This window comes from Mustela putorius, unplaced genomic scaffold (assembly GCF_011764305.1).
Source record: "Mustela putorius furo isolate JIRA1106 unplaced genomic scaffold, ASM1176430v1.1 tig00000224_pilon_pilon_pilon, whole genome shotgun sequence".
Classification (NCBI taxonomy): domain Eukaryota; kingdom Metazoa; phylum Chordata; class Mammalia; order Carnivora; family Mustelidae; genus Mustela; species Mustela putorius.
In genome coordinates, this window is record NW_025421321.1 from 34,599,033 (window position 1) to 34,743,211 (window position 144,179).

The 144,179-nt window shown below is 39.0% G+C and overlaps 1 pseudogene; it reads right to left on the reverse strand.

The window, feature by feature from the left end:
* Positions 1-19,203: 19,203 nt before the first annotated feature.
* On the reverse strand, positions 19,204-98,821 carry LOC101687468 (annotated as a pseudogene).
* Positions 98,822-144,179: the final 45,358 nt, after the last annotated feature.

Sequence of the window (144,179 nt, forward strand, 5' to 3'; positions counted from 1 at the left end):
AAAAGAAAAAAAGAATCAGTAGTTCCCCAGACCACTCTGAGACTAAATCCAGAGATCAAGTAGAACTTTTCCCTTTATTACTAGTTGAAGTTTCCACTTTCAAATTAGTCTGCCTTGGGCCTACATTCTTGGGAAATTCCCAGCCATCAATGGAGTGAGTACTGACTACATACTGTGATGCTCATGAGGATATGGACCTCTGTGCTCCCTTATTTCTTCCATCACTTTCTCCCTGGAATGAAGCATCTCTCTATTGGTGGAATTGGGGTTTCATTCAGAACCCCTACGTTCGACACCAAGAGGGAATGCCACGACTGACCTCAAACACCTGTACCCAGGAGCCTATGATGATGCTGGAAGCCGTGCTGTCAGAACAGTAAGGAAAGCTGTGCCATCAGAAGAGAGAAAGGGGAAAGAAAATCCAGGTTGATGACTTGGAAAATGAACTTTATTCACTTTGTAATTCTGCCAGAAGCAGGTCCTCTTTCTAGTTTCTAGATCTGGTGATGAAACTTTTTGAACCAGTAATTTTAGCACATCATCTGAGTGGATTTTCTGTGATTTGTGGAATTTGGCAGGTTTTAATGCATAGCCGCATGGGCAGACCACTCAGACCACAGTGCCTGAGGGCATGTCAGGATAAAGACTGGAAGCTTCTCCCCAAACTCACTGGCTTCCTTCCCCTCCAGGGCCCCCACATCCCTCTGCTCTAGTGCTAGAAGGAAGAATTACAAGGATAAAGGATTGAGAGTTCCAGTCAGAGTCCTGAACCATACAAGAAGCTGCTCATTCCTCCAAAGGGTTGTATTTTTCCTTCTTCCCAGAAAATCCGTTGTCTTACTTCACCATCTTCCAGGAGTAGGCCTCCCTGTGCGACCCTTTATCTTCCACCTAGGAAAAGAAAATGTTTTGACTCTGGGAGGAGGACAGTAAAGAAAGTAGGGGCCTCCTCTAGGTCTCCCTGTGATGTCCAGGCCCTGTGATGTCCCACAGCTTTGGTGAAGGAATGCCTATGAGTGGGCAGCCCACAGGCAGAACAAGGTATTCATGGAGCACAGCCACTGACATACTGGTTAACTCTGGTCAGTGAATGGAATCTTTTTTTTTTTTTAATATTTTATTTATTTATTTGACAGATAGAGATCACAAGTAGGCAGAGAGGCAGGCAGAGAAAGAGAGAGGAGGAAGCAGGCTCCCTGCTGAGCAGAGAGTCCAAAGCGGGGCTCCATCCCAGGACCCTGGGATCACGACCCAAGCCGAAGTACACCTGCCTATTCTTCTTTGGGTATGTATTCCTCCCCTCAGAACCACTGGTTAGTTGACATAATTCAGCTCTTGTGGAGAACTGTGCTGCTTTAAGATGATGAGTTCTACAGATACATTTGTTCGTTTCAGAAATGGACTTCTGGTTACTGAAGCCATCACATCCCTCCTCTTTGCAGCCTTTCTCATGGGCAAAAAGGAAGTTTGGGTTTATAACCCCGTTGCATCTGAACAGATTAATGTCTAGTTACCCAGAATTCCAGGACAAAACATGGTGGGGCAGGGAAGGAGGTCAAATACTTTTTAGTTCAATTTAACAGGGAAATATTCAGGAATTCCTCTCTTAAAAGAGTTGACAGCTCAGAAAACAGCACACTAGCATACATTGGATTTGGTGGTTAATTAGAGTGAACACAAAGCCTGGCTAGCCTGGAACAGCAGCCTTAGGTTAAACCTTTTGCCCTCAGTGTACTTGTTACTCAAATAAGTGCACTTGCTTGGACAACAAATGATATGGTCACCAGATGTGAGGAGAAAAAAAGAAAGATTCCCAATTTTTTTCCTTTGACTCTAATTGTCTTCCCAAGCTAGTTGCAATAGCAATACTGTTTGATGGCTCCAAGAACGTTCCTCAAAGTCCTCTGGAAATGGTTCTGGTGTCTGTGCGATTGCTGGTCCCTGTAGCTTTGTTCTACAAGTGAAAGTCCTCCCCATTTTCCTGGCAGATGTCAGATTTAGCAAACAGAAGTACAGGACACCCAGTTAACTTTGAATTTCAGAATAACAGTGAATAATGTTTTAGTATAAAAGATTCCATCCACAGGGGTGCCTGGGTGGCTCAGGGGGGCCGCTCTCAAGTGATAGGGCTGAGCAGCCTCTTAGGTGAATAGCACCAAGTCCCTAATGAGATCCCAAAAGAGCACTGCCTGCTTCCAGTTATACGCATGGACTCTTTTTGGCACTCAGACCGAATTTCCTTGTTGTTTTCTAAATAAAACCTAGAGGGCTTTGTCATCACATACTGGATAGAGTGGAGGAATTCATCTTTTTTTTAGGTTTGTTAATATAAACAGTCTGAAGGTTCACTTGGGCCAGATTACTGAATCCATTTCATCTTGGAGGAGTAAGTTGTTGTATGAAGGATAAAGTTGCTAAGTCTCAAGGTGAAAACCTGAGGGAGGCTGAAGGAAGAGACACCTGCAATGCTGATAAAGGTTATAATTTGAAAGGTATATTCTTATTCCCAGATTTGTTCAGGCTTCAAAGATATTAGAGTCCATGGTGGAAAATTGTGTGCTTTGAAAGAGCCTGAATTTTATAATAACTCCATCATATTTTTCTTCTGGTATAATTCGACTTTTTAAAAAAGTAACATCAGAAGGCACCAGTTATATCGCACATTAAAGCTAGTATTAGCAGCTGTTTGTGGCTTCAAGACAAGCCTTTTTTAGGCTAGCAGAATTCTGTAGTCTATGCTCACCTCATTGAAAATTTTCATGGTGATTTAAAATGCCAGATTTTAGGAGGGGAGAGGGAAGGCCCAGAAAGGGCAAAGAGCACCCCTGGGCCAGCTTGGGCCTGAGAACAATTGCAAGCTTCCTACACAATTAGAGCCAACATAGGGTGTTACAGTTGTTGTTGTTGTTAGTGTTGTTTCATCTTGTTTTCTTAATAAATTCATTGCTAACATTGAAGAGGATGCATTCTTACATACAAAAGCACATTTATTACTTGCTTTGCCTGCAAATGAGAAAGATCTATTAACCATGTTCTGTATGGAGACAGTATTTTGGCACTCAGTAGAGACTGCCTCTTTTTTAAAAAGGACTGAAATAAATGCATTTGCTGCACAATGGCTGAAGCTGTTTGGTGTCCATAGTGTATAGCTTGCCTGAGTTCCTTCTACCTCATGTTACTTCTTAATGCCAAAGCCAAATACCAGTTGCCAGTTATCATATTTGAGCTGGTGATCTTCTTATACTCTATATAAGTATATACTATATATACTTATATATATATCTTCTTATACTCAGAAACTTCAGTCATTTATGTTACTTGCTTGGTCTTCAGGAACATTTAAACTTTCTGTCTTTGTTGCAGGGTGATGAGATTTATCTCCAAATATCTGGCTCAGATAGGCCTGAAATTCTACCATTACTAATCATCACTTTGGGTGAGTTGATTCCTTGGGTGATTCTCCATTAAAATCATGGCAGAGGGGCTCCTGGATGGCTCAGTGGGTTAAAGTCTCTGCCTTTGGCTCAGGTCATGATCCCAGGGTCCTGGGATGGAGCCCCACATCAGGCTCTCTGCTCGATGGGGAGTCTGCTTCCCTCTCTCTCTGCCTGCCTCTCTGCCTACTTGTGATCTTTGTCTGTCAAATAAATGAATAAAATCTTTAAAAAAAATATTTCTTTCTTAAAAAAATAAAATAAAATCATGGCAGATACTTCTGAGAAAGGAAATGTAGCATTACTTCCCTAATATTGCAGTAGTAAAAATTGAATCAGATCATTCTGCCTACTTGTGTTCAAGAAGAGGCATTTCTCCTATGAGGAGATCCAAACTATTGGCTTTTTATTGACTCAAGGTGGAGTAAAGAACGAGGCTTAAATATGGAACCAAATGGGCTATAAACACTCTGCTGGATCGAATCTGACCTGAACCCTCTAAATGAGGTGAGACCCTTTACTCGTGGACCCAAACAGATAGATGCATCCTTTTGTGAATAGATGAATCCAGAAAAGGGAAGAATGGCCTAGGCATGTATGCCTGTTTTTTCTTCTTAAGTCAGTTAATACAGCAATTCTTTGGGAATAGGGTTAAGAGTGGTCAATAAATGAGAGGAGTGGAAGGAAAACCACAGGGATTAGTCTATCTGGAATCCCATCCATGGATTTAGTAGAGTGGGGAATAAGTGTTTCCTCCAACAATAACCTGCAGTCTGAGTACCAGACCCACAGAAATACATTATTTTCCATCTGGACAAATGGAGCATTTCTTCTTAGGAAATGGAAGCCCAGGTCTCTGGTCCATATAGGGTTCTAGAAGGAGAGAGTAACCATTTGGAGCCATGGAATTAAGAAATTCCAGATAGAAAGGCAGACTTGTGACAAAAATTGGACATCCAGTGTCTCAATGGGTACAGAGCAGAGTAATAATAAGAGAAATCCATTGAATTCTGAGGACATGGAAGAACAGGAACCTTTTACTTCAGGAACTTGAAAAAACTTCTTGTTGAGAACCTGTAGTCTCTGAGGAGCGGTTGAGAGGGTTTGGACAATATTTCTTTTTATAACCCCTCTAATGGACATCGTGCTCTATTTTATATTTAATAGGTACTCACTAAAATATTGGGTAGATTGAATTAAAGAGAATTTCTAAATATTACTAAAGTAAGGAAATGTATACCAAAAAATAATAACCCACAGGCTTAACCCTTCAGAAGAATGCTTGCATTTTAAAAGAGGACTTTGTTATACCAATTTCATCTGTAACTCATAGAATATACAGAGCATATTTCAACCAAAAGCTCTTAGGGAAGGCTCTAATTTCTCCCCCATATGCATATATTCCCCAGAAGCCCAAGGTTAGCTGTTTAGTACTTTACTTAGTCAGATCCCTACCACAATCTGAATTTCATGGTTTCTTCTAAGGAATGTCAGTTCTCTTATTTTTGCCATTGGTCTGCACATAAGTATCTAGAGCTCTCAGGAATTAGAAATACATATTAATGAAAGTGAATCCTACCTAAAGAATTTGTTAGGAAATTTGTTGTTTGTTATAATGATAGAGCCAAAAAGTTGGACCATCACCACCCAAAAACCCAAATCTTCTCACATAAATTATTGGATCCATAATAAACTGCCTTATATGGTGATTGTAAAGCTAATGAAATGTGATACAGTAAGGATGGATTTCATATTTATTTTGTCTTTTGTATCAAGTAGGTGGGGAGTTGCTGATGTCAGGAAAGTCCCTAATTGAGAATCACAGTGCATGGGGTTCTGATAAATGACAACTGCCTCAGCCAGAACCAATGACCACGCGGGTTCCCACTTCATGGCCAGGGTCACTGGGGAGACATTTCTCATTGGATCAGCTTATTGTAAATATTAGGTTTCAGCCTTTGAGCATATATTGCTGGTTTTCAGTTACTTGGAGCTTTAGAACATCTGCTTTTTCATAGGAAAAAAAAAAACGAAGAAAAGGAAAGGGAAAGAAGAAAGAAATCTCTTAAGGAAGTGTTTAAAAGTTGAGCTGATAGATTTGGCAGTTCTCATTTGTGGCAGGAGTAACAGGCATCACAGGGGCAGTGTGACTTCAATATTAAAGAATAAACACTTTAACATTATTAAATACATCATAGCAGGTTTTATAGCAAACTTCATAATAAAGTTAGATGTTTCAGTATCAAAAAGGCACACACATTGCTTTAATGGTATCTACATGTTATGGATTGTAACAGCCTGTTATGACATCATCTGTTAGGAATTTACTATGAATACTTGTTGGGGGGGGGTTGATTCAAAGAAGCTCCTAATAAGATGCCATGAAGTGTAACTACATCTAATGACAATTGGTCAATTATGGATAAAGCATTTTCAAAGAGAACTGTTGCTTTAAGCTCTATTAAAACGTTAATGAGGCTTAGCAAAAGTCTCCATTTCTTGCCTGCTGTTCTCTCATCCGAAAAGCCACACTCCTTTGTGACTCTTCCCAGCTCCAAGGGACTATACAGTTTAGAAGGCAGTTGGGGATAATTTTAGCTGCAGACAAGAATTTCAGTTCAGCAGCAGACCCAACCTTGGGGTTGATACCTGGGGGCTAGTGTGATTCAGATAGACTTTTTTAACTTTTTAGGCTCTTTTCTGTCTGATTCATCCTCTTTGTCTCTCTGTGGGAAGCATCTGATTGAAATGAAATCCACTGACCCGAAAAAAAAATTTTCTTGACTGGTGACAAATAAGTTGGCTGCCCTCAAAAAAGAGTGTTTTCTTTAATTCTGGAGATGGTGTGGGGTCTCAAACTTGCCACTTTGGGGTATAAGCCAGCCCATGGATTTGTTTAACAAGAGCTGTGCTTAAAAGACATGGATTTAAGTGCTTTTAGGGAGGGCACACCTTCTCCAGTTTATAGCAAGTTTCACAATGTCCTATTGTCATAGACCAGCCACAGTTTCCTGCCTGACCTCTAAAAAAGAATCCTGAGCCCTGGTGGCTCACAGTGCATGTTTCATTCCTGCTCCCTTCACCCTCAGTTTGACTTGATGTCTCACTGATGCCTCCCCACAGCTGGACCTTGTTCCTCACAGAGAGTTTTTGGTGAAACCAGAGTCATAAAGACAGGATTAAGAGCAAAGTCCAAGGAATCCCAGAATCTAAGAGTTTGCAGAAAGTCTTAAGAGTTTGGGGTACTCCAACTGCAGATGAGCAGCTTTAGACACAGAGAGGGAAAAACCTTGGAAACGTTTCAGCCCCCGAAGGAATAGAGCAGAGACTGAAAGTCAGGTCTTTTGATTCCTCATCTTGGCATGCTTCACCCACTACGCCCCACAGCTGGCCTGAAAGATGCCTTCTTTATATGACCCTTCCTCATGTTCCCAGAGAGTGTGTCTTTTTCAAAGTCACCATCCACATACATAGGATGGCACCAGCTGTGCAGCCCAACCCCACTTACACTATACTACTATGTCTGGGGAAATGGAATTCAAGACCAGTGTGTTCACAATAAGCCTGCTAAGTCTCAAAGAAAAGTGCTTCTGTACGGATGGCAGAGAACTTGGGGCTGGAGACAGATTAAGATTTAAAACAAATCCCAGGATTCAACTTTGCAGACAACTCAGGTTGAGTCCTAGGCCCTTCTTTGTTAAGAGTTTGTGGAAAGTTTCCTTCAGGATTGGCTTTGGGAGGAAACAGAATGGTGTGGACTCTTTAAGGTGTCTTGAGCCACCTCAGGAAGCCTTTCTTCAGGCCCCAAAATGGCCTTGTAGCTAAATATTCCCATGTAAACCAAGGAAAAATTGTCTGAAATTCAGTTAGTAACTCACTCATATGAGCTTAATACTGCCCCCTTTGAGCATTGTCCTTCAAGAAGACATTCCTGGAATAGGAGAGCAGCTAGACTGGCTGGTTCAATGAGCTTTCTTCATGAATGAAAGAAAGGAGGGTAAGGAGAACCCTGAGCATTATTGAGAGGCAGGAAAGCAGATGAAGGAATTGTTGGGGGGAGAGACATTGGCTAATAGAGAAACTGAAAGTGAAGGAGTCAGTGAAGGACTAGGGACATCAGTGGGCAAGACTGCATGGTCACGGCCACAAAACATTTGTGAAAGATTGGCTATCGCCTCTTACTCAGTACCCTGAAAATTCTCAGCGCCTAAATCCTGCCAGTATTTTCAGCAAATATCTCCAGAAAGCTGGAAGAAAAGATGTAAATATCCCAACTACTATTTTAGTGCCTGGCACATGATCTCAATAAATGTTTGTTGAATAAATGAACCAAATATTTTTAGTGTACATTTGCTTAGCCTTGCAGTCTGGTCTCTGGAACTTTTGACCAAGGCTTTGGTGCCTACGAAGTAGGTTCTAATCTCAAGAGATAGGGAGTGGAATGGACCTGGAATCAGAAGATGCCAGATTCCTCATCTGTCTAATAGTAACAAGAATAATACATACCATCCTATCTCAGAAAGGTGCTATATGACTCCGAAACAAGAGGTTGTAAGAGTATGGACAGCTTGAACATTTATTATTGAATACATAGAGAAATGTTACTTTATCTTTTCTTGTCTGAACTTTGTGGGATTATCCACGGTTGAAACTTTTTTTTTGGTCACCTCAGGTAATACAGGTGATTAGTTTATAACTCATCCATTTGAACATTCCCTGGTCCATTATCACTTAAAAGTCAGATGGGATTCTTAAAAGGAATTGAAAGGGAGAGCAGGTTGCTCAGTAGAGTCGGAGTGACATCACAGGTGGAGGTATGGAGTGAAATGTATTTTTCTAGAAAGGGCACAGAGGGCTTCTGGTTTGTAGCTTCCACTGATTCTACAAAGTAATGAGAGACCATGATTAGAAAAAAGAATGAAAGAAACATAGTGGGTGTGCTACTATAGAAGCTTACTGCTATTGTTTTCTGAGAGTGAAAACAAATCCTAGAATGACTTAGAGGCTGCTTATTGTTATAGCTTGGCCAGGAGGGTATAGACCCAAAACAAAATTGCAAGGAAGACAGCAAAGAATAGGTGGACTCAAGAAGTGAGTGTGTATGTGTGTGTGTGTGTGTGTGTGTGTGTGTGTGTTGGGGAGTAAGGGTGGGAGCAAACCAACAGTTACTCATTTGAGTGCCCTAGAAGGCAGATAAGGACTGCTCAAAGATTTGGAGTGTGTGAAGGGTGAAAAAGATTATTAGCAAAAATTCAGCAAGTTTGGGAAGAACTTTAAGAGAATAAGCTGAAACATTTTTGGATAATTTAGAGTAAAATGAACATATCTTGTTTGATTTTTCTTTTCACTTGGTCCGTTTTCTGTGGTAGAGTATTATATACATTCAATGGAATTTTGTATTAGAAAAGTGTTGAATGAATCAAAATTTCCATATAGGCCAATGCCTCATGCATTAGGGCATTTACGGGGTGAGTGTTAGAAATATGCACCCAAAAAAATGTCTATTTCTTAGTTCACAGTTTGATCTTCTTCATCATTTCTGTTATGGAGCCAATGTTCTCTCAGATTTGGAAAACTTTCCTCACTTATGTACTTATTTGTGTGTATGTGTATGTATATATATATGTACATATGTGTATGTATATATATACATACACGTACACCATGTATATATATACATACACATACACATACACATACATATAACATAAATTGATGAAACTCTTTCCAGACCCATAATTCCAGGAATTTTTTAATGCATTTGTTATTAGTCTTTTGATAAAATTTTCTAATTAAGTCAGTGTGACACTCAGCCAAAAAAACAGAATTACTTCACAATATCCTCATATGTTCCTTTTTGTACCCTGAAAGCAGGATAAAGAAATCAGTTTCAGCTGCAATTAGAGGCATTGAGGTTAGACTGGGAGAAGAACTCCTGGACTGCAGGAGTCTGGCTGAATTGCCTGCCATGTGGGGAATTTAAAATCTTCATCTTTAGAGAATTATAGAAAAAAGTAACCAGTAACACATAGGGTTGCCTCATTACAAGCAGTCATGTCCAGTAACATCCTCTCTGCCTGACAAATTTTAATGGCCTTCAATGCTGTTTTGCCACACTTTCCTGTGACTTGGCTCAGAGAAGATAAGCATTTTTGTAGAGTAGTATGGAAGACTTTGGGCTATCTCCCCAGTCCCCACCTCCCAGTCTGTGAAAACTGATTCCTCACTGGAACTATGAGATGGGCCCTGTAACTCGTGTTGTACCATGTGGTCCTCCTGAGCTCCATCCACCACCACCCTGACTCGGTCTGATTAGAGTGGGATTCTCACCCAGTCTGAGAAGTGCTAACCACATTCTGCCTTGGGAATGGTATTGAGACTCAGAGAGCAAAATGGCCATGGTTAAGAGCATAGAACCTGAAGCTAGATTTCCTAGATTTGAAATCCATATCTACTACTCATTTGTTATGTGAATTTGAACAAGTCACTTAATTTCTCTGCCTTACTTTTGTTATCTGTAAAATGGGGACAAACCTTATAGGTTGGACAAGAGGATTAAATGAGTTAATACAACATGAAAATTACTTAGGGTCTGGAACATAAGGGACAGCTCACTCTCTGAGGGATAGCTCACTTGTAACCTTGGCTGGTCACTTGAGCAGATTAGGAATGGAAGACATCACTGTGGATTGGTCATCTTCTGCTTTGGACCTAAGGAGAGAAAGCCGGTTTTCAGGACAAGATGAGAGAAGCAGAAGGGAGTGAAAATGTAATGCAGGAGACCAGAGAGGCAGCTAGACAGAGCAGTGCCTTGATTCTTCATAGTTTTCTGGCTCCTGGTTCTGGCCTCCCCTAAGACTGACCTCCTTTTGATCTGTTGATTTCCATAAGATACTCGTGTGTCCTTATGAGAAATGTTGCTTTTTGGCTTTCACTATTTCGAGTGAGATTCCATTACTTGGAACTAAAGAACCTTGGCTAGATATATCCTTAGTTCCCCTTGAACACACATTTCCAAGAAATCAGAACAAAAAGAAGACTTCAAGGGAAATGTCCTGCATATTATATTTCTTGTGGGGTCACTTCCTCTTTCTTGGAATAGGAGATGCCACCATTTTGACCTATTTTATTCTTTTCAAAAAACATCGTGTTCTCCATTAGTAAGTTCTAAACTGAGGGACTTCTTCAACAACCAAAACTCACTTTTCTTCTACATGAAAATGACTTTAGAGTTGAGTGAGCCAAATTTCTCATCTTCTAACTCTGTTATATTTGGCAGTCCAAAAAATAGTGTCCTCTTCCTTCGTCTCAGATAGTAGGAGAGCTCAGGCAGAGGTGGGATGCAAAATGCACACAGTATTTGGTTTTTTCCACTGCCAAATCCAAGTCCTCACACTCAACCTGCTAAATCCTTTGACTTCAGTCATGAAAAATGACACACATTACTATGCCTCATAACACATCTTCTAAAACCTTTCCAAATAACCAGCCGGCGGGCAGCATTGCCAACCTCACCACAGACACCATCATTTTTTCCTTTCCCTGTCTGGCTCTGAGTTTTTGGAACAGAGGTGAAACTTAAGCTTCCCAAACAAAGACCGTTTACTAGGCAACTTAGGGCAAGTAATTAGCTCACACACCATAAGGTGCCATGGAGCTGTTTGCAGATCTTGTCCAAGTTTGGGTCTTTTTATCCCCCTAGAAACTCACTCTTTTCTCTGAGAACCCGCAATCATTTACCACTGGGTGAGGGAACTACACTTATTATAAGAGTAAAATATTTAAAACCTCTTTCAGGGATGGTCAGACACCCTCATAAATCATATTCTCCCCACTGGTGAGTTTGGGATGGTAAGGTCATGTGTTGACATATTTAGAAGCCATTGGGGTGCTGTGGTTTCACAGCTAGGAGGGAAACTTGAGCTTGTTGAAGTTGGAGCTTACTTGTATTTTTATTTATTGAATTAATGAAATATTGGCAACAAGCTGTGTTTTACTTTAGACAGAATGTGATTTTTTTCTCTTTGCCTCCACTTACCTTGTCTCCCTCCCTGCCCCTCCCAAATAGACATTTTTGTAATGTTTCAAACACTAGAAAAGCTTCCTGGGCAGTCAAACTGAACCTTAACAAAATCAAGATGAACCAATCAATATGTGGAGATGTGGCTTCCATTAAAATTGACATTTGGGTGTTAGAAAAAAGAAGAAAGAAACAGCATGAAAGTAAATATTTTGAATGTGTTTACAAGGCTGCTGGATTCTAAGTGTTTGCACATGTATCAATCCATTCGTCAGCTTCACCGGTAGTTTTCAAAAACCACAGATCACCAGAATCTCATGATATTTCCTTACTTTTGGTAAAGGCATTACCACTCTGTGAATGTGAATGTGTGTGCATGTGTGTGTGCACACGCTGTAGTGACTAAATAACAACAAACGTTACCGTCATGGTTTAGTGCAGAAGTTTTTAGTTCTAGCTATAAGCTAACCATCTGGGGAGACACTGGAAGCCTCCTAGGCATCTGTGCTTCTTAAAAGCTCCCCAGTTTATCATTTATGGTCCCAACAGGAAATCAATGGCACATTCAAATTGGGTAACCTGAAGAAAGTTTAATAAAGGTGCTCTACAAAGGTGCTAGCAGAGTGGTGGGAAGCCAAAAGTGATAGTACAGTACTATCTAGGGGTAGGAACAATGGAGTGCTGTTATCACCCTAGTCTCAAGGAGGAAAGGGTAGAGGAGTTATCAGAACCCAGAGAGAGAGGAGCAAGCAGAGAGGGTCACCTGACAGGAGCTGTGACCTTCAGACAAGGGATGCAGCCAACTCCCGATAATTCCACAGACGTCGGCCATGAAAGGAACCCCAACCATATTCTCCTGCCCCCTGACCCCATCCTCTGCTGGTCCTCTTTGTTGACCAAAACCAACTAGAAGCCAGAAGCTGAGGAAGCAGTCCATAAGATCAGCCCTCCTCTACCCAGGAAAACACAGCATGTAGAAGAGTATAGAGTGGATCCAGAGGACAAATGGGAGTTGTCTAGCCCATCAGGAGAGTCTCATGCAATCAGATTTAACCTCTGGAAAGGGCATTGTGATAGAAGTCTGAAGTCTCAGGAGGAGTTCTGGCTTGCTGTGACTTTGGGCAACACATTCCACTTATCTGAGGCTGTTTTCTCAATTGAAATATAGGGCATTGAACTAGCTCGGTGTTATCCAGTGTGCTTTTAGTACTCTCCTCTTATAACTTAGAGGCCGTTTGGGGTGGGAAGATGATTGGTTCTAGCCTCATTCCCCATTGCAGTCCACAGTATACATCAGTCACGTGCTAAATTTCTTTTGAGAGTGCCGAATTATTTCTCTTAGCTTACTGTATGCATGTTTAAGTCAGTGAACATCTGGACTACTGTGTTCACAAGGAAGAAATTGTGTGTGTGTGTGTGTGTATGTGTGCACCCTTCTAGGTAACCTTAGAGATGAGAAAGGAAGGTGGAGTTGAGAAAAATGAGACTTAAGGAGGCCATCCCTAAGTTCTTCATGTTTAAGAGGCAAATATATGGTAGAATCACCCTTCAAATTTATGTCTATTTTGTTCTAAAAACAATGCCACCAAAGGACATGAAAACTGGAAAAAAAATTACACCTACCTACATTCAGATATACACAACCTTTAACATGTATATATTTTTTTAGTATGTCTGGTTACCCTGCCCCAGGTTTAAATGCCTGTCCTTTTTGCACACTACCCTTGAGGGTGCAGTTCATCTTCTGATGTCTTTCAACAGAATACAAAAGACAAACCAAGTGACAGATGAGCAAAACTATTATTGGATTTATGTAACATTTGAAATAGCTATCTATCCCAATTTTCCCCCAACCAGCAAAAGAGAGTTTTATTTTAATACTAAGTAAAGATGCAACGTTTGAGGGATATATTCTCTCACTCCACGACTGTCAGGTTTTTCTCAATGGGAAATTGGGCTTTTGAAGCCTCTTTTAGAGGTTCCTGTGTTCACAGTTCAGAGAAGATAGAGGTCAGTGAGGAGGAACAGTGGCAGAGGCTGTGGGACTTCAGGGGGTCTTGCAAGATGTGGATGGGAATTTTCACATCCGTTTTGTATAAAGTTCTGTAAGCCCAGTCCTGGTCTCTCTAAGGAAAAAATAAATATAACCTAAGAAAAGTAGTGTTGAGAAGGTATTTTCCTCTGTCTTTTAAATGACTGGGCCCCAGATACCTCGGTCAGAAAATACTTATACATTAATAATATGTACTATGCTAGAAGGCAACTGCTGGGTGATAATTGTGAAAAATATATTTTATTAAAAATAATGAGTATTAAAACACAAGGAAGGTAAAAAAAAGAGAGAGAAAACACAAGAAAGGTAATTGGCATAATGTGAACTTAGCATAAAGAAAAATAGGAGTAGAAAATAAATTCTTATTTCTACTTGGGATAATGAATGAAGGACATTTTCACAAAGAAGAATACTTTGAGCTGAAACTTGAAAGGTGAATAAGGTTTTACCTGATGGATGATGAGTAAGGGCGTTTAAGGCAAAAGGAGTTGTATGTGCAAACGGACAGAGGTCTAAATGACGAGTCAACAAATAATAAATAGTTCAATATGTCTATAGGATAGGATGCAGGTGAGGCAGCTATAGAGGCAAAGTTGGCTTAGTAGGTGGCAGTCACACTATGATGTGTTTTACATGACAACTTGAGTACTTTATATTTCATCCTGTGTTTCCCATCATTTTAAACTATTTTGCATATATCCCCATAGATACACGCATGCTGAGTGTCTATATGATGTTATGCTAAATAAAAAGAGCACATCTTCCCAAAATACCAGTTTTACTGGAAATATTAGAGAAGTTTTTTTTTTTCTGATTTATTTATTCTTAAACACAGAGATTACTGTTACATAAACCATCTCTTCACTAAAGCTGAGAAAGTAAAATGCATTTATATGTGGAGGTTAATAAAGCACCAGATTTTTATGTTAAGAAAAACTCAGTAAGGTTAGTGCTTTAGTTAAATCATGGTAACCAGGGTGAAAAAAAAAAAAAATGAAACATGCTAATATCTATTTGCTCAAGGATGTGGATTGGAATTTCTTGGTGAGCTGTAAAGACTGGCAAAGCTAAGATTGTTCAATTACAAATTTGTAATCTTAATTATTTATTTTTATTTACATATAATGTATTATTCGCCCCAGGGGTACAGGTCTGTGAATTGCCAGGTTTACACACTTCACATCACTCACCATAGCACATACCCTCCCTAATGTCCATAACCCAACCACCTTCTCCATACCCCTACCCAAGCAACACTCAGTTTGTTTTGTGAGATTGAGTCTCTTACAGTTTGTCTTCCTCCCGATCCCATCTTGTTTCATTTTTTCCCTTCCTACCTACTATCCACCCCCTACTCTGCCTCTCAAATTCCTCATATCAGGGAGATCATATGATAATTGTCTTTCTCTGATTGAATTACTTCACTCAGCATAACACCCTCTAGTTCCATTCATGTAGTCGCAAATGGCAAGATTTCATTTCTTCTGATGGTTGCATAGTATTCTATTGTATATATATATATATATATCACATCTTCTTTATCCATTCATCTGTTGATGGACATCTAGGTTCTTTCCATAGTTTGGCTATTGTGGACATTGCTGCTATAAACATTCCGGTTCATGTGCCCCTTGGAATGACTACATTTGTATCTTCAGTGTAAATACCCAGTAGTGCAATTGCTGGGTCGTCGGGTAGCTCTATTTTCAACTTTTTGAGGGACCTCCATGCTGTTCTCCAGAGTGGGCTGCACCAGCTTGCATTCCCACCAACAGGGTAGGAGGGTTCCCCTTTCTCCGCATTTTCTCCAAGATCTGTTGATTCCTGACCTGTTAATTTTAGCCATTCTGACTGGTGTGAGGTGGTATCTTATTGTGGTTTTAATTTGTATTTTCCTGATGCTGAGTGATGTGGAGCAATTTTTCATGTGTCTGTTGGCCATCTAGATGTCTTCTTTGCAGAAATGTCTGTTCATGACTTCTGCCCATTTCTTGATTAGATTATTTGTTTTTTGGGTGTTGAGTTTGGTAAGTTCTTTATAGATTTTGGATACTAGCCCTTTATCCAATATGCCCTTTGAAAATATTTTCTCCCATTCTATCAATTGTCTTTTGGTTTTGTTGACTGTTTCCTTTGCTATGCAAAAGATTTTGATCTTGATGAAGTCCCAATAGTTCATTTTTGCTCTTGCTTTCCTTGCCTTTGGCGATGTTTCTAGGAAGAAGTTACTGCAGCTAAGGTTGAAGAGGTTGCAGCCTGTGTTCTCCTCAAGGATTTTGATGGACTCCTGTCTCACATTGAGGTCTTTCATCCACTTTGAGTCTATTTTTGTGTGTAGTGTAAGGAAATGGTCCAGTTTCATTCTTTTGCATGTGGCTGTCCAGTTTTCCCAACACCATTTGTTGAAGAGACTGTCTTTTTTCCCATTGAATATTCCTTTCTGCTTTGTCGAAGATTAGTTGACCATAGAGGTGAGGGTCTATTTCTAGGCTCTCTATTCTGTTTCATTGATCTATGTGTCTTTTTTTATGCCAGTACCATAATCTTGATGATGACAGCTTTGTAATAGAGCTTGATGTCTGGAATTGTGATGCCACAAACTTTGGCTTTCTTTTTCAACATTCCTCTGGCTATTAAGGGTCTTTTCTGGTTCCATACAAATTTTAGGACTGTTTGTTCCAATTCTTTGAAAAAAAACATTGATGGTATTTTGACAGGGATTGCATTAAATGTGTAGATTGCTTTAGTAGCATAGACATTTTCACAATATTTGTTCTTCCAATCCATGTGCATGGAACATTTTTCCATTTCTTTGTGTCTTCCTCAATTTCATTCATGAATACTTTATAGTTCTCCAAGTACAGATTCTTTGCCTCTTTGGTTAGATTTATTCCTAAGTATCTTATGGTTTTGGGTGCAGTTATAAATGGGATCGACTCCTTAATTTCTCTATGTTCTGTCTTGGTGGTGGTGTATAAAATGCAACTGATTTCTCTGCAATGATTTTATATCCTGACACTTTACTGAATTCCTGTATGAGTTCTAGCAATTTTGGAGTGGAGTCTTTTGGGTTTTCCATGTAAAGTATCATATCATATGCAAAGAATGATAGTTTGACTTCTACTTTGCTGATTCATATGTCTTTAATTTCTTTTTGCTGTCTGATTGCTGAGGCTAGTACTATGTTGAATAGCAGTGGTGATAGTGGACATCCCTGCCATGTTCCTGACCTTAGTGGAAAAGCTCTCAGTTTTCCCCCATTGAGAATGATATTTGTTGTGGGTTTTTCATAGATGGCTTTGATGATATTGAGGTATGTGCCCTCTATCCCTACACTCTGAAGAGTTTTAATCAAGAAAGGATGCTGTATTTTGTCCAATGCTTTTTCAGCACCTATTGAGAGTATCATATGGTTCTTGTTCTTTCTTTTATTAATGTATTGTATCACATTGACTGATTGGCAGGTGATGAACCAAACTTGCAGCTCTGGAATAAATCCCACTGGTTGTGGCAAGTAATCCTTTTAATGTACTGTTGGAACCTATTGGCTAGTATGTTGGTGAGAATTTTTGCATCTGTGTTCATCAAGGAAATTGGTCTGTAATTCTCCTTATTGATGGGGTCTTTCTCTGGTTTTGGAATCTAGGTAATGCTAGCCTCATGAAACGAGTTTGGAAGTTTTCCTTCCATTTCTATTTTTTGGAACAGTTTCAGGAGAATAGGTATTAATTCTTCTTTAAATGTTTGGTAGAATTCCCCTGGGAAGCCATCTGGTCCTGGGCTCTTTTTTTTTTTTCGGAGATTTTTTTTTTTTTTTAAGATTTTATTTATTTATTTGACAGAGAGAGATCACAAGTAGTCAGAGAGGCAGGCAGAGAGAGAGGAGGAAGCAGGCTCCCTGCTGAGCAGAGAGCCTGGTGCCTGAGCCGAAGGCAGCGGCTTAACCCACTGAGCCACCCAGGCTGCTTCAATCTCCTTACTGGTTATGGGTCTGTTCAGGCTTTCTATTTCTTCCTGGTTCAGTTTGATAGTTTATATGTCTCAAGGAATGCATCCATTTCTTCTAAATTGTCAAATTTGCTGGCATATAGTTGCTCATTATATGTTCATATAATTGTATTTCTTAGGTGTTAGTTGTGATCTCTCCTCTTTCATTCATGATTTTATGTATTTGGGTCCTTTCTCTTTTCTTTTTGATAAGTCTGGCTAGGGGCTTATCAATCTTATTAATTCTTTCAAACAGCCAGCTCCTAGTTTTATTGACTTGTTCTACTGTTCTTTTGGTTTCTATTTCATTGATTTTTGCTCTGATCTTTATTATTTCTCTTCTCCTGGATTTAGGCTTTCTTGGCTGTTCTCTCTCAATTTCCTTTAGGTGCAGGGTTAGGTTGTGTACTTGATACCTTTCTTGTTTCTTGAGAAAGGTTTGTTTCACTATATACTTCCTCTCAGGACGACCTTTGCTGTGTCCAACATATTTTGATCAGTTGTGTTTTCATTATCATTTGTTTCCATGAGTTTTTTTCTATTCATCTTTAATTTCCTGGTTGACCCATTCATTCCTTAGTAAGATACTCTTTAGCTTTTATTTATTTGGTTTCTTTCCAACTTTCCTCTTGTGATTGAGTTCTAGCTTCAGAGCATTGTGATCTGAAAATATGCAGGGAATGATCCCAATCTTTTGATACTGGTTGGGACCTGATTTGTGCCCCAGGATGTAATTTATTCTGGAGAATGTTCCATGTACACTAGAGAAGAATGTGTATCCTGTTGCTTTGTAATGGAATGTTCTGAATATATCTGTGATTTCCATCTGGTCCAGTGTGTCATTTACAGACTTTATTTCCTTGTTGATCTTTTGCTTGGATGATCTGTCCATTTCAATGAAGGGGGTGTTAAAGTCCCCTACTATTATTGTATTATTGCCAATGTGTTTCTTTAATTTTGTTATTAATTGGTTTATTTAGTTGGCTGCTCCCATGTTAGGGACATAGATATTTAAAATTTTTAGTTCTTCTTGTTTTACAGACCCTTAGAATATGATATAGTGGTCCTTACTCACCTCTTATGATAGTCTTTGGCTTAAAATCTAATTGATCTGATATAAAGATTGCCACCCCAGCTTTCTTTTAATGTCCATTGGCATGGTAAATTGTTTTCCACCCCCTCACTTTAAATTTGGAGATGTTTTTGGCTCTAAAATGAGTTTCTTTTGGACAGCATATTGAAAGTTTTTTTTTTTTAAAGATTTTATTTATTTATTTGACAGACAGATCACAAGTAGGCAGAGAGGCAGGCAGAGAGAGAGGAGGATGCAGGCTCCCTGCTGAGCAGAGAGCCTGACGTGGGGCTCGATCCCAGGACCCTGAGATCGTGACCTGAGTCTTAACCCACTGAGCCACCCAGGTGCCCCGAAAGTTGTTTTTTTTTTCTTTTTTAAGAAAAATGTAGGGACTAACACACCCTTTTAATGTTTTTAAATATTTTTAAGGTTTAAAAAGTGTTTAAAGTTTGTAGTTCCTAGTAGGAAAACATTATATGAATGAATATCCTAATGGCAAACCATTATAGAATGTTTCAGTTGCATGGGGAACAGAAAGGTAGGGATTTTCTTCACAGCACCCCAGCTTTCTTCATGAGAAGGTCAGAGGTACACTGGTTTGTATTATTGTGACATCCATTACATGATTGAAGTTGCTTTTCCTTCAGCTAGGGCTTTATTTGTCAGAAGGGCATTATGCTTGACCTCCAAATTTGGCTGACAATTTACTGATGAGATGCATAACCTTTGGGTTGCTCTGATATTTTGACATATTCGTTGGGTTCTGGGCCACCATAACTTCTGGATCCTGCATGGCTGCAAGAACTTCTGGATCACTAAGAATTTCATTGAGTCCAGGCATTCCTGCCATTCCAGGTACACTCCCACCCCCGCCATTCCAGGCATTCCTCTGGGAAAATAACCAGGCATTCCCCCAGGAAAGCCACCTGGGAAAGAACCATACTGAGCTCCTGATTGTTGTCTGGGTTCTTCCTCCCTCTGGGCTCTCTCATGTTCTTCCCAAGCTTTCTTAACCCTTTCTATTCTTTCTTTGATCTCTTGCTCTTCACGTTTTCACTCATACCTTCTCCAATGTTGAGTAATTCTCTGGGCCCTCGGTTGAACTTCTTTCAGCATTGCACTAACATCTTCATCATAATCCAGATTATAAGCAAGGGCAAGATCATGTGCTGCTTCTTCCCAATGGCCCAGAAGTCTATGTGCTTTCCCACACCACTTATAAGGCTGAGCTGAATCGGGATTTCTTTCAATAGCTCTGTCACAGTCTCAAATGGCAGCATTTGGCTTCTGTAATTTGATGAAGACACTGGCTCTCTTGTCATACAGAATGACCAAGTGAGGATGTAGTTTGAGGGCATCTGTGAACAAGTCAACAGCTTTCTGTAGTTCACCATCATTTAGGGCAGCAATGGCAGCCACTCTTTTATCATTTGCCTGATTCCTCATTTCCTTGGTTAACTCTACATTTTCATCTCCCATTTCTTGAGAGGCATCAGTATTTGGTTCAATCACACCTTCATTGTCAATTTCTAGATCACTTTCCTCACTTAATGGTTCATCTGTCTTTATGTTTTCCTTTGCCTTCTTACTATCTGGTTTTTCTTCCATGATAGTCTTCTGATTTAGTTTTATGAGTGGCAGGTGGTATTTTACCCCCAATGCTCTCCACCCACTCCCACAGGAAATGCATTTCCTCGGTGTGCAGAATGCTCGGATCCTGCTTACACATTTTCACAAAGGCCCGAAGCTCGTTCACTTTGAGGGGTCCTTGGTCCAGAGGCAGTGGCAGGCAGCAGGTGCAGCTGAGGTTGAGACACAATTCCGGGCACAGCTATTAGCTCAGCGTCTGGTTTTTTGTTTTTGTTTGTTTGTTTTTTTTTTTTTTAATCCATTCTGACACCCCGTGTCTTTAGATTGGGACATTTAGCCCATTTACATTCAGGGTAACTATTGACAGATATGAATTTAGTGCCATTGTATTGCCTGTAAGTTGACTGTTACTGTATAATGTCTCTGTTCCTTTCTGGTCTACTACTTTTAGGCTCTCTCTTTGCTTAGAGGACCCCTTTCAATATTTACTTAGGGATGGTTTGTGTTTACAAATTCTTTTGTTTTTTGTTTGTCCTGGAAGCTCTTTATCTCTCCTTCTATTTTCAGTGATAGCCTAGATGGATATAGTATTCTTTTTTTAAGATTTTATTTATTTATTTGACAGACAGAGAACACAAGTAGGCAGAGAGGCAGGCAGAGAGAGAGAGAGAGAGAGAGTGAGAGAGAGAGAGAGAAGCAGGCCCCCTACTGAGCAGAGAACCCAATGTGGAGCTCAATCCCAGGACCCTGAGATCATGACCAGAGCTGAAGGAGGAGGCTTTAACCCACTGAGCCACCCAGGTGCCCCTGGATATAGTATTCTTGATTTCATGTTTTTCTCATTTAGTGCTCTGAATATATCATGCCAGTTCTTTCTGGCCTGCCAGGTGTCTGTGGATAAGTCTGCTACCAATCTAATATTTTTATCATTGTATGTTACAGACTTCTTGTCCTGGGCTGCTTTCAGGATTTTCTCTTTGTCACTAAGACTTGTAAGTTTTACAATTAGATGATGGGGTGTGGACCTATTTTTATTGATTTTGAGGGGGGCTCTCTGTGCCTCCTGGATTTTGATGCTTGTTCCCTTTGCCATATTGGGGAAATTCTCTACAATAATTTGCTCCAATATTCCTTCTGCCCCCCTCTCTCTTACTTCTTCTTCTGGAATCCCAATTATTCTAATATTTTGTCTTATGGTATCACTTATCTCTTGAATTCTTTTCTCATAATCCAGTAGTTGTCTCTCTTTTACTCAACTTCTTTATTCTCTATCATTTGTTCTTCTATATCACTAATACTCTCTTCTGCCTCATTTATCCTAGCAGTAAGGGCCTCCATTCTTGATTGCACCTCATTAATACCATTTTTTTATCTCAACTTGGTTAGATTTTAGTTCTTTTATTTCTCTAGAAAGGGCTTTTACTTCTCCAGACAGGTTTCTCTAATATCTTCTATGCCTCTTTTGAGCCCAGCTAGCCCCTTGAGAATCATCATTCTGAACTCTAGATCTGACATATTACCAATGTCCGTATTGATTAGGTCCCTAGCCTTTGGTACTGCCTCTTGTTCTTTTTTTTGTGGTGAGTTTTCCACCTTGTCATTTTATCCAGATAAGAATATATGAATGAGAGAACCAAATACTAAAAGGGTGACAAAGACCCCAGAAAAATTTACGCTAAGCAAATCAGAAGACTCCACACTGGGGGAGTGAGAAGAAGGAGTGTAAAAATAAATAAATAAATTTATATATATTTATATTAGACTGGTGAATAGAACAGAGCCACCCACTTGATTTTGGGTGTATTTTGGTCTCTTAGAAGAAACTACCTCTCAATTTTTTAAAGAAAGAAAAAAATATATATTAATAAATAAGGGTAAACATGATAAAGTGATGGAATATGACTGTAAAGATGAAAATTTAAAAAAAAATTCTAAAAAAGGATTTGATAAGTTGGTTGGAAAAAGAAAGAAAAGAAAACAAAAAAAAGAGGAGAGAATGTGCTCAGGCTGGAGACTAGAACAAATCCCTGTGCTAGACTTAGGGTATATTTTGTTCTATTAGAAGAAATTATATCCCAAAATTTTTAGAAAAAAAAAAATCCTATGTGTATACAAAAAATAAGGCTAAATACAATGAAGGATAAAATATGACTATAATAATGAAGGTTTAAAAAGATTTTTTAAAAGAAAGTATTGTTAAGATAAAGTAGTTTAAAAACGTTAAAAGAGGAAAACTTTAAAAATTTGATAAGAAAAAATATTTTAAAAATTTCATTAAACTTTGCAAGACTAGAGGATCATGGGGGGGAAAGCCAGGAATTGCAAGCATTGCTTTCCCCTAGCTCTGGAGTTCCACTTTTTCCTTGATCCAGGAGCTTGGTCTTGGCTGGATGTTCTTGCAGCTGTTCTGGGGGAGGGGCCTGTTGCCTGTGTTTCTCAAATGTCTTTGCCCAAGGTGGAATTGTACCGCCCTTGCCAGGGGCCATGCTAAGTAATCGCTCATGTTTGCTCTTCGAGCTTTTGTTCCCAGTATGCTTTCCGTAGAGCTTTGGAGGATGGGAATGAAAATGGCGGCCTCCCAATCTCTGGTCTAGAGCTTGTGGCCCCACTCCTCAGTGAGCCCTTGGAGAAAAGCACTCAATCACTCCCGTCTCCCTGGCCTTTGGCTGCATGCCAAGCTCCCCCGGCCTGTGACCCAGTGTCTCTGTCTCTGGCACACAGCCCCGCCTGGAGTTTACAAACCCAGCAGATCACTGCCTTTCTTCCAGGGAGGCCTCCCCAGATCTGCCACTTGTGGGGTCCCTGCTCAAAGAGCAGTTGCCCAGCTGTGCTGAAGATCACAGTTTAAGGTAACCCTGAGCTGAGAGATCACTCCTTGTCTCCGTCTCTGTAGTTGGCTTCCCCATTCTATTACCTGTGAGCTCTGCTACACTCAGACACCCCCGATCCTTCTTTACCCTGAGGGACCTGAGACCATGCTGTCCCTACGAGACTTTACCCCCTGCTTAGCCTCGGAGCAATGTCCCTCAGTGGAGCAGACTTCTAAAAGTTCTGACTTTATGTTCCACTGCTCCACTGCTTGCCAGGAGCTGGTCCTTCCCCCTGTGGCCTATCTTCCTGTTACTCTGGATTCACTTCTCTGCATGTCCTACCTTGCAAAAATGGTCAATTTTCTGTTCCTAGAATTGCTGCTCTTCTTCTCTTTGATCTCCTGTTGAGTTTGTAGGTGTTCAGAATGGTTTGATAACTATCTAGCTGAACTCCTGTGACCTGATGTCATTTCAGTCTGCTACTCCTCTGCCATCTTGCCTCCAATCCCCAAATTAGTAATTTTAAAAAGAATTTTTGAGGAAGAAAAATACAGCTTTTACAAATCTATCCACCTTCTCTCTCTGTTTGTGCTAATATGCAAATATTTTGTCAACATTTAACTACTCTTAGTCCCACTTGGGTGAAAATGACATTTTCAATAATTCAGAATAATTAAGAGAGAGGGCATTTTAAGCAAATTTAGTGACATTCTTTATATACATTTGTAAAGTATGATAATTTTTAAATACATTATTTATGAGAGGACAAAAACTTGAATCAAGGAAAAAGTGTAAAACAATGAGACAATGTTTTAAAAAATTGATATCACTGAGAATTATGAAAGAATCTGAAATACTATACAAGGAATTTGACAACGAAGAAGATAATGGCAACTTAAAAAGATATTATATACACTTATATGATTCTTTAAAATAATGATGGATTTATTATTGTGAAGATAAAAATTTGCATAAATCAACATCCTTCAGGATAGAAAAGTATCAATTACAATATCAGGACAAAATAGCTCTTATGAAAATCTCCAAAAAAGGAAATACTATATACTGATAAATAAGCAATAAATCAGGGAGATATATCAACAATGAGTGTATTTGTACATTGTAGCTAACAAATCAGTTTTGCATATATAAGTGACAAGAAGAAGAGCTATAGGTTTTCTGTGAACTGGCAGATGATTAATTTATTTCAAATTGAGTAAGTTAGAGGTAGCTATATAGTGCTTTTTATGCTATTTTAAATAAAGACTTTATTAAGACAATAAAAAACAAAAAAAAACCACACACACTTCTCTCTCCACAGAAGAATCTGATCTATTTTTGTTTGTTTGTTTTGCTTTTTTAAAAGATTTATTTGAGGGGCACCTAGGGCTCAAATGGATAAGTGTCTGCCTTCTGCTCAGGTCATGATCTTCAGGTCCTGGGACTGAGCACCATGTCATGCTCCCAGCTCAGGAGGGAGTCTTCTTCTCCCTCTCCCTCTGCCTCTCCCCTTGCTTAGTCTCTCTCTCAAAATGAATAAATAAAATCTTTTTTTTAATTTTAAAAATAAAAAATAAAGATTATTTGAGAGAGAGAACATAAGCAGGAGGGGGGCCAGAGGGAGAGGGAAAAGGAGAGAGAGTCTCAAGCAGATTCTGTGTGAGCTTTGAGTCCAATGTGGGGCTTGAGTTCATGACCTTGAGATCATAACCTGAGCTGAAACCAAGAGTTGGACACTTAACCAGCTGGGCTACCCAGGTACCCCGATCCATTTTTGACACAGAATTATTAAACTATACTTGGAAATTTCTTTACTTGAAAGGGAAATTTTATGTGTGTGTGTGTGTGTTTTATTTTTTTCATGGTTTGTATTGTTGAGGTATTTGCTTTTGTTTTGGACATTTGTTTTCTTTTATCAAAACTTAATTTTTTTCAAGAAGTTTAAGATTGAAAGCAAAATTGAGAAGAAGATGCAGAGATTTCTCATGCTCCCTGGTCCCACATATGCATAGCTTCTCCTATTATCAATGTCTCTCTTTCTTGTGGCACATTTGTTAGAACTGATGAACCAACATGATACATGATTATCATTCAAGGTTCATAGTTTATATTAGGGTATACCCTTAGTATTGTCTATTCTATGGGTTTAGAAAAATGTATAATAATTTGTATTGATCATTATGGTATAATAGAATATTTTCACTGTTCTAAAAATACTCTGTGTTCTACCTGTTCATCTCTCCCCCCCCAACCCCCAAGAACCACTGATCTTTTTACTTTCTCCATGTTTTGCCTTTTACCAATTTTTGTATAGCTGGAATCATATAGTATGCAGCCGTTTCATTTTTTTTTTCATCTAATAATATGCATTTAAATTTCCTCCATGTCCTTTCATGGTTTAATAGTTCATATCTTTTTAGTGCTGTATAATACTCAATTTTCCAGATGTATCACAGTTTATCCATTCACCCACTGCAGGACATTTTGGTGGCTTCAGAGTTTGGCAGTTATGAATAAAGCCATTATAAGCATCTGTGAGCAGGTCTTTGACTGAATTTTCAGCTCCTTTGGGTAAATACCAAGGAATGCAACTGCTTGATTGTATGGTATAAGTATATTCAGTTTTATAAGAAACTGCCAAATTATCTTCCAAAGTGACTGTACCACTTTGCAATGAATGAGTTTCTGTGTTCCATATCCTCTCCTGGATATAGTGTTGTCAGTGTTTCAGGATTTTGGTCATTCTAGCAGTGGTGTACTAGTATCTTGTTGTTTTAATTTGCATTTCCCTGAGGACATATGGTGTAGAGCATCTTTTGATACGCTTATTTGCCATTTGTATATCTTCTTTGATGAGGGTTCTATTAAGATCTTTGGCCCAATTCTAATCAGATTGTTTGTTTTTTTATTGTTGAGTTTTAAGAGTTCTTTATGTATTTTGGATAACAGTCCTTTATCAGATGTGTCTTTTGTAAATATATTTTTCTAGTCTGTGGCTTATCTTCTCATTGCCTTGATATTGTTTTGTGAACCTAAATTTTTAATTTTAATGAGAGTCCAGCTTACCCATTATTTTTTTTGAATCATGACTTTGTTATTATATCTGAAAAGTCATTTTCATACCTGAAGTTATCTAGGTTTTCTCCTATGTTATCCTTGGGAGTTTTATAGTTTTGCATTTTATATTTAGAGTAGTGATGCATTTTGAATTAATTTGTGTGAAGGGTGTAAAGTAAAGGGTGTTTCTCCTCCTCCTTCTCCTCATTTTCCTCTCTCCCACCTCCCCTCCTCCTCCTCCTTCTTCTTCTTCTTTGTCTTTTTACATGTGGATGTCCATTTGTTGAAAAGCACTGTTTGTTGAAAAGACTATTTTTGCTCCATTCTATTGCCTTTTCTCCTTTGTCAGTATTTATGTGAATCTCTTTTAGGGCTCTCTATTCTGCTCCATTGTTGTGATTTTTCTGTTCTTTCACCAAATACCTCAGTGTCTTTTTTTTTTTTTAAGATTTTATTTATTTGACAGACAGAGATTACAAGTAGGCAGACAGAGGAGGAAGCAGACTCCCTGCTGAGCAGAGAGCCTGATGCAGGGCCTGATCCCAGGACCCTGGGACCATGACTTGAGCTGAAAGCAGAGGCTTTAACCCACTGAGCCACCTGGGTGCCCCCTACAGTGTCTTGATTACTGTAGCTTTATAGTAGGTCTTGAAGTCAGGTAGTGTCCGTCCTCTAACTTCATTCTTCTTCAATATTGTGCTGTCTACTCTAGGTTTTTGCCTCTCCATGTGAACTTTAGAATCGGTTTGTCAATACCTTGAAAATAAGTTGTTGGGATTTTGATTAAGATTACATTTCATCTGGGGGTGCCTGGGTGGCTCAGTGGGCCAAGCTTCTGCTTTTGGCTCAGGTCATGATCCCAGGGTCCTGGGATCGAGCCCCACATCAGGCTCTCTGCTCAGTGGGGAGCCTTCTTTCCCCCCTCTCTTTGCCTGCCTCTCTGTCTACTTGTGATCTCTCTCTCTTTCTGTCAAATAAATAAATAAAATCTTTTTAAAAAAAGATTACATGTAATCTGTAGATCAAGTTGTGAAGAACTGCCATCCTGGAGTGTTGAGTCTTCCAATCTATAAACATGGACTATCTCTACTTTTTTTTTTTTTTAAGTTCTTCTTTGATTTCTTTCATTAGAGTTTTGCAGTTTTTCTCCAATAGATCTTATACTTATTTTATTAGACTTATACCTAAATATTTAATCCTTGGGTTATGCTGATGTAATTGTTGTTGTGTTTTTAATTTCAAATTCTACTGGTTCATTGCTGGTAAAGTTAAATTTAATAGTTCTTAGAGTTTTAAATTTATCACTCTCAGAAGTATGCTAAGCATATAAAGAGAGGCAAAGTCATAGAAAATGTAAATAAAATTATTTAATAAGCTCAAATATATGAAGCAAGGATTTGACATTGAGAAATAGGCAACAAATGATTGTGATCTCTGAAGGAAGATAAACAAGCACAGCCTTCCACTGAGCCAGTTTCCGGGCTTTAGAACAGGAAAAGGAATTCAAACAGTAGTCTTGTTGAGTTGAAAAGATGGAGATCATATTTTGGGGAGGTCAAGGTGTGTAGAATTTGTAGGGCAGAGTACTGGAAAAGAGAAAATTACAGAGAGAGAGAAAGAGAGCTCTAGAGACCTGCAGAAGTTCCCCCTCAGTCTTTAGTTGGCTATTGATCTGTGCATGGATGAGAGGAAAAAGTGAGGCTAGGGAAAGAACCACTAGAAAAATGTAGGCAGCACATTCCCTAGAGCTCAGAGGGAGCTGGGAATACTTTGTGTATTAACCTGCAAGATGGCAAGACCTGGTATTACACAAGGCATCAGGTAGCATCCTCAATAAAGTATTGAGACCACACAATATTAAGATCAGAATATTATAAGCAAGAATAGTATGCCCATAAATTTGACATCTTAGGTGAAATGGGAAAAATGTTGAAAGATACCAAACTTCCAAAACTCACTCAAGGAAAAAGATAAATCCTAATAATCCTATATCTGTTAAGGGAATATAAGTTATAATTAAAACCTTTTTAAGAAAGAAACAGCCCAGATGGTTTCACAGGTGAATTCTACCAACATTTAAAGAAGAAATACCAGTTGTATACAAAATTTTCCAGAAACAGAAGTAAAAGGAAGACTTTCCTACTTGTTTTATGAGGCCATCATTACCCTGGTACTAAAACCAGACAAAGAAAAGAAATCTATAGACCTTATCATCATGGAGATGATATATCTTATCATTATGGAGAAAAAATTCTTTTTTTTTTAAGATTTTATTTATTTGGAGACAAAATTCTTATTAAAATTTTAGCAAATTGAATACAAGAATTTATAAAGGGAGATAACACATCATGACTATTTGGGGTTTATAATGGGAACATAAGAGTGGATCAACCTTTAAAAATCAAACAGTATAATTTGTTATATCAACAGACTAAAGAATAAAAACCAGACAATCATCACAGTAGATTACAGGAAAACCATTTGACAAAATTCAGCATCCACTCATAATAAGATCTCTCAGAAAACTACAAACAGAAGTGAACTTTTCAGTCTGATAAAGAATATCTATCTTTTGGGACCGGGGAGGGAGACAAATCATAAGGGACTCTCAATCTCAGGAAACAAACTGAGGGTTGCTGGAGAGGAGGTGGGTGGGAGGGATGGAGTGGCAGGGTTATGGACATTGGGGAGGGTATGAGCTATAGTGAGTGCTGTGAATTGTGTTAAGACTGATGATTCACAGACCTGTACCCCTGAAGCAAGTAACACACTCTATGTTAATAAAAAAAGGAATATATTTTTAAAAAATCTATAGTTGGCATCATGCTTTATGGAAAAAGACTGAATGCTTTGCCCCTGAAATTAAGAACAAGGCACAAATTTACTTGTCACCACTTTATTCACCAGTATCCTGGAGATCCTAACTAGTGCAATAAGGAAAGAAAAACAAAAGGTACACAGATTGTAGAGGAAGAAGGAAATTATTTTTATTTGTAAATGATAATCAATGTAGAAAATCCTAAAGAATCTGCAAAAATGCTTCAGAACTAGTTAGTAAGTGTACAAAGGTCACTGGATACAAAATCAGTATTCAAAAAACTCCTTCTGTATTTATATATACTAACAATGAACAACCAGAAGTTGAAACTTAGAAAGCAGAACTACTTAAAATAGCAGCAGAAGTATGAAACAAGAATACACTTAATAAAATATATGCAAAGTCTGTACACTGAAAACTATAAAGCATTGCTGAGAATATTAAAGAACACTGAAATAAATGTAATGATACACCTTGCTCATGGATTAGGAAACTCAGTATCATAAAGATGTCAATTTGAATGGCTATAGATTCAGTATAATCCTGATCAAAATCATGGCAAACTTTTCTGGACAAATTAAAAAGTTTATTCTAAAATTATCAAATCAAAATGCAGGGAATCTAAAAGATCAAAAACAATTATGAAAAGTAAGAAAGATGGAATTCAAGACTCCATTGAGCATCAGTAAGCAGTGTGGAAATTGCATAAAGATAGACATACAAAACAATGAGCAGAATAGAGATATCAGAAATGGATGTATATATAAATTATCATTATTTTTTAGCAAAAACACTAAGGTAATTTAATGGAAAAGCGATAATCTTTTCAACAAGTTATGCTGGAACAATTGAATATCCATGTTCAAAAAAATGTGTCTAACTCTTAATTATTATTGCACATTAAAGTTAAGTCAAAATGGATTATATACCTAGATGTAATATCTGAAAGTGTAAAACTTATAGAAGGAAATATAAGAGAATTTTTCCTATAACCTTGGGAGAGGTAGACTTACATAAGACATTAAAACCATGCACCATAAAAGACAAAAATGATCAGTGAACTTCATAAAAAATTAAAGTTTTGCTATTCTAAAAAAATTTTAGGAAAATGAAAAGGCAAGACACATAGTGAAAGAAACTATTTAACAAAATATTACCACATGTCTCACCAGTGCATACTTACTAGAAGGGCTGAAATTAAAAATATACTCAACAACAACAACAACAAAATACACTCAACACCAAAGTTGGCAAGGGTATCGGGATGACTTGTATCTGTTGCTGCTCAGAATGCAAGGTGTGTTAAGGCCCTTTAGACAATGCTTTATATACTTATAAAGTATACTTATTTTATGAGTAGTACACTTATACAGTATACTACTGTATGATCAATATAATCTGTCTCTCAGGGTTTTAAACAAGAGAAATGAAAACATGTTTACACAAACACTTATATCTGAATTTTCATATCAGCTTTACATAAAAGCCCCAAATTAACAACAAGCCAAATATCTATCAACTGGTGAATGGATAAACAAATGTGGTATAACCATACAATGGAATATTAATAAGCAATAAAAAGGAACACATTACTGTTAAGTGAAACAACATATAAATCTCAGAAGTCAGATACAAAAGACTATATACTGTGAGTCCATTTATGTGAAATTCTGTACAAAGAAAAAAATATAGTGACTAGAAACAATTCAGTGATTTCCAGGAACCAAAGTTGGAGGAAGTGATTGCATAAAAAAGCATAGAAATAAGAGAGAATAGAAACTGTATCAAAATGAAAACTTTGTTCTTCAAAAGACATCAAGAGGTCACTTTGAAACTTTGTTCTTCAAAAGACATCAAGAGGGCACCTGGGTGGCTCAATTAGTTGATCCACTGCCTTCAGCTCAGCTCATGTTCCCGAATTCCCAGGATCGAGTCCTGCGTCGGGCTCCCAGCTCTGGGAAGTCTGCTTCTCACTCTGACCTTCTCCTTTCTCATGCTCTCTCTCACTCTCCCTCAAATAAATAAATAAAATCTTAAAAACAAAAAAAAGAAGACATCAAGAAAGTGAAAAGACGGTTTGCAAAATGGGGAAAAATACTTGTACATCATATATCTCATAAACTCTAGTATCAAAATTATCTTGAGAATTCATATAATTCAACAGTATTAACACAACTAGTATTATTTTTATAAGTAGAAATAATTTGAATAGGTATTTATCCAAGTAATATATACAGATGTTAATAAGCACATGAAAAGATGCTCAACATCATTAGTCATTAGTGAAATACAAATCAAAACCACAATGAGCTACTGCTTCACATACTCTAGGATAACTATAACCTAAAAGACAATGACAAATACTGTTACTTGAATAGAGAGGAATTGGAACCCTAATAGACTGCTGGTAAGAATGTAAAATGCTGCCGCCACTTTATTTTATTTTTTTTTAAAGATTTTATTTATTTATTTGACAGAGAGAGATCACAAGCAGGCAGAGAGACAGGCAGAGAGAGAGGAGGAAGCAGGCTCCCTGCTGAGCAGAGAGCCCGATGCGGGACTCGATCCCAGGACCCTGAGATCATGACCTGAGCCGAAGGCAGCAGCTTAACCCACTGAGCCACCCAGGAACCCCAGCTGCAGCCACTTTAAAAAGCAATCTGAAGTTTCCTCAAAGGGTTAAAAGAGCTACTGTGACATAGGAGTTCTCTTTGGGTGAAATTGAAAGTATGCTGACACAAGAACTTGTACATAAATGTCTATAGTAGCATTATTCATAATACCTCAAAATGGGGAAAAAAAAGTCCATTAGTTGTAGTATATTCATATGACTGTATATTATGTAGCAATAAAAAGGAATAAAGTACAGATACATGCTGTAATATGAATAAAGTTTGAAAATATTAAAGAAACCAGACACAAAAGACCATGTGTTGTCTTTGATTGATTGATTGATTCCATTTATTCTAAGTGTCCAGAATAGGCACTGTGCTTGCCAGGGCTTGGAGGGTGTGGGGGGAAAATGGTAATATCTAAGAGTAACCACTGTTGGTTGTGGGTTTTACTGGGGAGAAGTGATGAAATCTAAATTTTTGTGATGTTTACACAATTTTGTGAATATACTTAAAAATATTAAGTTGTACTCTATCAATAGGTAAATTTTATTATATGTGAACTATATCTCAACAAAGCTATTATTTTAAGAAGTATACACATATATATACAACAAAGGAAACTTTGTTGTATGTATGTAACCTAAATCAGAATATTTTTTTAAAAGAAGGAAAAATTAAAAAGGAAAATTCTTTAATTTGGTAAAAACTAAAAAAGCCCCTATTTATCCATGTCATATATTGGGAAATATTTTACACACATTCCCGTTAAGAATGAGATGAGAATACCTGCATCGTCATTACTTTTCATCATATTACTAGAGAATCAAAGATCTCAAGTAGGAGAAGAAGAAAATGAACAAGTGTGAGAAGGAAGAAATGAAACTTACTATATGTGGAGGATATAATTATCAAAATAGAAAGCTCAAAAGAAGAAACAAAATAGTGAAATCTGTAGGATGTTGATAGATATTGTTTCAACTTTTATAAAGATACCTATAGTATTAGTAATAATGAAATAGAAAACAAATACAATGCCATTTATAATAGCAACTAAAACTATAAGCAATCTTAAAAATATATATATCTTTTTGGATGAATAATACTGTCTTCAACAAAATATTAGCAAACTACATTCAACAACACATTAAAAGAATCATTCACTACAATGAAGTGGGATTGATTTTGGAGATGCAAGATGGTTCAATATTTGCAAATCAATGTGATATACCACATCAACAAAATGAAGGATAAAAATAGTATGATCATCTCAAAAGATGCAGTAAAATTATTTGACAAAATTCAACATCTATTCTTATTAAAAACACTTAACAAACTGGATTTGGAAGGATAATACCTAAACATAATAAAGGCCATATATAAAAACCCAAGTAACATCCTACTCACTGGTGAAAAACTGAGAGCTTTTCCAGTAAGATCAGGAACAAGAAAAGGAAGTCCACTCGCCATTTTTATTCAACATAGTAGAAGTTCGAGACAAGAAAAAGAAATTAGAGGCATCTGATTTGGAAAGAAGAAATAAAAACTCTTACTATTTGCAGGTAACATGATACTATACATAGAGAATCCTAAATATTCCACCCCAAAACTACTAGAAGTAGTAAGTGAACTAGTAAAATTGCAGGTTACAAAGTTAATGCCCAGAAATTGGTAGCATTTCTATATACTAATAACAAAGTAACAGAAAGAGAAATCAAGAAAGCAATTCTATTTATAATTGCACCAAAAACAATAAAATATGTAAAAACAAACTCTGCATTCTGAAAACTATAAAAACCTGCATTCTGAAAACTATAACTCTGCATTCTGAAAACTATAAAAACCTGCATTCTGAAAACTATAAAAACTTGTTGAAAGAAATTGGAGATGATAAATAGAAACAAACAAATAGAAAGATACTCCATGCTCATGAAGTGTTAAAATATCCATATTATCCCAAACAATCTATAGATTCCATGCAATCTATATCAACACTAACAACATTTTTCACAGAACTAGAACAAATAATACTAAAATTTTTATGAAACTACAGCTACTACTTGAAACTACTTGACCCCAAGTAGCCAAAGTAACCTTGAAAAAGAAAAATAAAACTGGAGGTATTACAATTCTAGATGTTAAGGTGTATTACAAAACTGTAGTCATCAAAACAGTATGATACTGGCATGAAAATTAACACATTGATCAATGGAACAGAATAGAAAGCCCAAAAATAAGCCTGTGATTAATGGTCAGTTAATCTATGACAAAGGCAAGAATAAACAGGGGAAAAAGACAGTATCTTCAACAAATGGTGCTAGAAAAATTAGACTACTTCTTAACACCATACACAAAAAATGAACTCAAAATGGATTAAAGACAAATGTGAGACCCGAAGCCGTAAGAATCTTAGAAGAGAACAAAGGCAATAATTTTTCTGACATCAGCTGTAGTAACATTTTTCTAAGTATGTCTCCTAAAACAAGGGAAACAAAAGCAAAAATGAACTGTTGGGACTACATCAAAATAAAAAGCTTTTGGACAGCAAAGGAAATCATCAAAACAAAAAGGCAACCCACTAAATGAGAGAAGATATTTACAAATAATATACCTAATAAGGGGTTAATATCCAAAGTATATAAGGAACTTGATTCAACTCCAAAAACATAAGCAGTTTGGTTAAAAAATAGGCAGAAGATCTGAATAAATATTTTATCAAAGAAGAAATCCTGATGGTCAACAGGTACATGAAAAGATTCTCAATATCACTAGTCATCAGGGAATTGCAGGTCAAAACCACAGTGAGATATCACCTTGCACCTGACAGAATGGCTAAAATAAAAAAGACAGAAAGTAACAAGTGTTGGCAGAGAAAAAGGAGTTCTTGTGCACTGTTGATAGGAATGTAAATTGGTATAGTTACTATGGAAAACAGTGTGGAGGTTCTTCAAAAAATTAAAAATAGAAATACCATATGATTCAATAATTCTTCTACTGGGTATTTACCCAAAAAATGAAAACACTATTTGAAAAGATATATGCACCCCTATGTTTATTGCAGCATTAGTTACAAGAGCCAAGATATGGAAGCAACCCAAGTGTCTGTTGATAGAAGAATGGATAAAGAAGATGTGGGGTGTGTGTACACACACACACACACACACACACACACACACACACACTGGAATATTATGTAGCTATATAATTATGAGATCTTTCCATTTCTGACATGGATGGACCTAGAGAGTATTATACTAAGTGAAACAAATCATATGGAGAAATACAAATACCATATGATCTCATGTGTACATGGAATCTAAAGAAAAAATGCAAATGAAAAAAAAAACAAACACAAAACAGAATCAGACCTGTAAATTCAGAGAACAAACTGTGATGATTGCCAGGCAGAAGTAGTAGGGGAATAAGCAAGGTAATCGAAGGAACATAGGAAGTACAGGCTTCCAATTATGGAATGAGTAAGTCCTGAGAATAAAAGGCACAGCATAGAGAATATAGTAGATGATATTGTAATAGTGGTATATGAGGACAGATGGTAGCTACAATTGTGGTGAATCTAGCATAATGTAGAAACTTGTCAAATCATGTTTTACCCTAGAAACTAATGTAACATTGTGTGTCAAATATACTAAAAACAAAACAAAACAAAAACACCCAAAATAAAAATAATATCATAGTTTAAAAGAGAAAAATAAAAACATATATATATACACAAAAAGGCTAATATATCAAGTGTACTTTATCCTAGGACTTCAAGGTTATTTTAACACTCAAAAGTCAATCTGTATAACTAGTAATACTAGATAAGGGAAGAAAATAACATAATGAATGCAGGAAATTTTTTTGGACAAAATTTAACCATTCAAAATGAAAACGCTTACCAAACTAGAAAATAACTTACTAAAATGTGATTTCATTTAAATTATTAGTATTTATTACACATTTATTTGTAAGCTGAGGTTAGACATTCTTTTATATGTCCATTAGCTTTATAGATTTTCTCTTCTAAGAGTTACCTATACAGGGTCTATTAGGAACTTAGTATTTATCTTACCAACTTACATGATCTAATATGCTATAAAGATTGCTAATGTTCACCAATATCTGCTTCTACTCTTTCCTGGGCACACAGCTAAGCTACATTTTCCAGCCCCCTCACTACCATCTTTGCACCTAGGTGAGATGATGTGCCTGAGTTCTGGTCAAAGGAAAATGAAGAAAACCGTATATGCCACTTGCAGGCCTATCCCATGCAGTATCCCATGGAGACTTTTTTTTTTAAGATTTATTTATTTATTTTTATTATTATTTTTTAAAGATTTTATTTGTTTATTTGACAGACAGAGATCACAAGTAGGCAGAGAGGCAGGCAGAGAGAGAGAGAGAGGAGGAAGCAGGCTCCCTGCTGAGCAGAGAGCCTGATGCGGGGCTCGATCCCAGGACCCTGGGATCATGACCTGAGCCGAAGGCAGAGGCTTTAACCCACTGAGCCACCCAGATGCCCTGATTTATTTATTCTTCATTTAGCGCAGGCATGAGTGTGAGAGAGCACATGAGTGGGGGAGGGGGAGGCAAAGAGAGAGAGAGAGAGAGAATCCTCAAGCAGACTTCCTGCTGATTGCAGAGCCTGACATGAGGCTTGATCCCAGGACCCTGAGATTGTGACCTGGGATGAAATCAAGAGCTTCCCAACTCACTGAACTAGCCAGGTACCCCCATGCAGACTTGGATGAAATAGCTGTCCACCTGCCTTATATTCTGTTTGCTGTGAATGACGGGTTTTGAGAATATAGACAATGGTGGATGGGAATAGCCTAGATCTTTGAGTTACTACTTGTAGGAGAGCCATTCAGGAGACCTACCCAACCAGCAGTACTCACAATGGACTTGGTACAAGCGAGAAATGAACTTTTATATCAGTCATTGAGATTTGGAGGTATTTGTCACAGAAGTTAATATTACTTATAAACTGCCTTGCACAGCACTGATTTGTTGTGTCTTTCTATCACTAGTATCTAATCTTATGTGAATGAAATATGTGGGGTTTTCTCCTTCCCTTATTCATTCACTCACCAAAAACTTTTTTAGTGTTTCCTGTGTTCCAGGCACTGAGGTTACAGCAGTGGAAAATTGAGGCAAAAATCTTTAACTTCATTGTGCTCATACTTTAGTGCAGAGAAACTGACAATAAGTAATTAAGTAAAGTTATAATTTCACATTCAGTAAGTGCTATGGTCAAAATAAAGTAGTAAAATAAATACGGAATAGCAGGATGAGGGTTACAATTTTAGATAGTGTGGCATGTGAAGAGCTCACTGAGAAGGTATCATTCAGGCAAAGACTTAAGGAAGATGAGAGAGCCATGCAGGTGTCTGGAAGGAGAATGATACGGGCAAGAGAAAAAAACAATTTTTCAAAGTCTCCAAGGCAGAAGTGTGTCTGGCATGTTCAATAAACACCTTCAAGGAAGCCAATGTAGCTTGAGCAGTGTGAGTAAGAGGTGATTACAAGATTGTGTGAAAAAGGTAAGGTCTGGGTGGCAGACCAGTAAAGTCTTCTGGCCATTGTAAGGATGTGAGTATTTCCTCTGAGAGACCAGGGAATGCTTTGTTAAAGGTCTGACATGATAGACTCTGGCGGCTGTGATGACCATGGTCTGTAGATATCAAAGGCAAATTCAGGGAGGTTAGTTAGAGATCACTGCAGTGATTGATGATGAGGGCTTGGACCAGGGCAACTGCAGTGTAAGTGGTGAGAAGCAGTCAAATTGTGGATATATTTTGAAGATAACAGCTAGCAGGATTTCCTGCTCAATCAAAGGTGGGGTTAAGAAAAAGAGAAGAGGGAGCAACCGGAAGAATGGGATTGTCATTTTTTGAGATGGGAAAGGCATGCATATGTGAGAGGATCAGGGGTTTCATTTGGAATGTGCAAGTCTGTGATGTTTATTAGCCTTCCAAGTGGAGATGTCAGGTAGGCATTTGGATATATGCGTCCGAGTTCAGGGAGAGGACTAGGCTGGAGACATACATTTCCAAGCAGTCAGCACTTTCTGGTGTTTAGAGCTATAATTCAGGATGAGATCACCAAGGGAGTGAGCAGAGATAGGGAATAAAATGAAGGACTGAGCCTCTTGGGCTTTACAAAGCTCACAGCCCATGTGTTAATTCCCCCCATCCTGAGACCTATACTAAGCTTTTAGTCGATGGAAGCCTGTACGGTGCACTGTACCTGTATACTCTGGGGACCATATTGGAAACCCCTTCAGGAAACTCCTGCTCTAGAGTTCTCACTAAATCAAGACTATTTGCAAAGGTGTGGCTTTATCTGTTGTATTTCCTCGGCCGCTTACTGTATTCTTCAGACCCTTTGATTTATATTGACTAAAAGGATGCAAGCTTTGGCGCTGGGCCTGCAGCAAGGAAACAAAGGAAGGGTGTCATTCTGGGTGTTAAAGGCAATTTTGAGGTCATTGCAAGTGTCTTCAGTGAAGTGACTGAGGAAATGAAGATCAAAGATAGCAGGCCAAAGTAGAAAACCTTTGGATACTATGAAATGTGCTATTGCAGACTGTGGGGATTGTCCAATAGCTGGAATCAACAGTGGCTCAAAGAAACTGTCACACATTGGTGACCTCCAGAGATTTTTAAAGAGAAAAGAACAGTGATAGCCAAGATCAAGTTTCCATTAGGATTATGTATAGCTGATTCAACTTGTGCTACCTAAAAGTCACAGAGTACCTCTTCTCCCACCCCAGACAGGGTGTTAAAACATGTGCCTGTTATACTGATGACAAATTACTTTACCAGTTTGCCTGCGATTTTGTTACATTTTCTAACATACAGATATTTTACTTCTATTAATCAGAGCCATAGATTTTTTATTTTTTCATTGTTCTTATGCTTAAAAATATTTCTCAATCCCATTTATTTCTAGTTTTTAAAATAATCCATAAATATGTATTTGTTGTGAAAAATTCAAATCTATCAAAATATATGTAATAAAATGTTGTGATTTCTCCTCATATTACACTCCCAAAGGTTACCAGTGTTTGCATTTAATAATATATATCTTTTTGTGTTTTTTTTTTCTGTGCACTTACTTAAGTGTAAATATGTAAAGGATTTGTTTTATACATAAATGGAATTATATTAAAATGAATAACACTTATTTTTAAGGATAGGTTGAATTTGTGAATGATTAGTTCAAGTATTGTTTAAGAAATAAGAAAAAATTGTTGAGACAACAAAAAGAATCATTATTTTTAGTGATTAATAGTCCACATTCCATCAAATAGATGCACCAAGAAACAAAATGATGAGCTGCTATTATGTTGTTAGTTTTTGATGTTGACTTCCTCTTTGGAAAATGCTGTGAGTGGTTCTTGTGTAGGTAAGGAACTAGTTGGAGTCTCCATCCTGAACTCAGGCTCCTGTGTGCCGTGTACTGTCATACTCTCTGGCCAGACCTCTCTTTATCAACATCCTTCTAGAAATAGAATGACTGCTGATGTATTAGCACCATTCACATTCCCTGAAGTGACAGTGGCTTCAGTATACTGACTCACTTGCCTCTCAGCCAGTTTCCTGTTCTCTCCTAGGACACTCACAGTTCCATTGGGGACTTTCTGGCTGGCTAGTTATTCTCAGTGTTCTCAGTGTCTCTGAGTTTCAGGGTATTGAGTGACCTACTTTTCTGAGGTGACCAACTCACACCTGTGAGTACACATCTGTGGCTAAGACTTGAATGGGGCCTGCCCTCTCTGCCCTTGAATGGCCCTGGGTAAGAGTGGTGTTCTAGTCCCCTAGTTGAATGGCCCTGGGTAAGAGTGGTGTTCTTGTCCCCCTAGCATAGGGAAATGGCAGAAAAAACTCCAGTCATAAATCCAAAGTCCTGAACTACAATCCTTTTCTGCCCTGATTCACTGCGTCACCACGGCAACTTGGGCCATCCATCTGGGTCTTACTGTCCTAACCTATAAAACAGGGACAAGGAACTGCACTCTCTCTAAGATCCCTCCCAGATTAAAAGGCCCATCATTCTTTGATTTAATATTATATGACACTTTACATTCTTTTTCAGAGAAGGTGAAGTAAGAAAAGGTGTTGCTAGAAAAAAAAAAAGGATTATCCTAAAAATATTACTAGGGTGTCACTATGCTCTGGTTTCAGGAGAAATTATGCCCTAATGCTTTAAGGTATTCATTGTATGTAACAAATTAACTTCTCTCCTACGCATCTAGAATGATACTGATTAAGTACAAGCCTTGAAAGAATGGGAAAATGGTCACTCAAAATATTTTCTGTTCAGTGGATCACATAAGGAACCTTAGTTGCAAAATTGTTAGACTTTGAGGCATCTGGTATGTCCAGGGCTGTGTGTGCCTGTTTCTGTGTACATGCTTGTGTATGTATGCCTATGCATGTAAGTCTTGAGATGGGAGGAAATTGCCTTTAAAATAAGCCAAAGGAGCATAGCGGGAAGAGATGGGAAAAATGAAGCAAGATGAAACCAGAGAGAGAGACAAACCACAAAACTCTTAATCATAGGAAGCAAACTAAGGTTTGCTTGAGGGGAGAGTAGGTGGGGGGTGGAGTAACTGCATGATCGACATTGGGGAGGGTATGTATTGTAATGAGCACTGGGTGTTATATAAGACTGATGAATCACAGACTTGTACCCCTGAAACCAATAATACATTATGTGTTAATTGAATTTAAGAACAAATAAATAAATAAATAAATAGCCAAAGAATTTAGAAAATCCATCCAGACAGTGAAATCAGCTTATGCTCTCCAGCATCATAAATTGTGGTCCTAACTTCTTTGTGACCTATACATAGGCAAAGCCTGCTCTGACAATTCATTCTTCCATTTCAGGAATATGATCCAAAGTTATTTTATCAGATACCGGGTATGAATGAATGTTCCATTACAAAAAGGATGGGGGAAAGTATTTTATTTCATTTATTTCAGATAAATCTGGAAAATGTTGAGTTCAGTAAGTTTCTTTACTGTAGGACATCTGAAGGCTTTTTAGCAAACTCTATTCATTTTGTTATTCAGTAAGAGGTTATAGCAACATTTGCTAAATTTATATCTTTGGAAGTCCTTTGTGGAGGGAATCTTCAGTGTTTCTGGAGCAAAAAGTTAAAACCAGTGTACTGAAGTTTTATGTGAAATGTCCCTGGAAGCTCTGTATTTTTATTCAGGATTAGAATCTTGAACTCAATCTTGAGAGCAAGTTTGGAAAATTCTCTTGGGCAGTAGAGGTTATCCTGGCTAAATCTCACTATATTAGTGAGATTTCTTCTGTAAAACTGACCCTGCTTTTGTCACTGAAGATGCACATTGTTTGCCTTTTAAGGCATGGTCCATGCCTATTCTCATCTCCCAACCAGAAGCCATTTTTTTATGTTTGCTTTGGGAGCAAACTCACTAGACAGTGCTAAGTGTTTACCTATTATTTTCCAAGAGTTTTCCTCTCTTCTTTAAAAGTGCTTGTGGAAGACAAATATCTTATCAGTATCCCAAGACCTTATCCCTACTCATGGTCCCAAACTCTCTCTTAAGGATGCCTCCATTAACCCCACTTTATTGCATTACGTCCAAATCCAATAAAACAATTACAAAATCAAAAATAATAATGACCAAATAAACTAGTTGTGAATACACATTTCTATAAGAAAATCAAAGCAAAACCTTTAAATGATCCCTTATAAATGCAAAAGCTGTATTTTCATGAATATTATTTCTCTACATACTTCTGTGTATTTAAAGAAGTTTTAAATATACTTCAAGGCCAAAAAATGTAGGAAGATTTTATCCCATATCCTGAGTAAGAATCTAAAACCTTAATAGTCTTAACATTTTTATTTATAAGGATTTTTTCATAGTTCCTTGGTCTGTTGTCCCAAGATTCATATCTGAAATTATTTTATAATCATCGGGTTTACTATGAGCTATTAGAGCTAAAGTTCAAGAAATAGAGGGTACCAGTAAACAGAAACATTAAAAAAAAAAAAAAAAAACCCTATACCCTCCAGCTCTGAAGTAGACATTAGAGGGGCCTTTGATGAACAATTGGGGACCCAACCAATAGGCCCAATTTCAGTTTCAACAAGTCATCCAATATTATATGAGTCAATTACATAAACATTGGAATTTCCCAACATCTGATTCCAATAGCAGGAGAGCAGCCCAGGTTCACAATGGAGATTGCTCAATAGGCAATGCCGTTTTCCAGGTAATTAAAACTGTTTGTATAGGAGAGTAGATTTATCTTCTGAAACCATTTTAGCACTAGTGCTCTCCTGAGTGGTATCAGTTGACACACTGCATAATCTAGAACAGACTAATTGCCGCATGATTTCTAATTTTTCTGCAGCCATGTAAATGAGCTGAAGTCTGCACAGGTGGAGCCCATTAGAGTGAATGATTTTCCTCTCATGTTGTTATCTTCATTTGCCGTTGTCTTATCAACTCCAAGTAGGAAATCCGCTGTCATGAAAAGCAGGCGAGGGAACAATGTCTGGCTGAAAAGTCTTGTTTCATTATTTTTTAATTCATATAGTCCTACCTGCTTAATGCAGTTTTCTGATTAGCATGCTAGGCAGCCAGTAATGCAGTTTTATTTAAATAAGGAGGCAGGGCTTTAATTTAAACTAAGAAATCATCTCCATTTCTTATCAGGGAACAAGGATTCGTGATTCAATAATACATGAATTTAATAATGCATAATGGTAGACTTCACAGGTACTAAATAGCAATACCAGAGTGGGTTAGTATGCTCTCTGGGTCGTCCTTTCCAAGTCCTGATCTGGTTTATACACACCCCCCTCCCTTCATCTCTTCCATTATTTCCTTTCAGGAAAAGACTCGTCCCATTTGCCATATTCCTCTGATGCTGCCAAGAGCCCAACTCACAGGCTGCATCTTCACTTTATGACCGTGTTTAATAGCTGTTAAACTTCTGGACTTTAGCCTTTGCAAGAATTCCCAAATTGGACTCAAGGGAGACTTGAAAGGATTAGAAGGGAGAGAGTGGGGAAAGAAAAGTAAAGAACTTCATTTCCTACCACTAATTGCTTTTTCCACTGAGGTATCTCTTCATTGCCTCGCTTTAGTGAGGGGAAAGAGTCTATAGTGCATTCACAATATCCAGGACCACATAATCTCATTATTACTCTACTTGTGTTTCACAGCCCACAGATACCCGAGCCTAGCATGACAACAATAGTTCATCTCAGCATTCCTTCATTTGATGGTTTGTAGGGCTCTCTTTTCCACAGGATGCCCAGTGGGTAACATGCCAATCCTCCTAATTTTGAAAGGCAAATGTGTAAAACATTCAGCATGCTCAACTGAATTACCTGAGTGGTTTGACCAATAGGAAAACTAAGTGTAGAATCAGACATACGTTGCTTTTCCATCCATTTGTTTGGTTTCATTTTATTTAATTTGTAAAATTAGATAAAGTTAATTCACTCCATTCTCTACCTTTATCCGAACTTAGTGGGTAAAACTATTTTTGTTGTTGTTGTTTTTTTTAAGAATTCAGAAAAATTTGGGGACACCTGGGTAGTGTAGTCAGTTAAGCATCCAACTCTTGGTTTCAGCTCAGGTCCTGATCTCAGGGTCCTAAGATCCACCCCTGCGTCAGGCTCCATGCTCAGCAAGGAGTCGGCTTGAGGTCCTCTGTCCCTCTTCCTGCCCCTCCCTCTCTCACTCACTCTTTCTCTCAAATAAATAAACAAATATTTTTTTAAAAAAATAATTTGGAAAAATTTTATTTAGTGGAAAATCAAAATGCACAGGAGGAATCTTGTTGGCACAAGTACATAGGCACAAAATGGGCTAAGTTTGTGAGAATGATTGATTAAACACTTAGAGCGTTTTTTCCTCTTTTGCTATAAAATGTTTCTCAGTAAGCACAAATGTATGTTATTGCGTGGTCCAAATAAAACAGCCTAGCTGGTTTCAGTGAGTTTGTGAAACCAAATGTGTAATGTGGACAGTAATACTATGGATTAATTTTATTCTGCTTGTTTCAGTAAGTAATCACTAAAACCACTAAAAATACTATAACCTCCTTGCAATCAGGAAGGTATCTAAGACCTTATCTGTATACCTCACAGACCTTATTTATAGACTTAATCTGCAAAAACATCTACTGAGGCCTATTGTACATCTGTCATTGCTGGAGACATTGGGTATGAAAATGATACATAGAATACAGGTCCACCTTCAGGAAGATCACAGTTTGTCAGGACAAATGGGAATAGAAGAAATTCACACAAATACTCTACAATGATGTATAGAGACTTACATGTCCAGAGTATTGCAAGAGCACAGAGAAGGAATTCTCCCAAGAACTAGGCACTGACTAATTCCTCAAAAAACGTTGTGAAATTATAATTTCAGCGGTCTGTTCCCTAAGGCATGATTGGTTTGGTGGTGCTCTGAGTCAATAATTTTTACTTTCTAGTCAGTTGTGCAGCCAGCAGTTGAATGGTTTTGACATATTTTGTATGGTTCCTTTGGCCAAAATAGCTGAATAAACTGGGTGAAGAAAATCCCAGTAAAAGTAATTCTCAGTGTTTTTAAAAATCCAATTCATTTTTCCTTAGAGTTTATGGGTTTGTAAATATATGCATGAAAGGAGATTATTCTCTGTTTACTTTTATGCCTTTATAATTTATATTCCGCAGGAAGCCTTTCAGGTGAATTATAATAAACATACACATACACAAGCACTAAGGTAGTTAAAATAGAAATAAAAAGAGAAAACAGAACTGATAGAAGGGGAAACTATACAGGATCAAAGCATGAGCTAATTATGATAACTAAGCTTGAAGTTTCCTGTAAATTGAATACACTTCTGTGTAAATACTTGAGGAAATGTAGTTCAAAGTATAGTTCTTTTCACTGGTCTTTCGCTCATTTCTGCTGCCAGGGTGAGATGGGGGAGGGGACAGCTAATAGTACAGAACCCTCATAAATCAACTCTAATCTCTAATGGCATTTTCCATGCACAGTCTTATAGGTCATAGAATGAATTTTTCACCCTCAACAGAATTTTGCTCCCTATAATACTGCCACGTAAGAAGATTGTATCCTGGGAATTTTTCCCAGGGAGCCTAGTGGATGTCAAATTCATTACCCTGCACCCTGCTTGGAGCATTAATCCAGACTCCTTAGCTACAGAAACTTGCTTCACAGGTGGTTGCTGAAGTTATAGTATTTTTCTTAATATTTAAAGTTAATCCAGTTCAGTATCAATAGCAAATCCTCTTAAAACATGTACATAGGAGGCCAAGCCAGTATTTTGACATTCCTGCCTGGGAACTATGCCATTAACACCTTCAATTAATCTCCATGCAAGGTCATTAGGCGGCCCAGATTCAAGACCATATGTTAAGATGTTATTAGTTTTCCTGCAAAGGGAGTGTTTGGCCAGTTACAACTGGAAACAGATGCCCACCAGTAGGATCAGAAGGGAATAGTGCTTTAGTTATGACAGCTCACATCTCATCTGTCAGCAGGATGGGGCAGGGAGCTCCCTAACTAATCACTGAAGTGGGAATTCAACAATTATAGGCCCTATGTAAAGTTTATTATTATTGATTATGAACAATAGAAAAGAGTGAAGCATCATAGAGGAATCCGATACTTTTATAAATTCCCATCTTGGAAAATTGTCTGACATATTTCCTGGAACATCAGAGAAAGCAGTGGACTAAGTATCAGGAGAATGAGATTTGATTCACTCTGTCACTATCTAGGTGTGTGGCCTAGAGAACTCACCTAACTTCTCTGTTCTTCATTTATTCATCCTTAACAAATGGGAAGGAGGAAGTTCTAAGGTGCCAGGATAGAGCATTATCAAATGAGATAGAGCATGGGAAACCTGTTTTGAAAAGTAAAAATTACTCTTTGAATTCAAGGTGTGCTGTGTTTTTATAACTGGCAAATTATCATTTTTATGGAGTAGCATAGATTTGGGTATGATCCCATTGCAACCGTTTGGGCCACTGGCCAAATTCATTTAAAACAATCTATTATTGGGATCAAAATCTCTCGGTTATAAGCCATTTGTCTAAAAGAACCACTGTTTGAATTATCTCTAAAGGATGATAGAGTTCTCTGCAATGCTAAAGTGTATAGAATAGAAGAGAACCACTCCCCACACAGGGTGAGTACCCTAGAATCTCAATGAGATCTGTAAAAGACTAGCCTTGCCATCTATCAAAGATAAATTTTATTGAATGAGCCTACGGTATTCACAGAAAGGCTCTTAGAGGACTGGTTTTTAAACTTGAACAGGTGTGCTCAAGACCATGGTGGTAGAGAGATAGTAGGCAGTGGCCTGGTAGACCTCAGATGTCCTCTAGGGCATTGTTTAGCTATTCGAAGTCCTCATGGCCTTTCCCTGAGAAAATTTCTAGTGGCCTGAATGTTGAAATCTTGTTGAATAGTAATAAATGTTATTGCTATCACTGTCCGTCAAGTATTGGTGCCAAGCACTCTGCTAGCATCATGTGTCATTTTCCTAATATGCATTTCCTCATACACATTTTCCTGTCCTCTCCATAACACCCAAGTAAACCTTTCCCTCCCTGCCCCCTCGCCCTGCCCAGAATAAGGCATCAAGGCCCAGCATGGTTCACTGTAATTCCTGAGGTCTCTCAGCTAGAAGAAGCATGTATAGTTGGGATTAGTTCAAGAGTCAGCTCACCGTAATGGTTATCAGTTTGCAAGCTGCTCCCCGGTCTCTCCCCTCTGTACCAGTGATGGTCCCTTATCTCTTGAGAGTCTGAAGATTTACACTGTGAAGATTGGCAGCCATACTTTACATTTTGAAATCACTCCCCCAGGCTTCTTTTAGCCTTGCCCTAATTTCTTTCAGGCTTCAGGCCCATGGTTCTCTGGCCGTGCTGAGCTGTGGTAGCCTTTCCAAGGGAGTCCAGCTGGACCTCACCTGATAGACTGCTGCCCAGCAAAGACATAGCTCTTCATAGTCCGCGGCACTTAGAAGCAGGAATCAATTAACTTTTAGGACAGGAAAAATAGATCACTTGGATTGCTGAAGCAGGAATAGCTTCTGTAGCGGCTAAGAGAGACGAGTCCAGAGAGTGAACTACTGTGTCCACAGGTCAGGAGCATGGTGAGTTTGCAGAGCAGAGAGTGCTCTCAGTGACCAAGACCTGGGATGTTTGCTGACAGGCCTCGCCCATGCAGAATGCCATCCAGAAGGGGGGGTGGGGGTATTGTTCATAAGGATTGAAAAAGATAAGCGAGAGCACTTTGAAAGATACCCCTTTGATACGTGGGGTAATTCCCGAATGGCATTAAAAAATGCAAAAGAAGCCTCCTTGTGAGCTGACCCTGTATGTTCTTAAGATACCTCTAATACTGCTTGAGGAGCAAAAGAGAAACTGATGCAGAACAATTGATGCTGTTCCATGAAGAAACCCCAAAAAAGCATCCTGGGACTTCATTTTAGATTACTTGTGAATCATGTTAGATCCATGAAGTAAGGGTGTAAGCAGTGTTTACCAATGTGTTACCGAATACACTAAAACCCCGATATAAACCTGGCATTAGGCACAGGAGTCAGAAGTGCCCTCGCCCATCAAGATGCCATGCCGCTGTACTGACATGTTCCACCATATGCCCTGAAGACAGATGGCACATTCCAGGCAACAGAGAAAGCAAGGACCATTTATAAGTTTTGCTGTAAAATGTGAGATGCAGTATGTGTTTCCATCTTGCTATAAATCCTCACAAGATGCTACTTTATTCTAAATTGTGGCCCCCAACTCCCACGCTGGAATTTTTAAATGATTTCCAAATATTGAGCTTACTATAGAGCTTTGCCAGACCATGCAGCACTTTAAAAAATTAAAAATGATCATAGATAGCAATGGAAAAATATTAGGTAGCTCTCCAGGTACAAACAGGGAAATATCTCTGAGATACAGTATGAAATGAAAAACATATGGTACATATGTATGTAGGTACATATTTCTGGAAGGCTACACAAGAAACTACACAAAGATTACCTTTGGGAAGAAGAACTAGAGGTAGACAATAGAACAGAGAAGGAAGACTTCTATTTTTCATTTCACATATTTTTATAGATTTTGAATATTGTGCCACATGTGTATATTATTTTTACTCTCAAAATTTAAATATAACTGCTGTCATCTACTTATCATTGATAATTCATAATATTTTCAAGCCTTATAATAAAAGGTTGTCCATCCAATTAAGTTTTAATTAGCCAAAACAAAACAGATAATAAACATAAATGAATAGCTGTTTTCCCTAAAAAAGTTATCTTGGTAGTTGTTTGCATTGCTCCAAATGTCTCCTCTAAGGAGGGTTTTGCATCCTGTCTGGATGTTGATATTGGTGATAGATGTGGGTAGTGAAGCTGGGATATCATTTCTATGCGCTGGCATTCCCCTCAGAGAGAGAGGTGACCACTTCAGAGGTGGTGCCTGACCAGGGGGTCTCCTGAGAAGGACAGGTGTCCTCCTGTTTGGTTAGTTAAGACAGGGCACCTTCCTTAACGCATAATTGCTGGGTCAGGATTGTGTGTGTGTGTGTGTGTGTGCTCAAATCCTGCCTGAAGAAGGAGCATCAAAGGATGACAAGGAATATGGAGATGCAGAATCAGAGATAAAAGGGACCAAATTTTACTAGCAATCATGGCAAATATCTAACTTGCATAAGTGAAGCCAATTACTGTATTATTGCCTCCTTTTGCACTGTGCACAGTAGGGATGTCACTGGATAATGGTTTGCATGTAGAGTTAATCACTTTGATGCATTTCTGACTGATCCCAGCAAATTATGTTTTGGTTCCACTATATTAAACACAAGAGCCGGGGATTATCATTAATAAATCTAAGGCACAGCATGCATAAATCTTGAATAAATCAAATATCAATTACATAGGCAGTATCTGCTGACATCTGCTTTCATCAAATAATATATTTGAAATAGGTGTTATCCCAATTTGTTGAAGTCAAAGGGATCTTCATTCAGGGAGCACAGACCCTGGACCCCAAAGAGGAAAGCAGCTGAGCGGTTGCTGGGAGAGCCCCTTGGAGGCACTCAATTTTAATCTGTGAAGACTACATTTAGATGACTGTGTGAGATCCAGTGGGAAAGCTCTCTTGCTGAGGAAAGTGCTTCCAGCTATGTGCCATTTTCATCTAGGTATTTTTTTAAGTGAAGCAGGAGAGACTGAGGGAAGAAAGGAAGAACCCTGCCTAAGAGTCTCGCTGTCCCGTATAGAAACAGGCGGTTGAGGGGATGGATGAGGACAATTACAGTACAAGAAGGTGAAATCCCTCCAGATGTGGGGAAAGCAGGACGGTTTGTGAACACAAGTCCTCTGAAAGTGAGAGGTTGTGAGGACAGAGTGTAGGATTCACTTAAGGAGAAATGAGGATAAGGGGTGGGGGAAGGATGTGGGGGAAGGGCACTGGGCAAGATTCTCCCAACTTCCACAGCCTTCCATATCGGGGAGCTGTTAGGATTTATTCTTATCATCTGAGGAAATCGATGGATGTGAAGTTAAATAACATGTCCAAGGCTATACAACTGTCAAGTGGCACAGCAGGATTTAGGTTTGGATCTATTTGATTAGGCCACATGGCTTGGTGATGAGGGGATTCATGTTGTATAAACAGGAAAGTGTGCACATGGGACAGGATAGAAAAGGGGGCACTGAAAATATGTGTTTATTGGGAAAGGGTGTTATATGTGTTTAAGTCACCCATCAAGAGAGAGGAGGGAGTGTCTCTACTGTATCATGTTCCTTCCACGTGGCCTTCTGTCAGTAGCTTAGAATCCCTTCTGTGTGGTGGTTTTTCAGGACTCCTCTGGGACCTTTTCAAGGAGCTTTCTAGGGTTAAACCCATTCGCAGGGAGGGTGGAGCTGGGTTAGGAAATGTTCTCTAGGGCACTGGCTCATCATGACAAGTAGCAATGATTGCCTCATCTATACTCTCCAGGCAAACACGGAGTCAAGACCAGAAATGAAATAAGGTGAAGTCATGCACCAGAAGCCATCCCGAGGCCTCCGCTTAGGGTGGAGATGGTGCTCCAGAGGGCCAGGTGGAGCATTTCACCAACTGCTTGTCCTGACCTGAATGTGCTGGCCTAACAAAGAACCCAAAGGCTTGGTTTTTTTTTTTTTTTTTTTTTTTTTTTTCCCTTTCCATTTCTTTTATCATGCTTGGCATCAAAAGAAAGAAAACCAAAAGGCAGGCTCCCCAAACTGGGCCATCCGAGATCCCTTAAGTTTACATTTTCAAAGCAAAGGTAGGTGGGAGTCAAGGCCATCTCTTTTTGGTCCAAGGATCCCATGAGATGATTTGGAGGAGGCACTTCAAGGAAGCTGAGTAGAAACAGCTCTCAGATTCTATTAGGCCACAGCTCCCCTGCATACCGAGCAATACCACATCAGACCTGGTGGGCCCCTCACCAAATATTTCCCCCTTTCTGCACTCTGCTTTCTATATCAGAACCTGCACTGGGATATTGAGAACAGTCAGTTGTCGACAGATAAGTAGAAACTTATGTGATGTCACCATAGAGATGAGCATATGTTTTCAGAGTCGCAGACGTACTTGTATGCATACAACACACTGGTCTCTCCCACTGTCCAGAAGCAGAGCATGCTGTGAAACCTTTCATAAGCTGAAAGGATGAAAAGCAAAGAAGCAATGACTGTTTCTTTCTTTTTTTCTTTTTCAAAGATTTTATTTATTTGAGGGAGAGAGAGATCACAAGCGGGGGGGGAGGGAAGGGTAGAAAGAAGCAGATTCCTGCTGAGCAGGGAGCCCTATGCGGGATTCAACCCCCTGGATCATGACCTGGGCCGAAGGCAGACGTTTAACAGACGAAGCCACCCAGGCGCCCAGCAATGACCATTTCCTAAAAGTGAAAATCCTCTTTGGATTTCCTTCAGTTAGTGAAACATGTACTAAGATAAGTTCTTCATAAAAGTGAAGTGGCGTAAAGAGAAATTTCAAATAGTGGGAGAAACCTGTATTACATACAGATACTGAGTAGTTCAATTTAAAATATTTTGAGCGTTTCAATCTAACTCTTGGTTTCTTTTCCTTGGTATCCATAGGGATTGTGGGTTTTTTGGGTTTTGGTTTTCCACTGGGCTTTCTAATCAGAATCACAGAGGATCCTAAGAGCATCTTCAATAGTGCATCTGACTCAGATTGGCTAAAAGACATCATCTTGGTGGAGGCATCCAGGCTACAAAATTTTTTTCCAACAATCACACAAATGTGACCAAAGTAGTAATATCAAATGTCAATGAGCAAAGAATAAGCTTAAGTATACCTCCCTCTTGCTTTGATGCTGCCCTCGCCCCTACCCCCACACATATATTTGACAAACAGGAACACATCAGCTAATGAGAGGAGTGGGAAACCAGAAGCCTTCCTTACCATGGGGTCCACTCTCCATGTAGTTTTCTCTACACAGTTTTATTTTGCTCAGTTGGAGGTAGCACCATGACCTGGGCCAATAGGAAGTCAAAAGAAAGTTAGCTTGGACAGCTAAAGACTTTCTAGTCCACTTTGGAATAAGGTAGATTAACCTAGAAAAAAGTGTGGAAGAGAGGAGACATCTTGTGTACTGGCTCCACAGTCCTGTGAGCTCAAAGGAAGGAAAAACTGCACTCATTGCCTTTCTATGTTAAAACTGCTTTTGCGCATTCAGTATTGAGAAAAATAAGGAAGGCCCTGGATTTTGGGGTAGCCAGCACTGGCACATACCAATCAGGAGCACAAGAAAGGCAGCAGAAGAAGCAACCAGAAACTATCAGGCATTGTTAACATAATGCCTCAGATTTAAGGAAGAGAAACAGAAAACAAAATAAAGATTAGAAAACATGGCATATTTATGCCATGAGACATTATTTGCCATTTGTAATAGGCCCTCCTGAGAAGCTGACTGTTGGAGTGTAACACTGAATATGAGTGGTTCGGAACTGCCAACTCTGTTGGCTTTAAGGATGAGTCATCATGATGGTGCTGCTGGTGGTGATTGGAATGTGCATAAAAATGGAAATTTAAATGACAGTGTTTTTTTTTTAATCACAGTTTATATTCCAAAAGGATACACTGATGTAAAAATACACTGAAAATCTGAAAAGACAACTGAAATATAAGACTTATTCATTCATTCACTCAGCAAATATCATAAGAAATGGTTTCTGTTCACTCTCTCCCAGGCTGGAGAGATGTAGGACATAGGAGGTACGAGTTAGAAATAATATCATCAAAATAAATGTATCAAGGTTAAATAGCCAGGATGACACAAATTTTGCATATTCCTGTACTCAGATAATGGGCAGGGCAAGAGGCAGTGTAGAAGGTGTCAGTCTTAGAGCCTTATTCTCCACCTTCAGGTTTTGCAGTCAACTAACTATATGCGATTTTTGAACAGCTTTCAACCTCAGCTTTCAGAAATCTTAACTGTAGGGGTTGGACTGTATGGTCCCCAAATATCAGTGATTTAGAAATCTGTTCTTAAGAAGCCTACTAATTCTCATGAATCCAAGGAATATCGGTGAGTTGAAAAAAATTTTTTGAAAGGGTAAAGCCACCACTAATCAAGGGGGCAGAGTTGGGCACGTTTTTGGTTGTTTACATCTGTGTCTTGTTACAGAAGTCTCCGCGTCACTGTATGTTGTTATGTCTCTGTGCAACCCTGAGTGTTTGTCTGCTTTGGAAAGGTCACGGGATGGCCGTCCCCAAAACCGCTTTGATCCTCTATCACCATATCCAATCGGCCTGCCTCATAGAGGAAGACTTAGGAGTAGAAAGAGTACAAATTCTGTTGATGTGTGGATGTGCTTGTTATTTAACAAAGATTCCCACACCCAGGTCTGTGTTATAATAATTTTCCTAGTGATTTTATTTTCAAATATTATTGGCACATTGCCGGTTATCCCAATACAAAAGTCACCTTGTTCTAACACATAGTCAACACAAAAATGCACACACACACACACACACACACACACACACACACAATCCACATTTAAAATTTGTGTTTTCTTAGTGTTTTCCCTCTAGGCAGCACAGATTTCATTTCATCATCTTACCACAACCCTAGCAAGCTTTCAACACAACAGGGTCATTTAGGAATAATTATTATGAGCATGTGTGAATGAGCCAAGAGCTCTGGTGATATACACATGGTATAAGAATAAGAAAATTCACATTCCACCCATTCTCTTTACCTAGTGTATGCTAGAGTTCAGTGACATTTTGCCTGTTTGAGCAGGAAGCAAATCGGATTCCTGGTTTCCTAAGAAATATTTACAGCAGAAATTCTACCCACCTCCCAGCATCTCAGGAAATCAACCTGAAAATTTCCTTGGTCGCAGCTCTATTATGCATAGAGCATATATGTCTCACCAATTCTTCCTTTCCAATGCTCACCATATCTGCTGGTAACCCCTGAACAGTTTATTTCCAAGGCTTAGTGAAGAATGCTGACCTTATTTACCTGTTTCCTGACATCCACTGGGAAGAAAACACATTGGAAAAGCAGAGTTGTGAGTTCATAGTCTTTTGAGTCTTTTTTTTTTTTTTTTTAATTGAAATGTTGGGGAGGAACAGAGTAAGAGAGAATCCAGGCAGGCTCCATACCCAGCGCCGAGCCTGACACAGGACTTGATCTCACAACCCTGAGAACATGACCTGAGCCAAAATCATGAGTTGGACACTTAACCAACTGAGCCACCCAGATGCCCTGGGGTATTTTTAAATGTAGTTGATTTTCTTCTAGGCCCTAAGGGAGCTAGATGATTTTCTAACCATCCAGATTAAAACAAGAATGCTACTAATTTGGCAGAAGCCTTGTAGCACCATTTCATTTTATGAAGATGCCATTTGTTAAGAGGCAGAACCCAGATAAATGGCACCTTGGCCCACCTAATTCAATAATAAATGGTATCCATATGTCCACTACATGGTTTGCTCTCTGGTTGTTATTATTTATTGAAGTTTTCCTGTAACAAAAGCATATGGACTGGATTCTCCAGTTAGGGAGGCATTCTTGGGGCATGTCCTTGTGGCTGTGAGAGAGTAGTTTGACCAATGTGACTCTGGGCCTTCATTACCACCCCCTACAAAATATGGTCACCATTTAGTTGACATCCTTCACTCTGATGATTAAGAATGATGAGCTATGTAGAAAACTGGTGTTTCCACTTAACTTATTCATTCCAGGCAGTGTTTCCCAAAGCCTGAGCCAAAGGCCATCTGCATCAAAATCATATGTAGGGGACACACTTGTTAAAAACTTCAGATTTCTTGGCTCTATTCTAGATCTACAAATTAGTATACCTGGAAAGGACCAAGAATCTGAATTTCTAAAGAATTCCATCATGTGATTCTTTATAGTTATTAAAGCTTGAAAAATTCTGTTGTTAGGTAAATGGACAAACCTGAGTTCTTAAATAAGCAGGGGTCCTAGTTTAAAGGAAAATTAAAGGAAAATGCATAGAACAGAAGAATTATAGCTTATGCAGTCTCACACCTTCATAAGTTTGCTCTTCAAAGTGTGTTCCTTGGACCAGCTATTTCAGCATCAACTGGGGACCTATTTGAAATATGGAATTTCAGGCCCTACATCAGAACTACTGAATCAGAATCTACATGTAACAAGATCCCCGGGAGATTCATGTGCATATTTAGATTGATTTTGAGAAACATAATTATAAGGACTTACAGATCCTATTATCATGTTTGCTTTTATCACTTCTAAGCCTTTTGGCTAAGATCAAGTGTAGCATCATGTTTGCTTTTTTTTTTCCCCCTAAGATTTTATTTATTTTTGAGAGAGAAAGAGAGAGCATGAGCAGGGAGAGGGGCAGGGGGAGAAGCAGACTGCCTGCCGAGTGGAGCCCAATGCAGGACTCAATCCCAGGACCCTGGGATCATGAGCTGAGCCTAAGGCAGACACTTAACTAACTGAGCCACCCAGGCGCCCTGTTTGCTTTTTCTTTAGATGTCTCATACTCCTCTTTCCTAAAACCCAAGAAAATGGAACAACATCAAGCAATCAGATATGGATGCCATGATAAAAATCTAAATGATTGGCTCCATTATGACCTAGGGATTAATGCATAATAACTTGGCAAATTATAGAGAAAAGAGAGCCAAACTTTGCCTGCTGCTAGATTCAGTGGGTGGATGCTCCAAGAAGTTAGCAGAGTAACTTTAAAGCTACATGTACACTGCAAATTGGTGTAAAGAAGAAGCTCAACAGTGGAACCCTTTTTCGGGGGAATCGGTTACTCTGAAAGCAGTGAGTTTCTTATCCCTGGAGGAGTTCATTCCAAGGCTGGATAATCATTATAAGTGAATACTTCGTGGAAGGGATACAAACACAAGATTGGTGGTTAGTAGATGACTTACATTTGGGATCATTTGATTCAATACTCATTGCAGCCTTATGTTCTAAATTTTAAACACACCACATACGTGCAACAATATGTTGTATATAACTAAAGAGTATTTACGTTTAAACTTCTCTAAGATTGTTCATACTAAGAAACTCATCAGTCAAGAAATCAATCTTTTGTCAGAGCAAGAGTTTGAGAACAAGATACAGTCTTTGTATATATCTATCCCATGGACAAAAAAATATTATCTAAACCACTTTTCGATGACATTGTTTTGAGTGCTTCCCCAGTCTATTTATTCATTCATGAAAAAATTATTTATTGACTCCCCATGGTGTGCTCTGGGAGAAGAGAGGACAGAGCCAAAATGTGGAGTTTGTATGCCAGCAGAGAGCATGAGCAGAAGTTGTGTGGCCCTGCTACTTAATTTTAAAGGACTTTTAAGCCATTCTAAGTCTTGGTTTTCTTATTTGTAAAATGAATAAAATAATAGAAGCTGCCTCACAGGATTGTTGTGAAGATTGAGGAGTGAATATGTGAACCACTTAGAACAATGGCTGGCACATGGTAAATGTTATTTAAATGTTAGCTTTCATCGTCGTCGTGTTCATCGTCATCAATAGTATTGTTACTCCAGGTTGAGGGAATATAAGTACAAATATGGCAGGAATTCTATCCTGTAAATGTACACAGTGTGGGTAGAGAAAACGTGCAATTAAAAAGGACGGCAGGAGACAACTGCTGTGATGAGGAATGATCGCACCAGCTCTGACTGGAAATGTCTACAGAGGGACTCCTAGGGGAAGAGGAAGATTTTTAACCAGGGTTTTGGCAACTGAGGGGGCATCTTCCACGTGGAGAAAGGAGAAAGTGGTTTCAGGCTGAAGGAAGAGCCCTCTCTAGTTAGCAGTCCTGACGCTACCTTCCTTAAATTGGCCTTACTCCTTTCTGTTTAGTTGAAACCTCTTCTTTCTATTCTGCCCTAGCTCTTGGCTGCATGCTATGGACTCTTCTAGTCAACTCAGCAGTCCTTGAGAGCTCTCCTGGGGACATCCTGGAGCACTTCAGAGCTGAAAGAGCAGAACCACATTCCCAGGGAGGGTGGTGTGGCCAAGGAAGGAGGAGAGGCAGCAGTATTTCTCCAAGAAATTGGTAAGGACAATTGCATTAGAAGGCAGGTAAGCTTCCTTCAAGAAAGCAAGTGGAAAAAATGCAAACAAAACATTTTTCTTTCTCTGATGTCTGCTTACCCAACTCCACCTCCATAAGCAGAGTGGCTTATCCTGGTCCTGGGGCCAGTCTTCCTACCAAATATTTAGATCTCTCTGAAAATGATGCCAAATGATAACTTTTCCTTGTCACCTGTAGTTCATACCATTTTAAAAAAATATTTTATTTATTTATTTGACAGACTGAGATCACAAGTAGACAGAGAGACAGGCAGAGAGAGATGAGGAAGCAGGCTCCCCACGGAGCAGAGAGCCCAATGTGGGGCTTGATCCCAGGACCCTGAGATCATGACCTGAGCCGGAGGCAGTGGCTTAACCCACTGAGCCACCCAGGCCCCCAGTTTGTACCATTTTAATATGATAATACTACTACTACTAATAATAAAAAGTTCACACTATTTAGTACAGTATATTGCCTATTCGTCTCTGTTTCAGCTATTCTTTTTATCATGCCTTCCTTTGGAAAACAAAAACAAAGGCCTTTCACTGGTTTCACTTACCTAAGCAATTCATTTTTTTAAAAAAAGGGAGGACTGGGACGCCTGGGTGGCTCAGTTGGTTAAGCAGCTGCCTTCGGCTCAGGTCATGATCCCAGCGTCCTGGGATCGAGTCCCGCATCGGGCTCCTTGCTCGGCAGGGAGCCTGCTTCTCCCTCTGCCTCTGCCTGCCATTCTGTCTGCCTGTGCTCGCTCTCTCTCCCTCTCTCTCTGACAAATAAATAAATAAAATCTTAAAAAAAAAAAAAAAAAGGGGAGGACTTTTTTTTTTTTTTTAATAAATTGCTGCTTTTTATATCCCAGATTTGGCTCTCAGTCTGACTTATCTAGGTGAGGGTGGAAAGTGGGATCTTTGGGTCAGAGAAGTAGAGGCAAGGGGATGGGTGATAGCAACAAGAACATCCTTAGTTATCAGAGTGATACCACCAAAACCCACACCAGAGCCATGAGGCATCATGTTCCCCTGAGCTCTTACACTCTCTCAATTTGTGTGTGTCTCCAGTGTCCCAAATATAAAAGAACAGGGGTGTTGGGAAGTGGCATCGTATTTCCATTTTAATGGGCCTTTCTGAGGTTAGGCATGGGCCTACAAGAGATTTCCTTCACTGGCTTCTTGCTGACAGGGCCTTTCTGAATATTTTGGGTTCAGTTTAGCCCAGACTGAGCAAGTTCTGAGCTAGGAGGTAGGGAAGTGGCTGACTGAATGGGGGTCAGGCTGGGGAACACACATGGCAGGGGGATGTTGTCTCTAATGAAAATGGACAATGCTGCCGATGTGGTCTGGTCCCTCATCCAATGTGAAACAGCAGTCAGAGGCTTGTCCAAATTGCATGTATAGGCTATTGGGATCCAGGATATTGAATCACTTTTGAAAAACGGACTCATTCAAATCAGTACAGAGCAGGATTCCCTTTGGCATGTTTCCCTGGCAAAAACTATTGAGTAAAGTTCTAAAAAATCTAAAGTAGAAACACCTTTGGAGCCACCTTTACAACAAATCTTTTACTTCTTATCATTTACAATCACTGTCACAAATTATTCTTGTTTGTTAAATATTTTTGGATCGCTGCTGAATTCTCCATGGGAGTTAGTTTGGGTTTAGTCTTAGATCTCTCCCCTCTCTTTGTGATGGAGAGAAGTGACCACTTAGTTCATCCAAGACTATATATAGATAAGAAACTCACCATTAAACTTGCTCTCACAGAAGTTCCAAACTAAAGCATAAAAAAATTTGATGAGTTTAGGCAAAAAAGCCCATCCACAGCTATCTACTACCACATATGGGTTATCTGGGTATATGAAATACCTGATTTTCAGCTCAAGGAAAAACCATCTGAGAAGCATATATTATCACAGTCTGGCTATATTTTATGTTCACTTTCCATCGTCTGGGATAAATTGTGTGTGTCAAGTTTGGCAAGCGTGGGTGAGCTAAATGGAGCTGTTAGCTGTCTTTTCAACATATTTATCTGTTTCATTGCCTGCTCTAGAATGTCTTTGTGATCATTATATAGGGATCACAGATAATAGACCATTTGAAATCTTACTTCAATTAAAACTTAATCCTCAGATGTCAATAATAGTGTTTTATACAGAAGGTTACAATGAAAGCAGTGTCTTTTGTGCATATCATTAAAACAAAACAAAACAAAAAGCAATAAGAAATGGCCTGAACATTTTCCAAAACAAGATACTTGACACTGTCTCATGAACCATAGTCACTGTAATAAAATTATGGTTATGTTTCAGTATCTTATGCAAATTGACATAGTCACATAAGATTTATAAGGAAAAAAAATCACATAAAATTTACCACCTTCCAGCTTTAAATTCACTCACTATTATTGGTCTTTATTTTATATGAGAGAGTTAACTGCAAGAGACAGTTTTATTTTATAAAATTAAAAATATAATCCAAGGTTATTAGGGATTAAGTCTTCTAATTTACATTGTACACAGGAAATCTAAAAGATTCCAGAAAATATAAAATAACAGAATGTATTTGTTTATGGAAGGACTGTTGAAGAGGGAGAGATTGGAGGGGAAAAAGGTTTTTTAGCAATGCATGAGCTTGGAGGAATGTTCTATCCATTGCAGTGCATCAGGTAAACCATTTCACCAAAATAAATATTTTGTGAAGGTGATGGCAATGGTGAAATTTCTTCTCCTCTGGCTTGTTTTACAGCATTGGTGGAGTTAAAGAAGTTCTTTATAGTTTACTCATCAGTAGAGTAATTTTGCTATTTTTGGCATTTGTTTTCCCTTCCCATTGCTAATAGTGCCTGGATTTTCGTATGTGTTTCTCCTCCTACACCATGAAGTCCAAGTGTTTCAGTGTAGGCTGATCCCATCTCTAATCCAAGAAATTATATGTGATTAGGTTGTGCTTGTCAATATATCCAATCCCAGAGGCCACAGTGGTTGGGTCATGGGTATGTGATACAGTTTTCCCAGGAAGATGTCGGGACTCTGTCAAATGTATTACTTCTAGCAAGAACTTCCCCAGCCTTCCATAGGAGCTATCTAGAGAATCTCTTTCTTTTCTAAGCATGTGATGTGCCTATAAGGTCAACAATTACTGCAACAACTTACTGCCAGGAATAGTGACAGCTCCAAAGAGAGAAGGATGCAATGGAGTGAATAGCAGAAAAACAGACTCCGTATCAATACATGTTTGAATCATATCTTGCCTCTGAACTTTTCAGTTACATGAACAAATAAATTCCCTTTATCGTTTAAGTCAACTAAGTCAACTTGAGTTTTCTGTTATTTGTAAACACATGTTAATTAGTGAAACACAACACTTACTGTGCTTTCCATGAGCAAATCACTACTGCAGAACTTTAGATATATTATCTTATTTCATCTTCAAAACAACCCATTGAGTACCCTTAACAGGCACTGTTACCATCCTCACTCTAAAGAAACAATTGAGTCACAAATAAGTAACTTGCAAGAAATTTTGAACAGATGGTAAGAGTTAAAACCAGATTCAAACCTAGGTGGTCTGAATCCAGAACCCAGGCCTTTAACCAGTATGCTATAATACATCATCTGCCTCCCAGTATCAGGCAAGACAGTAGCAAACATTGTGGAGATCTTAGTCCTAGAGATTACTATAGAGGGAATATCAGAATATTATACTGATAATCAGCAATATCCTCTCCTAGATGATTGCAAACCCTTTTTGGCCTATGGCTGATTCATCTATTCAACATATCATCAAAGATATGTTGATTGCCAACTATGTGCCAGGCACTGCTCTAAGTACCAAAAACATAATGCCAACTCTCACGGAATTTATATCCAATGGTAAAAATTGACAGTAAATAAATTTAAAATTTAGCATCTAATAGTTGTAAATGTTATCAAGAAAATTAGAACAAGGTAGAGAGACTTTCTAGGGAAGGTTGTAAAGATGATTACTTCGGAAACATTTAATGTAAATTCATCAGCATAATTATATTAAATTTTCCAAGGGCAAAGAACTAATGTTAAGAGGTGGGCAGGTGGAGAATTACTTCATTCTGATCCACAAATAGACATCACAAGTTCAAGCAGATCAGTGACACCACAATACTTGATATATTTCTATCTCTGTCACATCCAACTATGGATATCAGAAAAGCTGGAATGCCTAGAATGCCACAGAGAAATTATAAAACAGTAGAATCAGTCAAGGATGTAAGTAGCCAGTTGATCATGGCAAGAGGTCCTCAGTTAATGTTATGTTCTCGGTAGGTCAGAAGGCCAGACACCAGGTCAACAATTAGATCCAGAGATCAGCAGGTGACCCCGGTCAGGAACTGTCAGAGAAAGAAGAGATACATGGGGACTGGGGTGAGGGGTGGATAGCTATATATTGTCCAAGAAAAGGCCCAGAAGCAAGGCAACAGCCAACACTAGATGAAGCATGATTTTAAGCAAGATTGTACATGTACTTTGGATTCCTTTCACATTGCCAGGATCTAGTATCTGAACCTTTAAGAAGTTGTAGGAGTTTAAAAGAGGTATCTCTGGAAAAGCTTTTGCTTCTGTTTAGATTTGAAAGAAATATTCTAGTCTGGTTAAAACCATTTGTATTGGGCAACAATTAATAAGAGCAAATGAAAAAACAATTAGCAAACAGCTTACTAAGTTGCATGTACTATATCTTTGAATTGTGTTTTAATTGCATATATTTGAAAAGAGATTAGTAATAGTAGTTACTAATAGATTAGTAAGACTATTACACTACCAAAAATGAAGCATGATCTCTTCTCTTCCTCTTAACCATATATTTGCTATACTTGACTGTTCAGACCACAAATCCATTAGCAAAGCACCAAAGCTGCTTCTAGTTGCAAAGAGATGTTGAAATTCTGTTGCATTTGGTAAAATTGACACTCCTAGGATGTCTGAGTGATCCTACTGACTTTCTTTAAATGAAGGAGGAATGAGGTATAGTTGCTACCCCAATCTTTTTGTCTTGTTCTCAATAAAACATTGGCTCTAACCACAATAAAGCATGTTGAACCATCCACTTAAATTGGATGCCTCACCCATCATAAAAGTTAACTATTTTATGCCAAGGTAATTTATACTGACCTATATAAGTCATGGACCTGAATAATACCTATAGCTCTCTCAACCCAGCTCTAATCTTCCACCATATATTAGGAATGGCCTTGATTATGAAGTAAGTTTGTGGTTTCTTTTCTTTTTTTTTCTTTTCATTACCCACATGGCTTGAAAGCTGCTTTTTGGATCAGCAGTGGGCCACCAAGTTTGAAGCAACCAGGCAATAGGCAGTAGAGAGAAGGAAAGAAAAGTTTCTGGGGGAATTCACAGTTTAATCATGAGAAGTCAGGAAAGGGTGTTCTTTAGCAGTAGAGCCGAAGGGCCACAGAAGGTCTGGCTCACCTAGCCCAGTGGGCTGAGCAGAGGGGAAAGGTAGCCCACAGCATAATTGGTTCAGTGTGCATGTGCGTGCGTGCATGTGCGTGCGCGCGCGCACACACACACACACACACACACACACACACACACATACAGCCAAAGCTGTCAAAAACCACCTTTGTTCATGGTGGTAGAAGAGGAGATTGGAGAATAGAATTAATGTACTTACCAGTAAGTCACCCAGAGTCACTGGTTCCCCTTTAATGGAGCTGCAGTAACAGTGAGCCTAGGAACCTCAGCTGACCAAACTGTGCCTAGCGCAGTTGCCTAGGTCACTGTCTAGGTCCTCACCCCTGAGCCACTGAGTCGGGTGCTATACCACAGCTTCAGAGAAGAGCAGAAAACCCAGCAGGGGTGGGCCTAAGTCAACAGAGTGGGCTGAATGGTCTCAAGGAATGGGGCTCATAGATTCTAGGATGTGACTGCCTATGTTCACATCCAGGCTCCATCACTTCCAGCTCTAAGAAAAATCAGGAAACTTCACCTAGGCCTTTCCTAAAATGAGTGTAATCTTTGTGCTTATCTCAGGCTACTATTATAAGGATTAAATCAGATCATTTTAAATGCTATGCCAGTAACAACTCAATTCATTTTAACCATTGTCATTATTATGAAGGAAAAGTACAGGGCTCTCTGCCGAGAAAGCAGCAGTAGTTCCTAACTGCGTTAGCCTTCCCTGAACATCCTCTTGCATGTCCCTTGAATTGCACAAAGCCTACTCCTCTGATTGCCTGAACCATTACAATTACAGTTTCACTTTATGAGCACAGGACATACTTATTTGATGTTGCTTTGCTCATCAGTTCATTTGGTCCTTCCCCCAGTAGGATTGCAAAGTCCTTCTAAATAAATAAAGGTCATGAGTTTTGCCTTTGCTGGACCACTCCCTCCCTGTATAGCTCTGCCCCATTCCCATATCCCTTTCCTCCCTGCCCTGCACATAACTGGACATAGGATACTTTCTACACCATACTGTAATGGCCTGTTGTCATGTCTGTTTTTCCATTGTATTGTCATCTCTTTAAGACTAAAGAGTATGTCTTATGGATGAGTTGTGTGATGGGCCTAGCATGATGCCTGTAGCATTGTAGATGGTAAATATCTGTCGAGTGAAAATGTAAATCAAGGGAAAATGAATGCTGTTATTGCAGAAGATATATTTCTTGGGGTAACCTTCCAGGTGGCTCATGTGCATACTGGTGTCTTGGTTGGGAGTAGTCTGATAATCCTCAGGAGAGTCAACCAGAAAGTAAGTACTGTAGTTATAGCCTGTGTTTATCCGTGTGTATGTGCATGTGTGCGGGGGGTGTGTCTTTCTCTCCACATTTCTCCAAATTTTTTCTCTGCCTTCCTGTATTTTTTATGTTTGTGTGTGGTTATGTGTGTGTGTGTGTGTGTAGTCACTTTTTCAGAAATTGAGAAGTTTTTGTAAAAGGTACAGATGACTCTGGTAGAAGATATAGGTGGCTGGACTTGGCGCACCACATTTATTTCACCTTAACTCTCACATATGCCTCAGGTTTCTTTGTTACACACTGTCTAACTGGAGTGAGGTCACCAGACCCTGCAATTTAGCTAGGCTGGAGAATAAGTGGTGTCACTGTCTAAGGCCGTTTTCAAGCCACAGGATATATTCTCAGCCATGCAAACTGGAAGAACCCACTGATCCTTGGGGATAGAGTAACTTTTTGTAATTATATAAAAGGGCTTCGTTCCTTGGTGGTCAACCTAATAACCTGACATGCATTGATTTCCTTTCTAAAGCAAATGGAACTTATTAATTTTTTTCTACTATAAAATGTGTGCCCAGTCCCACATCTCAAATACCAATCAGGTCTTTCTGCAAAATGGTACCGTTACTTATTTTCTCTGAAGTTATCTTTAGCTTTCATAAGGTTGGCCAAAGAAGATATTACAAATGAATGCACTATAAAAGTTGCAGTTACATTTACCCAATGTCAGAGAGATCAGTGGAAGTAACACATAAATCAGAATAAGCAAATAAAGCCATGTCTTCTCCATGCCTACCATTGGCTGGCAGAACTCAAACTATGCAAGGAATGTTTACAGTGGGTTCCCCTGGGTTTATATATGCTTGGAGCACCTTTGCTCATTTAACCCTTGTGTTCCCTTTCCGCAGCACTAGTGGGGCTTCCTCTTTATCTGGTGACATTTATGGGTCTTCCTTGCTTACCACAACCATACCTTTTGAACCAAATCCTTGGGAATTCCTCCCTTTCTCCCTGACCTTTTCAACAATTAATACATTTAAAGGTGTATGTACTTGACCTGTATTTACAAATCTGTCTAGTAGAGAGACCAAGGATCCAGTCATTCTATTCACTTGAGACATCAAAATTTTACTTTTGTGGGGCACCTGGGTGGCTCAGTGGGTTAAGCCTCTGCCTTCGGTTCAGGTCGTGATCTCAGGGCCCTGGGATAGAGCCCCGCATTGGGCTCTGCTCAGCAGGGAGCCTGCTTCCCATCCACCACCACCCCCATCTGCTTCTCTGCCCACTTGTAATCTCAGTCTGTCAAATAAAGAAATAAAATCTTAAAAAAAAATTTTACTTTTGATATTATCTTCAAAGGACTCTATACTGTTATTTGTCCATGTAAGTGTTATAGAGATACATAGACAGGATTGAAAAAATTATACAAATTGAAATTAGATTCCTATTACTGGACCACACTGCCTTTAGGGTACTATGTATTAATACATATCTTGTTAATAAACCTACAATTATCTTCTGAATAACACAATTATATTACTTTTTTTTGTACAAGTGTTAACTTGTTAAATGCAAACATTTAAAAACCTGCTACAATTCTTTGTAACCCTATTTTGACGTATCTTCATTATAAATGAGACCTCAAAGGAATAAGAAACAGGAAAAGAGGCAGTGCTGTCTTCTCTCACCCTGAGAGGCCCCTATGTAGTTAAGACTCCAGGCCCCTCAGGCTATGACTGGGATTTTTGAGGGGTCCTGCACTTCATTTGTGAAAGAGACAGCATGCCACTTTGGTCACAGAAGTCTCCTTGCAGTAAATAAGAGGTCCCCTGGGAGGTGTGAGACGTGGTCCTAATTTTCTTTTCCATTTTGTCCCATTTTTGCACCTCCTGTCTGGACTCGTGGAAAGCAGATAGCTAAACATTTAAAATAAGAAACTTGAGTTATGTGATGTCAGGCCATCCCGCTTTAAAAAAAAAAAGAGAGAGATAATTCTGTGGATTCTAAAAGCAAATGGTGGACTATAACATAGGGAATTAGGCACTAAATTTCTATTAATTCATAAAAACTAAAATAGAATCCATTAAGAGTGGTGGGGTATTGGTGAGAAAGGAGATGTAAATTATCCACGATCATGCTTGAAATGCAAAACCTGATCATGTTTGGCATCAGGCCAGCTACCATTAAAGTAATTATTTTTAATCATCAGCACTTGGTGACATGAATACTCATATTTGTTGATTTACTGAGAAAAGCACTTTATATTGTAAATAAAAAGGATGGAAAAATATACATTTCGATTTTAGAACAAATAATAATGATTATTCTTGCTTTTTGAGGGTCTTTCCTTTTACAAAGCCATTAAAAAAAAAAAAAAAAAAGCCTGTTTATACATGGCTGAGTTGTGACCCTAGTGTAAATGTATGGGGGCAGGTGTGAGCTTATCTTTCTGTCCTATTTTTTAATAGGATCACTGGTTCTCTTCTTAAATAAGGGTTGGGGAACAGAAGGTTTCTGGTAATTTATTTAATGGAAACCAAAGGAAAGGTAGGAAATGACTATTGAAATGCACCCTAAGAATTTCCAGGAGCACCCTCAGAGGCCTCAGCACAAATAATTACTTTTTTCTGCTTCAGTTTGCCAGGATCTGCCGGGGTTTGAAAGATGAATCATGTTCACCAGGGAGGCGGGGGCCAGAGGGACATTCCAGGCAGGGCAGAGATGCATGTGAGGGAATCTAGGAAACAGCACCGTGTAGGTGGAAGAGCAGGAAGTGCAGGAGTGAAGGGGGATGAGGCTTGAGCATGCGTGGACAGGTGGAGAGAGTATGGAAGACCTTGCACCACATGCAAGGGAGTAGATATCAGCTCTTAAATGCATGCTTTTCAAACATAAGTGTATTTAAAAATCACCCCAACTTGCTTAAAAATGCAAACTTCTAGGTCTTACTAATTCCTCTTCCCCCAAAGATTCAGATTCCGTTGTCCCAGGGCAAGGCCCAGGAATCTGCAGTTTAATGGGCACGCTCTTGCGTCACCTCCCCTCACCCCTGCACTGGCTCTAAGGCAGGCGGTCTCCCCTTGTGCAGCCCTGTGGTACGTGATGGACAGCCCCTGAAGGATTTTGAACTGAGCAGTGCTCATTTTGTCGGCAGTCTTGAAGATGGACAGCAAGGGGCAAGCCTGCAAGCAGGCAGATCAGTTATTACAATAACTAAGTTATTGCTGTAGGGCTGGGGAAGGGACTGATAGAGTGGAGTTGGGAGACACTGGGTGGTGGAATCTGAGAGGATGTGAGACCTGATTACATATGAGGTTCAGGGAGAAAAGTCCTTGTGACCCTAGTACTTTGGCCCAGATGATGGGGGTGGGGAGGATGGCTGTCAATTAAGATGGGAAGAGAAGGGCCTTTTTTTTCTTGTCCTCTGGGGGTAGGGGGATTGGGAGGGGGGACTCCTGGAGGAATGAGTGTCCTTGCTGAGCAAATGCCACATGATGTATCTGTGGCACAGACAACTCAGTGGTTGTATGAGGTAGCATGAAGTAGTTCTGAAGTTCAGAAAGATGGTGTGAGCTTGAGGAACAAATTTAAAAGTCATCAGTTTATAATGAATAAGTAAATCTACGGATGTGTTTTTTTTTTAATGGTGCTCAGACATTCTTTATTAATAATATTTTATTTATTTATTATGTTCAATTAGCTAACATATACTACATCATTAGTTTTTGATGTAGTGTTCAACAATTCATTAGTTGCATTTAACAGCCAGTGCTTAGCCACAGGTGAGAAAGAGGCCACCTGGGGAAGAGGTGTAGATAGGCTGGGAAGGGTCTTTGTTTTCATGTAACGAGAAAAGATTGCAAGAAATCTGCTTCCTTCTCTAGCCTGAAGAAAACCACGGCTTTTCAGTTTTTCTCTTCCTATCCACCTCCCCATTGGCGGATCACCAGCTGAAGCCTAGTATTAGCAATTAGCAGCTCCAACAAAAAGGAAATCTGTTCATTTTGGTAGGAATATAATTTAATAAAGAACAATGCCATTAATTGCTCAACTCCTGAAAGTACCTAGACCATCCTCTTGGCCCAAATTTCCACACAAGTCTATCTAAAACATTTTCCTCCAATTTAGTCACTTTTTCTGAACTATTCAAGATGTAAAAATTCTTTGGATGTTTGTTTTGATGTGTTTAATTTCTGATTTTTTTTTTCTGTAATCTCTCTGGGCTTTGTCTTCTTGCATATCATTTTATCTCAGTAATTTCAAAGCTTTCAGTTTTGTTTTTCTTTGACCATTACAATAGTATTATTATAGACTCACCCCCCCCCCTTTTAATTAGACACAATTATATGGGCTAGCCTGGAAATGTATTCCATATTGTAAATTCTGGGGGGTACTGTGTTCCAAAAATGTGTTTCTAAAACAAGTAAATTAAAATTGGTGGCTGCCAGAATTTGGGAGTATCATCATATACAGTTTTTAAAATAATAATGTTATTGTCCACAAACTAATAAGGTTTGAGTTAAAAAAAAAATACTCTTTCTTGAAGAAAAACTGCTTGATTTCATAGGACTATAATGCCTCATTAGGAAAACATATTTGGACAGAAGTGGCTGAGAAATACAAGCATATGATTTAACCAGAGGATGTTAAGATTGGAAAGAAAATTCTACCTGCATTTTCCCATATGTGAAAACAGCATGGCCAAAGTCTGGGGAACAGACCCCAGAGACTAAAAGAGGCCCCTATTCCTATGGCTCCCACTAAATCCTTATGATGCTGCCCTCAAATCATTCTATTAAAAATACTGGATTCTTACTCTTTAATCCCCAGTGGAGCTTCTGGGCCTGTGTTGAAGAAGAAAGGGGACTTATGCCTAGGAAAGAACATTAAGCTCACTTTTTATCCCTTCATTTTCAAGTTCTCAGGCAACAAGCCAGAACACTAATGCGAGTGTTCGAAAGAAAGGTTGGGGGTGGGACTGGGACTGAGCGGGGATGGATTTTACACTGTCAAGTCTTGGCCTTCCAGAAGCCAAGTCATCTCTCAAGTTAGACAGCCTCCTTCTGTAAATTAAATTGCCATTGTTTACCTAAATACCAGTATTTTCTATGCTATCTTTGGACTCATGCATACTAACAGGCCCAAGTGTTTCCAAGTGTAGCTCCACTTTCTGATTGAAAAATCAATCTAATGCCATATGTGGATTTCATATATAATCCTGTATATTAATTTTACTTACACCCTCTAAATGGCAAAAACACAAGTCCACCCCTCTTTTTTGCTGGCCATAACCTGAACTAGATAATGCCTTTGCATGGCTGTGTCTGTGAAGAGGATGGTGCTGGGAATCAAGTTAGTTAGCCACTACTGTGTCCTTGGCTTTTAGGTTATAGTATGTGTGGTGGTGGTAGGGAGGGTTGGCCTGAACATGTCTGTTTTATTCTAAGACAGCTGTGCAGATGAGCACAAGTCTTCTGGCCTGGAGGGAATTTGTAATAGAGCTGTGTCATAATTGAAGAGAGGTCTCAATTTTTTTGTTTTATTCTATAATGATATAGCTTTCATTTTTAAGTACATTTTATTTATTCCTATCTGGGGGACCTTCCCAAATTTTATGGAAGATCTTTTATTCATCTAATATGTCCTTGACAAATGTAGTTGGCAATTTTAAGCAGTTCATTACCATACTTCTGTTACAGTCAACGAGTAATTAGATTGCTTTACAAAGAATCTTAACAAAAATCCCACTCCCTTTTCCATCTTATCCATCTCTTTCTTCCCTTCTCTTGTTTCTCCTTTCCTCTTGTTTTCTGTGTTTGTGCATTCAGAAGAACAAAAACTAGTCTGCCAGAGGTTTTTAGCTGTCAGGTTTATTAAGGTATGCTTTACATACGATAAAATTTATCCTTTCTGCACATACACATCATTGCATTTTGAGAAATATATATAGTCATCTAACAAGTAAGATGTGTAGAGTATTTAAATTGCCTTCAGAATCTCTTCATGCCCCTTCGTAGTCAGTCCTCTCTCTTCAACCCTAATCTGAAGTACTGCATTTTACAATTCTATACTTTTGCTTTTTCTACTATATATATATATATATATATTGAGAGAGAGAAAGAGAGAGAGATGGGGTCATAAAGTATACAACTCTTTGACTCTGACGTCTTTCACTCAGCATTATGCTTTTGAGACTCATTCGTACTGAGCCACATATCTGTCCCTTTATACGATGAGTACAATTCCACTGTATGGACATGCTGTCATTCATTTATTCATTGATGGACATTTGGGTTGCCTCCACTTTGGGGAGATTATGAAGAAATCTTCTGTAAACACCCGCATTTAAATCTTGGTGTGTATAGCTTTAAAAAAAAATCTGATGCATTAGCCTCTGAGGATGTAGGAAAACACAGAAATATTGAAAGAGAAAAAATAATGTGTGCTTGTTGGAGAGAGGCTGAGACTGGGAGAGGGAAAAAAGAATCTGTGTGTGACATATGAAGGAAAATGGCTTTTGGAAAGTGTGTCTATCATTAGAAGGAAGGTGGGAATATAGACAGACTGACAGTATTTGAGACAGTTTCAAGCTGTCTCACAGGGATACAGTCCTAAGATATACAAGTATTTGAAGAAACAAAAAGATAAAAAAATGAAATTCATGGCTATTGATACAAGGAATTGGTTTTATTTAAAAGGATTGAATCATAAGTTCTGTCTAATGCTCTGAGTATTCTGACTAAGGGAATTTCAGATACGCGGTTTTCTCGTTTTCAAAGAATACAAATGTAAGTTTACCACAAACATGATACCAAAGATGACAAAACCTTTCTTTGTTGAGTCTAAATTATGAACATTACTACTCAAAAGATCAAGGCTGGTAGTGTAGGTGAAGTAGATGACATCTGTCCACCCTTGGAAACATCTGTGCATCTCTGTGCTCGTATGCACCAAGGCTCCCTAGGAGTTCATCTCGCAGGTGGAACCAACCTTGTCCACTCCGCTCAAGACCCAGCCCACCCTCTCTCAGGCATTCTGACGCTCTGACCTCCTTCTTCACTACGATGGCTGCGATCACTTCTCTGAGCTCTCTCACTGTCCTCAGTGAACGTCTCTCCACTGTTTCACAACACTTCCATTCTCTCCTTATTCCTGTTCCCTGTGACACACTGGGGAGTGGCCATACAGTTTCCCATTCAAACCCAGAACACTTCTGAGAGTCCAAGGGGACACAGTGATACTTACACAAGAACACGACACACTAGAACTGTGTCTACACAGCACACTAAATGTCCTGGGCAGGTAGAGCCAGGGGTCACTCTGGGAAGAAACGACTTTCTTTGCCAAGGGGTACCGTTTCACCTCAGCTTTTGATTATACTCCTCATGTTCTCCAGGACTTGGTGCCACCAGCTATTTCCTCACGTTTTCAGTTTGTTTATCAGTTTATTCACCTAAGATTCAAAAGGTGCCTGCTATGCCAATGTTGTTTCTGACAACTCAGCTTTAATAAGGAGTTCATAACTTTATTGAGTATGTCCTCTCTCACAGAACGTGGAGGCCTTTTCCAAATATTGTAGCACTGTAACCGTCTCTGTCCCATCCTCATGTTTCCAGTATCGCCTCTCTCTCTGACTTTGTCATCGCCTCCCAAACAGTCTTCCTGCTTTCTCACCTGCACCCCTTAAATCTGTTCTCCACATAGTCACCTAGGAAATTTTTTGACGTACAAATTAGACCCCAACCCTTCCCTCATAAAAACCATCAGTGGCTTCGCATTGTAGATAGATCACAATCCAAACAGCTTCTCATGCCCCACAAAGTCCTGTTTGAGGGGACAGTGCCCACCTCAGCCCTCACTGCGATGGAAATACCACTCCTACCCGCTCCTTCTACCATCCCACCCAACCAGGCTCTTCTCCAGCTTCCTGGATTCTGTTGGTTCTTAAATGTGCCAGGCTCTCTCCTGCCAGAGGCTTTTATATTGCAGTTTTCTTTGCCTGGCTCTTTGCATAAATATTTCCTTTGTAGTCTTCAGCTCTTGCTTAAATGATCTCTTATGAAAAGCCTGAAAAGCCTTCCCTATAACAGCTTTCATGCTTATTTTCTTCATAGCATATTAATCCCTAATTGTTGTATTTATTTATTTGATTCCTTATTTACTGCCTGTGCTTCCTGTAAGGACATAAACTCTCTGAGGGCAGGGATTAGTCTCTTTCCCATTTATTCCTGTGTCTCGCCCTTTAGTTACAATACTCAGAACCTGGTGGGTGCTCAGTGTAATGCACAAATGACAGTTGCAAATGATTTCATTTATATACTTTTACTTTGGGAAGGAAAATTTTCTGGAAGGGGATTTTTGATTCAAAGGCTTATGCTTTTTATATGTTTTGAGGCTTTTGACATGTAGTACTCTCTAGGGAAGTTTTGGCAATTTATATCATCCCCAGTAGTGTGGTTATTAATGGATATTAATTTATCATGTAATGTTGGTTTTGTCAGGTAGGTGGGTGAAAATTATATCTTGCTACTTCTGTCATCTGCATTTCTTTGATTACTAGTAAAATTAAACTTTTTCTTATGCTGTGAAACATCTGTATTTCTTTTCTTGTACGTGTATATATGTTAATTGCTTATTATCAATTTTTGAGAACATTAGTCATTTAAAATGTGAATTTTAGGAGTTCTTTATCTGTTAGGAATATGAAACTTTATTATGAAATGTTGCCAATACTTTTCTAGATTACCATTTCTCTTTTAACCTTACTGTTGTTTTCTAACAAAGAAATTTTAAAAATTTATGTATTGAATAAATCAGGTTTTTTTTTTTTAGTATTTCTGTCTTTGGTATTATTATAGAAAGTATTTTCCCATCAAAAGATTATATGAATATTATCCATAATATCTTAATGGTTTCATTTAAATATATCATCTGATACCATAATATATAGTATATGTGCTACATTTTAATATATATAAATACTTAAAAAAATATTTTTGGTATAATACAGATTTAATTTCAATTTTTCCACTATTTTTATAGTATATCAAAATTGTTTGTTGAATAATTTATCCTTGCCTCAGTCATTTGAAATACCTTGTTTATCATATTAAAATCTTTTATAAATACTTAACTCCATTTCTGGATTTTCCGTTTGGTTCAGTATTCCCTTTGGTTGTTCTTGCACGGGTTGCCAAACATATTATTATAGCTTGAAATTGTTAATAGTTAGAAAGACAGCATCCTCCTCTTTGCTTCCTTTTTTGATAGTGCTATTGTTATTCTGAAACATTTATTCAGGGGCACCTGGGTGGCTCAGTCAGTTGGGCATCTGACTCCTATTCTGGCTTAGGTCATGGTCTCAGGGTCATGGGATCAAGCCCAATGTCCCGCTTCATGCTCAGTGGGGAGTCTCCTGTCCCTCTCCCTTCCTCTCTGCCCCTCACCTCTACCACCAAACTTCCCATTGGGCGTGCATGTGCACACACATGCTCTCTCTCACTCAAATAAATAAATAAAATCTTTTAAAAAAGTATTCATTCAAATGAACTTCAAAATTATTTCTGTCAGATTTTGTAAAAATCCGCTGAGCACTTTGAAAAGAATTGCCTTACATTTATATATAGATTCATGTAGGTATAATTCACTTTCAGTAAGATTGAGGCTTCTTACTAAAGAATCTGGTAATTTGAAGATTTACTGAAGTCTTCTTTGTAAGTTTGTTATTTTTTTTAAGGGTGTATCATATATTTTTTATTTAGTTTATTCATAATTTTAATTTTTTTGTTTGCCACTTTAAATAGAATACTTTTTCATTGTATCTTTTTCAAACTAGTTGCTATTATGTAGCAAAACTATGATTTTAGGACACAGATTTTTGAAAATGGCAAACATATATAACTTTTTTATTCATTCTCTGAGGCTTTTCTTTTGAGTTTTCTGGGTAGAAAAGAATAGAGTCTGAAAGAATGATAAGTTTTGCTCTTCCTTTCCATCTCCACTTCATCACAGTTGATCTGAAATACTTTTGCCTCACCTACATGCAAAGGCTTCCTAATGCCTCTCCCTTCTGTTAATCCTTGCTCACTCCAGTCTGTCCTACAGTTTGCTGAGAGATCTAACCACCCCTCTCTCTATTCAGAAAAATCCAGAATATTCCCTTTTTCATTTATTTGTTTATTTAGAAAATCCTCATGGAGCATCTGTCATGTGCCAGGCAATGGCAATAGTGAACAAATCTTCAGCTCTGTGAGCTTCCCATGACATGAAAAAGTGACAGATGTTAAACACCAACCAGCAAACAAGCATGCTATTGTAAATAGTAGTGAGCACTTGAATGCAAAAGACCAGACACTGTGAGTGGAGAATTCTAGGTCAGAGAAGCCCTTCAGAGGACATGACCTTTGGACTGTGATGGTGAAGATGAATGGGATTTGGCCAGAGGAAGAGTGGGGGAGTCTTCAGGATAGATGGAAAACAGGTACAAAGACCCCAAGGCAGAAAAAGTGGTGCTTTTGAGAAACAGAAAGTCAATGTGCCTAGAATGTGGTGAGTTAGGAAAGGGAGTGATTAGAGGCTGGACTTCTGAATCAAGCTTGATGTTGGTTACCTCAATGCTTTTAGTTTTAATTCTAAGTGCAAAGGAAACCATGGAAGACTTTAGGAGTGGGAATAACATGGTGTAATTTGCATTTCAAAAGGGTCTCTCTTCTACTGAATTAACGTATCATTTAATCAATCATGGACTTGTATTTACAACTTATGCCCAGGGTTGGTGGTCCTTCAGCAAATGTTCTACATTTCAGTTAGGGATTAATCCTTGTTTGTTAAAGACTTACTGACTTAAAATCAACTTAAAAAATTGACTGAACATTTATTGAGCACCTAATATTTGGCAAGCATTATGATCACTTCTAAGGATATAAATATACAAAGACAGGCTCTCTCAGGGAGTTCACACCTAAAGCAGAGAGAGAGAGAACTGAATGTATGTAATTAGAACTAAATGTAATTTGAGACACATCCTAACAGAGTTAGACATTTTATACTACAGAATTGGAAGAAGGGGGCCCTAAATCTGGGGGCCAGCACACAGGGCAGAGGGAGAAGAGAGATCAGGGTTGGAACAGTGCTATAATGGAAGTGATGCTGAAGTTGAATTTTGACTATTATGTTCCTTAGATATAAAACCAAGAGATAAAAGAACAGTATGTGCATCTTCAGAGGCACGGGGTGGGGGGGTGATTCATTCAAGACAGTGATAACTACATTAGTAAGAGACTTCAGAGAGAAAGTGGGAGAATGGAAGGAGATGAGGCTAAACATGTTGGTAGGGATATAAATGATCAAAGGGATTGTACCATTCGAAAGAAGTGCTTTATCTGGGAGGAAACAGGGTATCATTGAAGGATTCTGGGTAGGGAAGTGACATGATCAGATTTGTGGAGGATGGATTTGGTTTGGTTTAGTTTGGGGTTTTTTTAGAGAGAGGGAGAGGGAGAGCGAGAATGTTAAACAGGCTCCACACTCGGTGCAGATCCTGATTTGGAGCTCGATTCCTCGACCCTGAGGTCATGACCTGAGCTGAAATCAAGAATCAGATGCTTAACACCTGAGCCACCCAGGCACGCTCTTTTTATTTTTATAAAAATGTAAACCTGGTGTTCGTGTATAGATAAGGAGAATATGAGCAATGTCAGGTCTTGGGACAGATCTTGAGAAGAGGGAAGTGAGGTAGAAGAAAGAACCTAAGGAACTTTAAAGCCAATAGACAGTTGGTATGGGGGAGAAGAGGATGAGCTCATTTGGGAACATGTTGGTTTAAGGCAGGGTTTGGCACCCTTTTTATATAAAGCATTAGATAGTAAATATTTGGGGCTTTGTTGGCTAGGTAGTCTCTGTCACAACTACTCAACTCTGCCTCTGAGGCACAAAGGCAGCCATAGACAGTATGTAAAGTATGTGGCTGTGTATTAGTAGAATGGGGTGGGCGAGTGGGTTGGATTTGACCCATAGGCTATAGTTTACCAACCCCTAGTTTAAGATATCTGGGGGACTTCTGTGCCGATGGCTACCAGATACTCAAAATAATCAGTCTGAAACTCAGAAGAGCTCAGGTTTAGAAAACAATGTTTTGGAAAAGTCAGTAGTTAGATCATAAATCACCCAATGGCAAGCCAAATCCCAGCTGCTAGAGGTGACTTGTTGAACAAGAATATGTTTGTGTGTAAACTTAAACTTAAATTTGAATACCTTTAGGGAGACAAAAACTCTTCATTTACCACAAGCCCCATAACTTCTTATTATAACCCATATACTGGATTTATCTTTTATTATCTCTCCACTTTCTGTTCTCATTTAACTTTTCAACCCATCATTTTGATAGTGTTTGGTTGTAAGTAGAAAAGAAAAAGGTCAAGTACAAAACTTGAAGAACGTCAACATTTAAAAGGAAAGTAGTAGAAGAAATCTGTAAAAGGAAGAATGACAAATAGCAATCTTGGTCTGAAACAGAAATGGCTTAAAGTGAAGAATTCTCCATCTAAAATTGGTGAACAGTAAAACTCTTCAAGACCTAGGTCAAACACCACCTTCCTGTAAAGTCTTTGGCAATTACCCCAAAGTTTCTATTAATAAGAACTGCAGCCTTCACCAATACATCCTTTTCCATAAAACCTAGCATTTGTCTTTGATTACATTGCTTGATTGTATTGCTATCTTGAGAGTTTCTTACTATATGTAACCCTTGGCTCCCCAATGGGTTTATAAATTCCTTGAAGTTTAAGACTCCTAATTTCTCACCCTTTAGTTTTCTCACAAATCCTAGCACAGTAATAAATGCATAGCAGATACCCAACAAATAAATGTTGATCGGATATGACTTGCTTCCAAGACCTAAAGAGCTGGTGCTTTAAGGAAATATCATGTTTGGTTTTATATTTAAGTTCCTGGAGCTTCAATTGTTTAGCCAGGTTTTCATCAATAGCCTGCCCATCCTTCTCCCTCCTACTGCCCTCCTCACAAATCTATTTTCCTTTGGCGATCCCATGTAACCGTAGAACCCATCCATCCTACCACACGTGGAGTTCCTGTCAAGTGTTCCACTTTCTATTCGATGACTTCTCTTATTTCGTACTTATTTATCCTAATGCATTGTCCTTTTGACCCAAAGAATTATCTAATGGTTTTTACAGAAGGTGTGCATAAAAGTCGCCTTCCTCAATTTAACCACAGTGGTACTTAGTATGTCTTCAAACTGCTTTTCAGCCAATGAGTAATACACTGCTTTTTAAAGAACCCTTGCTAAATAGTTAAGCAACTGAATCTCCACCAGGAAGCTGGGGAGACTGATTCCACAGGTTAAGCGTTGACCAACATCCCTGAGGAAGTCACTGCCTCAGACTCCATGAAGGTTCCAAATGCTAAGCTCCTCCTATCAGGCTCACATCATACCTCAATGCCTGCTGTCAATTTGACTGACTCCATATTTGATACAAGACATAATGTGAGAGGAGTTGGTGCCAAGGGGCTTCTATTCACACAAACTTCCAATGGAATAATTCCCTTCATTTTCATTGGTAAATTTACCCTTACCGGAGTATAGAAGTGTGCCTTGCTTAATGTAGAATTCTAAGGTCCTTGCCTTAGAAGTAGAATTTCATGTATCATGACATGAAAATTAATGTATATGTCAAGGAGTTTACTTACCTTCCTATAATTGTTGATCTTGTGATCTTCAGACATCCAAATTTGAGAATAGAAAGCAATGACTATTGCTTCATAGAGTTAACATGCTAACAAATTACTACTCCAAATTCTCCACCACTCAAGAGCATTACTTCTTATGTAATAAGGTACAGCTCACATGAAACACAAATACACCTTTTTGAACGTAGCAGCCTATTCAAGATTTAGCCAAAAATAATAGCTCTCCTTTTGAATAATTTGCAAATCTAAAATATAATGGAAAGAGAGGTATGTGTTAATAAACACAAGCTAACCTTTCAAATAAATTCATTATACTGTTATACCCACAGCAGCTGGTAACCTTCTGACATTCTTATCTCCTAAACTTTTTGTTTTCTATCCATCTGTTAAGTATTAAACAATGTCAGTTCTTCCCTCCCAACTCTAGATCTACCCCATCAAACTAGACTAAATAGAACTAAATTCAATTACTACATTAAGATATATTCTGCCTTACTGAAAAACAAAATATCTCCTTTTTACCTTAAATCAAAAGGCATGCTTGAGCTACATGCCTCCTGCTAACTGCAGCTTCTGAGATGGAAGAGGGAAAGCAGGAGCTGTATGCATTTCTTCTCCTGTGCTTCCTACGACATTTTTCTCTTAGAAACTTAAATCCCTCCATCTAGGAGGTAATCAAGAATAGCTTAAGACCACTCTTACTCCAGCCACATTTGTGCTGAACTCTAAAACAGCAAACTTGGGATGTGCTGGGATACAGTTTGAAGGTCCCCAAGTGGACATTTTGGAAGTTAAAACTTTGTTTCAGAAGAATGCCACTTTTCTGGCCAATGAAAGTATGAGTTGATACATGTCCCAGAGACAGTAGGTGGATTGTGTAGAGAGAGGATAAGAAGAATGGACACCAGCTCCAGTGGGTACCCTTCAAGTACAAGAAGATAAGACCCTGCCTGATATCAACTCCAAAGAGAGCTAAGTTAGTGTTCTGTCCCAAAAGCTTCTATCCTATTCTTTATAACAGCCTGTCATTGAATCATCAAAGTCATTCCTCCAAGACAAGGCTCTACTATACCAATGTAATAAAAATCCTTAACAGGAATAGCTACCATGGGTCATTAGCAATAATAATCTGCCAAATCTAGTTCATGCTATTCAGGGGCCACCAAACTGCCACCCCAAGTCATGACAGAAACTACAACTGGATGAGGGGAATTCATCTATGTGCTAACCCCTGGGGCGAGGTGCTAGTTGAGGTGGGAATAAATGACATTTTTAGACACTGCTGAATGAAAGACAAGAAATACTTTCTTTCCATGTACAGTAGGAAATAGTTTTCTTGTAAATGATTCCTTTAAAATAAAAAAGAGGATTGTGTATAACAAGAATCATGGAAGTTCTACATAAATTCCTGAAGTTTGGGAAACACTGACATTGAAGAAAATGACACACTAGAAGGTGGCATAATTTCCCTTCAATTTCCTGCAAATGACCTTCTCAAACTTCCCTCCAAGGGTTGGCCTCTGGCATTTGAACTAGAACCCTGAGCACCTACTCAGTAATATGGAAATCTGGGAGCTGTCCACTTCCATTTACTCTCACTCCTGGCCCCTTCTAGGTGTGAGCCAGAAGGAAACAGGCTTCTGTTGAGCCAGGGTCCTCAGCTGTAGTATGGCATGGTCCTAATGACAAGATCCCAAAGCTTCTCACAGAGAAAGTCTGCTACAGTGGGAAGTCCTAGGAAGGGCTTTCTTTTATGAGGAGGTTAAGCATCTAGGTCATGGACTGTGATTTTTAGGTCCGCTGAAGTCACCATCAGCTGGGAACTACTGTCAGGGTGTGTGTGAATCCAGGCTGGCTGCTTGAGGAACAGACAGCAGGCACCCCGTGGGTTTCTGAATCACCGGCCTCCTGATGGTGATCAGAGCACCAAGAAGGGACTAATTTAAAAACCAAACAATGTAGTAATTGCCCCTGGTCACCAGGTTGCCTTGCTTTTGGAAGGCCGCTGTTTCCGATTAGTGGGGCCTGGATCTGATGGGGACTAACAAAGTGTAACGAATGATCAAAGCAATAGTTAGAACAGTGCGAGTGCCCAGTGATTGATCTGGATGACGTAATAATGATAACCAATGAGGTGAGGCAGGTGGCGGTCCCCTCCAGGTAAATATGGGGGTGGGCCCTGGACAGGTCAAGACTTTTATCTGTTTAGGGAAATGAAGGTCAGAGGGTGGAAGCAGAGGCACACAGAAAGGAAAGAATGAAGTGTTCACACAGGAAGCTTTTGGATGGAAACAGAAGAGGTCAGCCATGGCTGAGAATAAGATTCTTGTTCAGAGACAGAGGTTAAGATTGCCAGTCCTATCATGTCACTAACCCAACTACAAAAGTACTGATTGTGAGGGAAACTCAGCTCTCTGTAAATAATTTAAATTTAAAAAGGGCTCGCTTTCAAGTTATTTTTGATGATCATGTTTTCTGAGTAGCAGAGGAATTACCTCTTAAAAAATGAAAAATGAAAAAATAAAAGCAGGGTCTCAAAGGAAGGGTCTCCAAGAGATAATATGCACACTCATGTTCATAGCGGCACTGTTCACAATTGCCAAGAGGTAGAAGCAACCCAAGTGTCCATCAATGGATGAATGAATAAATAAAATGTGGGATATAAATATAAAGTGGAATATTATTCAGCCTTAAAAAGGAAGGAAATCCTTTTTAAAATCCTCAATGTGCTACAACATGGATGAAATTTGAGGACATTCTATTAAGTGAAATGGTAGTCATAAAAGGATACTGTAGGATTCCACTTATATGAGGTATCTAGAGTAGTCAGATTCACAGAAGCAGAAAGCACAATGGCAGTTGCCATAGGCTGGGGAAAGGGGGATAAGGGGGGGCTTGTTTAATAGGTATAAAATTACAGTTTTGCAAGATGGAAAAATTTTGGAGATCTGTTTCAATCAATGTGAATATACTTACCACTACTGAACTGCACACTTAGAAATGGTTATGATGGTAAATTTTATGTTACGTGCTTTTCACCACAATTTAAAAAACCAAAAAACAAAAGAGACTGACAGATTTATTATTATGTGGATAAAAATACTTTTTAAAAATAACATTATACATTTCCTGTTTCCTCAAATAGTGTGTGCAGAATCTTATTCGACTCCTACTTTGAAATTTCAGTTATTGTACCAGGCAGAGGATAGTGTTGGCTTTAAAGTCTTTTGAGGTAGTCTTTGCTCCTAGACAGAGGGCCCCAGAATGATGAATATCTGTAGTTTTTATGTTGGTGTCTTGTGCATCTTGTGCTACTTGTGTTGTCAGGCTTTCAGCTCTCACTTTTTTCCTGTGGACCAGTTTCTATCCTCCAAATTTGTCAAAATGAGGAAATGATACATTACTTCAATGTTATGGAAAATGAGGATAAAGAGATGCAGATCAGGGACCAAGAGGTCCTGCTAATCACCTGAGCTGTGGTACGTAGTCTTGGGCCCTCCTGCTTTTCTCTCACTGGAAGCCTTTTGTGCGTCTGGTTGCCTACAGTTCTATGGTGTTCTGCACAGGCAACCCTGCTAACTCTGGAATCATGGATGGGGAGACAGAGCTTTATTATCAACCTAACCCAAGAGTCATATTCACAAATATTACTGACTCTAAGGTTCATCTCTGATCAAAATTGAGACCCTGTGACTAAAGGTAAGTCCCTCTTCTGAGAAAAGATGGGCTAGCTTTCTTCAGAATAGAACCAATGTTATTAATAATGCTGGTCTCTAATGCTAATTTGGTTCTTATTGAATAAGAAAAAAAAAATCTATCCTTGAAAAAAAGCTGGTATTTTTAAAGCATTTTTTAAAAAGATTTTATTTATTTATTTGACAGAGATCACAAGTAGGCAGAGAGGCAGTGGGGGGTGGTGGGAAGCAGGCTCCCTGCTGAGCAGAGAGCCCAGTTTGAGGCTTGATCCCAGGACCCTGGGATCATGACCTGAGCCAAAGGCAGAGGCTTTAACCCACTGAGCCACCCAGGCACCCCCTAGAAAAGCTGGTATTTTTAAAGAAGAGGGTATATTCTCAAGAACTCAGTGGTCCTAAGTGATGCTCCATGGAGAACAAGATGTCTTCTTTTTCCTGGCCCAGTCTGCTGATGGATCTGCAGTCAGAGATTTTTCTGTCAAATTGTGTATTTTAGAAAGTTTATTCTGAAGCCCTACTGAAATGTGCTACCTCACCTAGGTGTGAGCCTTAGGACCTCAGGCCTCTCACACCATAGCTTTTTTATTCTGCTTCTGCTCCCAGGCTGAAGTCAAGTCCCTCTTGCTCATTTCCATTTGGAGGCTGCAGACACATACCTGGGAAGTAAGGAAAGGGGAAGGAAGGCAGGAATAGAAATGAACAGCTGTATCCTGATGACAGGATGTTAGTCACCATCTCACCTCCCCACCCCATGAGCTCATTGAGTAACCCACACTCTTTTCTGGAGGGCAGCGCAGCAGCCACACATGGCGCGGGGACAGGGACTGACTATAGTGGGTAGACCAGGTGTGAATCCTCACTCCACCGCTCACTAGCTCTGTGGTACTGTACGAGATCTTCCACTTGTCCCAGCCCCTGTTTTCCCATCTTTGAAATGGTGTCACTTTCCTGCTTCCCCTGCAAGTTTACCATTAGGATACACTAAACCATAGCTGCGAAAACACACTGCCAAGTGTTAGGTCCCTACACAAGTGTGAGGCCTTTTTGCTTACTACCATTTGGCACATGCAAATCCTGGTGCTGTTGACACAATTGTCCTTTATAGCACTTGGCAATTTGAACTTCGCTGAGAAACAGGAGAGAGGTGGGAACATTTGTCTCTAACTTTAGTTTGAAAGCAAAGTTTAAAAGGTTTTTCATGAAACTTGCCACATGAGTCTGTCTCAGGTTTTGCATATCTCTTGTCCATACTGGCTCACTTTCCCCAAGTGCCTTCTCAGACTACCCTGACCCCTCTCTGACCTCTCCTCCCATGCCAACCTTCTTTCAAAACAAACTACTAGGTAAGCCAGCAGAATTTCTCTTTCTAATAATCCAAATGCCATTTCCAAGAGACTGGTACATCTTGACAAAAAGACCTTTCATTCTGCAGCCTATCTGGGGTCATAGTGCTGGTGTCATACCTTGAACTAGGGTGACGCCAGGCTCCCGGCAGTCTCCAAGGTCCGCACGCATCCTCTGGTGGCAGATTAGGCATTTCCCTGAATGGTCTTTCATTGTCACACTATTTTCCTGAAGGGTCTTGGAAAATCATTAGCGGCCACAAAATATTTTCCAAGCTCCAAGATTTTTCTTCTCGGTGACTTTTAAACCTCTCTGAGCCTCCCTGTTCCATCAGTGTCCACCCTTTGGGGCTCCAAGCATATTCGACTTAATTCGTTTTTATGCTTTAACTGTTTAAATAGTTAACAGTAGAACTTAGACTTCGAAAACCCAACCCCCACCACCCCCACCCCCGCCAATTGCCTATGTGTCTGAGGTTGTCAGATCAAGACGGAAAAATACCTCTAATTGTTTCCAGACAATATACGACGCTCTCACTCTGGGTGAAAATACGTATAACTTACATTTTCACAAAGGATCTCTGGGAGGCCTGTGGGAGATTCCTGCAAGCTGGGCTTTTTTTGTACATTCCAGTCCACTGGAAAATAAAACCCAGTTTTAAAACTGAACCAGGAGCTTTCACTTCCCCTAGATTATCCTAGATGAGTAGCTATAGCCGGTTTCATTTTTTTTTTCCCAAAAAACTACTTTCCTTTTCCGATCTTAATAGATTTTTATCTTGGGTTTGTATGCCAGAAAGTAAATACTTTGGTCCAGAGGAAGTGACAGATCTTCACTGAAACACAGCAGACAGGTATTCTGCACCCCATCCAGGTGTAACAAATACTCGACATCTCTAGGAATCACTCCCTCCTCAAGAATTTCATCTCTGGGCCTGAAATCCCATCACTGAGAGATTCATTCATTTGAGTATACAAGACTTTTTAGTTTTCAGAACTTGCCCATTTGAGTACAAATATAGTTATTGACAGTTAAGACCTTAGTTCGACTCTAACAAAATTTCCAAACGTGGTCAGAATGAGACTCTGGATTAGGAACTAGAGAAGGGAATCCTGGAGGAGGAAGAGAAGAAAGTAGAAAAACAGTGGACAAGCCTACATTATACTCAACACCCTGTGTGTTCCGGGCACTTTCTAAGATTTACATTATATAACCCGTGTTACGTTGTCATGAGGGAGGTATTATTGAGCCCATTTGAAGACAAGACTGGGAATCCAGAAAGCTGACTAAATTGCTCAGATCATACAGAGTACTTGCTTTACTTTAACCCTGGTGATTTTTCTATGCATTGATATTAAATATCTTTTCGGGAGGTTTTTTGGTAATGAATATTAAACTAATATTTATTTACCATATATTGAGGAAGTTATTATATATCGAATAATGTATGTTATTATATCATATTGAATACATGTTGCTTATAATGAAGAATGTTTTTCCGTTTTGCGACCTCACGGGTTCATTCACCATACTCCTGGGAACATCACCACAATTTAGGAACCAGCACCATGCTAGAGACCAGCTGTTGTTGAGAGCAGGACAGGGCCAAAAGCTGATGGGTGTGAGTGAACCCTCCTGGCAGTGTACACAGACTGGCCCCTTTGGAGCCTCCTAAGGGAGCTGGGGACTGGGGGCAGCAAGCAGCTCAGTGGACTAGGGAGATCAGCCACCACAACCTGGTATTCGTGGCTATCATCTTTGTTATTTTCTTTGGAACAGTTACTTGGTGGAAGAAGAGCCCGTTTGGTTTTGAGTTTAGACTGGAGTGGTGGTTCTCCAAATCTGATTCTGGTACCAGTGCTCATCCCTGATGACATTTTCACTGATCTGCCATGAAAACATGGTACGGTGTCCATTTATTCTGTCTTGGAGAAGATCTTTTTTTTCCCTGTAATTTTATCTCTTTTAAATTATGTGATTGTCCTTTTATATTTCGGAAAATAATGAAGTGAGCAAATGGAACTTGTCTTTTATTAAAACCCTTACTCACAAAAAATGGCAAGCTGCATGCATATCCCTGTGCATATGTGAAAGTCTTTCTCTATCATGCCCACACATGGTTGAAAAGAAGCACAGATAAGCAAATGCAGAATGTTAGATAGACCTGGTAGAGTCACATTATGGAATTAGGTACAGCAGTTTAAACAGAGTGAAATAGAGCTGCAGTGTTATGGAAAAATCACCAAGATTGAGAACAAAAAGAACCTAAATAAATGTAGAATAAATGTGCTGTATGATGCCATGTATATAAATAAATCATCAGAAATATATACTTTTATATAGACTTATGTATGTATGTAAATGTGTAGAGAAAATTCTGGAAGGAGGAATAGCAAACTGATAACAGTGATTTCCTCTTTCAAAGACACAGATTAGATGGAGGTCACCAGAGACTTTTTCTTTATCTAAATTGTTTGACATTTTTTAATAAGGTTAACATATTCAGCTACTACTCATGCAAATAAAAAATAAATGAAAAGTTTTAAAGTTCCAAATCTTATGTCAATCCCCTCTTACTATTATATCTGTCATACTTATCATTGTTTTTGTTATTTATATTTAATATTACCAGTCCAGGAAATTCAAAATCTGGGCATCACTGGGCTAGAGTAGCATCAAGACAAAGATTCACTGAACATGATAAAGGACATAAAAAAGTGATCTTTTTCTAAAAAAAGATTTTATTTATTTATTTGACAGAGAGACACAGCGAGAGAGGGAACACAGCAGGAAGAGTAGGAGAGGGAGAAGCAGACTCCCTGAGTCACTTAGCGACTGAGTCAACCCAGGTGCCCCAAAAGTGGCCTTTAGTAATTATCACCATAATAATCATGCATCTAAAAAGGCTAGTATAAAAATGAGTTCAATATTTTAAGTGAAATGACTTTTCATGCCCATGACTTTTATGCCCATTATTTACATGGATTAAATTTTAATTCTTTGAAATTCAGTGTTGCAATATTTCGTGTATAATAAGAGTTTGCAAACTTGTTTGTCACCACTGTCCCTCAGAGGTTCACCAGAGCACCTAAGGATATTAGCCCACATGCATTTGGGGAAGCCACATTTTGCATTTGGCACTGATTTGAACAGGATGTTTATGCTGCTCATTGCAGCACCACGTGTATTCAAGTTTGCAGGGAACACACGCTAGAGAATCTAGTATATACTTACTTAGTCTTCTTCCCTCACAATACACACAGCCCCTCTGACTTCTTAAGTAAAGCCTTGCCCTCAGTTCTGCCATAGCCTGAAAAGGATCCAAGTTCAGTTTTCAAGCATTTGTCTCTTACATCATCATCAGCCTTATACACTAGACTTGGAATCAACATCAAGGTAAACCTTGGGGAGAGATCAGATTTGTGGAACTGGAAACTTCAGGCAAGATGACAACAGTTCCTTGGACATTCAATCCAAAAACCCCAGGTTGTGGGAGAGGAGGGAGTGAGCTGGTGGATCAGTGCCAGAGACCATCCTGTCTCTGGAGATTTTCCAGGCCTTGATGCAACCAACAGCCATGGACTTTGGTAGAGGACAAACATCTCTGTTCTTGGTGTGCATCAATCACTGAATTTCACCAGACCTGGACCAGGATCCTGATTTCTTGCACAGATGGGACAGTCATTTCCCTTTCTTGCAGCCTTTGAATTACAGATGATTTGGAGGATCCTTTTGTTCCCTTGGACCTCAAACTCAGAACCCCCTGAACTCTGTTTTATTATCTTCTAGAAATCAATCAAATTTTTACCTTTTCCTTATTAACAGGCATAAAACAGATGTTAGATGGGTTTCTGATCCCATAGGGTCTATAGGAGATCAGCTCAAATCATGGCTTGTGCTATTTCAAGTTAGGTCTTTTTTATAGTAAGCATCCAAATACATATAAGGTGGACAAAAGACTGATATTACTAAGGCACACTATCTAAAGGCAGCAATTCCAAATCTTTAATTTTCTAAGTTGTGACAGCCAGTTAAAAACCAGTCTTCCAACTTTGTGCTAACTGTGGTGATATTTCTCTCTGTAGTAGTCAAAGGTTCAATAGAGTCAGATCATTACTTTCCTACATTAATGTCTTCCTACCTTTTGTATCTTAAACCATTACACTAAGGAGAGAGAGCCTGAAATATTTGATAAAGAAATAAGCAATCTCCAGGTAAATTTAAAATCATCCCAAAAACCTTGTATGTTCTTAGGGCACTTTATTAACTAAACGTAATAACTGATAGCAGTTATACAACCATAAGTGGACAGTATTTTGCATTGAGACTGTAACAAGTCTCAGTTGTGCTACTGAACTGCAGCTTGTTTAAAATAGAAGTAAAAGCTAGAAAAAGAAAAGGACCAGAGAATATGAATTTGGTTTTGGAATTCCACAAGTATATGAAGATAAAATCACAAATACAAAATTCATTTTTCAGCCATTGGATATTTTTGGTATATGGTCATCTGTGCTAGAAAAATGCCCTAAGTATAATGGTCTCAGTAAGTTGACTTCTTAGTACACATACCAATGGCCCTTGAACTTTGACCATTGAAAACTGAGCTCATGGGGGTCCTGGGTGGCTCAGTCAGTTAAGCATCTGCCTTCAGCTTGGGATCAAGCTGGATCAAACCCCGCATTGGACTCCCTGCTCAGTGGGGAGCCTGCTTCTCCCTTTCCCTCTGCCTGCTGCTGTCCCTGCTTGTACTCTCTCTTTCTGGAAAATGAATTCCTTTTTTTTTATTTTTTAAATTTTACTTATTTATTTGACAGAGATCACAAGTAGGCAGGGAGGCAGGCAGAGAGAGAGAGAGAGAGGAGGAAGCAGGCTCCCTGCTGAGCAGAGAGCCCAATGTGGGGCTCCATCCCAGGACCCTGGGATCATGACCTGAGCTGAAGGCAGAGGCTTTAACCCACTGAGCCACCCAGGCACCCCTATCAAATGAATTCTTTTAAAAAAAAATTGAACTCACTGCCAAAGAAGAGGAGAGGAGAGAAAAGAAAAGAGAGAACAGGCTCCATCGTTCCCCATGAGCATCATAAACAGAATGACTCTTAGTTCCCACTTCTGGGTCTTGGCACAATTCTGGGCCGTGGGGTTAGCCAAGAAGGAGATGTTGGGAGAACTTGAGCCAGTGAAGTAAGATGCCCACACAAGGTTGTGGTTGAACAGAGGTTATAAAGAAAAGCGAAGAGGTGTGAGAAGGGGTCATGCTCCTGCATAGAACTATTAGGAGTCCAGAATTTCTAAATTTAAACAGTGCCCTCAGGTCTTTCTGAAGACAACAAGATTGAACTTTATACTTAACTGTTTTTGTAACTTTTAAAGTTGTAGACATGTGGTATGTGGGTTTCTAGTCATACTTTTGCCTTAGACTGCACATACTTTAGGGGGCAGGCCTGCCACTGACCTCTTGATATATATAGCATTTAAAGCCTTTCACACATGATATCACCAAATCCTCCCAATTACCCCATTTCACAGAAAAAAAAAATGAAACCCCAGGGGTTCAATGACATATCCAAAATCATACAAACAGTATGTAGTGTTGGTTTATCTCTTGTAGGCAGGAGGAAATTTGGATGTGGGTTAAGTAAATCAAAATCACAACATCATCATCCTGGTAGCATATGGAACTTTGGTTAGTCATGCAGCTAGTGCAGTACAAGAGTCTGGGATGAGTCTCCTGCTTTGGGGATAACCTTGTAGTGAGTAGAGAAGAATGAGGGGGCATGCAGAAGAACCATGGCTATACAGGTGAAGGCTCAGGAACACTGAAGGAAATCAAACTCTGAATATCAAATCCATTGTTTAACATTAGTACGTCCTTGCTTTACTAATCTTCTGTCACTTTAACAGGTAGTTTAATGATTTCTTAGTCGATTATATTCAATATGTTTACATTAGATATAAAATCATCCCACAGGCCAGATACTAGGCTAAGACTCAAGGTAGCCCTATAACTACTTCTTGCCTGGAAAAGTACAGGTTACAGTACAGGGCCCCAAGCAAGTGCCCAATTACACCTTGGGGCAATTCCACCTTCCTCATTTCCAGAAACATTGGCGCACCTGGTGGGTTTAAGGTCATCAGAAGGAATTATGAAAGAGAGATTGATGCTCTTTCATTTGGGTCCAATGAGTTTGGCGACCTTAGAGAACTAAATTTAAAACAAAGATGGCTTATAGGGTACATGAAGGAATTATGTTGCTATTTAAAAATAAATCAATCAACCCTTTAGAGATAAGAGTTTTTCTTTAGAAACTTTGGAACAAAAATTGACCTTGCTGAGCCAAGAAATGTCATAGACTTTAAAAGATTTCTCAAGATCAATGATATATTTTTAAATCACTTTCCTTAAGCAAATCAGTCCTATCTTATAACATGGCAGAAGGAAACCTATAGAAGTCATTCCAAAAAGCACCATTGTGAGTCAGGGATGAGATCATATTGGAGAATCAAGCAAACTTTCATTTTGATCAAATTAAAGTTTGAGTGTCCAGAGCAAGGATCTGTGATGCCTGTGATGTCATTTCCAAGCCCCATAATGTCTCACCTATGTGCTCTTGTGTAGTGTTAAAATCCACTTCTAAGAAGCACGCACTTGAGACTAGATGATTTCAAGATGCTCATTGTGCTTTGCAGTTGATTGAAGTTGCTTAATACCAGAGACTTGAGCAAGTTTTCATTCAACTTTTCTTCCTTATATTAAATGACAGCTTTGTTTTTTTAGATTTCTTTCCTCTTTCCTTCTGTCCTCTCATTCCTCTGCTTTCTCATTTCTACTTTTGTTCTCTTTGGCTAGAGTACTCTCTTGTCTTCTCTCTGATTGACATTTCTAGCTCCCCATGGAATTAACAAACTCTTCTTACCCCTGTCCCTGGTTCCTCCCCATTTGGAGTTCAATGTCAAAAACTCCAAAATGTTAAAAACATTGGTAGCCAATGTTTGAAGATTTCTCTAGTCAGGATAACCCTTGTCGGGTACCTCCATTTTGTGTTTGGAAAATCCCAACCCTAACTGATTTCTCTCAGGCCATAGCTGATGAAGCTCAAACCCTAGATTTTTCTAAATCAGTGTCCACCCTTAAACGGAGTCAAAGCTCTTTCACTGAACTCCAAGAGGATTTATCATTTTATCATTTTATCATTTTATCATTTATCATTCTTTTTTATTACTATGATTGAGGTGTAATTGGCATAACATATTTTATTTCAGGTGTGCAGCATGATTCACTCTTTGTATGCCTTGCCAAATAGTCCTCACAATAGGTTAGTCACCATCTGTCACCATGCAAAGTTAACACAATATAATTGACTATATTCCCCATGCTTTGAATTATATCTCCATGACTTACTTTACTGTAAGTCTGTACTTCTAGATCCCCTTCACCCATTCCACCCCCTCCCAGAACCCCCCCCCCTTTTCAATACATTTTCTCTATACCTATGAGTCTAGGTTTTGCTTTGTTCTGTTTGTTTTGGTTTTTAGATTCTAAATGTATGTGAAATCACCTGGTATTTGCCTTTCTCTGTCTGACTTATTTCATTCAGCATGATACCCTAAAGGTCCATCCATGTTATTGCAAATGGCAAGATTTCATTTTTTTTATGGCTGAATAATATCCCGTCATGTATATATACCACATCTTTCCACATCTTCTTTGGCCATTCATCCACTGATAGACACTCAAGTTGTTTTCATATCTTGGTTATTGTAAATAATGAGGCAGTAAACATAGGGGTGCACCTATCTTTTTAAATTAGTATTTTTATTTTTTTAAAGTATTTTATTTATTTATTTGACAGAGAGAGAGAGAGATCACAAGTAGGCAGAGAGGCAGGCAGAGAGAGGGGGAGAAGCAGGCTCCCCACTGAGCAGAGAGCCCGATTTGGGGCTCGATCCCAGGACCCTGAGACCATAACCTGAGCTGAAGGCAGAGACTTAACCACTAAGCCACCCAGGCTCCCAGCGCCCCCTAAATTAGTATTTTTATTTTCCTCAGGTAGATAACCCAGCAGTGGAATTGCTGAATCATGTGGTAGTTTTATCTTTAATTTTTTGAGGAACTCCTATACTGTCTTGCATAATGACCATACCAGTTTACATTGCCAACAACAGTGTCCAAGGGTTCCCCTTTCTCCAAATCCTTTCCAACACTTGATATTTTTTGTCTTTTTGATAGCAGACATTCTGACAGGTAAAAGGTGATATCTCATGGTTTCGATTTGCATTTCCCTGATCATTAGTGATATTGAGCATCTTTTCATGTGCCTGTTGGCCACCTATATGACTTCTTTGGAAAAACATCCATTCAGATACTCTGCCCATTTTTAAAATGGACTGTTTCTTTCTTTGTTTTGTTATTCTGTTATATGACTTCTTTTTATGTATTTTAGATATCAACCCCATATGACATACATGATTTACAAATATCTTCTTCCATTTCACACATTGCCTTTTTGTTTTGTTGACAGCTTCCTTCGTTCTGCTTGGTGTTGTCCAGTTTTCTTATTTTTGCTTTGTTTCCCTTTTTTGGAGTCAGATCCAAGAAAAAATTGCAAAGACTCATGTCAAAGAGTTTATTGCCTATGTTTTTGTGTTGAGGTTAGGGCAGGTTAAGGAATTTTGTGGTTTCAGGTATTATATCTAAGTCTTAGTCCATCTTGAGTTAAGTTTTGTGTGTGATATGAGATAGTGTTTAGTTACATTTTTTTGCATGTAGTTATCCAGTTCTCCCAATACCATTTATTGGATAGACTGTCCTTTCCCTACTTAATATTCTTGCCTCCTTTGGTATAAATTAGTTAACTATATTTGTGTGGGTTTCTTCCTGGGCTCTTTAATCTTTTCCTTTAATCTAAATATCTGCTTTTATGCCCATATCATACTGTTTTGATTACTATAGCTTTGTGATACTGTTTGAGATAAGGAAAAATACTTTCAGCTTTGTTCTGTCTCAGGATTGTTTTGGCCATTCAGAATCTTTTGTGGTTTCATATGACTGTTTGAATTATTTGTTCTAGTTCTGTGAAAAATGCCATTGGAATTTTGATTGGGATTGCATTGAATCTGTAGATTTGGGTAGTATGGGCATTTTAACAATATTAGTTTTTCCAATCTATGAGCATGAAATATCTTTCCATTTATTTGTGTCTTTTTAAATTTCTTTCATCAGTGTTTCACGGATTTCAGTGTACTGGTTTTTCACCTCCTTGATTAAAATTATGTCTGGATACTTTGTTCTTTTTTCATGTGAGTGTAAATGGGATTATTTTCTTGATTTCTCTTTCTGATAGCTCATTATTAGTGTATAGAAAGACACAATTTTTGCATATTAATTTTGTATCATGTAACTTTGCTGAATCTTTTTATTAGTTCTAACAGTTATTGTGTGGTCTTCAGGATTTTCTACATATAGTGTCATGTTGTATACAAATAGTAATAGTTTTATTTTTTTCTTTCCAGTTTGATGCATTTTATTTCTTTTTCTTGCCTAATTGCTGTGGCTAGGATTTTCAATATTGTTTTTTTTTTTTTTTTAAAGTGGTGAAATGGGCATTCTTGTCTCATTCCTGATCTTGTGAAAAAGCTTTCAGCTTTTCACTGTTGGATGTGATATTAGCTACAGGTTTGTCATACATGGCTTTTATTATGTTGAGGCACATTCCCTCCATACTCACTGTGTTGAGAATTTTTACCATAAATGGATATTAAATTTTGTCAAATGCTTTTTCTGCATCTGTTGAGATGATGATATGATTTTTACCTTTCATTTTGTTAGTATAGTGTATTACATTGGTTTGCAGATGTTGAACCACCCTTGCAACCCTAGAATAAATCTCACTTGTTCATAGTGTATGATCCTTTTAATGTATTGTTGAATTCAATTTGCTAATATTTTGTTGATGATTTTTGCATCTATGCTCTTTGGGGATATTGACTTATAACTGTGTGTGGGGGGGTGTCCTTGTATGGGTTTTGGCATCAGGGTAATAAATTAATAAATGCTGGCTCCATAAAAAGAGTTTGGAAGCTTTCCCTCCTCTTCAGTTTTTTTGGAAAAGTTTGAAAAGGATACGTATTAAACCTTTGAATGCTTATAGCATTCACCAGTGAAGCTATCTGGTCCTGACCTTTTCTTTGTTGGGAAGTTTGGGATTACCAGTTCCTGCTCCTTATCAGTAATCATTCTATTCAGAATTTCTATTTCTTCATATTAAGTATTGGAAGATTATAAATTTCTAGAAATTTATCCATTTCTTCTAGGGTGTTTAATTTGTTGCTGTATAATTGTCCATAGTAGTCTTTTATGATTTTTTGTATTTCTGTGGTATCCATTTTAACTTCTCTTCCTTCATTTATGATTTTAGTTCTTTGCATCCTTTTTTCCCCCTGATGAGTAACTAAAGGTTTGTCAGATTCGTTTGCCTTTTAAAAGAATAGCTCTTAGTTTCTTTTATTTTTTCTATTGTCCATTTAGTTTCTATTTCATTGATTTCTGCTCTGATCTTTATCATTTCCTTCCTTCAAAAACTTTAGACTTGTTCTTTTTCTAGGTCCTTTAGGTGTAAAGTTAAAGTGCTTATTTGAGAAGTCTCTTGTTTCTTGAAGAAAGCCTTCATTGATATGTACTTCCCTTTTAGAACTCCTTTTGCTGCATTCTATAGATTTTGGTGTGTTGTATTTCTGTTTTTATTTGTCTCTAGCTATTATTCATTTCTCCTTTGATTTCTTCTATGAACCAGTAATTGTTCAGTAACAAGTTGTTTAATCTCCACATAGTTGTAGTTTTTCCATTCTTGCAGTTCATTAGTTTATATTTTGTGGTTGGAAAAGATGTTTGATATGATTTCAGTCTTTTTAAATTTATCAAGACTTGTTCTGTGGCCTAATGTGAGCCTGGAGAATGTTCTATGTACACTTGAGAAAACTGTATTCTGCTGTTTCAGGTAGAATGTTCTATGTATATCTACTAATATGTTGTTTAATACCAATGTTTTCTCATTGATTTTCTGTCTAAATGATCTATTCATTGATATAAGTAGAGTTTTAAAATCCCTTACTCTTATTATATTGCTGTCAGTTTCTCCCTTCAGGTCTGTTAGTATTTGCTTTATATATTTCAGTGCTTCTGTATTGGGTGTATATATATTTAGAAATGTTATCTTCATGCCAGATTGACCCCTTTATCATTATGTAGTGACTTCTCTGTCTCTTATTAATCTTTGTTTTAAAGTATTTTTTTATCTGATGTGAGTATAGCTACACCAGCATTCTTTTTAGTTCTATTTGCATGGAATGTCTTTCTTCATTCATTCACTTCAGTCTGTGCATGTCCTTATTTCTGAAGTAAGTGTCTTGTTGGCAGTATATAGATGTGTCTTATTTTTTATGTATTCAGCTGCTCTACATATTTTGATAGGAGAATTTAGTCTATTTATATTTAAAGTAGCTATTGACGGATATGTACTTATTGCCATTTTGTTAATTGTTTTCTGGATGGTTTTGTAGTTCCTCTATTCCTTCCTTCTTCTCTTTCTTCACTTGTGGTTTGATGACTTTCTTTTGTCATTTAGTGTTACATTTGGATTCCTTTCTTTTTTTCTTTTGTGTATTTACTGTGAGTTTTTACTTTATGGTTAGTATGAGGTTCACATATCTCATCCTATGTATATAAGTCTATTTTAAATTGATAACCTAACACATTCCAAACTCTATATGTTTATTCTCCCCCAACACACATTTTATGTTTTTGTTGTCACTTAAAAAAAAAAAAGATTTTATTTATTTATTTGACAGAGAGAGAGAGAGAGACAAAGAGAGCATAAGCAGTGGGAGCAGAAGGCAAAAGGAGAGGGAGAAGCAGGCTACCCACAGAGCAGGGAACCTGATGTGGGACTCAATCCCAGGACCCTGGGATCGTGACCTGAGCCAAAGGCAGACACTTAACCAACTGAGACACCCAGGCATCTTGTCACTTTTTATATCTTTTTATTTTATGTATCCCTTAACTAATTGTTGTAGCTTTAGATAATATTTATTTTCATCTTTTAACTTTCTTGGTAGCTTTATAAGTGACTAACTCACTACTTTGCTATGTATTTACCTCTTCTAGTGATATTTTTTTATTTTCATGTGTTTTCTTTTTTTTTTTTTTTTTTAAGATTTTATTTATTTATTTGCCAGAGAGCAAGAGAGGGAATAACAGGGGAGAAGGTCAGAGGGAGAAGCAGATGCCTAATGGAGCTGGGAACCTGATGCAGGACTCGATCCCGGAACTCCAGGATCATGACCTGAGCCAAAGGCAGTTGCCCAACCAACTGAGCCACCCAGGTGCCTCTGTTTTCATATGTTTTCTTGTTAGTTAGTGCTGTTTCTTTTCAGCTTAAAGAAGACCCTTTAATATTTCTTATAAAGCCAGTTTAATGGTGGTGACCTTTTTTAGCTTTTGATTATCTGAAAAACTCTATATCTCTCCATCAAATCTGAATGAAAATCTGCTGGTTCAAGTATTGTTTTTGGAAATTTTTTCTTTTCAGCACTTTGAATATGTCATGCCACTCCCTTCTGGCTTGAAAATGTTCTAATGAGAAATCTGCTGTTAGCTTTATGGGATTTCCTTTATATGTAACAAGTTGTTTTTCTCTTACTACTTTTGAGATTCTCTATCTTTGATTGTTACATTTTAATGATAATGTTTCTTGGTGTGATTTCCTTTGGATTCATCTTCTTTGGGACTTTCTTGGCTTCCTGGACCTGGATGTCTCTTTCCTTCCCTAGGTTAGGGAAATTTTCAGCTATTATTTCTTTAAATAAATTGTCTGCTTTTTTTTCTGTCTCTTCTTTCAGCACCCATATAATGTGAATGTTATTCTACTTGATATCGTCCCAGAGGTCTCTTAAATTATCCTTATTTTTTTCTTTTTCTTTTGCTGCTGGGGGTGAGTTCCACTGCTTTTTCTTCCAACTTGCTAATCTTTTTTTTTTTTTTAGCAAGTTGCTTTATCCAGTCTGCTGTTGAAATCCTCTAGTCTGTTTTTCAGTTCAGTTATTGTATTCTTCAGCTCTGTGACTTCTGTTTGTTACTTATATCTTCTGTCTGTTGAAGTACTTATTCATTTCTCCCAAGTTCAGTGAGCATTTTTGTTACCATTACTTTGAATTCTTTATCAAATAGATAACTTATTTCCATATCATTGAGGCTTTTTTCTGAGGTTTCATCCTGTTCTTTATTTGGAAAATATTTCTCCATTTCTTCATTTTGCTTGACTCTTTGTTCATTTCTGTGCAGTAGGTGAAATAGCTATACCTCTCCCTGTCTTGAAGGAATGGCCTTGTGTAGGTGATGATTTCATGTTCAACTTTCTAGCTCTTGATTGTTTCTTAAACCTTTGTGATTGTCCAAGCTATCTGATCTATTATTGATATGCTCCTGTTGTTGAGAGAGTACCAAGACCTGTCAGTGACCCAAAGGGAAGAATCTCAGCACCTTTACTTTCAAGCTGATTAGAAGCCAGACTCTCTACAGCTTTTTTTTTTTATGCAAAGTTATGCAAATATTTGCAGTCCACTGAGGCTGCAATTGCAATCTTTGCTGGCCTCCAGACCAGGAGATCTGAAGGTAATCTATGAAAAACAGTTACAAAGATCAGGACTCCAAATGAATGCATAAGCTTTTTCCTGGGAATTCTTACTGAGCTTGCTTACCTTCCTTGGGAGTACCTCCCTAGCCTCTAGATCTGTGGGAAGCCTGTAACCCCTCCCTTAGGCTAAAGCTCCAGGCTAAATAATGGATCTTTTGATGGGAAAATTGGGGTTGTGTTTGGAAGAAATGATGCTGAGTACCTTGAGTACTTCCCTTGATGCTTAGGATTATGAGCCTCAAACAAGGATTTAAAAACTGTGGCAAAGCCTGGTAAGAAAAGAAGTGGTCCTAGAAGGAAAACAGCTTTCCCAAATGCAGAGCTGAATTCAAGATTTTAAGTCCCATTCTGGGACACAGAGTTGGGAAGGAAGACCAGGAGAGGACCACTGGCCCAGCCTCTGAGGAAATGCAACAAAAAAAAGTAAATCAATCACATACCTAACACTCCAAAACTGTAATTGTTAACAAAGAAGAGCAAACACTTCCTGGTAGCCTACTATATGCTGTGCTGAGTGATTATCATCTCATTTAGTCCTCATATTTATTAGCCCCAAGTTTCTAGGCATGGAAATTGAGGCTTAATTGTTAATTTGCATAGAGTAATAGTTAGGAGTTGGTGGAAGTAGGATTTGAACCCATCCCATTCATTCTGACTCCAAAGTCAATCTAGTAATCACTAATGTTACTATCTTAAGATGTTTGAAACAGGTGCTATGTGTAGAGTCTTATCCTCTGAGAGGGGGAGAAATGACAGTTCTTAGTGGAGCAGCTGGAGCCTAGGCAGGGAGGAATCTGCAGCCTCCACAGGGACTGGCTAGAGCAAAACAGAGCAGATGGGGAACCAGAGCAGGGCCTGAGGCAGCAGTAGTTCAGGGTGTCTGGGGGAAGAGTTATAATGGTGGTGTTCCCAGCAGCAGCTGAGTCACCCAGGGAAAGAGGCTACACATGGCCCCACACAAGAGAAGAGTAGGAACTAGCTGCCTTAGGGTGGCTAATGGCATATTTGAGAGCTTTAATAACTAAACTAGATAGGGATAGGACTCAAATGTCTTTATTCCTCATCTCAGAGTGTTGACTGTGTATATACTTATCTTTTCAGCTTCACCATTTGTATACTCAGTGAGGGCATAAGCAAGCTGGATTTTATACATCTTTAGCACCTCATAATGAAAACACCCATCAAATTATTTACTTAGAAATTGTACATTCACCCATATTTTGGAAATAGCTCAGTTCTGTACACTCATTATTTCTGCCTGCTAGGAACCGGTGTTTCAGAACAAAAGTAAGCAACCCGTTGAGAAAACTCCATTGAAGTATTATTCCAGGTGTGTATATGTGTATCTAAGGAGAGAAACATCCATTTATTGTGCATCTACTATGAGCCAGGCATGATGCCAGACACATTACAAATGTTCTTTCATTTAATTCTTAAGTGGCTGGATAAAGTAGTGGAAATTATTAATATACATTTTGTACAGATGCAAAAACTTAGAGACCCAAACTCACAGAGTTAATGAATCATGTAAGCCCAGGTCATTCTAGCTCCAAAATCCACTCCCCCTTTAACTACCCCCCCACCCCCATTTCACTGAGAAATTTGCCTAGTAGAGAACAGGTCTTTATAAGATAAAATTTCCCTACTCTTCTAAGTCCCTGTGGCCACTGGCTTTGGACCTCCTTGAGTGGCTTTCCAAGTTCTGTCATTCCTACCCTGATGCCAAGGCTGTCAGTGAGGCAGGGAGAAAACAAATATTGGGTAACATGAACTGGTCCAGATATACACATTGTGGATGAAATAGGCATCAATGGCTCAGTTCCCCCTTTTTTATATCAGAATAACTAATACTCTTAGAATATGTTTTAACATTAACTGCCCTGCTGAACAAGTCAGTAGATTTCCAAGGCACCTTCAACAGTTTGCTCCCCTTTCCATAAAGTGTTTGAGACTCTCCACACAGTTCCTTCCATCCTGTTTTATTCCAAAGAGGGCTCCAAGCCATCTTCAGAGCCCAGCCCCATGTCATGTTATAGGATATTCTCAACATTCACAGAGGAGGAGAGTGGAACTTTCTGTCCATAAAATTAAATCATGGAAATAGAGCTTTCTCTGGAGCCCCTCAGCCTTTACCCCAAGTGCTAGAGTAAGAAAAAAAAATGGGGGCAATAAATAAACCAAAAGAAGAAAAAAAGAAAGAGCTCTCTTCCTGTCATTCAGGAAAACACTGAGGAAACATTAAACCGACTTTACTCAGCCTCTGCTTCTAACATCTTCACCAAAGAACTTTAGTCAGGGAGCCTAATGGAACTCTGGCTTTACAGCCAGCTGTGTTGAAGACAGTGATAGTCTACTTAGTGAACCCAAGGCGAGATACTGCCAAATATACTTTCCGTATGTGAGAAGGGAGAAGATGAGCAGTCCCCAGTAAAGAAGAGCTTCAGGAGGTCACCCAAGCCAGCTCTCTGCTTCTAAGAAGCAAAGGCCCACGCACCGTCTCTCCCTCCTTAACCCCTTCAGTACCAGGGTAGCTCGGATTCCCAGCCATGACATGTCTGGAGCTCCAGTAGCCACACCAGGGACTTCTGTATGGAGAGATAGCCATTGTTAGCCGCTGAGTGTTCCTTGCCTTTTTCTTCCCTGGGCCTCCTCAAGGTGGTTCCAAATATCCTGGCTTTACAGTGCTCACCTCCTTCAGCCCTCTGAGGTCAGTGCTGCCTTTTGAGGGGACACTCTTGGGCTTCCAGATAGAGATTCAGGTAAAAATGAGCAGGAGAAAAGGACCACAGAAATGTAAGGGCAGTGTAAGTGAAGGGCTGGAGTGCTTTAGAAACCAGCTGTAGCTTGCGGGAGCAATGGATGGGGGAAGAAAAGGGGAGAATGTGAGAAGTGTTAGGGCCACTGTATTCCGTTCACACAGGACATTTGAGAAGTGCAAGTAGAGGACTTGATTTATTTTGAAATTACTTCTGATTGCATGGACTGTGTTCTCTCAGCCGTAACACTTCTCCAAGACCAAACCTCATGGGGCGTGACTTCATAAGCATTACGTTGGTGTTTCCAAAATTAGGTCTTGTGAGGAGGGGCTCTGGAGGTGGGGGGAGGGGGATGTTGGCAAGGAGCACACAGAGTGAGCAAGGCTCATGCCTCAGTTATCACCAAAACACCAAATAGCTGTTTGGCCTTTCAGTGATTTCAGGGCAATGCAACACATTTCATTTCTTTTTCTTTGAGGACCAGTGAAGAGGTCATGGGAATCTTTGTGGTAGGGAAAGAAGAGAAGAGAATTAGAGGGAACAGAAAAGGTGTGCTTTGTTAAGTCTATGTGGATACAGTGTGTATTTCTTAATACTCAGACTCTCAGCTTCTAGAACTGAGAGGGTCTTAAAAAGCCCGCCATCCTGACTTGAAGCACTGCAATCACCAGGTAACAAACAGGCCAGTGGTCGGAGCAGCACGCTGCTGACGCTGTGTAAAAACTGGGACCTGGGGCCTGCCGCCGACACAGTGACAATGCTCCTGTCACATGGGTGAGCTTTACACAGTACTGGTGCTAGCATCTCCCCAGAGAGATCCTGATCTCTCTGAGATCCTAACCAGTCTGGCTTGCAGCCTGGGCATCAGGACTGTAGAACGGTCTGGGGGGCTCTCAAGCCAGACAGGAGAACATGGACCAAATGTTGAAGCCCATTCCTGTGTACTTTCTATGAGGGATGCTATAAACGGGGTGGTTGTGTCCTCTCCACCCAATTTCTTATGTTGAAACCCCACCCCCCAATGTGACAGTATTTGGAGGTGGGGTTTGGGGAAGGTGATTATGGTTAAATGTGGTCATAAGGAAGGAATGGGATTAGGGACCATATAAGAAGAATAGAAAGAGAGCTTGCTTCCTTCCTCTCTCATTCAGCTGTGTAAGGATACAAAGACAAGTCAGCTCTCTGCAACACAAAAGGGGGTTCTCACCAGAACTCAACCTGCCCCCCCCCATCTTGGAATTTCAGCCTCCAGAACTGTGAGAAATAAACTGTCGTTGAAGCAACCCAAAGAGACTGGGGGGGGGGGGCGGGACAACTGCTTTGCACTGTCCACCTCACTAAGAGCCCCCATGTGCATCAGGGCACTCATGAGAGAGGCAGCAGGAGCGAGGAGCTCTAGGCGAAGGGCCAGCAGAACTCTGCTCTGGCTCAGGCTGACGGCATGACTGGACAAAGTGACAGCTCCCTGGGACCACAGATGCCTCCCCTGTAAAATGAGGGGGTGGAAACAGAAGCCCTCTACTCTTCTTTCCAGCCTGCACATTCTGTAATTCTAAGTAGCTCTGCTCAGCCACTTAGCTCCCAGGTTCCAGTTCCTTAAAACTTTAGATTTGCACGGCTTCAGTTTTTCCCTTTAATCACAATTTTCCCTCTTTTCTCAATTCCTGCTCCATTTTCATCACTTCATTGACTAAGGCACTGCCTATTATGACAGCCAGTACCCCGCAGCTTGGTCATTCTGTGGCACAAATAAAGTCATGAAGCAGTTAAACCCACCTCTTCCTGGCCCCCGCATGCTCAAACAGGAAGTCCAGTCCCTGCAGACACCCTAACAGATTTTGTTTCTGGGACCCCAGCTTCCCCGGAGGCATCTTACAAGTGCTCACAGACCCCGCTGCTGGCAGCATCACAGTGGGCATCTGTTCTGCGGACTTCCTACTGTGAAGGCTCCCTTCCTTTCAGGGACTCAGGAAGCCACCTGAGGAAGCTTTGCAGTTTTCACTGTTGGAAGTGCTGACTGTGAAAATAGTCCTGTCTAGGCAGGGGTGCTGCCTGCCGAAACAGCCTAAGCTGTCAGTCCTCAAGGGGCAAGTGTGGTGCGAGGTTCCATGCAGAGGTGGAGAGAAGAGCTCTCTGCTCCGCTCTGCTGCTTTGGCCTCCCAGGCAATATTTCTTGTGCCCATAGAATCCCTAAGTCTGCCCTAAGGACAACCTCTCCATCTTCTAGCCTCAGTCCCTCCCTGCTGGAGATCAGAACCAATCCAGGGTAAGTGGGGTGGGAGTGGAAGAGAGCATGCACGCATGCAGTATATATACTGGGCGTGCGTGCACGCACACACGCACGCACACACACACACACACACACAGAGGGAGGCAGGGGCTTTGGGCCACCTGTTCTGCAAGAAGCCATTTCAACCCCCAGTGTGCTTCAGCCAGCATTCCCTGCTTCATGTTGTGGTAAGAGCTCTTTCCCTCCACCCTTTCTAAGGAAAGTAAATCCCTCTTAATTTCCAAACCTCATGATCACTTATCAAGAGTTCCTAAAAAGACTTTTTTTTTTTTAATCTAGTAATTTCATCCTGAGGAAATACAAATGCAAAGGTATTCATCACGGTGTTTTTAAAGAGAAAAAAAGAAAGAAAGAACCCTTAATCCTTAATTCCTGTATGAATAGCCACACAATGGGATGATACAGTGCCCTTTAGAATAATATTTTTAGGCATTTAAAAAATAATATTTAAAGTGGGAAAATGTTTACAAAATAATGTATTGTAAAATGCTTAGGGTATATGACAGTGTGCCACTTTGATAATTTAAAACAAAATCATAGAAAAAAGACTGAAAGAATTATGTCAACATACAAATCAGTTATTTCTAGGTAGTAAATTAAAGGATATTCTTGTTTCTTTTCTCTCTTGAAAATCTCTAAATTATCCAGTCATTTTCTAATCAGCAATTAAAGACCATATATTTTAAATTTTTTTTTAATATGACAGTCTCAAAGCTGGTGGCATTTGTTTCTAAAAAGAACAAATTAATGCTGAGAAAAACCAAAAACTTTTCTAGACTGACTCCTGGGTAGAGCAAATCACTTTGTGGGCTCGCTCCTTTCATCCCAATAGGGGCCATTTGTTGATCACATATGAATCCATGCAACCCACCGAGGGTTGCAGTTTGTGCCTTGTTCCATTCACCATGTCTTTGACGTACCATTACAATGACTCACCAACAGATGAAGAGATCTTGATTTAGAGAGAGAATTGTCTTGGTCACCAGGTACAAAACCGGGGCCAGAGGTCCATATTCCCTACTCCATGGCTACACTAAGCTGCTCAATATTTCCCCCACCAAGAGAAAACAATTGGCAGTTAAGACCAAGAGGTACATCAAAGGTAAAACCAAACAACGGAGTAGTAGACAGAGGGAGAAAATAGTGATTAAAGAAAGCCCATCTCAGAAGAAGAAAGAAAGGGGAAACTTTCCTCTCTGCTTGCCTCTGGATCCCTGGTACAGGTGTTCATAAGGTCCCTCGCTGGAGGTGCTGACTCCAGCTGCTGACCCTGATGGGTTGCTTTGTTTCCTTCTACTGCTCAAATGAGAGAATAAGGGAGCTGGACAATTGCTTCCACCTCAAATAAATGGTAGGAACTAAAGTTGGAAGTTCCTCTCCTTGAATCCTGAGTTCAAAACTCCAAGCCTAATCATTGTAAAGGGAGAATAAAAGGAGTCCCATTGCCATTTCCAGCTGGAAAAGGCCCTGCATGCCCAAGGAGCATCATTTCTCCAACACATCCTCCTCCAATCAAGATGTCCCAGAGTTCCCTGCAGCTGGAATAGACAGAAGCACAATACTTTCTTTTCCAGACGTCTTGGGTTAATTTCTTATTTTTTCTGGCCCACATTTTGAAGTCTTTCCAGACTGATGGACTGAAGTGGAAATTACAATCCTATCGGCTCTGTCCAAAACAGATGCCACATAATCACAATCATATTAATAAAGCTGGCAAGAGTGAGTATGAAGAATTTGAGGGAGGGGAGAGAGAGGAAAAAACCTAACAACTTCCAGAATGTCTCAACTGATTGAACGCTCCTGCCTTGAAACAGGTTTCCCAGGGAAATCTGAAGTTGGTTTTTCCCCATCTAAACTCCACGTAATTCTTTTTCTTTTCTTTAATATTTTTTACAGTTTGGATGAAGGGAGAGGAAAGGGAGATATTTTCTCGAATCGTTTTGGACTTCACAACATTCGAGATCTTATGTGTGGGTTTCCAGCTGTGCATGACATAAGTCATTGAAAACTGGCACATCTTTCCATCAGCAAGCACAGCACGACCACAAGTTTGGCAAGCAGTTCATGTTGCCAGATGCCTTCACTGTTTCTTAAACTATGTATTCAAGGCACTCCGCTTTTTTTTTTCTCACTGGAAATACTTTCAAAGAAGAACACAATGTTTTGGGTTTCCTGGCCAAAGTTTAGCTGTACTTTTGCATCTTTGCCAAACTTCCTGTTTTTAGCAAAACAATTTATTATCTTGCTGGTTCTTTAGACCCAAAAGGATTTGCAGGCACAAATAACTACTTGGTTTCCATATCTTTTCAGAGTAGAAATTCACTCACTTTCCCATAATTATCCTGTAGATGCAAGAACAGAAATGTATTTAACCTTTGGGAATGCTACTGAGGTATGGAAGCAGTTTTAATTGATCAAAACCTCTACAGTCTGAACTTTAAAGAGCTGACAATTATTTTTTGTGTGCAAGGAAAATAATTCTTTTCAGGTGGTTTGGCAGGATCACAGATTTGCCACACGTGGTATTCTAGAAGCAAGTTTGGATTGAGTTTGTGTTTGGAGGCCAAGGTTAAACTAAAGAGATTTGATTCATCAGCAGCAATCAAAGAAAGCATTCCACCAGACACTTTTATGAATAGTTCATCTCTGATTACTAAGCCACAGAGTCACCTTTTTTTTACTTCCCAAGAAAACAAAACAAAAACTAAACAGAACCTTCTCCATCCCTATCTGGAAGCCAACTAGCCTATCAACCAGTAAATAGATTAATAAAAATTCTCAACTTGATTATGTAGAAGTGGCAAAGTATAATCTCAGTTTGCTTCTACAAAAATGTCCTAGCTATAAATAGAACATACGTTATCTTTAGCGAAACACACTCCACACACATGCAGAGATACACACAGACATTTAGGTAGGCTTCAGTAAAAGTTAATGACACATGCTGTAGCAGATAACATTGATAACAGTGTGGTTAATTCTTCAGTGATATGCATTTCTGGAGTAGAATGCATTTTCACTTAGATGGACCCAACCACAATTTCTCTACCTCTTTCAAAAATAAATTCACACTACCTGCAAAGACTAAGGAACTGATAATGCCGATTTCCTGTATGTTCGTGCTTCAAAGATCTTAGAATTCTTTGATGGTGACTTAGCAACCACTATAAGAATAATGGCTCCTTAAAACAGAGCAAGTCAAAGAGGAAGACACTTTAGAGGAAATGGTTAATATTAATGAGAGAGAGCAATGCTGTCTGACAATAGACCAGCATCAGCACTTTGGGAGGAATGCTTCTAGCTTAAGTAAGAGAGGGCCAACTTCTGTCTTTCCATTTGTGAACTGTTCCCCAGATTAAAGCAGAGAAAAAAAAACAGTGTCCATTAGATGGATTGAGATTGTTAGATAGATCGCCAGATCACTAGAGAGATCACTGGATCAACAGACAGGTTGGGGGAGGCGGTGTATGTGTGTTATTCAAGGTGTATCTTTTTTCGTCTTCTTTTTTCCTTCTTTCTCTTTTTCTTTTTATCTTTTTTTCCCTTTTAGGCTGATGCTTTGGTTCTCTTCAGCAAAGACTGGACCTAGAAAAAAAAAATCCAAATGACAATTCAGTGGGCCTAAGCACATGCACTGAGGAGAGAGTCAAAAAGGAAGGTTTTCATAATGAATTATCATTCAATTCAAGTCCTCTCAGACTTCTAGTTTAGAATATGGCTACAGACAGTGGCCCTCGATGTCTTGTAAACCCTTTTAAAGGTGAGAATGTGCCTTTATTATTAACCTTCTGGCATGTGGCTTTAAAGAGTTATTTTTAACATTTAAACATAAACAATATCAGTACTAAATATAGGATCAAAGAAATACTGTTTCCATGTGCAGTTGCCAAAGCACAGAAGCATGGCTGCGAAGTACAAGTTTCCTTTGAAGGGGATGCTGCTATCAATATTGCTTACTGGCAGCCTTGTAGTATCAAAATAAAGTGTTCATATAGACATATATTCATTATATCCTGCCTGGTGTGAGAAAGGTTTCACTCCTTCAGCCTTTATAAACAAAACCCAACATCTCAAACCAGAGCCTTTAGGGCCCCTTCACTGGCTTTCTTTTTTTTTCCCCCAAAATGAATACATTTAAAGTAATGTTTGAAGCCTGTGGTATCAGAATTTATTTCTACAAAGTTAACTCTATTTAATATCCTTGGCTGTAAGCTTAATTTGCTAAATCGTGCTGTTTTTGAAATTTATTGCAAAATTATTGTTCTCTGGGGAAATAATTACCATTCCTCTTACTTCTATGGTATTGCTTTCCCCTGCATGTGAATTTAAGTAAAGAGATTTAAAAAGCAACTCTGTTTTGAGTAAGTATCAGTCAAGACAAGTCGACTCTGAGATTATATTTGAATTTAAGAGAACATTTTCTCTTCCCTTGAATAACCAATTTTTCCGAATGAGAACAATAGGATATTAAAATTAGAAGAGTCCTAAGAAATGATTGCGTGTATCTATTTATAGGCTGCCTGGCTGCCAAAAAAAAAAAAAAAAAAAAAAAAAAAAAAAGAAAAGAAAAAAATAAAAGAAATATTCTAGGCAGTTTAGGAACATATATAAAATATAGCTACATAATATAAATTAGAAGTAGGCATAAAGCAAAAAAGAAAACACTAGGGTAAAGACATAAGTGGAACCAGGAATGGATCTAATATAAGCGCACAGACTTGAATAAATGAAGCACAAATTTGACTTGATTTTGAAGTATCGAGTTAAAAACAACCTGTTCAAGAGTATGAGGCTCATGAATAAGGTTTTCAGGACTTTATCATAGGAGTTCAAAACATTAGGAGCGCTTGGGTGGTACAGTCAGTTAAGCATCCAACTGCTGCTTTTCAGCTCAAGTCATGATCTCCTGGTCCACGGCTGTGCGATCAAGCCCTGTACCAGCTGACACTCAATGCAGAGTCTGCTTGAGATTCTCTTTCTCCCCCTCCCCCTACCCCTCCTGTTTGTGCGTGCATGCTCTTGCTCTCAAATCATTTTTTTTTTTTTAAGTTTAAAACATTTTATAAATAATCTGTGAACCGTAGTTGCTAGTCTTCTCCATTGATGGTTGTGGAGAGCATACTGCATCTACTTTTTTATGTTTTGGTAATGCATCTTGATTCCCTTTAGGGGAATTGCCTTTTGCCTATTTGTGTGAAGGTGCTCTGTCCTTATCCCTCCCAAGTTCCCAGCACCATATCTTAAACAGACTGTAGTAACCGGAGGGGATGTGGCTGTGGCTGATTCCTTCCCAGTGGTTGTGTGCTACCAAGGAAGTAACTGGTCTATGCTTCTCAGAGTCTGGTTCTCCCATCGGTTCCTTGAGCCATCCAAAAATTATCTAGTAAATTTCTTTTCTGCTGTAATTAAGGTCTATTGCCTGGAACTGCAGAACCCTAAATGAAATAGAGGCAATTCATATGCAAGTGATGCGGCTAGGCCCTGTGGGTAATTTTAGGCAAAGTTATGTGTGGAATCCTGAGAATCTAATGCCCAGTTTATAGCCATTGTGATCCTAGTCAGTGTTAACAGGATCCAAAGGAGAACTAGTCATTGGTGAAGAGCATTTCTGTCGACAGCAATAATCTCTGCCAAAAAATATGTTTTCTTATTTCTTCATTAAAATACTTAGAATATTCTCTTTCTTGTGTAGGCTAACATGGTTGTACTTAGGGAAAAGTACCATATACCCACTTTCAGGGTTAGACGTAAACATCGTTATTAGTATTGCAACACCTTCTGTTTGCCCCAGTAAATAATGCCCAATTTCAGCATTGCTAAAACCCAACACAAGAATAATGCTTTATATGCTATAAAGAGTTTTATGCTGATGATGAGAGTTATTTCTCTCTTCAAGAGTTGTGGACTGTGGAGCACCTGGGTGGCTCAGTGGGTTAAAGCCTCTGCTTTCAGCTCAGGTCATGATCTCAGAGTCCTGGGATCAAGCCCCGCATTGAGCTCTCTGCTCAGCAAGGAGCCTGTTTCCCCCTCTCTTATCTGCCTGTCTCTCTGCCTATGTATAATCTCTGCCTGTCAAAATAAATAAGTAAAATATTAAAAAAAAAATAAAAAGGGTTGTGGATTGAGAGCTAGTAGAGCAAGAATGATCAGGCATCCAGAAGAGTCATAAAGGCCCATGAAGACACAGAGGATATTCCTGGTGCTGGCCTGGTATATGTAAATGTTTCACAACTGACTCTCTAAAAGAGAAGAAGAGGGAGAGAGAGAGAAGCCATGGTTTGTAGTGCTTACAGACTTCTATGGTATAAAGACTCCTTCCTTGACCAATTTCAGGCTACCGATATAACGTCACTGCCTACAGAATTGGGAAAGTGGATGCACAAAGCGCTCTTGAAGCTCATGCAAATAGGCTCCAGGGCACCCTTGGGAGGGTCCCTCTTAGATCCTTCTCAGTGAGCCCAAGGGAGGGCCTTGACAGACCAAGAATCCATTACCTTGTGACTTGTGTTCTTATAGAAGGAGCGTTGGAAATCTCCAAAGTGAGGCTGATCTCTAAATCAGTCAACTAACTAATGGGTAACAGGAGTCTCTTTTCGCTCTTATCTTAGAATCTTTCTCTGGAACATCAGACGGAACAGAAACAGTTAATCACAAATAGATTTCCTACATGAAGAATATCTCAAGTTTCCTTTCAAAAGAAAGTTTCCATTTAAAGGCAAAGTGATCTGCTTTGTCTGTAAATTTAAAAAAAAAAAAATTAAAAAGTGAGTTGAAGAAAACATCTGCTGGCTTACAGGGAAAAGAATTATAGCCCAAAAGGCAAAGCGCACTGAAGTTCAGTATAAGGCAGAGTAATGTGATGGTGTAGAACATGGGTCCTACATCCAGCTGTCTCGATTTGAACACTGGCTCTTCTTTTTTACTAGTCGCATTAGCCCTTGGACAAGTAACTTGAATTTCAAAACCTCAGGTGAAATGAAAATGATACTAGGGTTTCCATGAGAATTTAGATACATCATACATGTAAAGGACTTAGCATGGGGGTGATGTGTGGTAAGTGGTTCCTGTTACTACAGTTTGATTGTCCAGTCTGCCCTCGTCACATGCCTCAGTGTGTTTAGGTTTCCTTTTTAGGACGCAGCAGCAGCTACTTTTGTAGTTTACCTCAGAAGAGGGTATGGCAAATGGACTAGTAGGAGAAAGCCAGTCCTAGTAGGGTGCTTTCGATGGGCAAAAGGACACGATGACAGGCGTTGACGAGGCATTCCTCCACACCTTGTGGGAAACAGCAGAGGCCTGAAACAGGTGCAGTCACAGGGCCCCAGGAGAGGATGGCCAAGAGGATGAAACTTCCATTATCAGGGTTTGGCTGAAAATGACTGGAGCCACATTTCCAGTGGAACTTGTAACTGCTTACTCATCTCAAATAACTTAAAGCATGTCATCACCATTCCCGGCTACAGGAATGAATCTTGCCACAGAGTGGAGATCTGTTTTCTTCCTTAAAGCCTTCAGAGTGTTCTGCTTCAATTCCCTGTATGGGATGTAGATATATTAAATACAAAAAAATGACCATAAAGTGAACATTAAGGTTGAGAAATGAGGTCCAAGGTTGCCAAGAAATTCAAAAGTAAGTGTTCCCCCAGCAGCTCTAATTCAGCCATCTTTGCAATAATGCATCCTTTCCGATCTCTGAATTCTCAGTGGAACGCCCATTTCATATGGACTCAGGATTCTTCAAGTAAGCCAGGGGAGAGATGTTTGGGGTCCCTTCTGCTCCTTCTCACTTCCCCAGGTCGTGGGAAAATCCTATCTAGGACCCTTCCACCAAGCCCTTGAATGAGGCCAGGCATGGCAAAGCATGCTCAAGAGCCCAGGGGGCCCGGGGGAGGGCAGCTCAGCCCCAGGAAGCTGGAACAGTTCCCTTCCTTGGCCCCTCCCTGAGAGCCAGGAGGCTACTCCTGACTTCACACAGCAAATGTATCCATGCAGATATCCAGGATGCATTAGTGGTTCGACACAAGTGATGTGCTCAGGCACCTCCAGGGTACATTAGTTGAAGTGGCTACAGCAGCTGGTGGCTCCTCTTCAGGCATAATTTATCTATTGCACTTTACTTAATGTGCAAAATTAAATTTATGCTGAATCCATGTGTATTACCTACTGTGCATGAGCAGCATGAAATATACCATAAAGCAAATCAGCACAGAGCCATGCTCTTAATTGCTAATAGCTTTCAACACACTTCATTGTGGTCTAACCAAACTTGGAGTCCATTCTTTTTTTTTTTTTTAATTTTTAATTTTTTATAAACATATATTTTTATCCCCAGGGGTACAGGTCTGTGAATCACCAGGTTTACACACTTCACAGCACTCACCAAAGCACATACCCTCCCCAATGTCCATAATCCCACCCCCTTCTCCCAAACCCCCTCCCCCCAGCAACCCTCAGTTTGTTTTGTGAGATTAAGAGTCACTTATGGTTTGTCTCCCTCCCAATCCCATCTTGTTTCATTTATTCTTCTCCTACCCACTTAAGAAGAATAAATGAAACTTGGAGTCCATTCTATACTGAGAATCCTGTTCATATCAACGTTGAAAAGTGCTTCTCCCCAGGACCTTCTGGAAAACTGAAGGATAAAATGAGAAATGCTTTCAAGTCAATCTTTTTAGAGCCTATGTTCTTTAGATCACAGATTCTGCACTTTTCATGAACACTGTGATCGATACAGTCTCTTCGAAGGGCATTATTTTGCTGGAAAATAAGCAAACCAATGCAAATTTTTTAAAGAGTGGAATATAGAAAATAACCCCCAAATGCAATCAAACCAAGTTCTGCCACTGCCAGGCTATGGGACCCACTCTGTGTTTCTGGTTCTGTACATTAAAACAACAAAAAAAATTGGCATGTGACTTCTGCCCCTAACAAGAAAAAAAAAATCTTTGTGATCAAGCATAGTGAACTTTCCAAAAACAAATTTCCCAAAAGAAGCTTTAAAAATGTAACATAAAATACACTTGCGCAGACTCTCAAACATCTAAATTCACACAAAGCAGAAATTAATGCAAGTTTGAAACCTGATTTGAAAAAGAAATTTGGTGGAGGAATCAGAAGGGGAGAGAATAAATACTCAGGTCATGCAGAAACTTAAATGCAATTTTATCTCCTCCAACAATTATTCAGCGTGTTTTTCATTTTTAAATGCTTTGTAACAACTACAGAGATCATTTCCCATGGGAAAAAAGATTATTTGTTCTACAATTTACATTTTTCCTAGAAAGTACCCATCTGTGGAAATGTCATGTTGCTCCCTTGAAAATAATTCATAATTTTCCCCACATAAAGGACAGAGGAAAAATAAAAACAGTGACTATATTACATTTTGGATGTCATCTTTACATATTTTTTCATCAGGTAACTATTAGTATAAAAATTTTTTAAATGTATCAGTCTTTGAAAGCACAGTACTTTTATAAAACTAAGAAAATTATGTTAGGAAGTTACAAAGTAATAAAGTAACTTATTCTCCTCTTCCTCATTTTTTTTCATATAAAAATCAGGATATGATTCACCAAGGATTTTAGAATGATGTTTTAAATGTTTTGTTCATTTCTAGTGCTTCTTGATTTTGTTTGGTTTGTGGCAGAAAAACTAAAATATAGATATGAACCGTCTATATTCATACATAAACATAATATCATACATGTGCATTCACGTATGTGCATTCTTTCAGTCACTAACCTGTTGAATTATAATGAACAAATGTGCATTTAGAAATGGATTTTCGCATTACTTCTATTTTTGAATGTATAAGTTATGTTGTTTTACTGAATGGTCTAATAAATATATATCCAGAAGTGAATCTACTAGTTAGCTTCTGGATCTTATTCCTTTTCTGGAAAAGATGTGTAAGATCAGGGTTGACTTGGTAGTAAACGTTAATTGGGCAACTACTAGGTGTAAGACAGATCTGAAGAAAATAACTTGGCACCTGCCCTGTGGGGGCACACAACTAAGCGACAAATGCGGACGTACTCACAGCTAACTCGGATGCCAAGCAAATAGTAGTAAGCCTTAAGATAGGTTTATGCAGCAGGTAGGCGGTGGTCCAAGGCTCTGGGAGGTATGGAGGCCACAATAGAATGAGAGCTGAGTCTTGGAAAAAGAGTAAAACTTTGGTTGGAAGACAGTTGGGGGAAGGCACAATGAAGAGCACAGTAGGCAAAAAGATGGACTTGAAGAACATCTTAGATCAATGAAGCGAAGGAAGGTCAAAGCTTCAAACTGGGAAGTTCCTTAATGCACACCCATAGCCTCTCGATTGGGTTGCCATTGGCTTAAAAGGGGATTTAAAACAACAACAACAACAAAAACAAAACAGAACAAAAAACAACAAGCAAAGCGGTGATGATTGCCTCTTCTAGGCATAAAATTTACTCAGATCTCCAGGGTGACACGTTTTCTGGACCCAGAAAGAAGAGTATTTCCTTCTTAAGCCATGAAGCAGATAAGCTCTTATGCAGCAGCCTGTCCTTACCTTTGCTGTTTTAGCTAGCTTTGCTGCAAGAGTGGTTAGGAGACAGAAGGATATTGTCAGACTCATTTTAAAATTCCATCTGTGATATTTTACTAGACAACTTTTGGAATTATACTTTTCCTAGATTAATTCAAACAGAAATTCCTTCCCTTCTTCTCTCCCTTTTTACCCCCTTTCTTTCAAACATCAAGGGGCATAATTAAGTATTTGCATGATATGAGTCTTAATAATTAAAGAGGTTTATTGTCTTACAGCTTCTATGAAATTATCCCACTTTTCTCTTCTCTGGGACAGAAAGCGCATTTACTGTGTTGCCCCAGGCCTGGTCTTCCCATCTCATTCAACACCAAGGCTGTGTCAAAAGAGAGGTCAGTAGCCTCTTGGAATCTTTTGGAGATAGGTAGAGCCTGGTAATCGTTTCCCACAATGGGGTTATCTGCTATCTGCCAGGGTTGTTTTCCTGAATGATATCTGATCAAACTACACTGTGAAAAGTACCCAAGGGGGTCTTCCCAGCTCTGTAGTCTTTCTCTGCTTTCTATCAATCAACCAAAGACAGGCTAATGCATGATCCAGATATTTTTTAAGTGTCAACACAGACCGTGGTGATTGGGTCTACATTTAGATAAAATCTCATTTATATTCTCTAATCCAGCTCATTATCCCAGATGGTTTTACTGATTTCTTCTGTGTTGTCCCTATGCTCAGGATCCAGCCGTAAGCCCAGCAAATTTGCATTCCTTCCTTCCTCTTTTTTTGGCCCAGGCACTTTGTTCAGGGAAATTCAAGTGATAAGCAAAGGAAACAAACTGCCTTGGAATTTGGTTGATGCTCCAGATCTCTGACCCAATAAAGGGAAATGTCAAACTCTACTCTTCAAAATGCAGTATCTTTGAAAACAAAAAGGAATGTAATTCTTCTGACTCTGTAAGGAAAAAGAAAGCACCACCATACAGGAAAATTGAAAGGCTATGTCCACAAAGAGCATTATTCTCATACTTTCCATTTGGACTTTCTGATACTGTCCTTCTATAAAATTAAGAACTGCATTTACTTTTCTTTTGGAATCACGAGAATTTCACACCCACAAACCTACATTTACATCTAATATTTGAAATTTTCCAGGTCCCACCTAAGCTGACTAAAATCAACCTATCAAATTCATTTTCTCACTGATCTTAGATAAGGAGAAAGGTTGGGCAGGGAGCTAGGGCTCAATCCTTCTAAGTCTGACCTGAAATGGGTGTCTCCAGGCATCAATCATGTTACTGGATGATACAGATCGCCACCAGCCATGAAGCTAACCTCTGGCTTTCCCACACAAGACCTATCCCAACATCGGCAAGCACATTCCTGTCCAAACCCTGCACTGCAAACCACCACAGCTCCTTTCATCAAGTTAATTACAGAATCAAGGGGCTGGAAGAAGAGCCCAAGACATCATCTGTTCCATCCCCTCGGCTTTCTGGCACGGCCAGAGTTAAATCAGACCAGACAGATGGAAATCTAGCTGGTTTTTAAAGACCTCCAGAGGAGGAGATGCCACAAGCCTGTCAGTCACCCACTCTGCTGTTTAACAGCGCCTGTCAGAGAAGCCTGCTTTATCTCCAGTTTGAATCTCACACACTGCATGTCAGCCAACCTCTCCTTGTTCTGTACAGCAGCCCTGCACATACCTGAAGATCATTATTAAGGCATCTCTCCAGCTGCTCTTCTCCAGGATGATCAATCCCCATTGCTTTCACCTCTTCTTATAAACCTGATTTTCTACCTTTCAAATTTCTCTCATTTTCCCCTGAACTTTGGTATACTCAAGTACTAACTAAAGATCTAGGTAGTCTTTTTTGTCTTTAAGGCGGTGCTTCTCAAACTTTTTACTCCTAGGACCCTTTTTATACTCTTAAAGATTGAGGACCCCAAAGAGCTTTTTATTTATGTGGGTTATGTCTGTAGGTATTTTCTATATTCGAAATTAAGGGGCATCTGAGTGGCTCAAATGGTTAAGCGTCTGCTTTCGGCTCAGGTCATGATCCCAGGGTCCTGGCATCAAGTTCACCTTATGGTGGACTCTCTGCTAAGAGGGGAGACTGCTTCTCACTCACCCTGCCCTGCTTGTGTTCTTTCTTGCTATCTTTCTCTCAGATAAATAAATAAAATCTTAAAACAACAACAACAAAAAGAAAGAAAGAAATTGAGACTGAGAAATATTTAAGATCCCAGAATACACAAGACATAGTCCATTATTCATCAGAGCAAAGGTGTCATCATGTCATGTGGCCTCTGGAAAATTCTATTGTATGTTCATAAGAGAATGAGAGTGAGAAGGCCAATAACATGTCACTATCATTACAAAAATTGCATAGATTCTGCATACCTCCTTAGAGTCTTGGGGCTCCCCATTTTCCCTGGACCACACTCTGAGATCTTCTGCTTTATATGGACAGCATGGTCCCATTATCAGAGTAGACCCAGTCATACAGGCAGCTGGCAAGGCTAGTCGAGTCTAAAAACAGCCACCTCAAATCACGCTATGTTATAAAGCAAATTAAAGCCTTTAGCTGTCAAAGAATCCATGCTACCAACCTTAGAAAAATAACAGAAACTGATTTTGAGAAGAATAAACTGACTTTTGTTGATATTTTAATGGGAAAACTTGGTAGTGTCAGACCAGAAAAGCAGAGGCAGTTTCTGTTGATGGTGCAGTAATAGCAAAAGCAGATTCTCTAACATGTAATCCTCTTAATCACACTCAAAACCATTCTGTTTATTTACTTTTGATCTGGGCACAAATAAGTTGTTTGCTGTGAAACAACAGAGCTCTACAAATCCCTTGCTTACCACTGTTTTTACAACTGAAATGGCCCTGTCTCCTAGATCCTACCTAGGTCTGCCTATCAATTTTAAAGACTGAGGTGATGGTGGGACCCAGGGAAGGGGAAGGGGTGTGTGCAAACTAAGCCAGACACTCAAATGATTTCCGTTGACTTTACTCTTCCTTCCCCAATTTATTGTTTCCTTTTGTACCTGAGAAACGGCTTCTTTTTCTCAACAAACTTGGGTTTTAAAACTGTGAGCCCAAGTCTTGCTTAACATATTTATAAGGCATTACAAGTTTATCAATCAAGCAACAAATATTTATTGCCTACTTTGTATTCAAAATTCTGCTAGATAGAGTAGGTATGTACCACTGTAGCATAAGTCTTCTTTTCCGTCTCTAGGGACTTACATTCTAGTTGGAGACAAAAGAAAATAGAACTCAAATAAAACAACAGCTCATTGTAAGTGACAGAATAGAATTAAGTTCTAAACGGAGAGTACAGACTAAATATTATAGGAGTTGTCAGAGTACCTCTGTTACGATATGAAACACACCGCACGAATTAAAAAGCAGAAATATCTCAGTTGTGGTACTGGTGAAGTTTGAGGTGGAGCTTGAAATGTTTTTCTTCTGAAAACTTACAGGTCAATCTTACAACCGAGTGTTGTTTGTGAGACCTAGAGCTAGAGTACAAATGCTCCTCACCTCCTACCCTAACCCTAGCCGAAGGCCGGCCCCATCCCAGACAGGGAAGGCCTCACACACATGAACGGGAAACCTTAGCATGTAGTTCACACTCAAAGTCCACAACCATATCCCACGAAAGCCACTCCTGGCACACTTGGACCCTCTCAGTGAGCATCCCAGAAGCCTGGTTAGCCCTGGAGAAGAAGATGAAAGAGGTGTTAAGGAAGAGGCATGTGTTGGCCCTGGAAGCAGATTCAGTCCCTCTAGGAAGGGAATTCCAGGTCTCTGGGCTCCGAGATGTTCCTGAAGGGGGATGGGGTAGAACAGGCTCCAAGCGGGCATTCCACTGACTGCTCAGAATCTTCCCCTTGAAGGGAGGGAAGCACCAGTATTGGGCCAAAGCAGGGTCTCTAACAGGTAGCACACGAGGCAGAGTCTGAACTCCCAGGTGTAAGGGGGTAGCTTTAAAGTAAAGGAATTCCAATATAAAAGATCCTCAAAATAAATCTTCTTCATATTAAGGATCTTTCATTATTTCTTTACTTCTTAAGTCACACCTTTTCTTCTCCATTAAAGGAGATGTGTGCTTTGGTTAGATTTTCAGAGTAAGATTATGATAAATTTTATTTTACTTAGATTACTTTAATATACTTTTTAATATTTACACATGTAAATTTTTAAAACATACTCTCCTAGGAATTTTTAGATGTATCTTAAGAAAAAGATTCAGACCTGGAAAATTGAGATTTTCAAGACAACTAATATTTTGAATGCACTCTAAAGCTGGATGAAAGATTCCTTTTGTAAAGTCAACTCTGAATTCTCACTCTATGTTTTTACTGGAGTTAGCCACCCACCAAAGCAACTATTGTGGTACATTTAATATTTACACATAACTGATGATTTCTTGATAGGAGTCAGACTTCTAATCTACCTACATCTCTCTAAAAATGTCTTTTCCCCTACAGTTTTGCTTGTGGCATCCTGGCTCCACTCTCCCTCTTCCTTTTGTTACTGAATTTAGTGAGATTTTTTTGTTCCTGCTGAAAGACCCAAAAGAAATGTTCCTAGCATACAGACATGGAATATAGAACCAAGAAAAGATATATTAGAAGAAAATGACAAGTTTATTTGTTTGTTTGTTTGTTTTAAATGCTGCCTTGTGTCCCATCTCAGCATGGTCAGTATTCACAATAGTTGGAGAGAAATTTAATTTATTACTACAGCTTTTTGTGAAGATACACTAGGGAGAGTGCAGATATAACACAGAAGAAAACTTCTTCAAAGCTTGACTTGAACTTGATATTTCAGATAACTTGAACAGACACTTCACCAAAGAGGATATATGGATAGTAAATAATACATGAGAAGTTATTCAGTGTCACTAGCCAACAGAGAAATTAGGATTATAGCTACAAGGACATATACCACTACTCACCTATTAAAATGGCTAAAGGATAAATACTGATAATACTAGATGCTGGTGTGGATGCAGAACAACTGCATATTTTATATTTTGCTGGTAGGAATGTAAAGTGGCAAAGTTGTATTGGAAAACAGTTATACAAGCAGTTTCATATACAGTTAAACATATACTTACCATATGACCCAGCAATCATATTTCTGTGTATTTCTCCTAAGGAAATGAAAACTTGTCTTTAGACAAAACCTGTACATGAATATTTATAGCAATTTTATTTATAATAACCTCAAACCAGGAACAACCCAACAGTCCTTCAATGAGTGAATGGATAAGCAAACAGCACTACAACCATACAATAAAAATTTACTCAGCAATATAAAGGAGTAAACTATTGATACATGAACAATTTATACGGATCTCAAGGGCATTATCCTGAGTGGAAAACCAGCTTCAAAGGGTTATACACTGTATGATTCCACTTCTATAATTTTCTCAAAATGACAATCATAGTGATGGAGATTACATCAGGTTAGGGTTGGATAGAGGGTGTGATTAGTAAGAAGTAACTTGAGGGAGTCTGTGGTTCTGGAACAGTTCTGTAGCCCTCTGTGGCAGTTGATAAGGTGGTAAATCTATTGGCAAAAGGAATACACCCAACACTGACCTATGCAGAGTGTTCCCCAAAGGTCAGTCATTACTTGATTATTTTGCAATCTAATCATGCATCGGCTTTTCCTGGTGTCTTCATTGCACTTTGATGCTTAGTACAGTTCCAGTATTCCTACTTTACTCAGAGAGGTAACCACCAGTCCAGGTGGTCATTGTAGTAGGCAGATGGAGAATTCCCAGGCTCCTAGATTTTTTTTGCCTGTTGCTTTTCTCACCACACTACTCTCAGTAAGACCCCAGGCATGGGGGTTGGGAAAATAAATGACCCTGCTGAGAAGAATCATCTTTCGGTAGTAAAGATAATGATCCTGAGACTATTAAAATTGGCTCTCTCAACTGGACCCTCATATTGTGACCAGAGATTATCAAACTCTTAGAGGGAATTTCATGGGTTGGACTTTTCATCTTTTCAGCATTAAGTGTATTCTAATTGCATTGGCATTTACAAAACTGACTACTTCATCAAGGATAAGGAAATAAACTCTTGCCAGACTATAAGTCACATTTATATTTTATCTTGATAGCTTCAATTCCTGTGGTATTTTCCTCCATTCCTGCCTCATCTACCTTAAAGTGCAAATGAAAAGCTATCAACAGATCTGGGTGGCCTCCAATAAAGCGTTCTTTTTCTTTGTCTATTTAAAGTGCCCTTGTTATTTAAAAAAAAAAAAAATTACATTCTATTAATAACAGATGCCTGGTATCTTACTTCTGTAATATACTGTAATTAACAATGCAAATGTGAAATAAAAATCTCATTATTTATCAGATAGACATGAGCAGGTGATTATGTACTTAGAGGTATAAAATGCATAATGAAAATGCAAAGTGATAATTGTTCCAAAAGGGCTTCCACTTGTGGGCCATAGATAGAGTTTTTAAAGTTAAATAGAAAGACTGTGTGCTCCTCTCCTTTTCTCTAGTCTAGCCCTGTGCACAATATCATTTCTTCCCAATATATCCAAGCTCAGTTTAAATAATTTAAATGTTATAGCATCTTGTTTAAACTCAAGGCCAACTGAGGAAAAGTGGAGAGGTCCTATACAAATGATACATTTCTGTTTTTCCAAAATACTCATATAACTCAGGAAAATTAGACAGACCAATTTTATTAACCATTTTTTAAAATTCTGTTTGAAAGGAAAGCACTTCTGGATAGAGAACTTGTATATCAAATTTCAGAGCTAAGTAAACTTTTATGGCTGAGCTGTAAAAATAGTCATTTATAATGCAAACACTGCCAAATTTTTAACTATAATCCTGCCAGTGGGTGACTATAATCATCCAACAATAATCATCGTCATTATAACAAATCACTTGAAAGAGAGGCTGCTGCCCTCTGCAAATAGACAAAACATCCCCTCCAATAGGGTATGTTGCAGCAGAAAACCCGACAGCCAGCCAGAACCCTTCCTTTCCAACACTGGCAGACTTTGGGAATAAATTAGTCAAGGAGACCACCCTGCCCCCATCCAGTGCCCTTTTCGCATCCAAGACGACCTAAAAGTGTAGTTTATCAAAGGTGATTGTGTTACTCCGTAACTGAATTACCTTCCTCTTTGTCGCATAACACCATAAAGCTTTCACGCTGAAATAAGAAGCCCAGTGCACTTTTTAATGTTTGCAAACATTCTGTGTAAAGGAAGAGAATCTCTCAGACCCAGCTTAACTCAAACCAGAACTGAATCTACTCCTGGCACTGCTGGGTTTCAGGTTAGCCTGAATGGGCTCCTGTGCAAGCCAGTCTTAAAGGACCAGCACATCAGACTGGCCCCGGGGAGGCCCTCCTGCCTTGGAGAGCCTCTTAGTGCCTCAGCCAAATGAATAGTTTCATTATGGAGGAGCTGAAGGGGAAACTGACATCTCTAGGGAACAGGCAGCCCAGTGACAAAAACCATAAAAGATCTTTGGGTGAGCACATTTCTCCCTGTGTCACCACCCTGGATTTACTGATATGTAAAGCACCCCTAATTCAGGCAGATGAGACATCCTTGTTGGGTTCACTGCTGTCATTATCATGAGTTCAAGACTTTCCTAAAGAAATGCCTGTCTACTTTCCAGAGTGTGTGGAACCTTGAACAGGTCTTTTGTAGTATAGCTATGTAGACAGTCCAATGGAAATTTTCATGAATAAGAAATAAGAACGTTATTAACGTGGCCATTGTTTTGCATGTTACTAAAGTAAGCTTAAAAGTTCTTGAAAGTAAGCTTTTTCCTTCCTTAAACGACGCAGGATTTTTTGGGCTAGTCCATGTTCTTTCTTTACAGGATTTAAAGACATGTTTTTAACATTAAAAAAAAACTTCTCAATTATTGGCATGTGTATTCATGGTGTTTTACTTTTTGATATCCTATATTAAACTCAAGAGGAATAGCTGTTTCTGTTGCTGGGAAACGGTTATTTCTCAATCCTCATGTTTTCATATGAAGTAATTTGCACAATCAGAGTTGCTTTCTTCTCACATCTCTATTGCTTTGTTGGATTGGTGAGCCAGAGAGAAGGAACTAAGGAATGGTTGGCACTTGCTCTTTCTGTCTTATGGAGTTCTCTGCTGGCCCAGGGTACCTGCCTTGGACTCTCAAGCAAACGTTTCCCTTGCTATGACCAGTGAATGGGATTCTAATCCAGAGCTACAGTGTTTGCAAGCTGAGTTGCCCATGGACATGAGCATGCTTTTCAAAGCTGATACTTTAGTTTCCATCTGTCTGACTTCTAGGTCTCTCTTACAGTTAGTGCTAAACTGGAGTGGGAACAAAAGGAAGAATCTTTTCTTAAACTCTTCCAACTGTATCATATATCCAGCCTGTGCAAGTTATGGTCTGGGGGCAATCCCACTTTGTGTCTGTTCTCATGGTAGGAAAGAGGTTTTATGGTACTTGAGGTGTTGCTTCCTACACAACAAATAAATGAAAACCCTCTAGCAATTTAAAAAGCCAGTTATTCTGTAGCCTGGGGAAATGTGGAAGAGAACTAGCACTGTGCTGACTAGGTGCCCTGGCACTCTTGCAGACTTCATAAAAATGCAGATTCCATAGATGACCTGGGTTCTGATCGGGCCCCACATATCTCCCATGGCCCACCAAGTGGGTTCTCACCCCATCTTGCTAACCTAGGCCGCAGGCTCCTCAGTAGCTGTTTTCCTGAGGGCTCTCTTTTCCCCAAATACTGAGATGTAAAGCTTTTTGTTAAAAAAAATTTCTTAAAGATAGGTGGTGTTCCTTCCTTAATCATCTTCAGAAGTAACTAAAAACACATGTAATCTAAGATGTTTCATTATCACCCCTGGTCCTACAAGCTCTGAGCAGGCAAATAGGACCACAAATAATGCTGTTCTTTTGAAAATCCAAGTTTTAGAAGAAACCATATAATAAAAAGAGTTTGCTTTCATTGAAAGTAAGATGTGTTCAAATTTTAACCAACAAAATGTAACCAATGTTAAAGAACAGAGTGTTTCAAAGACTACAAAAACCTTTGAACTTTTCGAATAATGCTTGACATAGAGAAATGATACAGCAGAAAGAAAAAAAAAAATGAGCCCTGGAAATGTCAACATGGCACCAAGAAATGACATTCTATAGGACATCTGCTTTAATTTCCCCAGGGTAGATAGTTCTTAACAAACTTCTCGGAGGTCCACTTGACCTCAAGTTTTCCTCTCATATATTTTAGAATCTTAGCTTTCCTGATGTCAGCCTCTGGACAGGACTGACTATAGGATTGTGGGGCCCAGTGCAAAATGAATATGGGGTGCTCTTTGTTCAACTATTAAGAATTTCAAGATGGTGCCATCACATTAACCAAGTTTGGGACACTTGTGCCTGCATATATTGCATAGCCATTGAAGCCAGCCCAGAATCTGGAGCCTTCGGTGGAATGGGACAAAATATGGACTGGAGAGAGCATCCTTTTTTTTTTTTTTTTTTTTAAGGATACCATAGCATTTTATGTTCACAACCACCCATCACCCTTTCAACATTCTTGGCACTCATTCTTCTAGAACGCAAGAATTTAGGCTCTCACAGGTGGTAAGCTGAAATGCACAGAGATTAAGTAACTTCTCCAGTGTTAGAGCCTTCACTATAGGTGGTAAAGCCCTAAAGTGGGTATCACAATTCCCAGTTGCCACCAAAGCTGGCTGCAACCCTGTCCTTCTATTTACTAAACTGGCACGTACTAACAGCACATAAATAAGCACTCTTAGTGCCAAGTCAGTTCTGCTCCATCTTTGGCACAGTTTTTCATTAGGAACCGTATCATCATATGATAATAATATCAAAGGGAAACCTGGATACAGGAACACCTGGGTGGCTCAGTTGATTAAGCATCTGCCTTTGGCTCAGGTCATGATGCCAGCGTCCTGGGATCAAGTCCCACTTCGGGATCCCTGCTCAGCGAAGAGCCTGCTTTTCCCTCTGCCTGCTCTGCCTTTTCTGCCTGCAGTTCTCTGTGCTTCTGCTCTCTCTCTCTCTGACAAATAAATAAAAATACTAAAAAAAAAAGAAAACCTGGTTATGGAGCTGTATACTTCCCTTTACACAATGGGATACATCAATGGCCTTGTTAAATACCCTTTGTTTTGCCTTGTACTTAACATTATCACTGACAGGAAGAAAAGCCTCCCTTCCAGAAACCAGGTGTGCTCTGCAAAATCCTAGTCTATGGATTAGCACAGCTACAATTTCACTTTTCTTGAGGTATTTCTGTTTCTCCATCTTGATTTTTCTTCCCATTTCTTTTTTTTTTTTTTCCTTTCCATTTGTATACACACACTCATAGACACACACTCAAACTGGCTTGTCTCAAGCAACTAAGAAGAAAACATGTTTCAGAGTACAGCCAGTGGTTTTTCCCTCTTTACCCCTGGTTGTTAATAAACATCTTTAAGCTACTTCCAAGCCTGAAATTAAGAATGAGAAAGCATCCACTTAGGAGTAAGTCATTCTAACCTTATTCACTTTGACTCTCCCTCTCCATGGCAATGAGACAGTCTTCCTGGTTCAAAAGCAATTACGAAGCCTTCTGTGGATGCAGGTATATGAGGTTTCGTTCCATGAACACACAGGTGTGAACAGAGACTGTGGTGGAGCAAAAGCACCCACCGCCATCTTTCTGCAGCCATTACCACAGGTGTATATTTTAAAGTGCATCACTGATCATCACTCAAGATCAGTGGTGGGTAAATGGGGGTTCCTTATATTAGTCTATTTTTGTCTATGTCTGAAATTTTTTGTAGTAAAAATTAAATTAAAAAAAAAAAGAACAAAGCCGACTAAAGCACATCAAAGCTGCTTTAGGTTCTCAGAAATAGTTCATCAGGACAACAGGAGAAAGCAGGGTGGCAGAATAAAGCCTGTACTTCCCTGGGTAGCTCAAAACTTATTTAGGATAGGTCTAAATAAAATGAAAAAAAAAAAAAAAACAAGGCAGAAGGGAAAGGAACCTAATCTATCTTTGAGCTCTGCCATTGGCCAAGCCCTAGGTGAGGTACCTGGCCCACAATATGTAGGTAACACAGTCACAGACAGGCCTATGTCCTGCTTAGAGCTGGGCAGTGAGAAGCTGGGAATCTGTCCCACCGTTCACATTCATGAAAGCCTCAAGTTTTGGGGTGCCTGGGTGGCTCCATCTTTGGGCATCTGCCTTTGGCTCCAATCATGATCCCGGGGTCCTTGGATTGAGCCCCACATTGGGCTTGGTGGGAAGCCTGCTTCTCCCTCTCCCACTCTCCCTGCTAGTGTTCTCTCTCTCTGTCAAATAAATGGATAAAATCATTAAAAAAAAAAAAAGCCTCAAATTTGACTTTTGATCTTCAAGTTAATTTCAGTATGTGGTCATTGTATTTCTGGGTTTCACAACCACTGATTATTAAATGTAAATATTTGAAGTATACTACAATTTTTCATCCATGCTTTGACCATGCTTGCTTTTTAATATACTAAGAGTTTCCGAAGAAAAACAAAGAAACAAACAAAAAACAACAAAAAAGGAATTGCTCCAGGCTTCACTAAAACCTCTGCTACCCTGCTCAGAGAAGACCGAGCTGATTTTCTCAGTAAATAGAGGTCTCTTCTTTTTAAATCTACCACCTCCTCCTCTGGCTTGGCGTTTTTGTTTGTTTGTTTTCCTAGGGCTGCCAGACTTCCAAAATAAGTAACAGGAAATATATGAAGTGACCAGTGAAACCATGTTATAGTTAAAAAAAATAAAAGAAAAGATATAAACAAAACCTACTTGGGAAAAACTGAGTAATGTCAGGAAAATAATTTTCAAAATCCAGAGAAGAGCAAATGAATCTTAATAGCTCTAATATTTCCCAAATATGACCAAAAAATAGAGCTTAAGGAGGACAAGGCTGAGGCCTCTGTAACTGCTTTGCACGTGTTCTATGATGTGCCTCCCTACAACCCGGCCCTTCAGACTGCTCTCCTATAGCAATATCCTGGATTGCAGACCTGCCTCCACTCCCTTCCTTGGACCCTAGACTGCCTCCTGTACTTCCCGAGTCTCTTGGAGTCTTCCTGGTTAAATTAATCATTTAAAAATATATATATATAATTTCCAGTGACCCCAGGTTAGTGGAGAAGAGGTTGAGAAAGAATAAAAAGCTCCACATATTATCAAATAAGTGATGAGATTTCATTTTTGGTTTTGTTTAATTGTTTAATTTTTCCCTGAATTTCAAGACCTGTTTGATCGATAGTCAGTCTTGCTAAGGGGAATGGTGAGAAATTCATTGTAGGCGCATTCATCCCCAAACTCTAATCTCACAGCTTTGCAAATCCCTGAAAGGGATACAAATGGTTTAGTATCAACCCCAGTGATCTCATTCCTGGGACTGCATCCTGGAATGTTCTATTCCTCCTCAGATAGAGGAGTCAGCTGGGAAGTGGCTAAGAATGAGAAAGCTGTAAGAAAAGCCTATCAAAATGGTGCCCCTTCTTCATGCAGAGGTATGACCTGTGAAGTCAATGATCACCACTAAAGACATGCCCAGGCCAAGCCCTCAGCTTCTGGAATGTGATACTCTCCTCCCAGCATAGACCGTGAAAATCAGACCCAAACTTTGAATTCTAAGGGACTCCAAGCTTCAGATTTGGGCTTCTTGGGTCTTACATATAATGATAAAATGATATCAAATTTTTGTTAAGATAACTTCAAAGGCCTGTACTATGTTCCTGTACTATTTTTAATGATTAAAAAAAGGACAGCTGTTCAAACTCTCACTCTTTGCAGATGATATGATACTTTATGTGGAAAACTCAAAAGACTACACCCCAAAACTGCTAAAACTCATACAGGAATTCAGTAAAGTTCAGGATATAAAATCAATGCACAGAAATCAGTTGCATTTCTGTACACCAACAAAAGGACAGAAGAAAGAGAAATTAAGGAGTCAATCCCATTTACAACTGCACCCAGAACCATAAGATACCTAGGAATAAATCTAACCAAAGAGGCAAAGAATCTGTACTCAGAAAACTATAGATAACTCTTGAAAGAAATTGAAGAAGACACAAAGAAATGGAAAAACTGTCCATGCTCATAGATTGGAAGAACAGATATTATGAAAATGTCTATGCTACCTAGAACAATCTACACATTTAATGGAATCCCTATCAAAAATACCATCAATTTTTTTTCAAAGAAATGGAACAAATAATCCAAAATTTGTACAGAACCAGAAAAGACCTGAATAGCCAGAAGAATGTTGAAAAAGAAAACCAAAGCTGGTGGCATCACAAGTCTAGACGTCAAGCTTTATTACTAAGTTGTCATCAAGACAGTATGGTTCTGGCACAAAAACAGATACATAGATCAATGGAACAGAATAGAGAGCCCAAAAATAGACACTCAACTCTATGGTCAACTAATCTTTGACAAAGCAGAAAAGAATATCCAATGAAAAAAAAGACAGTCTCTTCAACAAATGGTATTGGGAAAATTGGACAACTACATGCAAAAGAATGAAACTGGACCATTTTCTTACACCAAACACAAAAGTAGACTCAAAATGGATGAAAGCCTTCAATGTGCGTCAGGAATCCATCAAAACCCTTGAGGAGAACACAGGCAGCTACCTCTTCGACCTCAACCCCAGCAACTTCTTCCTAGAAACATTGCCCAAGGCAAGGGAAGCAAGGGCAAAAATGAAACTACTGGGACTTCACCAAGATCAAAAGCTTTTGTACAGCAAAGGAAACAGTTGACAAAACCAAAAGACAACTGACAGAGTGGGAGAAGATATTTGCAAATGACGTATCAGATAAAGGGTCAGTGTCCAAAATCTATAAAGAACTTGTCAAACTCAACACCCAAAGAATAAATAATCCAATCAAAAAATGGGCAGAAGACATGAACAGGCATTTCTGCAAAAAAAACATCCAAATGGCCAACAGACACATGAAAAAGTGTTCCACATCACTCAGCATCAGGGAAATACAAATCAAAACCTCAGTGAGAGAACACCTCTCACACAAGTCAGAATGGCTAAAATTAACAAGTCAGGAAATGACAGATATTGGCAAGAATGTGGAGAAAGGGGAACCCTCCTACCCTGTTGGTGGGAATGCAAGCTGGTGCAGCCAGTCTGCAAAACAGTATGGAGATTCCTCAAAATTTTCAAAAAATTGAAAATAGAGGTACACTATGACCCAGCAATTGCACTACTGGGTATTTACCCCAAAGATACAAATGTGGTGATATGAAGAGGCATATGAACTCCAATGTTTATAGCAGCTGTGTCCACGATAGCCAAACTAAGGAAAGAGTCTAGATGTCCATCAAGAGATGATTGGATAAAAAAGATGATTTATCTATCTACCTATCTACCTATCTGTGTGTGTGTGTGTGTGTGTGTGTGTGTGTGTGTAGCTGTTCAAACTATGTATACACACACACAGTGGAATATTATGTAACCATCAAAAATTGAAATCTTGCCATTTGCAACTATGTGGATGGAACTAGAAGGTATTATGTATGCTAAGCAAAATAAGTCAATCAGAGAGGGACAATTTTCATATGATCTCACTGATATGAAGAATTTGAGAAATAAGACAGGAACATAGAGGAAGGTTGAGAAAAATGGAACAAGACAAAATCAGAGAGGGAGACAGACTATAAAAGACTCTTAACCTCAGGAAACAAACTGGTGGTTGCTGGAAAGTGAAGGAAGGTTGAGGGATGGGGTGGTTGGGTGATGGACATTGGGGAGGGTATGTGCTATGGTGAATGCTGTGAATTGTGATGAAACACAGACCTGTACCCCTAAAACAAATAATACATTATATGTTAATAAAAATAAAAACCAGTAACCAGCTCTATTAAATATAAAATTAATTAAAACTAAAAAAAAAAAAGGACAATTGAAATTCAATTTTCAATTTATTTGGAATAACATAAAATACACATACACCATGTATCATCTAGCAAGATATATTTTATATATATGATTCAGCCTAAAGCCTCCTGAAATTCTGACCAGAAGTGAAATCAAAGAAAAATTCGAACACTTGACACTATATTAAAAAATAATAGTAATGAAAATCACCCTCCTGCACTGCTGAGTTTTGGTCCTCATTATAGATTAGTAGTTTAGTGAGTTGATGTGGAAATGTTCCTTATTATCACAGTTTTATTGCTTACCTCAGTACATCTGTTGCAAAATTCATATAGAAATGGCCAGACATTTCAATAAACCAGTATGTCTTGGAATTTTCATATAGTTCCCAATGCACTAAAATCTGGATGGAAAGCTGGTACTTTGAAATTTACAATCGCACAGACTGAGCAACATCTGGATAGCTTTGCTCTATTGCTTTCCCTGTTCCTTTAGATTTAGACTCAAGTTATGATTTGCACGAAAGGCCAAAAAACCTTGTGTGTGGCAGGTGTGAGTTCAAGCTGACAAAAACTTAATACCGTGTTCCATTCACTTTGATATAACTTTTTACAAAACACATACAACACTGCTTCCGCCTTGTACGTAAAAACTTAACCAACAGGGAAGAGGACAGAGCCGGGGAAGGAATTTTCTTTTTGGAATGGAGAGAAAGACTGGGGAAAATACACATCTGTTATCCCAACTAAGGACCTTGAATTAATTATCTCTTATCAAATCCCTATAGTCTCTGTAAGACTCTGTGTGTGTGTATGTGTGTGTGTTCACAGTAGACTCAATTTCTAACACAGGGGAAGAAGCAACAACTGCAATTCCCAACGGAAGGACCCCTCCACAATTTAATTAGCCTCCACACGGAATCTTCAGGATTTCTGTCTTAGCTGTCCATATTAATGAGAGACAAAGGGAGAAGGGAAGAGAGAAAGGACACACAGAGAAAAGGAAAAGTGTACTTGAAGCGATGTGCGTGGGCAAGTGTAATTGTAACTAAACACTTACCTATGGCAACCTGGCGGTTCCTACGACTCTTCGTAACACACTCTGGAAAGGCTGCAGAAGCCTCTTCCCTGGTGAAGCGTGAGTAGAAGTCGTATTGGAATAGCCCTGCATTGGCGCTTCGCTTTAGGTTTGGGGTAGGTAAAGTGCTATTTTGCAAAAACAGGTTAGATCAATCTGAATTTTCGACCTGACCTTCCCTTCACCCCTAATAACTTCCTGGTTCCTTGGTCACAGAGTGATTTATGAGCAAGAACAAAGAATGATGTGTCTATCCCAGCAGCAAGGGAAACGAGAAAAGTTATTAAGGGGAAAAAAAAAAAAAAGGCAGAAGGAAAGAGAAGAGAAGGAGCCAAAGAGAAAAACTAGTTTCAGAATGAAGTACCTCAGTTTCTAGGCTACTATAATTATCTAGTCACTGAAGAAATGAAACGGAGAAATCCATTTTATAAAAAAATCAATGTCTTAAACAATGTGAAGAGCTCTCATAATTTTAAATCTTGCTACAGTGTCTGTGTGCAGAACCCTGATCACCTTTAAAGAGGAGGGCTCCAATAATTTTAAATTGTTTTTTACTGAGAAGGGCTCCAAACTTCCATCCTTTTCCAAATGGAAGCAATCTTGAAACTATGAAGCACACCAATAACTTTAAATAGCTCTCTCCTCCCACCCCTTGTCATTTTATGCCCCTTCTTTGTTTTTTCTCAACTTTGTAGGTAATGACGTTCCCAGCTTTACATTTGAAAAGTTTTTAAATTCTCGGTTGTGAACTTACCCGCATAACAAGTGATTCTTTTTTGCCTTTTTCTCAAATAAGTAAACAAATTTTTTTCTGAGATTAATGGTGACAAAAGTATAAGGCTTTATTTAGGAAACCCTCTTAAGAATGTTTTTATTTAGCACTTGCAAAAATAATGTAAAATTAATGAATACAGATTTTATTATTTCTAACCCACAATTCTGTAAAGAGTATGATTTTATATTGAATTCCAGTCTCATTTATAAAGATCTTCTATAATTAAAATGCTTCAATCTTCTTCAAATTAGAAAAGCAAATTGTTACATATCCTAAGTAGGTGCTTTTCTGTTTAATGACAGTCACTCAGATGATTTATGACACACATTATTTTATATCAAAGTACAATGAAATAGGCATTACCAAAGGTAATCTCTGTAATGTCTGGAAAGGGATCAGAAACCTCAGTGCAACAATGAACGCAGTATTTAAAATGCAAAACCCAAAGACATTATTATGGTTTTGATTTCTTATGGCACAGCTTCGCCTGATCAGTTATATTACCAGCACAGCACAAAGGGTGTTTGCGTATGAATGCCGCTAAGATAACAGACGGGAAAAATGAAATATAAAGTCAATTTTCATGCAGAAATTGTTATCAAAGGGATGATAAAGTAAAACTGTATAATCACAAGAAAAAACAATTGATGAAGAACAATCTAAAATAGAGTGAGCTGGCTATGTCTGATTCCGGCTTTTAAACTCCCGTCCTATTAAAATATGTAATAAAGTGTTAAGATAATGTATAAACAAATGCAAGTAGAGCACTGTGTTGATTATTATTTAGACACTGCCTTCCAAGATCTCTCTTTGCAAATGAAATCAAGCAGCCGCTTAAGTGTGCACATCATGAATTGGGATGAATTTTCATCAAGCTCAGACCTCCAACTTAAATGAAAAAGAAATGTGAGTTTTAAAACTCACAGTCAGGAATGGAATCAGGCACCAAGGGAAAAGGAAACACACACATGCACACGCACACACACACCAAAATTCTTTAACACAAGTGAAGTCATAATGTTGGAGGGAATGTGACCCCCCCGCAAAACTTTATCTTCCTGGAACATGATGTAAATAATATCCAAGCATACCTTGCATTGAAGGGCTACCCATTAGAATAAAGGCCTCTGCCCCTTCTAGAATGCTGTTCATCATGCAATTTGCAAGCAGAAAGGTGGCTCTTTCTAACTCTTTTTAAGACATTTTGCTTGGGGCCTCAGAAATTAAACAGAGAACAGCAGGGAAGGGGTTTAGTATTTAATGCTCTTGGTTGTAATTTTTTAATTAGCCATTAGGAAGATGAAGGCAGGTTCAGACAGGGATGAAAAGAAAGACTTGGAAGAAATATAGCTTTCTGCAAAGAGCCTATGGTGATTACAGGAAAACCCTAGGTCTCCAGAGAGGTTCTCAACACAGAGGGAACGCACAGGCCACATTATGTCCCTTGGGCAAATATAAACCTAGTTGTTGGAAAGCTTGGGCTTTAGCTGGATTTCCTAAAAGATGTCATGTCTCAGGCGCAGGTTCTTATAACTCAAAAAAGGAAATGGCTGGGGGTGGGGGGAAATGCTGAGAGCACACATGAAGTAGGTCTTGGGGTCTCAGAGGTGTGTTTGCGTACACCTCCACACTTTGGGGGAGGATTAAAGACAAGCAAGGACACTGTATTTGTGCACTAAAATGTGTTTAAAATGTGTTGACCTATTGCTTATTTTCTAATGGCAAGAGTGGTAGGTTAGTGGGAAAGGCAGAGAGGGAAAGAGCAAAAAAATCAGGGATGCTATGAGGTTGAGGATATGTGCCTTTGTAAGTAGTGAATCAAGTCAAATTAATTCATAGGCAGATGTGCTAGAAACTCTGAATATAGACATGTTTCTGGAAGATGGAACAGAGATTTGCATTATATTCCTTGCATAGAATTCAAGTCTTGGGGTGATTTAAAGTAATAAGAAATATGACAAAAATATTGAAATGATATTAACAGAGGCGACTCATACTTTTACTACTTAGAATAGCTAAAACTGCAAATCCTCTGGTTTTCATGCTTCCTGTCTGTTCCTTCTGTGTTTCTCATTCATTCACTCATTCATTCTCTCAAGAAGCACCTTCAACTTCACCTTCACCATCTGATCAGACATAAGTCTTGTCTCGTAAACTACAAGATGCATCTCATGCCTACCTCCTCTCACTACCTCCGCTGCTGAGGGTCAACCCTTCATTGTCTCTCTCTTGGACAATTGCTTTGGCTTTCCAGATGGTTCCCCTGCCTCTTGCCCAACATCCACCCCTCAAATCAGTTTCTACATCTCATCTTATTACCCAGTAATCTTAATTCAGTAGATATGAGGTAAAACCCAGGGCATACACATTTTATTTTTTTTTACTTATTGTTAAGAAAATTTTTGAATACTCAAAGGTGCAAATATAAGATATCATCCCTTCACTTAAGCAACCATCAGCATTTTCCTATACCTACCCCCATTTTTTTTTCATCCCTGCTCCTTTTTTCTGTTGGAATATTTTGAGGTAAAACCTGACATTTTATTATTTAATCCCTGTGTTCTTTTTTTTTTAAGATTTTATTTATTTATCAGAGAGAGGGGGGAGAGAGAGCGAGCACAGGCAGACAGAGAGGCAGGCAGAGGCAGAGGGAGAAGCAGGCTCCCTGCTGAGCAAGGAGCCCGATGTGGGACTCGATCCCAGGATGCTGGGATCATGACCTGAGCCGAAGGCAGCTGCTTAACCAACTGAGCCACCCAGGCGTCCCTTAATCCCTGTGTTCTTAAGTATACATCACCGAAAAGAAAAATTTAGGACACTGGATTTTTTTTTTTTGCAAAATTATAAATACAAGGATAGTTTCTTTTTAACATATTCAATACTCGGTACATATTTACATTCCTTAGTTACATTTAAAAAAAAAATTTGTGTTTGGCTTAGAATACATCTGCATCTAAAATTCTTTCTGAGTTTTCAGAAGACTAGTCAGGTATGAGTGACTCCAGTGACCTGCAAGATAGAGTTGAAACTCCCCAGCAAAATATCAAGGCCCCTGTGTAATCCAGAACCCACCTTCCCCTCTAGTCTCTTTTCTTAGGGCTCCTCCATCCATCTTACTCCCATATACTTCAAACATACTCATCACCTTTCAATGCTCCAAAAGTTGCACATCTGAGCCTTTTGTCTGCTGTCCCCTCTGCCTTCAACACCCTTCCCCTTTGTTCAAAATATTTTCTTTGTGAAGTCTTTTCTGTCCCCCAACTGCAGCAGACTTTGTTCTCTGGATAGTATGGCTCTCGTCACATGGGCTAGCCGTCCCAAGCAAATGGCACTTTGAAACAGACTGTTGCCTAAAGTAGCTGAAGGTCAGAGGCTTTCCCTGTAAAGTGGGCAATTTATAAGTGGGTGATTGTGATTTGCTTATGACACAGAAAGCTAACCTTGGAATTTGGTAACTTAATTTGTTATCCCATTTGGTTGTTAAAAGAAAGGGGCATAGTTAACAATTAGACTATAAATGCCTGGCATTGTCCCAGGCAAACCCGCTCCTATGGTCAGCCTATTCTTTTAGATACATGTTTTCAAAGGATGAGTAGATTCTTTGTTACTAGGAAGCTTCCCCTCTCAAGGCTTAGCCCTCAAGGAGAATCAGGACCACACCCAAATGGCTTTATAGAGAATGGCCCCAGTGCCCAACTCTCTGGGGTAGCCTGGGGTAACAAGTGCAGCCTGACACCTATGGAAACCCACTACTGGAAATATATTTTTCCCCAGAATAGACAAGAGGGATTCAATGTCCTGGGGCCTTGCGGGATGTTAGAAGCTTTCCATCTGCCCACCTGTGAAACCATCAGAAACTAAATTTTAACTTCCCTCTCTTGACAGCAAGCTTACTTTTTTCCTACAGCATGTCCAGGGGATATGAGACTGCAGTAAGTTCTTATCTCTGGGTCAAGGCCTAAGTGAAAGAAGAACCTGATTCTAGACCCACTTCTGGACATAGAACATCAGTCTAAAGTCATGGCACTCCTATGATTAGCTTTCCCATTGCTGTAGTCCTCATCCCACAGAAGTACTACTGACAGACAGTGCCTCGGCCCCCTCACTCCCACCATGGTGCGAGGGCAAGGCCAGGTCTGTGATGACTGGTCTAGAGGGAGCAACACAAGAAAAGGAGATGCAGGATGATAAGGAGAAGCTCCTCCCACCTGTCCCCTCATCTCTCCCCTCGCCATCTTTCACCACCTATGAGCCCCAGTCTCCTCTTTTTCTCCATTGAGGAAATGCTCTAGATAGTCTAGGTCTAGGTTTCCTCCCAAAGTGTGCCTGAGCCTTACTTAGATCCTTTTGGATTGGGATTGTCTTTGTCTGTTAGGACTGTCTTTATCCTTCATTATTGGATCTAAGTTAGAAAACAAGAAGGTGAGGGAAGAAGTTTAGTTTTCTGATAGAGCTCCGATATGATAAATTTTATAATGTTACTTTGAAATGGATTCAGATGGTCTTAAATTTGATCTGAAGCCTGCTACCTGACATGACATCTAAGAAAAAGTAATTAAGTTTTTAAAATTATATAGAGTAGCTCAAAAATAATGTATTACATTTACTAGCATAATTTTGGCCTCTGCTTGGGAAATATTTTGCTACTGAATAGAAAGGGAAGGGCAACCAAAGGCTTGGTCTAAACTAAAGAATTAGGTCCTTTTATTTTTCACAAATGAGGTCACAGCCTCCTTCAGTGCTCTGGCCAGGCTCTCAGAGCATGTGTCGCTGTGAGCGCGCCACCTCAGCCAAAAGCCAGCTCTCTCTGGGTGGAAGGAGGGGTAGTGGAGAATACAGAGAGGAAAGACTGTGTCTCCTCCCCACCAAAGACAGTTTAGAAATATGCATACTAGCATATGTAAGTTTGGCAAGAGAACTTGAATCCACTCATGGTGCCCCGATAGATTCATAATCCTGGATCTGGATTGGTGCCCCTGCAGATTCAGAATTTTCTTACACAGAAGTCAGCCAACTGTGGCTGAAGGGCCAAACCTCATCCTCTACCTGTTTTTGTAAGGCCCCCAAGCCAAGAGTATTGTTACGTTTTTAAATGGTTGAAAAGGAAATCAAATGAAGACTATTCATTCATGATGTATGAAAAGCATATGAAATTTGAATGTCAGTGTCTAGAAATAAAAATTTATTAAAACATAGCCACACTCAGTTATTTGTGTTTTGCCCTCGGTTGCTTTTGCACTTCCAAGGCAGGTTCAGTAGTTGCCACCGTATTGTCCACGAAGCCAAAAATATTGACTGACTGATCCCTTCGAGAATATTCTCTGACTCTTGTTTCTCTAAGGCCGTGAGCACTGCTCTGATCACCAGGGAAGGGAGAATTTGAGTTGTCATATATAGAAACCATCCTCAGATTGTTTTCCCCAGGGCTCACAAATGGTAAGCCCTTCGGTTCATTCCTCCTCCGCTGCGTGGTTCTATAAGTGTAATGATGTGCATTCTTATTCTAACATAACATTAAAATGTCTTTGTACTTGGGACTGTATATTTTATGGAATTTGAATAGTATTAGTGTCATAGACACACTAGATTTCAATATAACAATATGAAAAGTGCACATGTAATTTTACTCCTGTATCACATTAATACTAAGCTACATGATGGCATTATTAAACTAATGTGACAAAATGATGCCAGTGTAAGATGTGAAACTGCTAATATCACAGCAAGTTATTTATTAATGCCTTGCAATGGCCTCGGAAGAATAGTGTAATTAAACTTTCTCAATCTTTCCCAGCCTCAGTTGGAACTTGAGTGACGAAAGAGGGTAAATTATCCTGGCAAATGTCCGTGCCATTCTATAACACATTTGGTCTTCTAGTTTTGGCTCTGGGACTTTTCAGAGGAGCCAGAGGCATTCTAAGAGAAGGAAATCTGTGACTAACTGAGGAGACCTGCCTTCCCTCTCGGTTTGGGCAACAACGAACTGCTTTATTTCTGAAATTTTCAACTCTGGTGTCCTACACACTGACGACAAATGTCTGTCCTCATTGTCCCCTCTTTTTTTCTCAGGAATCCCACTTTTTGACCACCCATCGCAAAGCTTCCAAAACAACCCTCTGTTTCATCCCTCCCAAACAGACACCCCGTTCTTGAGTCTTTTCTATTCCTTTGAAGCCTGAACCTATCTTTCTTCTATCATCACTCTGCACTTACTTGTCTTCTTGCTTTTCCTTTGAACCTGTCCTGCACTCTCCATCTTTGAGTACTCCCCTCCCATGTCTTGGACATGACCTACTGCTGGAGAAATCAAATCAGCACATAGACTGGTGCCACCATACACCAGGGGTCTTCAAAACTCAGCTGAGCGCTTACGTGGCCCCATAATTCTGTAAGCTCTTCTTCGGCCCCTCTCGTGGTCCTTCCAGCAGTTTTTTTTTCTAACATTCCCTTTTCTCTTCAAACCCCTTGCACCATAGCTTTTCTCCTTGTTCTCAGAAAATGCCTTGCTTCCTACTTCCCTGAGAAAAACAACTCCTTCAAATACAAAGCGACCTTAACTTATTGAATCTTCAACTGCAATCTTCGCGTTATTGGCCTCTGTCCCTTTCTTCTCTCCTTCTGTTTCCATGGAAGCATTGCCCTAATCCCATCCAAAGCTTATTCCTCCACCTATGCCCTGAATTTTGAATTTTCCTACCTCCCTAGCAGACACCTGGCTCCATCAGGCCTCCTCTGTCCTGCGTCCCTAACCTCTCTTCTGACTCAGTTCATCAATATGTCAAGTTTGGTTTGTACTAAACAAATAATCCTTATTTGAACCCACATTCTCTTCAGCCCTCTTTCTTTGGTAACTGGAGTAGACTTGCTTTCTTCCTATATTTTCCTTCTTCATGCCTCAACCCACTGTCATCCTCATTTTGTTCTCACCCTTTAGCTTAGGTCTGAAGTAATCTCCATGCTCCACGTTCAGGGAATGGTTCTGTACCCTTAGCTGTCTGTGAATTTTGTTCTGTATTGCTAATTACTCTCTTGACTTTGAAAAATCATTCCATCTTGGTTCCTAAGGCTCACTCCTACTTTTTCATGGATCTCTTTGCTTTCTCCATCCTGTTTTTAGACTCTCCCAGGGGCCCTTCTTCTCATTCACCCCATACATATTGGTGTTCTCCAGACCATAACCTTGGTCATCTCTCCTCATTATCTACACTCACCTCACAAGATACCAGCCAAAGCCTTAGTCTCAGCTACCATCATTATCCTGTAGTCTCCTAATCTGTCACCCCAGATTTCTTATCCAAATATAGATTTATCTATATATCTCCTAATCTATCACCCTGTAACTCCATATCCAAATGCAAAGGAACATCTTCACTTGAATTTCCTAAAGATACCTCAAACTCTCAGTTTATGGATAGGTGAGCCTTTCAATTTCTAGTCCCAAAACTATGTTTTGAAGTTCATCTATCTAAACACTCAAATCAGAAATTTTGCTGGACTCCCAACAGCTTCCTTATGCCCCACATGTCACCAGGTTCTTACGACCTTCCTCATCTGTTTTTTTCTTTCTATTTCTGTCTCGTTTACCTTGGTTCAGGTCCTGATGAATTCTAGCCCAGATTAGACCCAAACCCTCTTAACTAGCCTTCCTCCTCTAACCGTTTTTGTACTTCAAATTTACCTTCTGCGTTGTTGCATGGATGATCTTATAGAGCTGATGACAGGTTTGATCAGACATGACTCATCTGTTTCAATCCTTTAGTAACTTATAGTGGCTTTCAAGAGGCAATATAAACCCACTTTGGCACACCCAGCCTTTCGCAATTCACCTCTGTCTCTACCCCAGTGTCATGCACATATCTTGCAGAACTGTTTTTGATAGTTTCTTCTGATTGCAAGGACCTGAGGCTCACTCCAGTTACCTCTAAGAAAAGAGGGGTTAGCTAGTTTTTTACCCATAGAATTGGATTAGACATATAAAGTGTTCAGGAACCAAGGTTCGGGGGGCGGGGGTGGTGTGAGTCCAATGTTTCTCTCTAAACATTTGGCTTCCCCCAAACTGTAAAACTTCATTTCTCTTGAGACCATAATGCCTGTACTACCACTGGTTCTTCTCAATCAGTTTTCCTCCCAGTCTCTTGGTTAACTTAGCCCTGATCTTGGTCTGTTTCATAGTTCCTTAATGGCCCTACTTTGATGGACCAATTTATCCCCTCAAATGCAGGCCACATAAGTCATAGAATATTGACTGCTTGAGAAATGCTCCACCTAGGTCAGCTGCCCACCACCCCTTATCTGATTACCTATGACCAGAAGACTTAATTAATATGAAATCCTCTTTATGTTCTCTTAATATTAACAGTAACAACTAATATTTATCTAATTCCCAGTGCTATACATTGTCACTCAGCACTTTATATGCATTAATATGGACTTAAAATAACCCTTATTGCTAAGCTGTAGGTTGTGTTATTACCCAACATCATTTTTCTTTTGGGAAAATAAATCAGATAGAAGGAAGTGATCTAAGATCACAGCTATTACAAGACACAGTCAGGATTCAATCTCAGGCAGTCTGGCTCCAGACTCTCTGTGTGCTTACCTACCAGCTTATATTGCCATGGTATAGATTCCATAAGGTTCCTTTGCTGGGGGTGGGGGTTGGTTATGATGAGAGTTGACCAGGTGATAACTGGTATCTCTTGTTCTCCAAAGCATCAGGCTGGTTCCCCCCTTTTTTACATTTACATATGACTGGTCTCTACTTGGAATTCCTTTCCGTGTCTATACAAACATTTGGCAATGAGTTAACAAAGACATTAGCTGCCTAGCCTTGAGCTCCTCATTTCTCTCTGGGTCTCAGTTTCCTCATCTGTAGAATGAAGGAGCTGAACTACATCCTTCAAATTCTGCAATCATGAGACTTTAAGAACAAAGGCAGCTCAAAAATCAAAGGTGACTACTGTACCATTTTGATATTCCTGCCATCTTATAGCAGTCAGATCCTCTGTTAAACTGAAAGGGAATCTGAGCATATTAGTGAATCCCCAAATGGATAATGGTATGGGCTGCTCCTGAAGCAGGATACCCTAGCGAGTGCCAGGGACACTGAGTGACTGCTGATCTCCTTTCCACGGTAGATCTCCAGTTTGTCTCTAAGCCTGAAGCATCTCCTTTTAACCCCGTAACTTCGGAGTTCTAATGAGGCCAAATGGCAACGCTATTCAATCAAGACGTGTATTTTCCTTATTGAATCATATCACTCAAGGCTGCCAACACCATCTTTTGTGATGTGTGGAAAGCCAACTGCTACATGAAATTAAATGAACGTTTACGGGGGCTGAGGCCTTAACTGGAGACTCTCTTTTGTGGCTTTTCTTTTAGTGTATTATTTGTCAGATTTTTATAAGAACATTATTGCTTTAAGAAAAAAAAAAATTAAACCCTGAGAAATTACTCTCAGTCTAACGAGTTCTTTTCACTGACTTCAGACATCATTAGGGGAGGCTATAGCCTAGGGCTGTGCATGAACTTTTTCTTCTAACTGTACACTTTATGTATAATTTAGCTTTCTTGCCTAAATTATTCAAGCAAATAGTGAGTGAAAATAATGGAGTTCACTGAAACCTTCCAGAGTATTAAAATAAAACAGTTTTTTACGTTGGTTTGAATTTTTAAGCTTTTTAATCATGGATTTCAAATGGAATACACATGTCTGGCTTTCCTTCACTTGTCTCCTGCATCTTTTTCAGGAGGAAAGAAGAAAAGAAACTAACTTTAGTAAATAATCCATTAATTAATCACTGGAGCTGATAACAGCTTATAATTGAAGTAACAGTACTTGGAAACAACATGAGTGGCCAAGGATATGACTGGCACATTTTTTAAAAGGTAGATACTTTTTCCCCCATTTCCTGTGATCAGGGCAGGGCTAAAATTGGTTATGTTTAAAAAAGAGAGTTAATCCGCTTAGTTTAAATAGGAAATTACGCTGGCAGGATTTGTACTCAAATTGCCCCAATTTATTTCTTTTAAAGAACCAAATACATGTTCTAAATAATAATGTTTCATTTTGAATGCACATGGCCTGGAAACCTTCCCTTCATGTAGAAAACCCTGGAGTAAATTTGGAAATCATTGGAAAAATGTGATTTTTCTGGCATATATAGTATAGTTTCCTCAAATTGGGAATGTAGCCCAGGATTAGGAATCTGATAGAGTATTTGGTATTTCTGAACATATTTTGTCAGAGATCAGAAGCAGCATCCCTTTCCACAGAATGAAAACAAATATTTACACATTGTCTTTGGAAACAACAAAGGCAATAATAGCAACCAGGGGCTTGGAAAGAAGTCATCAGTGTGCAGCAAAGAGCTTCAGATGTTAGATTCAGAATAGGCAAATGAAAACCTGAGAATAATATATGGAGGGAGTGATGGCTAAAGCTCTTTGTAGGGGAAAAAATGACCTGGAATAAAGACCTATAAGTTTAATTTATTGAACTGATTAGACACAGGAAAGAATCATCACAAAATCAATTTTTCAATACATAGACTAGAACAGGGTATTAGGTAATAAGTACTATAATATTATAAGGACTATTAAAGTCTCCTATGATGGTATAAAATATAGTAAACTGAAGGAAATTTAAAAATGCAATCCATATTGGTTTTACTAGTATGTTTGATTTTCTCCAACATGACATTTTAAACAATTATCTGGAAAAAATTATATTTAGAAATCCCATTATTTTAAACATCAAGCAAAGAGTTATGAGATCTAGGTTCAAAACTTAGCCCTACCACTGAGAATTATAGGCAAGTTACTTTATCTCTCTGGGTGCTAGATTCCTGATCTGTAATATGAGGGAGTTGGTCATCTCTAGGATCTAAAATTATTTGACTATTCACCTAGAAATTTCACATACTGCCCGTGTTTGTGTAAAGAACTAATTAACTCTCTAAGACTCAACTTCCTTATCCAAAAATAAGATGGTAATACTCTCAGAGCCTAGAGTTGTTAATAAGTATTGAATTATATAAAGGCTTATGAAGCTCAGTGCGCAACACAAGTGACCCTTCTTTAGTAGGTATCAATACTGGCTGCCTTAACATCAGGAGTCAGGACACTTGAGTCCCAACGTCAAGTCTGCCCCTGACTGGCTAGCCTTAGATAAATCCTTTAACCTCTCTAAAGTAAGATCATCCATCAGACAAAATAGTTTGGCCTGCACAATTACTGTGATTAGTTGAGTTTGACTCCCTTCTCGGCATGGCCTTTACCATCCTCACTCTCTAGGCCCGTCCACTCTTTCCTTTGAGGATGTCTCGCTGATCCATTCTTCTGCTCTCCTTTTGGTCTCCACTTCATTACCAAACCTGTACCTATACTCAGGTTTGAAAAGTAGGCTGCCATCCCAACATGAATGAAACTTATTTCTCCTAACCAAGCCTTCTCTTGTTTTCCATTTATGGTAAATGCAGCCTCTATCTATCCACTTGCTAAAGTAAAACATCTAGCATCATTTCTCTCTTAACCACAATTTCTAGTCCATCAGTGGATCCTACTGACTCTAAATCCAAAATATACCCTGAATCAGACCACTTTCTCTGTTGTTTCCTTATTCCACATCCCCATCTTCTCTCACCTGGTTGATTACAATAGCCTCCTAACTAGTCTTCCCTTAATCCACTCCTGGACACCTCCAGTGATCCTTTTAAAATAACACAAGTCATATCTCTCCTTTGCAAAAACAAAACAAAACAAAACCCAAAAAACAAAAAACAAAAAAACACCTCTCCAATACCTTCCCCTTGTACTCATGGGGGAAAAAAAATCCCAAACCCGTTGTCAGTGTCAAGATTACAGGATATGTCCTGTGATGATTTCTCCTACGTAATCTTATATAATCCTATGATTACTCACTGCAATTCAGCTCACCAGCAGTGATGATTTCCACAGGAAAAAACTGATCTAAATAAAACCAAGGAGACAAATCAGATGGAGCCAAGGCCTCCCCATTCTTTCAGATCTCCATAAAATTTACTTAAGCCCCATATCCCACATTCTGTGGAGGACAAATGCCCTAAAATTTCTGTGAAATTATAGGATCTGAAAATCCTCATGTTCACCCATTTTTGGTGCCAGTCTTCTGCCCACACTGAATTCTTGACCTCTTTTGGGTCTGCTTTCCCTTAAATGTTCTCCAAGTCATCCAGACTAGCCTCAGCCCTCTTAATTCCTCAAAGTGTAATTTGAGGAATATGCACACCACAGCCTTTGTAAAGTGTAAAGCCTACACTTCACTGAAGGTTTGAGTCCACAGAGGGGCTTTACATTACAGAAAGCATACCAAGTGGAAGTGGATGTTAGACATCTCCATTCTTAAGAATTCTTTATGTCTCCCTGTCCTAGTCCACACTATCACAAGCTCTTTTCTTTTCTGGGCCCACTTTTGCTGTATAACCCACTTGCAAATGCTATTCATTTCTTACAGAGCGCTGAGCTATGTGCTTCATCTTCCACCCCATCATCGGGGTTTCACTTTGGATTTCATGTAATTTATGGAGGAAGTCTTCATTTTTGTACTTACATTTCATTTTTCATGTCTTCTGTTTTGCCTTTAACTGTCATTTCTTGCTGTTGACTTGGTGCTTGCCTCCATCATTTATCTGTTACCCTCTGATTTTCTGATTCTAAGCTAATATTGGAAAGAGATACTTATTAGGTGAATCAATTTTAATTTTGTCTACGACAAATAAATAAACCATGTAATGATCTCGGGAATTTCACTGTTGGTACTTTGTGATATCCTTAGAGCCTGCCTGCCCTCTGATTCTTTTTGGTGACTTCAGATATCATTAGGGGAGGCTATAGTCTCCATATGTGCAAATCCTCCAAATATTTTTCATGAAACAGCAATTCTGAGGGACATTTATACATACTGCATAAAAATGGATAAATAAATTTGGATAAATAAGTGGATAAATAAATATGGATAAATAAATTTAGGAAATGCCAGAAAAAACAAAGTTAAAGGGAGTTTTGCAGAATTTCTCAGGGCAATGGTATGCCCCTTTCACTGTGTATCCTTAACAGGGACATATATAGAGTATACAGGTTTCCAGTGGTTTTGATCATCCAAAGACCATGTCCCAGGTGACCTGTTTACTAAATACCATTCTACATTGTTATGAGAGCCAACCCATTGAATTGCTAACATGTGAGAGATTGTCATAAGATAATAATACTTTTGCATACCACATGGAGAGACACAATAGCAGAGAAACAAGAGTATGGACTTTACTACCAGATTACCTGAGTTAGATTCTCAACTCCTCCATTTGCTAGCTGTGGAGTCTTGGGCAAATGGAGGAGTTGAGAATCTAGCCTTTGGACGCTAACTGCCCCTCAACTAAACTTGCTCTAGAAGGTCCGTATGATCTATTTATAATTTCTCCCTAATTTTCTCTATCATTTTTGTACTTGCAGTTTATTCATTCATTCAGCATGTGTTTATTAAATACCCACCTCATGCCAGGTATAGATTTCAGCAGCAGGTATGCAGCCTTCCTTCCCAATTTCTCTCTTGTTTTTTCATCCCCTTGACTTCAGCATTCAAGTGCAAGGCTCTCCAAGTGCCTTGTGTCCTCCATCAGTTGTTTATATATTTTGGAAATGGATAGGCCATAATGACTGTCTTGTTCACCCTCAGAGATATTGCAGAGGACCAAAGCACCAATATCTTTTCTTTCTTCCTCTCTCACAACGATTGCCTCTGCACTTCAATCTCATCTTTACCTTCACCTTGTCCTTCTCCTCTTACCTGTCTTTTTACTCAGTGTGCACCCAGTGGTGCAAGTCTTCTGTCTTCATTACATATCCATCTATTCTTTTGCTATGGCACCTAGAACAAGGTCTTCCATTTAGTAGGTAAATAGTAAATATTTGTTTAGTTGAACTGAATTGAATGAAGTTGGAAAAAGGAATCCAATAATAGGCAGTGGAATACCAAGTATAAAGAACAGCATCTAACAGTGCCTCTTTATCATGTTCTACATACTATGCCTAGAGTGTTTTATTTTGCCCATTTTTTTAAAGAGATGCATTGATCAATTCTGGGGCGACTAGGAGTCTAATACTTTGTATTAGTTCACTTTCTCTCTCTCTACCCCCCCATCTGTATCTCTAATATCTCTCTCTTACAAGTAAGAATCAGAAACTTCCATTTTTTTTTTCACTTAACATTATATCACAAGCATGTTACCAAGTCATTAAATATTCTTTAGTCATATAATTTTAATGGTCACATGGAAGTACAGCATAGAATTACACACAAAATTTCTTTGTTTTAAAGGATACATTAAAAAAAATAAAGGATACACTCATTAAAAAAAGATTAGTTACATTTTTTCAATGAACACGCTTATATAAAATGTGAGATAAGGGAGTTTAACCATTTGATCATTTACATAGAATATCATGTACAAATACTGGGTGAGAAGGCATAAATATTTTTGTGTTTATTGATACATGTAGAAAAATAGTGTCCAAAACTCCAAGAAGCAGCATGTAAGAATTGCTGTTTCACTGTAATCTTTGTCAACATTGGCTATTATCTTTCTTTTTTAAATGCTTATTTGATTCACTCAAGTAATGTATTTCATAGAATTTTTTAAAGAGATTTTATTTATTTGTTTGACAGAGAGATAGAGAGAGCACAAGTAGGCAGAGCAGCAGGCAGAGGGAGAGAGAGAAGCAGGCTCTCCACAGAGCAGAGAGCCCAATGCAAGGCTCGATCCCAGGATCCTGGGATCATGACCTGAGCCAAAGGCAGCTGCTTACCCAACTGAGCTACCCAGGCACCCCTCATGGGATATTTTTAAAGGAACACATTTGTTGAGTTAAAATTCATATGCCAAAAAATTAATTAAGTTGTTTTTAGTATTTTCAGAATTATACAGCCATTCAGTGTCTAATTTAGAAACATTTTCATTATCCCTCATCCCCTGAAAATAAATCTTGACCCATTAAAGGTCACTCCCCAAACCCTTTTCTCTTTACCCCCTGAGAGCCACTAAACTACTTTCTAACTCTGTAGATTTTCCTTTTGGGGATAGTTCATGTAAATGGAATTACACAATACTTGTTCTTTTGTGTCTGGCTTCTTTTACTTAGGATCATGTTTTCAAGACTCACCCATGCTGTTATATGTATCATTACTTCATTTCTTTTTATGGCTGCATATACTTCATTGTATGGCTAGACTGCATTTTGTTTAGCCACTCCTCACTGGATGGACATTTGCATTGTTTGCACTTTGAGTTATTGTGAATAATGCTTCTATGAACCTTTTTGCCCGAGCTTGTGTGTGGGCTTATGTTTTCAGTTATTTTGCATACATACTCAGGAGTAGAACTGCTGGGTCATATGGTAACTCTGTGTCTACCTTTTTGAGGAACTGCTGAACTATTTTCCAAAGTGCACCATTTTACATTCTTACCAGCAGTGTTCAAATTTATCCACATCCTCACCATTACTTGTTATTGTTCATCTTTATATACTATTAAATGTTTTTACTTTACCGGCAGCCTGCATGTTTTTACTTTATAGCCTAGTGGGTATGAAGTAGTATCTCACTGTGGTTTTGATCAACATTTCCCTAATAAGTCATGTTGTGCATCTTTTATGTGTTTATTGGGCATTTGTATATATTCCTTGAGAAATATCTGTTCAAACACTTTGCCATTTTTAATTGGATTATTGTTTTTACCACTAAGTTGTATAAATCCTTTATTTATTCTTGATGTAAGTCTCTGATCAAATATATGATTTGCAAATATTTTCTCGCATAAAGTAATTGTCTTCTCACTTTATGATTGTGTCCTTTAAAGCACAAAATTTTTAAGTTTTTATGAAGTTCAACTGATCTGTGTTTTTCTTTTACATGCCTATACTGTGGGTGTCATATTTTAAAAAACTGAGTAATCCAAGGTCAGGAAGATGTAAGCTTATGTTTTCTTCTAAGAGTATTATAGTTTTATCTCTTGCATTTATGTCTGTGAATTAGTTCTTTAAAATTTTTAAATTTTTAATTTAAATTTTTAAGAAATTGACTATAGTTGACACACAATGTGATATTTGTTTCAGGTGTACAACATAGTGATTCAACTTCTTTATATATTATGCTGTGCTCACCACAAGTTTATCTACTCTCTGTCATCATATCATCATACAATACTGTTACAATATCATTGACTCTATTCCCTACAATGTGACTTTTATTGCTGTGACTTATTCATTCCACAACCAGAAGCCTGTATCTCCCAATTTCCCTCACTCATTTTGCTCAGCTCTACAACTTCCTTCCCGCTGGCAAACATCAGTTTGTTCCCTGTATCTATAGGTCTGAGTATGCTTTTTGTTTGTTTATTCATTTGTTTCATTTTTTTAGAGTTCATATGGGTGAAATCGTATGGTATTTGTCTTTCTTGGTCTGACTTATTTCACTTAACATAATTCCATCTAGGTCTGCCCGCGTTCTCACAA